Below are 121,896 nucleotides of genomic sequence, written 5' to 3'. Positions count from 1 at the left end.
TTTTACTTCCCAACATAATTTCCCTACAGTAAGAGTAGACAGAGGTACATTTGAACTATGTTCAGTATGATATGACTTTCACAAAGGGTACTTTAATTCAAAAAACCTAGAGCCTCCATATTTTCATTAAGTCTTCCAGCAAATTCTCTTTGGGCCACGGAGACTTTGAAAACAGAAAATAATCTGATCTAAACAAGTGTATGCAAAGAGGATAAGGGAGGCAAAGGCTCTCTGCCTTTCCTGGTCTTATTAGATTTATATTACTCACACACACACACACACACACACACACACACACACATACACACAATTTGCCCTTCTTTTGAGTTTGTGGCAAAGAAACTATCAAGTCTAAAGAAATAGCACCCAATCCTACTAAAAAACAATCAAACCACATTCTACTTTTTCAAAACAATTATAATTTTGGTCAGACAAAAAAAACCACAATCCAAACAAATAAATAAACAAATTTATTCTTTTTATCAGCGTATAAAGTTTATTAAACATCTGTATTTCTTGTTTTTCTTTATTTTATTTTATTATGAATATATTTATTTAAACACCTTGATTACAAATATGATTGTAGTTGGGTTTCAGACATGTAAAGAACACACCACATTACCAGTGCAACATTCCTATCTCCAGTGTCCCAAATCTCCCTCCTCCCCACCCCACCCCTGCCTGTACTCGAGACAGGCTTTCTACTTCCCTCATTCATTCACATTGTTATAATAGTTCTCAATGTAGTTATTTCTCTAACTGCACTCATCACTCTTTGTGGTGAGCTTCAACTCTGGACCTTCCAACCCTCCTACCCTTTGTCTCTGAGAATTATTGTAAAAATGTCTTCTATCTTTCTTAAAACCCATAGATGAGTGAGACTGTTCTGCATCTCTCTCTCTCTCTCTCTCTCTCTCTCTCTCTCTCTCTCTCTCTCTCTCTGACTCATCTCACTCAGCATAATAAATTCCATGTACATCCTGGATAGATTTCTACCACTTCTGCCTATAAACCAAGATGGCCTTTGATTAACATTTGAAAGGTTGATTGTCTCCTGACCTAGATAAATAAATCTTATTTATGTAGAGACCAGCTTGATCCTGGTCTCTAGAGTAGTGTAGGGCATGCCAGGAGGGAAACTGTCTGGGCTTGACAGGTTTATTCAATGCCTCTCTGATCAGGGACTAGTGCCCTTTGTGATTGGACAGGTTTATATCCTCCTCCATTCAGACAGAACAAAGACTGTATCACACTTTCTGAGGGAGAGTGATAAATAGAATGCAAATCACTTCTTTTTAATGCATGACCTTGGCCTAGCCAGGGGAAATAGGAGTGATGGTGTTTCTGAGCAGTAACTCCTATTTCAAGGTTGAGAATTAGGTCTAAGTACATCAGTTCACTCCAGCTCTGTTACTGGAAGGTGAGTAAATTTAATGACTTTCGGATTATTGGAGAGGGAGTAATTAGTGTCCATCTGAAACAATCATGTGATTTCACAAAGCCAAAAGGAGCATAGGTTTCTTTCTGTCTGTTTCTATTGCTCACCATAATTTCTTTTCATCATCTGAACCTCATATGGTTGAGGTAACAATCTTAGTAGAACTGGGAGATGAGTATATGTATGTTTTTTTCAGAAATAGCTCAAGTTCTAACAGTTTGGGGGAGGGAAAGCAAAGTGGGTTTTATTGTTGATGTTGTTGACAAGCTACCTTTTTGCTCAAATTCTTTGTATCACGGTTGGAAAATTATTTTAATGTTCAGGTTAATTGAAAAGTATACTCAAGTCCTTTAAATAAAAATACAGGTTCATGATTAGGAACTGTGAGGGTCATTTGCTATGAGACAAGCTCCAGAGGTTTTTGAGTATTTGATCCAACAACTGGCCACTTCAATGGAGAGAAATTTTATTTTATGTGTGTGTGTGTGTGTGTGTGTGTGTGTCCCCATTCACAGGAGAGACATTTTAATTGATCAAATGCTGTGATCTGTCTGGAGATTTAATTTCTCTTTTCTTTTCTAATAAGGACTACACTACTTCTTAATAGGTTCTGGGGAGAGGTCCTTCAATACTGGACATAAAACTCAGGGCCTCACAGATGTGTGTTATCACTTGAATTATCTCTTTGGCCTGGAGTTCAAACTTCAAGATTTTGTATTATGTTTAGTATAAGCATATATAGACTTAAAAGGAATAAGCATAGACTTAAAAGGAATAAGGAGGGGTCGAAGAGTTAGCATGGAGGTAAGGCATTTGCCTTTCAGGCAGATGGATGGTGGTTCGAATCCCGGCATCCCATATGGTCCCCTGTGCCTGCCAGGGGTGATTTCTGAGCATAGAGCCAAGAGTAACCCCTGAGCACTGCCAGGTGTGAACCCCCTCCCCCAAAAAGGAATAAGGAATATTTTGATAAGAGAGTACTATTAAGATGGTGAATTTATAATCCAGAATGGAAGATAATTGAGAAGCATAAATCAACATGTTTAAAGCTATAATAATTATAATCATAATTCAACATAAGCCAAGGCAGCAGAAAAAAAGTGGTGCAATGCGTGTAATTAAGAGCATGCTTAGTTATGTTTTCTTCCATAATCCTACATCTATGTCATTTTCTTAAATGTATGATTCATAATGTCCCCAAATGAGAAAGAGTTGACTCAAATTATGAATGCTTAAAAAGAATCTTATTAGATGTGACAAGCATGCATTTTAATGAATTGATTTTATTTAGGACGACAATATGAATACAAAATCCATTCTAGAAGAGCTTCTTCTCAAAAGGTCACAGCAAAAGAAGAAAATGTCTCCAAGTAATTACAAAGAGCGCCTTTTTGTTTTGACCAAGACAAACCTCTCCTATTATGAATATGACAAAATGGTGAGACTCCATTTTTCCATTGTATGATGCTATTTTACTTACGTCTTCGCACTGAATGATTATAATGATATGACATTAGATTTCTTTTTTTTAATATATTTTTATTTAAGTAACATGATCATAGTTGGGCTATAGTCATAACCAAAACACCCCCCTTCACCAGTGTAACATTACATTAGATTTCTTACAGAGTAAAGATCAAAATGTCTTCACTTATTGCATTGTCTCTTCTTTGTTAACATATAGTTAATTCCGCATAAAGGTGAAGAAACAAAGCAAGAAAACATACCCTAATGCCCAAATTCTTATATTTTGATAATAGCTTGTGGTTATGAGAAAAGGGAATAGAATAAAACAGGTAAAAAAGTTAACAGTATAGCATGGGATGGAAACTAAACTTTCAGTGATCACCGTGCAATATATACGGAGGAGGGAATATAAAGCTATATGATTGAAACTTATACATTGTTAGAAACCAATATAACTCTAACTAAAAAAACATCAAGCAGTTAAAAACATTTGATTAAGGAAAACTGTAAGTGTAGAATGGTGATTATCCATCGAGGGTGATTTTTCTTTCTGGGGAAATGTAGCCATGGCTAAGGATTTGTTTGGTGGGCATAATTTTGGTACAACTATGCAATTATCATTTTGTGGGAGACTAAGATGCAGCTAAGCACCCTAGAGATGCACAGTATAGGCCCCACTATAAGTCACTCCTTGGCTCCAGATAACGGTGAACTGCACATGGTATGCGCAATGTTGCAGCTAAAACATTGCTCTGTGCAGCTCAGAAATCTAGCACAGGAGAAATTTAAAATGCTGTCAGAAAATGGAAATAGCAAGAAGCTGTGTGAAAGAATTAACTCTTGGCCTGAAGTAATTGACTCTATAGCAGGTGATATAAAATGTTTCAAGACTATAAAACAAAATTATTAAGCTCTTCTAACATGCTTTGTCTGGCAAACAGGTTTCCAAAATTATTGAATTATATAATACTTTTATAAGCTATATCATCACTATCACTATATTTAAATGAATGTTTTCACCTTGAAAATTTTATCTTATGGATTTGGATTTGGACTGTTGTGAAATAATTGGAAATGATTCTTCCAGTTCCATCTCATTGCCCAATCTCCCTCTCAAGCATAATCTAAATGTGATGTGTTCCTTTTGTACCACCGTGTATCACTTTTCCCTTTTTTTTAATTCAGAAAAGAGGCAGTAGAAAAGGATTGATCGAGATCAAGAAAATAAGATGTGTGGAGAAAGTCAATCTTGAGGAGCAAACTCCTGTGGAGAGACAGTACCCATTTCAGGTAAGGGGAGGGCCATAGCCTCTGGATGGAGAACCCTTCTTTTTAACATGTTCTACAGTAAACACATTTAGTTTACAATATATTTAAATTGAAGTTTCTTCTACATTAAATCCAGAATTTGTAATAATTCCTAAGTAAAATGATACTTGTTTTTGTTGTTGTTTATGTCTGTTATTTTTTTGTTTTCTTTGTTTTATTTTGGTCATACCTAGTGGCACTCAGGGCTTTCTTGGCTCTGACAGTGCTTGGGAACCATATGTGGTGCTGGGGATCAAACAAGTAGGGAAGACAAACATATTAGCCTCTGTATTATCTCTCGAGCACCAGTAAAATGATTTTTAATGCAATAAAAAGTTTGGTTTGGGACATCTGCATTTGGGTGCTGGCAGTTTGGGAAAATTATATGCATCAGTTGGACTTAACTACAGAGAGAAAAAGAAAAAATGTGTAGGCCACCATGGCCTGACTTGCTTCAAGGTGTGACAATCTCTCCATCCAGCATTACGAAACATTTTAGATATGCTTCAAGTTCCTAGACACACTCTAAGAGATGACCAACTTTCCCCACTCCAAGATATTTAAAGATCATTATAACACAAGAGAATGAGAGTTGAAGGTGGTAATTGGCCAGGATGTGGGTCTATAGTAAGGCACTTTGCTTGCTTGCATGAATGAGACCTAGATTTGATCCCCAATATATTACTGCTGCTGCTACTACTACAATGACGACGACGATGACGACTATGATAATTACTACTACTACTACTACTTCTACTACTACTACTACTACTACTACCACACCACCACCACCACCACCAATGATGATGATGATGAAAATAATAGTATGTTATATTGACCCAGGAAGCAAAATCTTTACTCTTCATTCTAAGAGGTCAAGGAGATTTTCATTTGGGGGTGACACAAAAGAAGATAATTTAGCTCCGCCAATGCAGTGAGTAGTGAGACATGCATGTGTGGAGAGCTCCAAGTGTTCCTTATATATAAGGCAACACCATGAAGGAGTGAGAAACTGAAGCTGGAAGGACAGGTAGGCTGCACCGTGAGAGACTTTGCCCACCATACTAAGAAGGTTTCATTTGACCTGAATTATGTTCAACCTCGTCTGTTGTGAAGAGTTTGCCCTTCAGAATGGTTTGATGTCTCTCATGCCTAACTTTTATTTCATGAATATGAATCTTTGGAATCTAAAATAAGATCATCCTTCAGATGGTAAGACTATTCAGTTTTAGCATAATCAAACTAGAGCAAAATAAAAGAAGCTAGTTGATGAACTAGAAGATAAGAAAGAAGAATAGTATCCAGGAATAGAACCAGAGAAGCATGTGCTCATGAAAGATGCTTCAAATTCCTATCACAAAAGCATAAAGTACTCAAAAGAACACAGGCTTTGAAGGCTCCTGAGATCACAGCCCCTCTGCTTATATTTATGTCCCCACAAGAGACACTCAGGATCTCTCTGAGTTGGGGGATTTATTTGTGAAAGAGTTGAAATGGATTAAAACGTGAAGTCATTGAGGAAAGAGAAGTGGAACACTTCTATTTAAAGTAGAACACAGTAGAAGGTGCTTAATAAATAGCCTGTATTAGTTAACAAAAATAAGTGGGAGTATCTTCAAACACTTCGATGTCATATGGGATAGACAATTACATGCTGGGGGCCTGAAAGATAGCATGGAGGTAAGGCGTTTGCCTTTCATGCAGAAAGTCATCGGTTCGAATCCCGGCATCCCATATGGTCCCCTGAGCCTGCCAGGAGCTATTTCTGAGCGTGAATCCAGGAGTAACTCCTGAGCACTGCCAGATGTGACCCCCTCCCCCAAAAAAGAAAAAAAGAAAAGGACATGCTGGAGATTCCCAAGGAATAATATGGTGACCTAATTTTACTCATTATTTGCTTCAACTCTATACATAATGTTTGAAATCTGTACTGGCCGGTATCTAATGGACATTTTATCCCTTAATATATTTTAAGGATATGGTAGAAAATATTTTCTAGTGAGGTGTAAAGGGAGTCTGACCCTGGGTGGGCGAATGAACTAAACTAAGATACCAGGGACCAGAAAAAATCTTATCTTTGCATCCAGTATCTCATATGGTCCACCAAAACTGCCAGGAGTGAGTACGGAGCACACAGCAGGAATAAGTCTTGAGCACCACCAGTTATGGCCCTCAATTAAAAAAACTAAGATACTTGTAAAATTTAACATTTTATAATTATAATTCGTGATGACCCAGGATATTCCTGCTGAGACCTCTCTATTCATTGCTATCTGATGTATCATCATTAGTGTCATTTTTCCAATTGTAAAGATATATGAGATAAAACAAATTCAGGTATAGGGTATAAAAAATAACATCCTTTGGGGCTGGAGAGATGGCATAAAGGTAAGGCATTTGCCTTACATGCAGAAGGACAGTGGTTCGAATCCCGGCTTCCCATATGGTCCCCCAAGCCTGCCAGGAGCGATTTCTGAGTGTAGAGCCAGAAGTAACCCCTGAGCGCTGCTGGGTGTGACACAAAAAACCAAAAATAAATAAATAACATGCTTTCATTTGATCCCAGAGCTCATATGTGTTATAGAAATGAACTCATGTTTATTTTCTATAACAGAAAATTTAGTTGCAAAATTAACTATGATGCAGTGATTTTTTGAGGTGCCAAATATTTTTCTTTACAGATTGTCTATAAAGACGGTCTTCTTTACGTCTATGCATCAAATGAAGAGAGCCGAAGTCAGTGGCTGAAAGCATTACAGAAAGGTAATTAAAATATTTTTATTTAAATCATTATGATTTATAGAGTTATTCATAGTTGACATTTAATTACATGATTTTGAATTATTGTTCTACTACATTTTACTTTTTAAATAACATTCATTAATATAGTTTCTGACTAGATTAGACACATTTTGGGAAGCTATTAAGTTCATGATGGCTGATACAAGTGTTCCAAAGTTTAATATTCACCCAAAATTTTTTAAAACTTAATTTTTCTACATTTTTAAAAATTTAAACCATTGTGATTAAAAAAAGTTATTCATAGTTGGGTTTTAAACATACAATGTTTCAGCATCAATCCCACCATCAGTGTCAACCTCCTTCCACCACGTTCCTGGAGTTCAGCCCATGCCACCACCACCTGCCAGCATAACAGGCCTAATTTTTAGTTTGGTTGTTAAAGCTTGGGTCTCATGATTTCATTGTTGTTGACTCTGTGACTTGTATGTTTAGTTCTATCCTCAGAAAGGTAATTTTTAAAAGCATATAAGGTAGTCACTTGTTTTTGGAGGAAATACAGGACTGAAAAAGAACACAGTGCCAAGAGAAAATTTTCCTATCCACCCCAGAAAATATGTCATACTCATCCTCATTTTGCATCCTTATTGTTACATGGAGGAAGCCCAGGGATCACATTCCTTTCCCACTTGGCACACACCTGGCCATTGTGCTTTCTCTGGAGCTTGGAGGAAGTCAGGTCACCTGCTCTCCACCCATTGAGCTTACCTTTGGCAGGGCAAAGTCTAGGTCCTCTTAGAGTTGTGTTAGGTACATTAGTGACTGTACTTTGGATGTTTATGGAAAGTTATCTCTTCTAATACTGACTGAACACCCTCTGTCAGCTACTGCTTTAAGTGCTTATAAAAATCTATAGTACAGGGGCTGGAGCGGTGGCACAGCAGTAGGGCATTTTTCTTGCACGTGACTGACCTAGGACAGACCATGGTTCAATCCCCCAGAGTCTCATATGGTCCCCCAAGCCAGCAGCGATTTCTGAACACATAGTCAGGAGTAACCCCTGAGTGTCACTGGACCAAAAAACAAACAAACAAACAAACAAAAAATCTATAGTACAAACATTTTTTTTTCACTTCTCCAAACAGTTCTTTGGAAACAGTTTCTATTATTCTCCACTTTTCAGTCCTATAGAGTTAGAGACGCAGCCATTGTCACCTACTTATTAGTGGAGAGCAAGTAACTTAGTTACTCCCACCCAACTATTTATGCTGTGGTAGAAATACAAGGCAAAACTGGGATTTCATGAAGTTTCTATTTAATGTTTATTAGGCTGCCTTGCAATGAAATTGTGGTAGAAATCGAAAGCTATGATACTCCTTCATGTTCTATTTTTATTTTAAAGCTGGGTCATGACACAAACGCAATGTTTAGCTCAAATCAATGACTCTATTTGCTCGATGGCAGATATAAGAGGAAGATTTTACTTATTCCATTTAAGTTTTAGATTAGGGAACACTTTTGATTAGTGTGCAGTAGACTTCCAAATACTCTTTAGACAACCAGCTACTCCACTCCAGTGTAAAAACATCCCTTTATATATGTTCATCTGAATTTTCCCTTTCCGTGCAACTTATTCTGTAATGTCCAGTGCATGGACAGCAACAACCTTTCTCTCTGCCAGCTCAGTGAAGTGGGAAGGGCCAACCTCTCATTTCCGATAAGCCTGCAGTCAAATCCTATTTAGTGGTGTCAACGAGTGAAACCATTTAAGTTTGCCAGGCAGGTCTCCGTTTCCTAAGTTGGGAAATGGAATTTCACATTTCCTTTCTCCTAGAGCTGTCTTAAGCCACACACGACTGATTCCTAAGTATATTAAAGTATCATTCACAGATATATGAGTCACTGTGGATATAGTGGGGGCCCCGGGAGGAGCCCTACGATATGCTGCCTCTATTCTATATCCAGTGTGTATGTGTGTGAGGGGTGTGGAAGCAATGAAATGATGGGTTCCAGGAGGCAGGTTCTATGTAGATAACTCCTAAATACTGTTATTAGTCATGCCCTAGAGTCCTGTCTCCTTCTGGAACTGTGTCTGATAGATTTGAGTGAGCCCTGAGCAGCATCCGTGAAGACACATGAAATATAAGAGAGTGCAGTAGAACAAAAGGAAATCTTTGCACCCTCCGCAAAGCTACAGAGCTAACCTACTACTCTGGCTGCCATTGTACAAGAATTGACTTGTCAGTTGGGTTGCAGGAAAAGAGACAGTGGACAGTTCCTGCAACAAACATACAATTTGTTTCCCTCACATAACTTACAAGAGCTGTCTAGTGAGTCTAGAACTCAACAAGTCAGTTAGTTGGGATTCTAGACTCTCTTAGCCTGTTATGTCACCAGTTTATTGCAAAGGCTTCAAATTGTTTCAGAAGCCCCCACTTTAGGCATTTCCTTAGATCCCACTGGCTACAACTGTGTCCTATGCTATCTCTATGTTAAAGGAGGTTTCTCTATGTGAAAGGCTTTCCCAGCCTGTTTTGAAGAAAGTAGAAGAGAAGAAATGTAGAACCAGCTGGTAAATTGGCCTATTAACATTAACTTTTTTAATATGTCAATGTTTTCAGCTAAGCTGAGCTGAGTTAAAGTGAGTAAAGGAAATGTCATCAGTAAAACTCATGGTGCATTGAACACATATTTGGGGCCGAACATATAAGACACAGAAGAGTGGTTGTTATGAACTCCATATACTTCCTTGAGTCAGGCTTCTAAAGGACTGTAAAGTCCTGGAATCCAAAGTACTAGAATTCTCCTTGATAAAAATAAACCTCTAAGATAAACATAAAATCAAGGAGACCATTGAAGCCACACATGGACCACTCCCCCTTTTCCCACAATAAAACTCTTTTTTGAACCATTTTCTGAGACTTTGTAGATTTTTTTCTTCGGTTTTTAGAGGCTAGTTTTTTGGAGAAACAGTTTTCTATTTTACCATTATGATTTCATTTATTTGAAATAAATATTGCCCTATTCCCATGTTCTAACAAAATGTGCACAGATTCCCAGAGAATTAATTTCATATCCCATTCTTTTCTTAGTAAAAGCAGATCAAAGCCATAAAAGACTAGTAAATTGAGAAATTGTTATTGACTCTAGACTGGATTCTTAATTAGAAAATGCATATAATAGTATTATTGGAACAAGTGGGACACAATTAAATGTGAAGTACATGTTGAATAATGCTGTTGGATCAGTGTTATATGTCCTGAATTTGATCATTGTGTAATGGTTATTTATGGGTACGCCATTTTTAATAGAAGTTAAATGATGAAAGAGTGGTGTGTGATATTACTTAGGTCATCATTTTTGTTTCTTTGTTTGTTTTTGGGCCACACTTGGTGACACTCAGGGGTTACTTCTGGCTATGTGCTCAGAAATCGCTCCTGGCTTGGGGGGCCATATTGGACTCCAGGGGATGGAACCGAGGTCTGTTCTAGGCTGGTGTGCACAAGGCAGATGCCTTATTGCTTGCGCCACTGCTCCGGTCCCACTTAGATCATCATTTTATAACTCACTCTAATAGTTGAGTAAAGTATAAAAATAACAATAAATTAAATGCACAATAATAAATGTTTAGAGAAAGAGGAAAAGCAAATGAAGCAAGAAGTTAAAAATCGCTGACTCTGAGTAAAGGAGATATGGATATTCATTATACTATTCTTACAACTTTTTGTACACTTAAAATGCTTCAAAATCAAACATCAGAGGGAGTACAATGTTCTTATTAAAAGCATCATCTTTACTTATTTTTTTTGCCAAGATCTAGCCCTACCCCCTATCCCCCTGACCTCCTGACACTAAAAATATCAAGTGCTGGGCCCGGAGAGATAGCACAGCGGCGTTTGCCTTTTAAGCAGCCAGTCCAGGACCAAAGGTGGTTGGTTCGAATCCCGGTGTCCCATATGGTCCCCCCCACCCCTTGCATGCCAGGAGCTATTTCTGAACAGACAGCCAGGAGTAACCCCTGAGCAACGCCGGGTGTGGCCCAAAAACCAAAAAAAAAAAAAATATCGAGTGCTGTAAGCCGTTGACTTCCTTTACGTATTCAGGGATCTCAAACTCGCAGCCCGCGGGCCGCAAACAGCCCTCTGTACAACATTTTGTGGCCCTACCCTAGAGGAATCTTTTTTTGTTTTGTTTTTATTTAGTTGTTTGGGTCACACACCCCCAATGTTCAAGGCTTACTACTGACTTTGCATTCAAGGATCACCCCGACTTTGCCTCCTGCGGCCGCCAGGTAAATTGAGTTTGATATTGTTCTCAAATCCCAACACCTAGCTCATCTATCTCTGCTAATTTTTTTTTTTACTATTTTGTTGTTATTGTAACTGGTAGAAGTTCATTGCAGTGGTCTTACTCTATATTTGACTAGAGTTTGTCTTTGTGGTTTTTATACCTTCTGAGAACAAGATTTCTAGTCTTTGGGAAATATTTGCTCTGGCCCTGCTTGCTAGCAAAATGAACTTTTGATTGTTCTGGGATAGCAATGCTTACTGAATATGTTTCTTCTCTTGGGACAACATTTTCTCATGTTGCATTTTCTTCCTGTCCACTCCCAGAGATCAGGGGCAACCCCCAACTGCTGATCAAGTACCACAGTGGGTTCTTCGTGGACGGGAAGTTCCTGTGCTGTCAGCAGAGTTGCAAAGCAGCCCCAGGATGTACTCTCTGGGAAGCATGTAAGGTGACCCCTCTGTTGGGATGGACCTTGGGTGAACTGTGCTCCATTAGACAAAACTACCAGAGCCCAGAAAAGCTTGCCAATTCAAGCAGACAAGACATACCAGCTTGGTTGACATCGTGAAAAAAATCTAGACTTGAAAACGCTACCTGGCAAATAAAGCCTAATTCCTGGGCCAATTGAGTCATGTTCAGTAAAATAATAGCAATATTAACATCTGCCACTCTTTTACTTCATAAGAAATATATATGAAATTCTTATTAAATGTATATTTAAATTAGAATTAATTCAAACAGGGAATGGTTTATGCCCTGTCATTATTCTTCCTGGTTTAAGCAAATAGGGAGATTTGGTGAATATGTCTTCATAGTTCATAAATTAAAAATAAATTATTGAAAAAACTGTCCAGAGATAACTTAAATAACACATTTCATCACCATATATACCAAAATGACAGATGGCCAAGTTTAAAAAATTATATTGAAAATACTTGGCCATTTTGTACATGTGCATTGATTTCCTAATAACACCAGAGAAGGTAATTAAGGGTTTGATCTAAGCGCAATCAGAATCTATTCAGAATGGTATTTGCAGGGAAATCAGTTTAAACGTGCTCTGAGGGCTGAGAAGTGGTTTTTCAGCTCTAGTGGAGGGAACAAATTATGTTGTTGTCTGCTTGTGCCCAATGGCTTCCCCTTCCATCACCAACTTCACTCACCAAGATACTTACACAAAACAGTTAATGCTTTATAAGTTTATCACAGTTTAAGATCATGGATTTGGTTACAAATAAAAGGGATAATCTATTTGATAATATTTGATAATAATCAGATTGGACAAAATATGTTTTGATTACAATGAATTTAAAGCATTGAATGAGGATCAAAGGGGGGAGAGAGTATAGGAAGTACACATTATAGAAATGAAACCAACACCAGTTCTATTCCTGGCATTGTATATAGTCCCCTGAGTAAAGAGCCAGCAATAGTTCCTGAGCATACCTGGGTGTGATCCCATATACCCTCACCCCCCAAAGAATTGATTGAGCTCAAATACATGAAAATTCTCTGAACTTTAAAACAGCCACATGAAATATAATTCAAATTCACTCCTTCAAAGAATTGAACTAATACCACTATGCTAACTCTACAACAAAATTGCTGGATAAATATTAGTTGTAATTTCCATCTCAATTAACTGTGCAATGCATATTTATTCATCTAACGAGATCACATTGCCCTTCATACTCCTTAATTAGAGTGATTTAATCAATATGCAGACTCTGCGCTGTGGATTTTCACCCACCTCATGGACTGAACTATAAGAACTCCTTACAGAGTTACTCCAATTCTAACTGTTCTCAGATCTGGTGCTAAGAGCTTCTGAACCAAAAGGCCAGAGTCCAGCTCTGAGTTGACAAGATGGCTCTGGTAAGCACAAGGCAAAAGAGAGCATTGCCTTGTGAATACTGTGCTTGGCTCACTATAAATTTAACTTCCATTTGTCCTGGCATTTTGCCAGTCTGAGGAACACTATAGGATGTAGATATGTTAGAGCTCATGAGCATCTATGATATTATCTTCTATACAAATACAATTTACTCCTTTGGCTTCCTATGCTTAGCTACAGGGCAGCTTAATGACACACATTGAGTCTTCTATTTCTTCTGTCTCCAAAACGCCTTAAACCATTCTTTTTCTAGAGCATATGACCATAAGTGACCTATATATTCAGTGTGGTTAGATACTATTATATGGCTGGTGACCTGATAGAATTATTAACAAGCTAGTGATCATGGTAAAAAAAATGTTGCAGTTTAGTAATAAACCATAGCCAAGCCTTCAAACATATATGACACATCATGGGTAATTATGCATATTTTGGACATCCATTTACATGTGGAGTAATAAAGAGAAGTCAACAGTGGTAAGAATAGAAAAGAAAACATATGAGATTGTACAACTATCCTGTATGAAGCTGTAAAAGAGGAACTGGATGTAGTTTATGACTTCTAGTGTCATGATAATTAACCAACAAGATTAGGTACAGTTCTCAAACACAAGATGGAAATGAAGCCTGAATAGAATTTAGAGAGTGCCTAGAATTTAGGAAAACTTAAATGTTTTATCCAGATTGGGGGGGGAATATTAATAATCAATGGAAGAGAAGTGGAGGTTGAATTGAGTGTTACAAAGGAAAGAACAGAATTATTCCTGACATTGCATCTTAATTCATTTACTCACGCAAATCAATTTGTTCCTTTGATTCTCAGGGCAGTGGATGTTTGTTTTAAGTTCCTTCTGACATAGCTAGGTTTTGCTTTTTCAGATTCTGAGCTGCACGTCCCAACCAGTGAAGAGAAATGCAGAACTCCCACCTTGCCAGAGAGGGTGGTAAGTCAATATTAAAGTTTCCAGTTAGGTCATATTAAATAACGAAGGGTTTCCATATTTCAGATTAGAAGACAGGGCTGCAGCTAGTCTGTACAGCAAAGAGAAAATACATGGCTTAGCACCAGTAAATAGTTAGGGGCAGTATTGAATAATACTTTCAAATATAGAACATTTTTTGTTTGTTTTGTTTTTGTTTTTTGGGCCACACCTGGTGATGCTTAGGGATTATTCCTGGCTATGCACTCAGAAATTGCCCCTGCCTTGGGGGATCATATGGGATGCCAGGGGATATAACAGCGGTCCATCCTGGGTCAGCCACATGCAAGGCAAATGCCCTACTGCTGTATCATCACTACAGCCTCAGAATAATACATTCAAAGATAGAAATGTTTTCTGATTTTGCATTTGATGAACAATTTATTCAGTAAGCACATAACTAGTGACTAAAAAGACTGTGTGTGTGAGAAGCTCTTTTGATAACATCACACATACCTGGACACTGTTAGGACCACCTACCTAGGGAGTGGGCTGGGCCTCCATAGGGCTCAAATAAGAAACAACAAAATCCTGGGTCATAGAGATAGTACAATGGGTAGGGCTTTTGCCTTGCACATAACCAACATGGGTTGGATTCCTTACAACGCATTGGACCTTCACAGAATCCAAAAGTGATCCCTGAGCACAGTCAGGAGTAATCCCTGAGCACTGATAGGTAAGGCCCCATAAAGAAAAAAAGAAAACAACAGCCCCATCCCTCCACAGCCCTTTGAGCCACCTCATGGGCATTTCCTCTTTGTTATCAAAAGTGTTTACGTCATTCTCAGATGACAAAGCTGTCCCCCATCAACCCTGCAGTGTGACACACACAGCCCTTTCGTGTAGTCCAGGTCTATCTCACTGGGCAGCCTGCTCTGGGGTAGAGTTCGGATAAATGGAAGGTTTTTGGCCCAAGAAGAGCAGGCCAGCTGAAGGGAAAGTCCAGATGTGCCTGATTCCCCATTGGTTATGACTTCTTGATGACTCATTTTCCAATGTTGATCCTTTCTCTCTTATAGGTTTGCCTGGTTGTAACTCAATGTGTTGTTTTATGTCAGAGAATGACTCTTAGCTCTGGCTTTCTAGTCCTCAATATTTAGGCTGGGTCAATTCTCCCACGTTTGGCAGAATTTATTTTAGAATGGCTCCTGGTCAACCTGCTCTCCAGAGTGGAGCTGGCCTATTGATTACAACAGTCTTGATTTTGCTGGTCACTAAGACTATAGCTCTCTCTCACTGGACCTTGGGCTCTGCTTTCTTACAGGTATAGACGTAGGCTTTTGCCTTTGGGCTTCCCAGACAGGTGGGAATAAAACCAAAATGAACCCCAGCCCCCCAAACTTCGTTCATTGTATTTATTTCCTAGGGTTGCCATAATAAAAATACTAGATGCTGAGTAAATAAGAACAATGAAAATGTATTCTCTTACCGGATTGAAGGTCAACAAGCTTTTGGTATAGCTATGATCACTTTATAGGCTCTGTTCATTTTTTTGTGGACCACACCCAGCAATGCTTTAGGGTTATCCATTTAGAGTTATCCATAACTCTGTACTCAGGATTCACTTCTGTCAGTGCTCAGGAAACAGTATGGAGTGCTGAGGATTGCATCCAGGTTGACTACCTGTAAGGCAAGTGCCTTACTCTTGTACTATTACTCTGGCCCCAGGCTCTAAGAGATTATCTTTGCTTGCTCTTTCAACATCAGTGGTTTCAGATCTTCCTTGGCTATGACAGCATAATTCCAGTGTCCTAGATCCATGAGTCACCTAATCTGTGTATCGTTCTGTGTTTTCTCCTTTTCTCATAATGACATTGGTCATTGGGTTTATGGCCCATCCTGATTCAGTATGAATTCATCCCCACCTTTAGCTAATTACGGTCCTAAAACTCCCTTTTTCCAGATAACATTTTGCCTCACCTATGGCTTCCCAGACTCCAAAAGTGATTCTTGAGCACAGAATCAGGAGTTAGCCAGCTGGTCGAGGTAGACATAAAATTTGGAGAATACTGTTTAACTTACTCTAATCATGGATTTCCTTTGGACCATCATGTGGGATCACAAAAATGACATAAATGCTGACTTAGAGAGATGTGAATGTGTATAAATGTGTAGAGCTGAAAAGAGGCCCCAAGGCATGATAGAGTTGATGTATGAGTGTAAATATGCCCTTACTTTCAAGTGTGCTTCCAGAGAACCATATTTCCTTTTGATTTCTCCATCCCACCAGCAGTCATGTATAATTTGACTTATAGCCACAATAGGTTCTGATAGAATCACAGAGCATAATTATTCATTATGTCTTCATTTTTTAAGCAATTGATGAGATACCTCCCATTTCTTCTCTGGAATGGTTGTAGTTTATTATTGTTTTTGTAGCAAATCCCATCGAGAGAATATACCCACTATCTAATTAGTTCCTGTTTTGCAGTTACAAATCATAAAAAATTTTGGCTTCAAGTCAGACAAACATAGTCTCTTCGGTTCCTTAAAGTCAGAAATCTAAAATGGGTCTACAGAGCTGTGTTTTTTCCTGCTAGTTTAGAGTAAAAATGAATTCTCTTCACTGTTTCAATAGGGAACCTACACTAGTTGGTTACTGACCCCTTTAGGGAAAAATGTAGAAAAATAGCATCTCATTTCTTTTCTCTGGTACCTGACATTCTTACTTTCCTCCTTTATGTGACTATGTGAGTGGGTCTCGTCCACTTCAATAAACATATTCTATCCAACTTAAGTGCTTAAGTTAATCTTATCTGCAAAGTCCCTTTTACCAGATAAGTGCCATATTCACAGGTCTCAGAAATTTGGAAATGAATAGTTTTTTTGAGGGGGAGGGAGAGGAATATTTTTAGGTTACTACAACCACAATACACTTATTATTTTATTATTTTAAAGAGGATTTAGGTAATTTCTAGTTTTGATCTCATTGAAATAATTCTGTGATGAGCATTCTTTCATGTGTCATTTGGTTTTGATGGTTGGGTTTAAATATAGACATTTAAATCAATGAATTTTAGAGAATTCTGCAAACGGCTTTTCAATGCTGTGTACCACTTCATACTCCAATCAAAACATTTCTTCCTTCTCTCTTAATGATGGCATGAATTCTGGCTACTTGTCAATACTTGGATCTGTACCTCACTGTGATTTCAATGAAAACTTTTTGTCTTCCAAAGCTAAAGATTCCCCCAGTCACTCCGAATCTCAAAATGACCAGACCATCTTCAAGTACTGCTCTATGCCGGTATGACAGTGATCAGAAAACAGACTGTGGCTCCCAGCCAAATGTTAAGAGCATCCCCTATATTCCGAGGGAAGACTGCCCTGACTGGTGGCAAATAAAATTCAGAAGGTAAGAAAGAATCCAGTTCAGTCTGACTGCATAGACACTAGACATGACCCTCCTGTCTTGGCATTAAGCCTCAAAGTGGTTCACATAGGCCTTGGCTGAAATCAGTGTTCCTTTCTCCAGAGCATCTCATTCTTTCCTTTCTTTCTTACCCTCTCATACTTTTAGTTTTTCCATCCTCATCTTTTTGATGGAAAACAAATGCTTCATGGTACCGATGATACAAATCTGAGACTATACTTTATTGGGCAAACTATAATTTGCTTTCAGTAAAACAAGTCATGGGGGTGTTTCATTCCCAAGAAGAGCTAGAATGCAAGTGTGTTCATTTTCATCTGGTGCTTGACGAGTGGGTTCCATTGGCGTACCTGGCCTGCAATGTTCTTTCCTACAGAAGGAGACAACAGATAGCAAAGGTTCAAGGAGAGTGGCTGTCTTGTTAATTTCCTGCCCATTGCCACCAAACTGGATGATGGGTGGGGGTTTCATTGAGAGATGTGGCCAGTGTAATTGACCCCCCCCAAGTGATTTACATGAATTGCTGCCTAGCTACTAAGTCATGGATTGCTTTATTTAAAATACTTTCAAAAATTGGGGCTGGAGAGATAGCATGGAGGTAAGGCGTTTACCTTTCATGCAGAAGGTCATCGGTTGGAATCCCGGCATCCCATATGGTCCCCCGTGCCTGCCAGGAGCAATTTCTGAGCACAGAGCCAGGATAAACCACTGAGCACTGCCGGGTGTAACCCAAAAACCACACACACTCAAAAAAACAATACAAAAAATACTTACAAAAATTTAAAAAAATTCCTTCATGAATCTTTCTAATTGGATTTAATTTAAAAATTCATTTAAAAGCATTTCATCTTGGTTCCTGGTTGTTGCTTTTTTTTACTTTTGGATATCCCATTTGATGTTGCACCAAGGATTTAGTCCTGAGTGGAATATTTTCATAAATCTCTAGAAAATTATTTATTTGAACAAAGGAATAATGAATCTCTTAGCACGAACAGCATTGCATCCAGGAAGAAATGATGAAAATGATTCAAAGATCATCATAGGGTTAATATATTTTGGGTTTGGGAAACACACCCTGCAATGCTTACTCCTGGCTCTGCTTCAGGGATCATTCCTGGTGGGGCACAGGACTGCTGAAGATCAAACTAGAGTCAGTCACATGCAAAACAAGTATACTCACCATCTGCTGTATTATCGCATCAGACCTAGAGACTACAATTTTAAAATGCAATTATGAGACAGGAGAAACCCCCATACTATGAGAAGCTTTCCTGATCATCTTTATGTCTTTCACATACCTGTTTTATATATATATATATATATATATATATATATTACTCCTAGCAGGCTCGGGGGACTGTATGGGATGCCGGGATTGAACCCAGGTCAGCCATGTGCAAGGCAAACACCCTACCCACCATGCTATTGCTCATCTCTAAACCTGAGATGTTTTAAAACCTTTTATTGAGTAGTAAAATAAGCCATAATCTCATTAATGTAACCACATATTGCAGAATAAGCAGTGTATATATCACTAAAATGTTTTCAATACATATGCTAGTGTTTATACATAGATATACACACATGTCTGCACACACATGATTTCAAAAGCAGTTCCCACCACCCAGCCTTTGTTATTTTCTCAGTCTGATCCACATCTTGAAATTTCCCCCTTTGAATACATGAAGACATAGTTAAATTTTGAATGAAAAAATAATTATTGTAAAATAAATGAGCACAGCATAATCTTTACTATTTTCGTATTTTTTTTTTACTTTTTGCATTTTACGAGGATGGACACAGTGTCCCTCAACTTTACCACTGAGCCACCTTCCTCCATCTCCATCCTTTTAAGTGTCCAACTCAGGAGTGTCAAGCCAGGCATCCCTCTGTTGTACAACTTCCAGTGGCTTTGAGTCAAGATGCACAATTCCAGGCATTCTCCGTTAGTTCATAAAGATAAATGCTAAATAAATTTCTAATGCTAACTAAATTTATAAATGTTAAAGAAATTCGTTCACATTTTTAAGTAAATGCGTTCTTACAAAGTGCAGAAGTCACAGAAAGAGACACGAATGTGTTGAGGATTGTGGCCAGGATATTTAGCACTATGAGATTTCCCTTGCTAAAGAAACTGGTTACTATTAAGTGAGATTTGGGGGGAAGAACCTGGGGTGTGAAGGCCACTAGGAAATATGTGCAACCTTTCAAAACAAACAGTCTTTGGATTTGGAGCAGATGCTTCCTCACGCTTCACTTCCCACTGCAAATGACAGAGATGCAGAGATGAAAGGCAGAAAATCGCAATTCTGCAACTCTGTCTCTGTCCTCAAGCAGCTAAAAGTTCAGTATTGCCAACACTTAATGATAACCTCTTACTGAAGAGAAAAGTAATTTACTTAAAGTGGAAAATTAACAAAAGGCTTGAAGATCTACAAGAAATTCAGGGCAAAACTAGTTAAGATGATTATTAATCCAATTGTTTTATTGCTTGCTGGTATTGCATGCTATTATGAGTGGTTCTCATTTATTTGGGAATCCTGTCAACTGATGATTTTTTTTTATTTTGGGCCCATACCCAGCAGCTCTCAGGGGTTATTCCTGGCTCTGCACTCAGAAGTCACTCCTGGCAGTCTTGGGGAACCATATGGGATGCCAGAGATTGAACCTGGGTCACTTACGTGCAAGACAAATATACTATCGCTCTGGCCCTCAACTGCTAACTTTTATTGGCATCTCTGCAAAGACCAAAATGGGGAAAGTGCTTCATTAGCTAAAATTCCCAAATCAAGTAAAATGTGGGTTGAAATGTTACAGCTAAAATATATCTGAACAATATTAATTTTTCCATTGATAAAAAATCATGAATGTATTAAATTTATATTTTTTGTTATAGCAGTGAAGAGTTTGCATACAGTAAACAACAGGAAAGAAATGTTAATCACAGCACCTCAAAGATAGCATGGTAAATCAAATTCAAATATTCCTTTCTATGTAGGATTTGCTTTCATTTGCAGGCATCCGAATGGAATTTGCAATAATCTTAGGAACTAGGATTTATGCTTAAATTCAGTCTATATCAAAAAAAAAAAAGAAACACAAAAAGAAAACCCCATGGAAATTGCCTCTCTAAATCCTTTGGTTTGTCTGAATTAATGATGGATGGTTTTATAGTTTTTCTCTCATTGATATTTTTTTCTGTCAATCATGGTTTAGGCTGCTTTTACATGAACATATATTTGTTTTAGATATATTCATACATATGAATATAAATATTCACATATATGTATATACATACTTTTGTATAATAGGAATGATTGGAAATTTGGACTCATATCATGAAGGACACTTGATTTTTTGCCCCTTTCCCTGCTTCAATTTGGTGCATTCTCATTATTAACCCACTTCTTTTTTGACCTCCCCAGGACCCCACTTTTCTAAGTTGTACTTAACTGGATGGTCTGATTACTCAGTCAACCTCTTTTCAAATGCATACATGCATCTATTTACATATTTATGACTTTGATTATAGGAGGTAATTTTCCCACAAATTAAAAGCTTAGCTTTAGAGTGACTTTCTCTTCACTTGGCTGATACTTCTGTATCACTTCACTTCTGAACTTCCCAAGTACAGAACGGAAACCCTAATAGTCTAAATCTTTAAGTACTGATATTGACTGTTGGTTACTTGGATAATTAATGATTTTATTTTTCTAATATGCATGTTGTTTACTCTCTTCCCAAGGGGGTTCCCTGAATCAAATTCATCTGAAGATGAGGAAAACCTGGATGACTATGAGTGAGTTTTGGACATGTTCAGTATTTCTCTAAAGCTCGACATAGTTATTTCTATTCTCCTCATCTCCTCAGGCATTGAAACAGATGGCTCAGACTTCCTCAGGAGGCCATATTTCTATCAGTAAACTTTGTGATAATCTGGCCATTTAACTGGATGATGAATAACAGTGATCTGGGTTCTTGCCAATGATATTTTTACCCCAATCTGGAGGATCTAAATTGGCTGCACATGTTCATTGGATTTATCACGTGCCTTGTTGTCTTATAGCATTTCTAGTAGTTATTGCATTTATCTTGGTCTTCAAAGTGAAGTTTTGTCTTATGACATTTCTAAGAGTTATTTCTTCCTCAGAGATCTTTATCCAGGATACAATTAGAAGTGTCCAAATAACACTGAGTCCACATTTCTGATGTACTCATCATGCGGTAATTTTACAAAGTAACACAACTGAAACATTGTATATGAAAGCAGGTTGTCAGGCTCCTGTTCCCAGGTGACCCTATCATTTAATATGTAAATTAGGAGACTTTAGAGATAAAACAGTACAATATTAAGTGTTCCAGTGGACATGAGGCATATAATATACTCAAGACTCTTCTAGGCAAGCCCAACTCTACTGAGGCACAGTAGAGTTGTCAGTGAACATAAAGTTCTTACCAAAATCTAAGATTTTATTACTTTATAAACAGGCACAAACAATCATCTCTTGAGCTTAAATATTAGTTTAAGGTATGGTGGAGTTAATTATAAAGTGTTCTGTATGTATCAGGCATCTGAGATATACACCGGACATATATATATATGGTGTGTGTGTGTTTATGTAGGCATAGGAACCAGTGGAAACAGTACACTAGAGTTATGCTGCGTTCTAGTGCTGTCTTTGTATAACCACTTTGTCATTGATTTATTGGTTACCACTCAAGTAAGAGTTTATAAAATACATCCTACTGTATAGACTTTCCTGTTACCTCTAAGCAAGGCTGCCCCTCCAGTCACATTTGTCACAAGCATACTGTCACCTTCACCCCTTTTCAACGTTTCACTTTCTAGTTCTGACACTTTTCCCTCATCTACCATCAGGGAGCATCTGATAGAATAATTCAAACTGAGGCTAATAAAAAGTCTTAGAAATATAATCACAAACACAAAATTTAGCACAATATCTATTGCATTTTTATTGTATAATAATTATTACCCAAAGATTACTGTACTTTAAAAATAACAAAAACTTTAAAGCAGTTTGAACAAAGTTCTTAAGAATTTTAGACCAGAGCATTTATTGGCAAAGTTGGAATTTGACTTGGAAAACCCAGATAGTCTATAAACAGTCTATATCCCTTGTTTGGGATTCTAATGGTGTGTGACAGGAATGCATTGGAGACACCATCAGGAAAGCCCTCTCCAAAATCAAGGATGAGAAGGATGTATGATCTAGGGTTCAGCCTTCTCACACTGTGCTTGGTGTCCATAGTTAGATTCCTGTTCTATCAGAGATCATGAAGTAATTCAACTCTACTCGAATGAAGACAGAGGTATCAAGATTTAGATGGAAAAATTATGCATTAGCACTAGGTCTAAGCTCTGCCATTAGAATGCTGAATATTTTTTAAATGGAGAAAATTCTCAGAAAATTACAGTGCAATCAAGGTTTAAGTGTATGTGGAAGACAGACACTTCCATGAAATCTCATATTACCTTTATAGGGCTAAGGCTCTCTTATTTCTGATTATTTCTTCTACTTTACATAGGTAAATATCCTAGATAATACTTTAAAAATCATTTTGGAAGATTTATTACTAGAGTAAAATGTTACTAAGAAAACTCTCAATTCATGCCTCCTTTATAAATTATATTGTGAGTATGTATGTATGTATATATATATATACATATATATAGTTTAAAGAGCCTTTTAAGGGGACAAAGTGGTGGTGCAAGTGGTAGGGCGTTTGTCTTGCATGCTCTGACCTAGGACGGACAGTGCTTTGATCCCCCTGAGTCCCATATGGTCCCCCAAGCCAAGAGCTTTTTCTGAGTGCATAGCCAGGAGTGACCCCTGAGCATCACCAGGTGTGGCCCAAAAACATAAAAAAGAGCCTTGTAAACAAAGAATATCATGAGGCTAGAGAGACAGTACAGTAGGTAAGTTGCTTCTTTGCATGTGCCTGAATTGAGTTTGATCCCTGGCACCTTATATGGTCCCCTGAGCTCCACCAGGAATGCTCTCTGAGCAGAGGCAGGAGTAAGCCTTGAGCACAACCTGGCATGGCCAGAAAACAAACAAAAATGCTCATGTTTAACCTTCACCCTTATTTTAAAAATGAGAAAATCCAAGACAAAATGGCTTGTCTAGAATTATACCAAACTTGTTAGGAGGTTATGTCTAGGAAGGACCCATATCTCCAAACTGACTAGTGTAAGGCCTGTTTCATTTCAGTAAATTGATCATCAACTGATAACCCTTTCAACTGAAGCCCGGATTATACAGAGAAACACTTTCTGCCCAGTCCTTCCAGGCCCTCAGACATCTTTGGCCTGAGCTTTCCCTTCACCCCCTTTTACCCTCACTCTCATTGTAACCTTGTTTCCTCTTCAGTGTTATCTTCCAGCCTGAGAATCCCTCATGTCAAGTTTATGCTCCTTCCTACATCACATCCTGTTTAGTTCATTTCTTAGTACCATGTCTTGGTCAAAATCAAAACCTACAAACATGATCTCACATGAACAACAACTGCAGCCCACATAATTCATCAAAAATACTGTTATTTGGGGATAACAGTAAAAAAGGGAAATATTTAAAGATTACTCTGGATTCCCACATCATAATTTTCTTAGTTCAATACAATTACCTCTGTTTCATATACAATCTTAGACAAGTACTAGTCTCTGGCAAATAGAAAAAAAACCTCTTAGAAAAGAATGCTGGGGGCCGGAGAGATAGCATGGAGGTAAGGCGTTTGTCTTTCATGCAGGAGGTCATCGGTTCGAATCCCGGCGCCCCATATGGTCCCCTGTGCCTGCCAGGAGCAATTTCTGAGCCTGGAGCCAGAAATAACCCCTGAGCACTGCTGGGTGTGACCCAAAAAAACACACACACACACACACACAAAAAGAATTCTGACCTTAAAAATAGATACCTTGAGTAATACTCATATCAATTATTCAAAGAGTGCAATAGAGTTGAAAAACAGGAACAGTCATTCTTGGAGACTGGGGCATTCCCCTGGACCCTGGTTCTCATTCAAAATGGCAACATGTTAGACAAGAGGCACTTGCCTAGCAAAGTGGTTGTGTCTGTGACACTGATTTGAACCTATGTATTGAGATGGTCTCCTAGAACCACCAAGCGTGTTCCTTGAGCACGGAGCCAAGTATGGCTCTGGAGCAAAACTGAGTATGGTCCCTAAACACTACTGTGTAGGACAAAAAAAGGGGGACAAAATGATGGCCCATGAGAAAACTTAGAGCCCACATAGAAGGAAGCCAATAGTTCCAAAATGTGGAACTTATAAACATAGTTGTAAACTTCACATACTTGTAAACATAGATGTGCAGACATCACTCCAGAATCAGCAATGGAACTATTTTTTAAAGTTTCTTGGGTGATTCTCTTGAGAAACCAAGCTTGGAAAGCACTGATGTAGGTTAATGCCTCACCTCACAGACGTAAAGTAGAATGATGTGTGATTCAGTTCAAATAATTCATTCTCTCATATGATCCGGTAATTTCACTTGGTATTTTATCTCAAGGGCCCAAAAACTCTTAAATAAAGACATTTGTATTTGTACTCCTATGTTTATTGCAGCACTATTTGCAATAGCACAAATCTGGAAAAAGCCCAAGTATCTAAGTACAGATACTGGATAAAGAAACTAATGAAATACTATTCAGACATAAGAAAAGATGAAAATTATGCCATTTGTGGTTACGTGGACGAATCTGGAGACTATCGTGCTGAGTGAAGTTAATCAGAAGAGGGACAGACACAAAATGATCTCCCTTAGATGTGATATATAATAATAAAGAAATCAAATTGTCAAAGATTACTGAGAATTGGTCTTTCCAAGGAGGCATATCACTTTAGGGGAGGTTTGGGGGAGAGTATAGGGGACCACAGGGACATGGTTGAAAGAAGTTGACTCTAGTGAAGGGTATGTGTAGAAGTTATTTTTGTATGAAAACCTGCTATCATCAATATTGTAAATTGTGCTTCATAAAATAAAAAAATTTAAATCATTTATGCTCAAATATGTAATTCTTTCTATTGCAGATGGTTTGCAGGTAAACTGTCCAGGTCACAATCTGAGCAGTTACTGAGACAAAAGGTAAACATCTAAATTTTTAAGCAGCCTCTAAGAATCCCTATTGTTGGGCCATGAGGCTAACGAACTTCTTATTACTACTTACACAGTCAGTTTATCATAGTGTTGGTTGTCTAGACTATGGGTTACCAAGTTCTTCACCTTCCTCGCTGCAATATTTCTATCCAAAAGGAAGTGGTTTGAAACGACGAAAGCTAAGATTTCTAACCATATTCTGTGAGTCAATTAGGCCCACAGTGCTTCAGAATGTTGTGTGTTTGGGGCCACTCTGGTAGATGCAGTTAACTGGTGTATTTATGGGGGGAGAGTGGGAAAGCAACATTAGGTTTAACTGAGACAACCAACTGAAATGACAACCAGCTGGAATGCCCCACTGACTAATTTAAGCTTCCTCACATTGTGGTGATCTCAAGGAAGTGGTAGCAGAGGATAAGCCCCCACAATTCAATGCAGACACTGTATTTACACCATAATCCCAAGAAATACCAGCAAAATGAGAAAACTTCATATAACACTGTGCCTCGATATTTGCAAAAATTGGCATAAAGTTGCAATAATTATGTAGTGACTTGTAGTATGAAGTCTATGACTTTCTCACATTTTCTAGTGTCCTGTTAGCCAAAGCAAGTCACTTGACCTGGCTCAGCATCCAGGTGGGAGGAAACTACAAAGGGCAAGACTAGAGAGAGATAATTTATTAGGGACCATGTCTGCTTATTAACTGGAGAACAGCAGATGTTATGACAAAAAAAATACCTACCTAATTTGTTACTAATTGATTTGGAATTTACCAACAGCCGACCTTACAGTAATGACCTTCTAATAAAAGAGTCCAATTATTATTTTGAGGAATATTGACAAGAAAGTGATGACTTCACAACATAAATCAGTATTTTGACATTTACAGTTTATTATCTGCTCTTTCAGGATCTAGATAAATTTAAAATTAGCAGAAGACATTCAGAAAGACAAGCTGAGCACAGAATTTAAACAAACAATTTGATCTGGCTCTTTACTTTCCTAAAACCTTTCAAGGTTATTAAATAGTAACATGTGGTTTTCAATTGCATTGCTGAAATAATATGAGCATATCTTTGCTCAAATACAAAAGTCAGAATTGAAATAAAACAGCAGAGGAAGAATGGAAGCATTAGGGGTAGAGCTACAAGAAGACTGAGTGAGAAGAGGGGGAGATCTAAATGATTGGCCTCCCTCAGTGCCAACTGTTGGACAATCTGTCTCATCAGTGACATTTAACTAGATCTAAAAGCTCTGATTCTGCCACCTACCAGGGAAAATAGTTTTCAAGAATAATGAAGATGTTTCCTGTTCCCTTCATGTTTTTTTTTCCTTTTCAGGGAAAAGAGGGAGCATTCATGGTTAGAAATTCCAGCCAGGCTGGAATGTACACAGTGTCCTTGTTTAGTAAGGCTGTGAAGTAAGTATGGCATGAATTTATTTCTTTTATCTTTGGTGTATGTTTTTTGGCTATGTTGGCCACTTAGTCACATCTTGGTTAAGATATTAGCTGTAAACTCTGTAAGTTTGGCACAAAAAATTTGTTGAATGGGACCATTTTGAGTCATCTTTTAGTTCTACTTCCATGAGAATGTTCTGTGGGTCAATCTTTCCTTGCCTTCATAGAGAGTAGCCATGTACCTGGTGCACAGGATGACTCAGTGAACAAGTAAAAGAATCACTTCAGGTCTCTCTTTTGCCTCAAAAGAAAAAATTGGCAATGGACTTTAAATCCTTGATATCCATGTCCTGCTACTGAGCTCAGTGAGACCTTTCCCACCCCCACAAAGTCTTCCCATTTCGGACAGATTTGACTGAAGGTGGAAGTCATGTAGCTGTGTGCTCTTAATTGAATCTTTCTAGCAGACTCCTTCTTCTGGCTGTTTTTTTTCTTTTTCAAAGTTGTCTTTGTTAGGTAAAAAAAATCTATATGCTCAGTACATGACAAGGCAATCAAGGCTTAAAAATAAAGCACAGTCACTTTTATCTCTAAGAGTTGAACTTTCGATGGAATTTGTCATGAATATTGTATAGGTATAACTTTGAACTTATAGAACCTAACTATGAAGTTAATGAAACTTCATGTAAAATATGAAATCAGGAGTAGTCTTTTAAAAAGCTTGACCATGTAGTATTCAACTTCATTTTATTGTGGTTACGGAATAGTCAGGAAATGAATACTCATAGTTCAATATCTGTCTGTAATCCAACTATCCCCTCAAGAAAGTTTACCTTCACCTATGTCATCCTGCACAGTCCCTTCTCAATGAGCTACCATCCCCTTTGCTCTGGGTTAGAATCCTCTACAGACAAACCATCTTTTTCTACTTGTATCCATATTATTATTCTGAAAGAGAACACTTTGCAATAATGATCTACAAGGCCCAAATCACAGCATGTTCAAGCACCAAAATTAGAGCTCAGACTTATATACTTCCCTAGGGAGGAGTGGCCAGGAAGTGGGCAGTTCATTCTGCCTGAACTGTGATGTGCCCAAGGCTTCCTGGCATTTAGAAAGGTGCTGCAAAGCATCTTGAGCACTTCAGAAAATACCAGGTGTCAAAGCTCTCTCTGACTTCCCTTTCCACAGTTTACAAATGCACCTTCAATCACTATTCTGCATGGTTCCTTCAAGCTCAGGTCGCTGGGTCTAAGTACTTTAACCTCTTTACCTCCTTACCAGTGACAAATCAGGAGCGGTCAAACATTACCACGTGCACAGAAATGCTGAGAACAAATTGTACCTGGCAGAAAACTACTGCTTTGACTCCATTCCAAAACTTATTCACTATCATCAACACAACTCAGCAGGTAAATTATTTCAGTTTGTTCTGGCTTCTTGCAATAAATTATCCATTTTCCTGGTTGGTACTAAGTCTCCAATAGCCATTATTATATAGGTCACCATGAAAGTAAGAAAAAATAGTTTCAGTTTCTCCACCTGTCTAACCTACATTTTCTGCAATATATTATAAAATGTATAATTCCAGGCAAAAAGTTGGCCACATTAGAATCCAACAGTCTGGGGGCATGGATTGGAAAGTTCAAAGGGATGAGCATGTGCTTTGCTTACAGGAGACTCAGGTTTGAACCCCAGCATCACATGGTCTCCCAGAACCTCAGGGAGCAACCCCCAAGTCAGAGCCAGAAGTAACCACTGAGCACTGATAAGTGTGGCCCAAAGACAAGAACAAAGGCCTTCAAGCCCGTGTTCCCTCTTAAACATGCATGTATTCCTTTTCTTCTCCCCAAACTCATATATCTCTAAGTTTCATTTAGTAAGAACTATTTTTACTTTGCTGAAAAAAATAAATTATTTGTAAGCATTTTTTTGTTTTGTTGACATAAGGAGATTGCAAAATTCAAATTCTAGAAACATGTATATTGAAGGAATAAGCTCCTTGGTCATTTTGTTATCTGCTCTGACAATATTTTCATGCTGAATACTCACACTTATCATTCATTATATAGGAACACAAATGATGGATTTATATGCATGTTTGCATTTTATTTTTACAAGGGCCTTTTCTACATGTTCTGTTTTTCAGCTTATTTTATTTAATTATATTTAAAGTCTTCCATACATATACATGTGACTAGCTTTAGTTTTTCTAATACCTATACTAGTAAACTTCTATTTTTTTTTCAAATTAAAGGGATTGAATTTAAAAATTTGAAATCTACTAATAAAAAGACATATGTAGTAATTCTCAGGACTTGGAAACCATTGCATGTTTAAATCAAACACTAATATTTTATGGGTTGGCTGGAGTGGAGTGGGGTGCTTGGAACCACACCCTGCAGAATTTAGGGTTTACTCCTGGCACTTTGCTCAAGAGACATTCTTGGTAGTGCTCAGGAGACCCTGTGTAGTGTTAAGGATTTGATTTGAACTGGGGTTAGCTATATGCAAGAAAGAGTCCTATCCACTTCACGCTCTCTCAGACCCTTAAAACTCAAAAAATTTTAGTACGTTTTATTGTCACTATAAATACTGTAATTATTTTTATCCAGGTTAACCATTACTCAATGTAAACAAAATGAATTGACCATTTAATGCAGTTTAGTAAGAGGCTCCAGATTTAAAATTAAAGTGGCTTACCTTTTATTTGTTAACCTTATATGACCTGACAAATGTGTGTGCTTTGTATATACATATTTAAATAAAATATTATAAAGATCAAATAAAAACAAGTAAAGTATTTTAACTGAAACATTCCATCTAGTCCCGTTGTTGAGAATGTTGAAATCGCAACAAGAGTGATCACTCTTTCGTTTGGGTTTGGTTTTACTCTTTTAATTTTGGGTTTTGCTTTGAAGACTTTAATTAGAATCAGCATTGACTAGGGGCTGGGAAGATAGCATGGAGGTAAGGCATTTGCCTTGCATGCAGAAGGTCAGTGGTTCAAGTCCCGGCATCCCATATGGTCCCCTGAGCCTGCGAGGAGCGATTTTTGAGCAGAGAGCCAGAAGTAACTCCTGAATGCTGCTGGGTGTGACCCAACTCCCCAACAAAAAGATTATAGAATTGGCATTGACTCTTAAAAATTAGCATTGAGCTCATTAGTCATAGAAAGAACTCCCTCTAGAGGAGGAGAAACAGGTTCCAAATGGATTCTCAGTGTTGCCACAGCCTTAGCTCTGCTGTCAAGCTCCTCTGGAAAGAGTCGAGGCAGGAAGTTGGGATGCAAAGAGATTGCATGACAACATGCTATGATGTGTGTTCATGTGGTGCTGATTCCATTGCAGGAATGATCACACGACTCCGACACCCTGTGTCAACCAAGATCAACAAGGTTCCCACCTCTGTGTCCTTGGGAAGCGGTATGGACTCATCTATGGGCTTCTTTTCCCTCTGTTTTGGTTCAAAAGACATATGAGTCATTGTTGAAAAACTTAGGAAAACAGGAAGGCAGTTTCTGCTGAATATATTTGTTCATTTTCTTAAAAAGCAAACCCTTCCTGTCCTCCTAAGTGAAATCTGAAGCCACCCTGGCAATTCCAAAAGTATTGTCTGTTTCTATGCTTAGACCCCAATGATCAGCCTCTAGAACCCCATTATCAGTCCTTTCCTCTTGTGTGATTCTGGGTCTGTTTGGGGGAACTGTATGTTCAACATTATGTAGCTAGGAATAATGCCATCCACCCAGATGACAATTTACTTAGTCTTATAAGTAAATGTAATGATGTTTTAACCAGGTTAGGACACAGAGTGCATTTTGTTACCAATGCCCAGATGCCTCTCATTAAGCAAGACTTTGAGGTTTGTAGTTAATAACTAGCTGCTTCAAGAACAATCCTGTGGAACTGGAAAGATATTACAGTGGGTAGGGCACTTGCCTTGCATGTGGCCGATCTAGATTTAATCCCCAGCATCCTGTATGGTCCCCTGAGCCTGTAAGGAGTGATTCCTGAGTGCAAAGCCAGAAGTAACTCCAGATAAGGCCCCCAAACAAAAACAAAGCAAACCCTTTAGGTGGCATTATCATGTGATCTAAATAGGTCGAAACTAGCACTCAGGAATTTTTTTTGAGAGATAAACTTAAAAGTAAGAATCATTTGGCAAACTGTTAGACCCATAGCCTTCTATTCTCAACCTAATGTGTCTCTGCCTTGCCTTGTTAGGGATCTGGGAACTGAAAAGAGAAGAGATTGCAGTGATGAAGGAACTGGGCAGTGGCCAGTTTGGAGTGGTTCACCTGGGCAAGTGGAAGGGGCAGTACGATGTTGCTGTGAAGATGATCAAGGAGGGCTCCATGTCAGAAGATGAATTCTTCCAGGAGGCCCAGACCATGATGTAAGTGTGTCTGAGCAATGTCAGTTTAGTCCTCGCTCTGGGAAGACAATTGTGCTGTCTTGTCTGTAGCATTTGCAAGGTCTGGATCAAAAGTTTACACATCAGAAAAGCATTTAGAAATTCCAAATCAAGTGAATATGCAATCTATTCCTTGTAACTGAAGAGATAATGGGTTGGGCTTGTTTTTTTTCCCCCTGGCACCACAAAGGTCTCCTGAAAACTGCTAGAAGTCACTCCTGAGCACAAAGACAGGAATATCTCTGAAGTACAGCTACGTATGGCCCAAAAATATGGGGAAATTTTTTCTGAGTCCAGAGAGACTGAACAGTGGGTAAGCTGTTTGACTTGCAAGCAGTTGAATTCAATCTCCAGTACTTCATATGTTCCCCCAATCCCTATCAAGAGTTATCTTTGAGCACAGAGCTAGAAGTAAGTCCTGAGCACCATTGGATGTGGCCCAAAAATGAACAAAAAGGTTCTGTGTTCCTCTTTTGACAAGTATACTTTCACAATAGCCACAAAGGCCATATTTGAATTAGAATCCTCAAGACTAGAAAAACATGGCACTCACCCAGGGAATCTCCAAATGTCCCCCTTTCTCCTTCCATTTGCTGTCTCTAATCTTCACTGTATTCAGTACATGTATCCAGACACCTCATTTAGTATATCCATGTTCCCTTCAACTATATGTAAACCCACAGTTTTTGGTAGAGGTGGATACACAGCAATGTGCTTCACTTTGGGGGAAAATAAGCAAGGGAGCTCATGCTTTCTGCCAGGAGGTCTCCACTATCTGTATAGGACATTCCAGAGTATTAATTCCACCAGAATTATCAAGAAATAGTAAAGGACTGGGTGAGGATGTCTTCTTGACCCTGTGGCTTCCTTGTCCTGTGAGGTTTTGCACAGTAGAATGAAGAACAGAATGCTGCTCTACAAAACAAGACAGGAACTGCTTCAGGTCAGAACTGAAGTACACTGAAGACAATGGTCACTTCTCTCCTCTACCTTCAATACCATCTGCTAAAACTCCCTTTGCTACCCTGCTTCTTTCCTCACCTCGTAGGTGAAAATACCTTTCCTACTAGATCTCAGCTCCAGGAACTTAATCTTGGCAATATATAGTCTCCTCCACCCATCCCCTCTTCTCTCTAAGTTCAAAGAACAATTTTAATCATTCTACCACTTTTCATTAGCACAATGAATCAGACTTTGAAGGCTGACTAACCATCCAACTAGGCTAGAAACATTCCCAGTTTTCATACTAAAAGTACTGTAACCAGGAAACCCTATAGTCAGAAGCAGATTTAAAAAGCTCTTCACCTTTTTAAAGAACACTCACCGGAGTATAAAAATAATGCTACATTTGTACTTGAGTCAAAGGTCAGTGAAATCACAAATCACAGACTGCTGTAAAGAAGCAGCACTCTCTAAGTGTTGACTGAAATGTCATTATAGAGTTGGCAGACTTTTTCTCTACACCAAATACTCCGTCCTCATAAAATGTCTCAGAAGATGCACCATTGCTATTTTGTTTTATAGGAAACTGAAGCCCAGAAATGTTAAATAATTTGTCAAATGCAGAGATGTAAACACATCAGAAAGTCCAGTGTCAATGTGCTTAGTCACTCCTTTATCAGGAAAATCAGAATAACCATTTTACCAGACATTTTATTTATTTATTTATTTATTTATTTATTTAACATTTTAGAAGCAGAGGTACCATGTGGCTATAAAATTTGTGAGCAATATATACTGTACTCTCACCAGACCCTGAATTCATAGTCAAAGCTCTACTGTCAACCTCTTGAAATTCTTAATTCTTTAAACAAGGATCTCTGCCCTGTCCAGTTGGACTAGTCTTTGCAAGTGGTGTAGCTTGTTATGTCTTTGGCATTTGGATAACCATAAAACTTGGGGGTCTTTACTGTTTTTCTTTGTAGAAAAATATTCTGCCAGAAATTTCCTTAGACTCACAGTGTAATTCCAGTGTCCTGCTGTAACTTAATTGTTTTATTGGTAATCGAAGTCATCAGAAGTCATTAACAAACTACCTGGTCATAAAGAAATTTGTCAGGACCAGAGGGGGAAAAGTCCTTCCATGGGAGAGGTATCAGTTCACATGCTGTTCCTACCATGAGCTCCCTAGCAAGGGATTGAATACGTTCAAGGAATAGAGCTTATTAGACAGTGGACTTTTGTTCAGCCACAGACATTTCCTTTGAAGGGAGCAACTGAGTGCCATGCAGGTCTTTGTTTAATTTACTTTGGTTTGGGGGCCATACCCTGCAGTAACCAGGAAGACCATGTGGTGCTAAAGAACAAATCCGGTCCTCTCACATGAAAACATGCATTCAAACCTTGTTTGTTTGTTTGTTTGTTTTTGGTTTTTGGGCCACACCCGGTGACGCTCAGGGGTTACTCCTGGCTATGCGCACAGAAGTCGCTCCTGGCCGGGGGGGGGGGGGACCATATGGGAAACCGGGGGATCGAACCGCTGTCCATCCAAGGCTAGCGCAGGCAAGGCAGGCAGCTTACCTCTAGCGCCACCGCCCGGCCCATGTCTCTTGTTTTGAGTAAGATGATAAGATATCTTCCTATAGTTACACTGAGAAGAAAAGGACTTATTTCATAAATCCTTATTTGTTACAAATTTCTTATTACTTGACATGTTAAGCTTATGTCTATTTCTCACATTTGGGCATTGAAGAATCATGTTATAAATTAATAGGAACATTCATAATGGCAAGTTGATGAGCATTGTGACGGCTGCATCATAACCTAACAGAAATGCTATGCATGTTTATTATTAAAAAAAGTAACAGAACAATATAAAATTAGTTTTTAAGCAGGAATAAAACTGCCTAATCTCATGTCACTAACATGATGCATGTTTTCATTTGATGTTTGACCCTCACATTATGATATTAAGTGAGTATTTCTAGAATAAAATATCAAGTCATGGAAGATGACTGCTCTTAGGGCATATAAAGCTTCCTTCAAATAAGCCGTGGGAGTTCTCGATGCCACATAAACTTTATGGAATTTTCAAGGCAACGTATCACTACTTCCTGATTTTCTGTTGGAAAACTGAAGAAACACAAACAAATGGTAAATTGTTGCTGGAGTTGTCATTGTCTAAAATTAAACACTATTATAAATGTATTCTTGCATGTTAACATAATGTTCCCAAAAGGATCTCTTAAAATTGCTCCTTCTCTTTCTCTTTCTTAGTACAAGGCAGGTATGTAAATGAACATAAATCTAAGATGGATATCTGTTTTGGGGCCACACCCAGCTACTCTTAGGGCTTAATCCTAGTTCTACCCTCAGGGGTAACTCACAGGCTCAGGGTACCACATGGGGTGCTAGGAATCTAATCCTGGTCAATGGTGTGCAAGGAAGTGCCTTCCCTCAAGTACTATCTCTTTGGCCCCAAGGGATTCCTTATTAAAGATGTGGAAAATGGTATGTTTCGGGAACTCAGTACTAAACTTTGAAAATTCTGTTGTTTCCAGGAAACTCAGCCATCCCAAGCTGGTAAAATTCTATGGAGTGTGTTCAAAGAAATACCCGATATATATAGTCACCGAATACATAACAAATGGCTGCTTGCTTGATTACTTGAAGAGTAATGGGAAAGGACTTGAACCCTGCCAGCTCTTAGAAATGTGCTATGATGTCTGTGAAGGCATGGCTTTCCTGGAAAGTCACCAGTTCATACACCGGGACTTGGTAAGAAAAGCCACTGGAAGCTCCAAGAAAAGAAGGAAGGGATGAACAGCTCCTCTCCAACCCCCAGTTCAGGGCTGACAAGAGAGTAGCTTGGCTTTTTCTGTGCTCCCTATTGACTGGTTTAGGTACATAACTCTTGTGCTTAAAAATCCCAGTTTCCAAAGAAATCCTTTAAAAATTAGAAAGAGTACAAGGAACCACCAAGGCCTATGTCTGGTGTGGTAGGAAGGAAAACAGATGGAAAAGAAAGACTTTTGGTGAATTAGTGTTTCTCTGAACTCAGTGCTTCTCAATTATTTTCTGCAATGCCCCCTTAGGAAGAAGAAAGCGTTTTTCGGCCCCCTCCCCCCAGGCGCAACTGTAAATAGTATCTTTATTTAAAAAATTTTTAACCTGCAAAACAAAATATATCCAATAATTTGAGCTGATTTTTTTTAAATCAGAGGTGATGTCTGGATTAATGGCTACAATGAGCACATTTTGCAATGCATAGCTTTTCCAAGCGGGGTTTGAAGCAGGACACAGCAACTCTCAGCTCCAGAGACATACAGAGACATAAACAAGGGCTTAGCTTGTTATGACAGTGTTTGCTGAGGTCAAACGCGCCCCCCTTACGGAGCCCAGGGGGGGGGCGCGCCTCACTATTTGAGAAGCACTGCTCTGAACTCCAGTTGACCTTTACTCCAGGAAGGCGGAGTGTTAAAGCTGTCAGTCCTGACTGTAATTGCAGAGACTAAAGCCAACCAACCCAAACCACAGAAACCCCACCCCAGAAGGAAATGAAATGTGTGTATATGTTCTGGGTGTGGGGGTAGGAGTGGGAATGTTTTGCTTTCTGGTCACTCGAATTTATCTTGTGAGATCATATGTGTCAAAGGGGTAATGTGCCATGTAGGCTAGGCCAATGCCTTCTCAAAGTCTCTCAGGTAGTATGCATGCTTTCAAAGCATCCAGTACTGCACAATCTTCTAGGGGTGAAGGGGAACTCTTAAAAATGATTTTTCCATCTTGTTAATGAACTCAGGTTCATTAACATATTTTTTAATTTTGTTAAGGAACTCCATGTGCAACACCATTCGTGTTGTTGACAAGGATGAGTGATTGGGTGTCAATGTGGGAGCACATTTTCACTTTGAGGTCAAAAATGCAAATGAGAAAGGACAACTTCTATACTTCAGATTAGTCCATGCATTGCCACGTTGGAAATGCAACTAGCCATCAGAGACTGTGCTGAGAATTCTGCTGAAGAAAAAGGATTTAGATGGCAGGAGTTTGTGGGTCATTTTTTTTCCCCTCCTTGGTAATTTTTTTTTTAATTTTTCTTCCAAAGGCTGCTCGGAACTGCTTGGTAGACAGTGATCTCTCTGTGAAAGTATCTGACTTTGGAATGACCAGGTAAACCAGTTCCAAAGGTGCGACTAGTGCCCAAAGAATTTGCTTCACGGATATACAGAACTGTGAATTGGGGTTTTAGCAAACTGGATCCCTCCCCATCCTACCTCTTATCATTTCCTGTCTTCACGCAGATGGAATTCTTCAGAAATGAGCCAAGGTTCCTATTAATTCTTTCAACAACCTGGTATTTTCTAAACTTAAGAATAAATTTAGGGGCCTGAGAGATAGCATGGAGGTAGAATGTTTGCCTTGCATGCAGAAGGAGGTTGGTTCAAATCCCATCACTCTATCAGTGGTCCTCAAACTATGGCCCACGGGCTATATATTGTATTTGTATCTGTTTTGTTTCTTCGTTGCAAAATAAGATAAATGCAGTGTGCATAAGAATTCGTTCATAAGTTTTGTTTTTACTATAGTCAGACCCTCCAATGGTCTGAGGGACAGTGAACTGGCCCCATGTTAAAAAGTTTGAGGATCCCTGCATGGTCCCCCAAGCTTGCCAGGAGAGATTTCTTTTTCTTTTTATATTTTATTTAAACACCAATTACATACATGATTGTGTTTGGGTTTCAGTCATGTGAAGAACACCTCTCTTCACCACTGCAACACGCCCATCACCAATGTCCCAAATCTCTGTCCTCCCCACCCGACCCCCGCCTGTACTCTAGACAGGCTTTCTATTTCCCTCATAGATTCTCATTATTAGGATAGTTCAAAATGCAGTTATTTATCTAACTAAACTCATCACTCTTTGTGGTGAGCTTCATGAGGTGAGCTGGAACTTCCAGCTCTTTTCTCTTTTGTGTCTGAAAATTATTATTGCAAGAATGTCTTTCATTTTTCTTAAAACCCATAGATGAGTGAGACCATTCTGCGTTTTTCTCTCTGTCTTATTTCACTCAGCACAATAGATTCCATGTACATCCATGTATAGGAAAATTTCATGACTTCATCTCTCCTGACAGCTGTGTAATATTCCATTGTGTATATGTACCACAGTTTCTTTAGCCATTTGTCTGTTGAAGGGTATCTTGGTTGTTTCCAGAGTCTTGCTATGGTAAATAGTGCTGCAATGAATATAGGTGTAAGGAAGGGATTTTTGTATTTTATTTTTGTGTTCCTCGGGTATATTCCCCGCCAACACTGTTTATTCTCATTCTTTGTGATGTGTGCCATTCTCTGTGGTGTGAGGTGGTATCTCATCATTGTTCTGATTTGCATCTCCCTGATGATTAGTGATGTGGAGCATTTTTTCATGTGTCTTTTGGCCATTTGTATTTCTTCTTTGTCAAAGTGTCTGTTCATTTCTTCTCCCCATTTTTTGATGGGATTAGATGTTTTTTTCTTGTAAAGTTCTGTCAGTGCCTTATATATTTTAGAGATTAGCCCCTTATCTGATGGGTATTGGGTGAATAGATTCTCCCACTCAGTGGATGGCTCTTGTATCCTGGGTGCTATTTTCTTTGAGGTGCAGAAGCTTCTCAGCTTAATATATTCCCATCTGTTAATCTCTGCTTTCACTTGCTTGGAGAGTGCAGTTTCCCAGGAGCGATTTCTTAAACGTAGAGCCAGGAGTAACCCATGAGCACTGCCGGGTGTGAACAAAAACAAACAAAAAAAGAATAAATTCAATAAAATCCTAAACATTTATTTTATCAAGATCCAGTATATTCCATTTAAAATTTTGTATTAGTCCTATAAATATATTTCATATTAGTTTTATTGGAGGAGGTGGTCTCCCAAGTAGAGCTCAGTGACCTGGGAGCCACTCCTAACAATAATCAGCCAGTCAGACTAAGGCCAACTTAATGGAAGGGCCTGAGGATGTGGTGCTATTTGGGTCCTATGATGGTAGGGAATAGTAGGGTGACCCTGGAAATGCTTGGGGGGATCTCCAGGGCCATAACTCTGGGGTCTCAGAACCACACCCAGTGATGTTCAGGGACCATAGAAATTTCCAGTGATCAAACCAGGTGTATACAGAGCATGTCCCCTAACCCTTATGCTATTCCCCTGGCTCTTTATAAAACAAATGTTATTGTTTTATAACACTTAATAATTTAGGGGGCACAGAATTATACCTCAGTATTTGAGTAAACCAAATCACACTGACCACCAGCACACCACCCCGTTATTACAATAACCTCTCCGCCATCTTTCTAACCTTAACCCATCCCTGTAATAAGGTTACTTATGTTTTGTTTAATTTGGCTATTTATATTTTATATATGAATGGAACCACGTGGTTCCACTATCACTTTTTGACTTACTTCACTCTGTGTAATCACCTCAAGTTCAATTCATGTTGTCAAACAGGTACAATTTTATCTTTTTAATAACTGAGTACTATTCCATCAGATGAATATACCAAAGAGCCTACATTTGGGCAACTGTGACTAATGATGCGGTAAACATAGGAGTACAAGTGTCCTCTCAAATTAGTGATTTAAGAATAAATGCCCAAAGGCTTTTACCTCTTAGTCCTTTCTCCTTTCTGTTTTTTTAAATATCTGTTCAACTAGGCAAAGTATTAAACTTGGATTAATTTGGATGGCCTTAATATTAAATTCTCTGTACCACTAAGTAAACATGAGCATAGATTCTGAGATCCTCTTGGTGGAAATTCTATAACTACCTCATGATTTAGTGAATTTTTTTCATTGATAACAATATTCAGGATCTTTTTGACTTCCTGATCCCAAGTTATCCAACTGCTTAAATTCGAGTCCATTTTCAGTTTTTCAGAGGAAATAAAGACATTCATGTTGGCTTTTCAGTCAACAAACATTTATCAAGATGTTGCTAAATGTGTCAGCATTGTGTCAAATATTGATAAAAAATGGCAGGATTCCTGCTTTCAATGCAGACACAGTTTAGATTATTGGTCAAGTATATGTTCCTAACTTTGAGACAAAATATAGGTGTAACATTGTGACTCATCATAAGCTCACTTAATTTCAGGGAGGAATTAAGTCAAGAGTTAATTAAGTCAAGGAATTAAGGTCAAGAGTTGACCAAGTCTAATTAAGTATTTGGCAAATATGGTTTTGAAATGTCATATATTCTGTTTTTTTTAACTTTCCAAACTTCAAGACCAGGAAGTACTTCTCTCGGACCCTTCCATATTGGCATGACTGTGACCTACCTGCCAGCAGACCAATATACACTGCCTCCTATACTAACACTTCAAATTATAACTATTAAGGACACAGGAAAAAGCTACTCACAGCTATTTAGGGAACAAAGAAGTATCCAGGATTAGGGGTTAGAAACCCCACCCTATTCTCAAAGAAGAAATATTAACTGTAATGTCAACACCTGGGGACCACACACTCAAGTTCTTTATAGCTTAGGAAAGGCAAGACACAGGCCTTTATCTGGGTAAGGAATCCTGGAGGTCACACACCAGACCTTGTTGGTCATGCATATTTGTAGCTATATCATTCAGATGCTTGTGATATCTTGGTCCTAATATTAGATTGGAAGGAAGGTTTCAGTAATGAACAGATCCAGGCAGGGGTGCCAGAGTAGGTTCTGAATATCTGAATAAATAAGAGGACCTGAGAAGGGATGGGTGGGCGTTATCTTAAGTAGTTCTATGAAAGAGTTATTTAGCTCTGAAGAGTTAGTCAAACCAAATTATCATAAATATCTATAACACAATTGTGACTGAAATTTTCTGAGAAATTGTTTCTAGAAGTTAATTTTCCATCGGTTTTATTATCCAATTTTGCCACGTCATTACTTTTGTAGCTTGTTTTAGGGAAAATATATGTGATTGCCTGTATTAAATATATAAATAATATAAGGTTTCTATAAGAAATATAATAATAGGGGCCGGCGTGGTGGCACTAGAGGTAAGGTGCCTGGCTTGCCTGCAGTAGCCTAGGACGAACCTAGGTTCGATCCCCAGCGTCCCATATGGTCCCCCAAGCCAGGCATGATTTCTGGGCTCATAGCCAGGAGTAACCCCTGAGCATCACTGCGTGTGGCCCAAAAACCAATATATATATATAATAGTGTATAAAGTTAAAAATAGAATTGACTTTCTACCCCTTTACCTTGTTTTCAGTCGAGAAATAACTACTAGTAATGCATTGGATGATTGTCCTTCCCTGTCTTATACCCATTCAAATACACAAAAACATACAGTAACTGTTCCCACAAAAAATTAAATCACTGCATATATTTAAATATATATACACACACTACATTTGTATATAACTATGTGTATCTTTATTTGGGTAAATACCTCATTTTGATGTCTGATATAATTCTATTGTATTTATAAAAACCTTTATGTTTCATAACTTCTCACCATGTGGACAGTGAGCTTCTTTCTATCTTTGTCATTATTATAAACAAGAATTTAGTGAATATCATCAAACAAATATTTTTGTCTTCTTGATATGACCATAGGATGTTGTTCATAATAACAGAGATTAAAAACAACATAGGCATTAAGCAAATCATGTTAATCCATAACGGGAAATACTATTCATCAATTAAACAATATGTTGAAAAATATGTAATAAAGGGGGAATTGACACAAGCTATTTAGTTGGGGTGGTGAGAGGAAGGGAAGGGAGACAGGTAATCGGGTGATGGTTGTGGTGTCAGAACAATGAACATGAGAAATCATTATTTATAGTATTGTAAGCCAACGATTTTTTTAAATCATGTAACCACATGGGAGAGATGTTCTTGATGTATGGTTAAAGGAAAAATACAAGCAATTTCAAATGCAGTATGGATTATAAATTATATAATATAATATAATATATAAATTATATATGGATTAAAAACATTAGAACATGAAAATCAAAATGTATTTTTAGTCACAAAATTTGAGTTATCTTTGGGGTGGTGCTCTGATTTTATTTTGACATTTGTTTTTACATTTTTTGTGTGTTTTCTATATTGACCCACCTTTTTGCACTTAGACTTTGTATTTTCTTTTTTTTTATTTAAACAACTTTATTACATACATGATTGTGCTTGGGTTTCAGTCATTTAAAGAACACCACCCATCACCAGTGCAACATTCCCATCACCAATGTCCCAAATATCCCTCCTTCACACCCAACCCCCGCCTGTACTCTAGACAGGCTTTCTATTTCCCTCGTACATTCTCATTATTAGGATAGTTCAAAAGGTAGTTATTTATCTAACTAAACTCATCACTCTTTGTGGTGAGCTTCCTGAGGTGAGCTGGAACTTCCAGCTCTTTTCTCTTTTGTCTGAAAGTTATTATTGCAAGAATGTCTTTTATTTTTCTTAAAACCCATAGATGAGTGAGATCATTCTGCGTCTTTCTCTCTCTGACTTATTTCACTCAGCATAATAGATTCTGTGTACATCCATGTATAGGAAAATGTCATGACTTCATCTCTCCTGACAGCTGCATAATATTCCATTGTGTATATGTACCACAGTTTCTTTAGCCATTCATCTGTTGAAAGGTATCTTGGCTGTTTCCAGAGTCTTGCTATGGTAAATAGTGCTGCAATGAATACAGGTGTAAGGAAGGGAATTTTGTATTGTATTTTTGTGTTCCTAGGGTATATTCCTAGGAGTGGTATAGCTGGATCGTATGGGAGCTCGATTTCCAGTTTTTGGAGGAATCTCCATATCGCTTTCCTTAAAGGTTTAACTAGCTGTCATTCCCACCAGCAGTGGATAAGAGTTCCTTTCTCTCCACATCCCCGCCAACACTGCTTGTTCTCATTCTTTGTGATGTGTGCCCATCTCTGGGGTGTGAGGTGGTACCTCATAGTTGTTTTGATTTGCATCTCCCTGATGATTAGTGATGTGGAACATTTTTTTCATGTGTCTTTTGGCCATTTGTATTTCTTCTTTGTCAAAGTGTCTGTTCATTTCTTCTCCCCATTTTTTTTATGGGATTAGATGTTTTTTCCTTGTAAAATTCTGTCAGTGCCTTGTATATTTTAGAGATTAGCCCTTTATCTGATGGGTATTGGGTGAATAGTTTCTCCCACTCAGTGGGTGGCTTTTGTATCTGGGGCAATATTTCCTTTGAGGTGCAGAAGCTTCTCAGTTTAATATATTCCCATCTGTTAATCTCTGCTTTCACTTGCTTGGAGAGTGCAGTTTTCTCTTTGAAGATGCCTTTAGTCTCAATGTCCTGGAGTGTTTTACTTATGTGTTGTTCTATATATCTTATGGTTTTGGGTCTGATATTGAGGTCTTTAATCCATTTGTATTTTACCTTCGTACTTGATGTTAGCTGGGGTCTAAGTTCAATTTTTTGCAAGTGGCTAGCCAGTTGTGCCAACACCACTTGTTGAAGAGGATTTCTTTGCTCCATTTAGGATTTCTTGCTCCTTTATCAAAAATTAGGTGATTGTATGTCTGGGGAACATTCTCTGAGTATTCAAGCCAACTTCACTGATCTGAGGGCCTGTATTTATTCTAATACCATGCTGTTTTGATAACTATTGCTTTGTAGTACAGTTTAAAGTTGGGGAAAGTAGTTCCTCACATATTCTTTTTTCCAATGATTGCTTTAGCTATTCTAGGGTGTTTATTGTTCCAAATTAATTTAAAAAGTGCCTGATCCACTTCTTTGAAGAATATCTTGGGTATCTTTAGAGGGATCGCATTAAATCTGTACAATGCTTTGAGAAGTATTGCCATTTTAATTATGTTAATCCTGTCAATCCATGAACAGAGTATGTGCTTCCATTTCCATGTGTCCTCTCTTATTTCTTGGAGCAGAGTTTTGTAGTTTTCTTTGTACAGGTCCTTCACATTTTTAGTCAAGTTGATTCCAAGATATTTGAATTTGTGTAGCACTATTGTGAACGGGGTTGTTTTCTTAATGTTCATTTCTTCCTTATTACTATTGGAGTATAGAAAGGACATTGATTTTTGTGTGTTAATTTTGTAGCCTGCCACCCTGCTATATGAGTCTATTGTTTCTAGAAGCTTTTTCGTAGAGACTTTAGGGTTTTCTAGGTAGAGTATCATGTCATCTGCAAACAGAGAGAGCTTGACTTCTTCCTTTCCTATCTGGATTCCCTTGATATCTTTTTCTTGCCTAATTGCTATAGCGAGTATCTCCAGTGCTATGTTGAATAGGAGTGGTGAGAGAGGACAGCCTTGTCTTGTGCCAAAATTTAGAGGAAAGGCTTTCAGTTTTTCTCCATTGAGGACAATATTTGCCTCTGGTTTGTGGAAGATGGCCTTAACTATATTGAGAAAGGTTACTTCCATTCCCATCTTGCTGAGAGTTTTGATCAAGAATGGATGTTGGACCTTATCAAATGCTTTCTCTGTGTCTAGTGATTTGATCATGTGATTTCTATTTTTCTTGTTGTTGATGTTGTGTATTATGTTGATAGATTTACAGATGTTAAACAAGCCTTGCATTCTTGGGATGAAACCTACTTGATCGTAGTGCATGATCTTTTTAATGAGGCATTGAATCCTATTTGCCATGATTTTGTTGAGGATCTTTGCATCTGTATTCATCAGCGATGTTGGTCTGTAATTTTCATTTTTCGTAGCATCTCTGTCTGGTTTAGGTATCAAGGTGATGTTGGCTTCATTAAAGCTATTTGGAAGTGTTCCTGTTTTTTCAATTTCATGAAAGAGTCTTGCCAGGATTGGTAGAAGTTCCTGGTGAAAGGTTTGAAAGAATTCATTAGTAAATCCATCTGGGCCTGGACTTTTGTTTTTAGGCAGACATTTGATTACCGTTTTAATTTCATCAATAGTGATGGGGGTGTTTAGATAAGCTACATCCTCTTCATTCAACTGTGGAAGATTATAAGAGTCCAAGAATTTATCTATTTCTTCCAGGTTCTCATTTTTAGTGGCATAGAGTTTCTCAAAGTAGTTTCTGATTACCCTTTGGATCTCTACCATATCAGTAGTGATCTCTCCTTTTACATTCCTAATACGAGTTATCAAGTTTCTCTCTCTTTGTTAGTTTTGCCAGTGGTCTATCAATCTTGCTTATTTTTTCAAAGAACCAACTTCTGTTTTTGTTGATCTTTTGGATTGTTTTTCGAGTTTCCACTTCATTGATTTCTGCTCTCAGCTTTGTTATTTCCTTCTGTCTCCCTATTTTTGGGTCCTTTTGTTGAGTACTTTCTAATTCTATGAGCTGTGTCATTAAGCTATTCAGGTATGCCTCTTCTTCTTTCCTGATGTGTACTTGCAAAGCTATAAATTTTCCTCTCAGTACCACTTTTACTGTGTCCCATAGGTTCTGATAGTTTTTGTCTCCATTGTCATTTGTTTCTAGGAAGGTTTTGATTTCCTCTTTGATTTTATCTCGGATCCACTGGTTATTCAGTATTAGGCTGTTTAACTTCCAGGTATTAAAGTTTTTCTTCTGTATCCCTTTGTAGTTCACATATAATTTCAGGGCCTTGTGGTCAGCGAAGGTAGCCTGCAAAATTTCTATTCTCTTGATATTATGGAGGTATATTTTATGTGCTAGCATGTAGTCTATCCTGGAGAATGAGTGTCTTGTATATATCTACTAGGCCTCTTTCTTCCATTTCTCTTTTCAGGTCTAGTATATTCTTGTTGGGTTTCAGTCTGGTTGACCTGTCAAGTGTTGACAATGCCTTGTTGAGGTCTCCCACATTTATTGTGTTGTTATTGATATTACTTTTCAGATTTGTCAACAATTTTATTAAATATTTTGCTGGCCCCTCATTTGGTGCATATATGTTTAGGAGAGTGATTTCTTCCTGCTGTACATATACCTTGATTAATACAAAATGTCCATCTTTGTCCCTTACAACTTTCTTGAGTATAAAGTTTGCATCATCTGATATTAGTATGGCCATTCCAGCTTTTTTATGGGTGTTGTTTGCTTGGATGATTTTCCTCCAGCCTTTTATTTTGAGTCTATGTTTGTTCTGACTATTCAGGTGCATTTCTTTAGGCAGCAGAAGGTTGGATTCAGTTTTTTTTTTATCCATTTAACCACTCTGTGTCTCTTAACTGGTGCATTTAGTCCATTGACATTGAGAGAAAGAATTGCCCTAGGAGTTAGTGCCATTTTTATATCAAAGTTTGGTCTGTCTGTTGGTCAGTCTTGTCTTAAAGTAGGCTGTTCAGTTTTTCTTTTAAGAATGGTTTTGAGGGGCCGGGCGGTGGCGCTAGAGGTAAGGTGCCTGCCTTGCCTGCGCTAGCCTAGGATGGACCACAGTTCGATCCCCCCGCGTCCCATATGGTCCCCCAAGCCAGGAGCGACTTCTGAGCGCATAGCCAGGAGTAACCCCTGAGCGTCAAATGGGTGTGGCCCAAAAACCAAAAAAAAAAAAAAAAAGAATGGTTTTGAGTCTGTAAAGTTTCTAAGCTGTTGTTTGTCTGTGAAACCATGTATTGTTCCTTCAAACCTGAAAGTGAGTTTTGCTGAGTGCAGTATTCTAGGTGAAGCATTTATTTCATTGAGTTTTGTCACTATGTCCCACCACTGCCTTCTGGCCTTGAGTGTTTCTGGTGACAGGTCTGCAGTAAATCTCAAGGATGTTTCCTTGAATGTAATTTCTCTTTTCGATTTTGCTGCTTTCAGAATTCTGTCTCTATCTGTGGGATTCGTCATTTTGACTAGGATGTGTCTTGGGGTGTTTTTTTCTGGGGTCTCTTTTAGTTGGTACTCTTCGGGCATGCAGGATTTGATCACATGTATTCATTAGCTCTGGTAGTTTCTCTTTAATGATGTTCTTGACCGTTGATTCTTCCTGGAGATTTTCTTCCTGGGTCTCTGTGACTCCAATGATTCTTAAGTTGTTTCTGTTGAGCTTATCATAGACTTCTATTTTCATCTGTTCCCATTCTTTGAGTAATTTTTCCATTGTTTGATCATTTGCTTTAAGGTTTTTTTTTCCAATTTCTTCTGCTGTATGGAATTGTTATTCATCTCATCTTCCAGTGTACTAATTCTATCTTCAGCTGCTGTTAGCCATTGGGAAAGCTCAACCATGTTTTTCTTCAATTCATCTACTGAGTTTTTCAGACCTGTTATTTGACCTGAAATTTCAGTTTGGAGTTTTCTGATTTCTATCTTCATATTGTCTTGATTCTTATTAGTGTTCTCTTCTATACTTTCTTTGAGTTCTTTGAACATCTTCCATATTGTGACTCTAAACTCCTTATCTGAGAGACTGACTAGTTGGTTGGTCATGTTCAAATCATCAGAGTTGCCATCGTCATTCTCTATGTCTGGTGCTGGCCTGTGTTGTTTCTCCATTGTCACACTTGTATTGTGGGTTTTTCTACGTGTTGTGGTTGTATTCATTGGCTAAATGATGTGCACGGCCAGGAAGCGAAGCAGAGCGGACACGCTCCTCTGGCTCCACCCTTTCTGGGCTTGTAAACTCACCTCCAGGGAAGGCTCCAGGGAAGGCAAGCCATCCGCAGATGAGCCACACACAGGATGAAATCAGGCCAAAAATGGAGCACAGCACAGAAGACAGGCAGATAGGGGTGCTGGCATCTGACTTCCAGCAGAGTTCAGCAGCTTCCCCTTTCTCAAAACACTTGGTCAATGCCAGTTCCCAGACCAAACACTTTGCCTTTCATCAAACTTTCCATGTTATAGACTGTTCCCGTTCACTCCTATTAGCCAGCCAACACTACAAGCTTCTTTCTGGAACTCTGGGAAAACGAAAGGGAAAGACCTAGACTTTGTATTTTCAAAGTTAAATCTTATTTTTGGCACCAGAGGCCTCTAAAGACATGTTTTAGGGGTCCTGGAGGCACTTTCAGAAATAATTGTCCAATCAGGCCAGCAGGTTTTTATATTTTTTGAGTTATATATATTCTGATTTTTTCAGTAGAAGGTTTTATTTATTTTTTACTTGTTAAAAATAATTTCTTTATTTAAGCATGATTTTTTTTTGTTGTTTTTTTTTTGTTTTTGGACCACACCCAGTGATGCTCGGGGGTTACTCCTGGCTATGCACTCAGAATTCGCTCCTAGCTTGGAAGACCATATGGGATTCCGGGAGATCAAAGCTCAGTCCATCCTAGGTCAGCCGTGTGCAAGGCAAGCACTCTGGCCCTTATTTAAGCATGATTATTATAGAAATGTTAATAGTTGGGTTTCAGTCATAGACTGTATACCATCCTTCACCACTACAATTTTCCTGCCACCAATTTGCCCCATTTCCCACCCCCCTACTTCCTGCCTATTTCTGGGACAGGCATTTGCTTTTCTCTCTCTCTTTCTCCCCCCATTGTCATGATAGTTGGCAGTGCAGTTAGCACTCACCACTCTTTGTGGCAAGCTTCATTTCTTGGCCTGGACCTCCCCTACCTCATCCGTATTGTCTCTGGATATTATTACCATATTGTCTTTTATTTTTCTTATATCCCGCAGATGAGTGAGACTATTCCACATCTATCTACATCTATCTCCCTCCTTCTGACTCATTTCACTCAGCATAAATAATACTCTCCATGTCTATCAATGTATAAGCAGATTTCATGACTTCATTTTTCTGATGGCTGCGTAGTATTCCATTGTGTAGATGTACTACAGTTTTAGCCACTCATTTGTTGTCAGGCACCTGGGTTGTTTCCATATTCTGGCTATTGTGGGGCCAGATCAATAGCACAGTGGTAGGGCATTTGCTTTGCACAGGGTCGACTGGCACCCCATGTGGTTCCCCCAAGCCTGCCAGAAAAGATTTCTGAGTGCAGAGCCAGGAGTAACCCCTGAGTACTGTCAAGTGTGGCCCTAAAACCAAAAAAAAAGAAGAAGAAGAAGAATCATATTCTGGCTGTAAATAGCACTGTAAATAGTGCTGCGATGAACATGGGAGTGCAGTGTGAGTTTTTATATTGTGATTTTGTATCCTGGGGTATATCCTAAGCAATGTCATTGCTGGATCATAGGGGGGCTCAATCTCCAGTTTTTTTGAGGAATATCCATACTGTTTTCCAGAAAGGCTAGACTAAATGGCATTCCCACCAGCAGTGCATGAAAGTTTTTTCTCCCCACATCCACACCAACACTTGTTCTTTGTGATGTGTGCCAGTCTCTGTGGTGTGAGATCATACCACATTTGTTGTTTTGATTTGCATTTCCTTGATTATTAGTGATGGGGAACATTTTTCATGTAGCTTTTTGCCATCTGTATTTCTTCTTTGAGGAAATGTCTGTTCATTTCTTCTCCCCATTTTTGGATGGGGTTAGATATTTTTTTCTTGTCAGATCAGCAGTTAAATGCTTAGATCCTTTGGTTCTAGGAACCCTTAAGGCCACTCAGAGATGCACAGGGAACCTCAAGAAACCCAGGCACTTGGCTGAGACTGATGGTTCAATGGTTTTCCAAAGGTGGAACTCTGCAGAGGCAATGGGGGTTTCAGAGATCCCCCCATTTTGTGCAGTCAGGTGGCTCACATTTGTTTGATTTCTCCCCTCAGGTATGTTCTTGATGATCAGTATGTCAGCTCAGTGGGAACGAAATTTCCTGTCAAGTGGTCAGCGCCAGAAGTGTTCCACTACTTCAAATACAGCAGCAAGTCTGATGTGTGGGCATTCGGTAAGAAAATGGCCTCACAGGACCAGGCCATTTTGTAAGCTGGTTTCCACAACAGGAAACCACAGTGCAGCAATATCCGTTTGTAGCAAAAGCTCCGCATGCTTACAACATGACTTGGACTACCTGAGACAAGCAAGGGACCCCAGATGTTGGAGACCATTTCCGGGTTGCTCTATTGATGTCTACCACCTGTTGTGTAATTCTCATCTTGATCTCATAAAAATCAAAGGGGCTAAAAACATTTCCTTAGGAGAGTTTAAAGAGTTGCTCATTTGTTATTATAGGATCATTGAAAGAGAAAATCAAGTTTTTCATGAAGTCCAAAATGTCCAAAGTTTGAATAAGTCCAGCTCTCTTTGAACACAGTAGTGAAACAGCATTTTCAGCATCAATCAATTATTTGGCCCTTATCAACTTCAACTATTATTCTCATTAAGACCCGAATTTAGATGAGGGCGCCCATGAATCATAGCCCAGGACAAATCTGGGGACCTGCTACTATAATAGGATTTGATTGATTTTTATATAGGGTGTTCTTTGCTCTTTAAGCCACACCCAGTATTACTTAGGGATTACTACTGACTCTTCACTCAGGAATTACTCCTGACAGTGCTTGAGGGACATTATAGGATGCTGTGCATGTGGCTAGTCACCTGCAAGAAAAGCATCCCAGCCACAGCAGTACTATATTCATGACCCCCAATTTTCTTCTTTCTTATATTCTACTGGTTTTTCAGGTTTTGGAGCCCACTTTTGAAATCCTAGGATTTGTCCAAAGGCTATCTTGTAGGGTGATTTACATAATATGATGCTCTTTGGGTTTTATCCTATTTAATTCTAAAGATAAATCATAATATTCTACACTGGGAATCTGAGTGGAGAGCAGCTGTCCAAATATATTTTCTGGAGAGTTCTGCGAAGGCTGACACTCTGTGGAGGGTGGTGAGTTGGATTGATTTCTGCATGAAACCATGAAACCATGATTGTAAATCATGGTGTCAAAATAAAATTAAAAACAGAGTTGCTCAGCTTATGCATGGAAGAATGGGACCTCAAAGCCCAGATTTGATGGACCCTAGCTGTCCTCCTCTTGACTGGCATGAGCATAAGCACTTTTTCTCTTTATCTTGAGTCCAATAGGCCCTGGAAGCAAACACCAAAACACCATTCATTCATATCCACAAGGGAGATTCAGTGTTTTTTGTTTGTTGTTTATTTTGTTTTGTTTTGTTTTTGTTTTTTTTAGGCTGCACCTGGTGATGCTCAGGGATTACTCCTGGCTCTGTGCTCAGAAATCACTCCTGGCTTGGGGAATCATATGGGATGCTGGGGGATTGAACCACAGTCTGCCTTAGGCTAGTGCATGCAAGACAGATGCCTTACTGTCTGTGCCACCGCTTTGGCCAAGTCAGTGATTTTTATGCAATTCTCAAAAGGACATCTGAGCCATAAAATATGAGTGTGTGGGCCCGGAGAGATAGCACAGAGGTGTTTGCCTTGCAAGCAGCTGATCCAGGACCTAAGGTGGTTGGTTCGAATCCCGGTGTCCCATATGGTCCCCCATGCCTGCCAGGAACTATTTTTGAGCAGACAGCCAGGAGTAACGCCTGAGCACCGCCGGGTGTGACCTCAAAACCAAAAAAGTAAATAAATAAAAAATAAAATATGAGTGTGTGATTAAAGTAGAATGTTGGCAATGTTTTTCCCTTGAAATTTCCATGGGAAGGTAATATTACTGTATGATCAACTTGTTGTACAACACTGAGCAACAAGAGCCCAAGAGACTGGGCAAAGACTTCTACTTATCCAAAGAATTAGGGAATGAGGTTACCACCCAATGGAATGAGGTCTGAATCAACTCGGAAATTTTGACCCCACACAGTAGGTCCCTCTGTAGCTGCCCTACCTAGCCATCCCTTAACCAGCAAGAATTACCATTCAGATCTCAAGGAACACAGGAGAAGACCCTGGCACCGGAAATGAGTGCAGGCCCACTGTCCTTTGGGCGAGGATCATTTCCTTTCTTGGCCCCATACTGCTCCTGAAACTCATCATAAACTCTGCCTTCTGACTCAGCTCTCTCTCTCCTTTGTGTCTGTGATTTGCCCTCTTTGTGGTGCAGGAATCCTGATGTGGGAAGTGTACACCCTTGGAAAGCAGCCCTATGACTTGTATGACAATTCCCAGGTGGTGGTGAAGGTCTCCCAGGGCCACAGACTTTACCGACCCCAACTGGCCTCGGACACCATCTACCAGATCATGTACAGCTGCTGGCATGAGGCAAGTACAGGGCCTGGCTGAGCTGAAGGAATGCCAGGTGCCTGGGGAAGGGGTGCTAAGAAGGACATTTTTGATGGAAGGTAACAGGTACAGAGTGTGTAGAAGTGATCCTTGGACCCAGCCCTCAAGTGGTTTGTCATTGTCAACACTTTAACAACTTATGTCCAACACTGTTCTAAAAATTATATGATTATGTTTCACTTTTGGCATCAGGAAATACACTCTAATATAGATACTATGGTCATGGCTAAAATGAACATAAGAGAAACTTAAAGACATTTAGTGACTGTCTCAGTCAAGAATAAGGAGGAGGCAGGGCTGGCTAGAGTACAACTCCCCATTCTTAACAACAGGACTAATGGGATCTCTCCTCAAGTAGAAAAGGTGCAACCAAGAATACTGAAACAGGTGTGATCATATGGAATGAATGTCATTCTGTCTCTTCTTCCTTTTCCCCTCAGCTACTGAGTGGAATAATTGCATGTAGATAGATAATAAGAGTGTCTTATGGGGTAGACAGGGGTTTGAATCACTGAGGATTAAGACCAGAGATATAGCTAACGTAGCCAAACCATGCTTTGACAGGTGCTAGGACTTGGTTTGATTAGAAAGAATAAAATGAAAGAAAAAGAAAGGAAAGAAGGAAGAAAGAAAGAGAAAAAGAGAGAAAGAAGAGGGAAAGAAGGAGGGAGAAAAGGAAGAAAAAGTAGTTGTGGACTACTTTGCAAAGCATCTACTTAGTTTATAGAACTAAGGGGATAACTGCCCATGACAAAGTCAGTCTTCTCTCCCTCTCCTTCCCTCTAATCTCCCCCTCCACAAACAAACACGGACAAGCAACAGGGCTGACTGTAAGTATGCTTCCCTCTGAGAAGCACAGGAGGAGCTCAGAGGAGAGGAAGACCATCTTTCTGAGTGCATTGTTGACTGGGTGAGGTCAGGAAACTGGGGCTGAAGAGCCCTGAGCTCAGACATTGGCTAAGGATGTCCCTAGAGAGCAGTGGCATGAGGATGGACTGACGGGTGTGGAGCCAAAACTGAACTTGGCAAGCTTGGCTCTAGCTACTTCTGGGAAAGCTGGAAGTTGGTTGGAAAGTCATTCCCAATCTGCAGGCTGTTAGAAGAGAAAAAAGTGCTCACATCTTTGCTGAGAGAAACAGTTAGCCATGAAGAGCTTTGGACAGAGACATGAGAATAGTGAGGGCAACAGACAGACGGTGCTCAGGGTGCCCGTAGGCTATTCCTTAGCAATGTTCAACACTACTACGTGGGCCTGATGATTCAGTGCTCTGCGCCTGTGGTGCTGGGGCCACCCAGTTCTATAAGCCAGAATACTTTTGGGGCTATGAGGTGTGAGAGATCAAACACAGAGCCACCAGCCTTTTAGTTCTTGGCCCAGGTAAGATCCTTCATTTAACAGCCCCATTCCTCGTAGCTTTTCTATGGCTCTGCCTCATTGACAAAAATGGCTGCTGCATTCATCCTGTCATGCATTCAGGTATGTATTCATTCACCAGTGAGAGGCACAGTGTTGTCACTGAGCAGTGGGTACTGGATCCAGAATGTCTGCATTGAATACTGGCTGTGTGACCAGTGTCCAAGCTTCCTAAAATGTCTGAGCATCACTGTAACATAGGACTTAGCTCATGTAGTTCCTCTGGCTGTTGTCTGCATTGAAAGAGTTCACACTCTCAAGTTCTTAGAGCACTGCTTGGTAAAAAGTCAGTGCTCTAAGTGTTGGTTATTGTTGTCGATGATGTTACGTGTATATTTATAGCTACTCTGCTTGGAAGTAGGAACAAAGTGTTGCCCATGATGTACAGACTTCTGAATTTCTTCCATTGTTTCCTAGAGACACACCTTAGTAGACTAACTGACTGCATCACTTACAACCACTTTCTCCTCTAGCCTCAAAGTAGCTGCTAGTAATAAGAGCACTTTGTGGTTTCTCACCCAAGAGCACTTGAAATCCTATTGAAGGCGACCCTATCATTTTTTCTTCTTTTATCTTCAGGGCTCACTGCTGGATCTGTGCTTAGGGGTAGGCTGGAAGACCATATGGGATGATGAGGATCCAACCAGTGTTGCCTGCATGGAAGGCAAATGCCCTACCCATTATGCTATCCTCCTGTCCTTTGAGTTATAACTGTGCCTTCTCCTGCCTCTAATGTAGTGTCTCAAATGCTGCTAGAGGATAGAACTGGGTCAGAGCGGGATACAGACCTGCTCTGCCCACAGTATGGGGGACTTGAGTGGCACCAACAGACACAGGGAGATATTCAGGTTTATTTAGGAAGTGATATTCTCTCCTGCACCCCGATCTCTCTGTTTATGTGCTACCTCAGTCCTGATGTCAAGAGAGTACCAGAAAAGCTAACAGTCTCATTTTTTTATTCCTTTTTAGTTTTCCCACCTTTTAATTATATTTAAAAAATCTGTGAGATAGATAATCAAGCTTTTCTGTATTTTATTTTATTTTTTTATTTTAGTTTTTTTGGGGGGCACACCTGGTGATGCTCAGGGGTTACTCCTGGCTATGTGTTCAGAAATGGCTCCTGGCTTGGGGGACCATATGGGACACCGGGGGATCGAACTGTGGTCTGTCCTAGGCTAGCGCCGGCAAGGCAGACGCCTTACCCCTTTCACCACAGCACCAGCCCCTGTCTGTATTTTAGAGATTTTATTTAGTTTCTCTTCAAGATAAGGAAATGTTTCTTTTAGAACATTAATTTTTCTAGTTCAAGAACAAACATGAATGTCTCTGAGTTCAAGCTTACAATTTGCATTTTCAGCTGTGTTTTAAGCTTATTTCATCTGGAGGCTCTATTCTGGTGGGGGACAGCAGCAGTTAGGCCATACCAAACCATATTCAAGAGGTTCTGGGGATCAAACCAGGGTCAGCAAAACAAGTGTCCTAATCCCTGTGCTATCTCTCTGACACACTGAGGTAATTTTTGCTAAGTATTTCATTTTGCTGTTGTTATAATTATATTTCTAGTGCCAGGGCTCAAACCCAGGGCATCACAAATTGCAAGATCTGGACACAATTGCTAAGTCACACCCCCTGTTTTGTTCCAATTGGAAATGTTTTGTTTCTCCCATTATCCCTGCTAATTGGATAATACATGGTGCTAATACATGGTGAAGGGCTACTGATTTTGTATGTTACTTTTATATATTTTCCTCTTGGTGAATTCCTTGGATTTGATTCTAACATCATTCTTTTGATAGCTAATCAGACATGGATATAGATACTTTCATTTTTAAAATTTAAATTTTTAGGGCTCTAATTGTTTTCTCTTCAGTCTAAAATGTCCATTTTATAAAATGTTTTTCTACATTAAAAAAAGTTGCTAGCTTTAGGACTGTTATCTATCATTACTTATAAATGTTATTTTAAATTATAACGGTCATAAATTAAACCATTGACTTTTTTTAAATTTAGCATCCCGAAAAGCGGCCGACATTTCAGCAACTCTTATCTTCCATTGAACCACTTCGGGAAAAAGATAAGCCTTGAAGAAGAAATTAGGAGAGCTGATGAGAATGGATATAAATGTTGGCAACACTTTCATCCTTTTTAAGGAAGTGACAAAGCCTAGATGAGGCAATTGTGTTTGTTCATCTTAATTGTATTCTGTATTTTTATTATAGTATCTAGAAATGACAAGGAAGGAAACTAGAGATTTCCTTGAATAGAGGTCACAGTTGCAATTTTGTTTATGCTGCTCTGAATATTACCCTTTCCAGCCTTATGCAAAAGCACATATATGATAGAAATATATATATAGGGTGTGCACCATGTGTAAAATTGAACGAAGCAGAAATAGTCATGGGATATTTGTTCATTTGCTTGAGTTTTCACCGTCATAAAAATTAAACATCTATCAACAGGTACAGAAAATGTGGACTTTGACTTTTGTGCTTTGGTGTCAGACTTTAGCATGTATTAAAATTAAAGGAAGCATTTAATAAAATACAGTCTTAGGAAATCCTTCAAGGATTCTAGAAAATTGATCTGAGTGTACCATGAGAGTTTGTGTTTTTAGCAAGTTCCCAGATGTTGCTCAGGTGACCGGTCTAAATCAGCCTGGGGAGGGAGGCTCAATATGTGGTGGGTATCAGTCAGTGGCCTACAACTCAATCCAAGTGACACAATGCTCAGTGATACTCAGATGAGAACATTGACTCTATATCCTCCTGTGTGTCCACAGATATCAAACTAGAATTAAATGATATTCAGTAAGGAGTTGGAACGATAGTACAGTAGGTAAGCACTTGCCTTTAGGCAAACCAAGGTTCAATTTTTGATACCACATACCACCCCATTAGGAATGATTTCACTCAGGGAGTACTCCCAGTTCTGTCAGAGAGAAAAATTTAAAAGATGTTAAAGGGGGGCCAGAGAGATAGCACAGTGGTAAGGCGTTTGCCTTAGGCATAAAAGGACGGTGGTTCAAATCCAGGCATCTCATATGGTCTCCTGAGCCTGCCAGGAGCTATTTCTGAGCGTAGAGCCAGGAATAACTCCTGAGCACTGCCGGGTATGACCCAAAAACCAAATAAATAAATAAATAAATAAATAAATAAATAAATAAATAAATAAATAAATAAAAGATGTAAAATAAAGGGCCAGAGATATAGTTCAATGAGTTTTGCATGGAGGAGGACTGGGTTTAATTCTCAGCTTGGTCTCCCAAGTATTTCAGAAGTGACCCCCCCCAAGCACTGAAGCAGGAGTAACACCTGAGCAACAAGGAAAATGTGGTTCATAAGCCAGAATATTAATCAATTAATTAAGGAGGCTAAGATATAATTAGATATATTTCCCTTAATGGTAATGGTTATTGATCTCAATTTAGTGTAATCATGGTCTTCTATCCAAAAATGATAAGGACATTACTTTCTAATCATTTAGAGTGTTTGATTTGGGGGCACTGGGACTTCAGGTTAGTTTGATAACTGGTTTCTATTTAAGTCTTCTATCTTTACACAAAGGAGTATAATTTTAGCTTCCTGTAGGTTCTAGTATGAGGTACTTTAGTTTTGAAACTGTTCCAGGAGGGGCTGGAGCGAAAGCACAGTGATAGGGCATTGCCTTACAAGCCTGACCCAGGATGGACTCGGGTTCAATTCCTGACATCCCATATGGTCCTCTGAGCCTGCCAGGGGCGGTTTCTGATTGCAGAGCCAGGTGTAACCTCTGAGCTCTGCCGGGTGCGGCTCAAACACCCAAGGGGAAAAAAAAATTAAAACAACAACAACAACAACAACTAAAAAACTGTTTTCAGGAATGCCTTCCTTCATGGCCAGCTTCTAGATCTATAGGTTTGAATCTTCTTTGGAATACTTCCATATCATATCCATGCTATCCAGAAGGACAGAGAAAGGCTAATTGACAGACACTCTAATGAAGCCCTGCTACAGTTTCCGGAATCAAAGTGAATAATCCCTCTCTGGAGACATGCACAACATTCACCCCTAAAGAGAAAAGTGCATCCCTTCTTATCTGCTCATTTCTCACCACCCCCACCTGCTATTGCAAAGATCCTTTGTTCTTTGACACTGAAATAATGATTCCTTTCTTGTCAGCAAAACCATCTTACAAAAGTTTTCTTTTAATAAAGGTACATAAACCTCAATTTCCAGTGAAAATGAAATTTTAAAAATAACCACAATAGCATTTATACATTCAGTAATCATTTATTTAATATATAGCAGGAATATCCTCAGGTCTGGAAGTCCCAAGATATGAAAAAGCAGGAGGGGGCTTGGCTCCAACCTGATGGTTTCTTCAAGCCCGTTGAAACATTTACAACTGCATTTACTGTTGTTTTGTACATTAGAAAAAACAATTGAAGGAACTAAAATACATGTCAAGGCACTTGGGGATATCTTTGAAACAAAGTTGTCTGCAAGCGTTGAGCAGTCCAATCTGCAGAATCACCAGCATGGACACTGGCTAGACTGGGCCAGGTGTGTGTTCACAAGTGTCTGCGTTGTGCTCAGCTCTACTGACAGTAAAGATCCAGGAGAGATGACTGTTAGTCAAGATGTCCTTAACTCTACACTCCGAGAACAATGGATACCCCGAGTATCTGGCAGGAGAGCTCAAGTGGGCTCATGGAGGCTTTAGGGCTAGTCTAGCAAGTAGTATGGGGAAAGAAGAGAGAGAAGAAACTGCCAGCCTTTACAATTCAAGAGATTCATGTGAACAGAATGTGCCTTTCTCATCCCTGTGTCTCTACCAGCTCCCACACACCTTTCTTAAACACTTTCTTAAACATCCAGATTTCACATAAGACCGTAACCTTAGATTCCATATTATATCCCCACCACCACCACCTTCCAGTCATGCAACATATATTTCCATTCCTCTACCTCCTGAACAACCTGTGAAGTCAAAGACACACTTCTTTAGGGCCACAAGCCAACTATGCTCAGGGAATACTCCTAGCTTTGCACTCAGGGTTCACTCCTGTGGGCTCAGAGAACCTTATGAGGTGTGGGCGATCAAACATTGGTCAGTGCCCTGCCCACTGTAATTTTGCTCTGGCCCTGCCAAAGACACTTATGAATATAAATAGATTGGAAGTCAAATCATGAGGCAGAAATGCTGTCAGCATTGCAAGTGATGCTCTCTTTTTGGACCTGTCTTCTCTCAATAGCTTGCCCTGAGCAGAGTAGATATTGAATCCACTTTCATATCATTTAATATCATTTGTATATTTAATAACATCTTTATACTATCATATTTTGGTACCACAGATTAAATGTATGTACAATAAAACCACCCCAAGATAGAAACTAAAATAGATTTTCTAAAATGAAGTCTGAGGCGTTTCACTGCTTTGAATATCTGAGTTAGTGTCTCCTCTACTACAGTCCATGTTGCAATAAGGATTTTCTTCCAATTCTGCTCGACTTTTCCTGTGAAAAGAAGTGAAATCATCTTAGTATGGTGATATTAGACTATCACTTGCCTGCCTTGAGGCCCAGAATCTCTTATATCTAATCACAATTGTTGGTCCCACCCTAGTTACCATGTTAATAATCCATCGGCACCTGGAGGGCATTAGTCATGATTTGTGGGCACATAATTAATTAACACTTTGGCTGGCAGAGCATAGGAGACTGGTTAGTGAATAGATATGGTCTCTAGGGTCAGATAAAAGGGACTACTGTGTCTTAGTTTGCCTGTGGAAAATGATGGCAATTAAATGCTGACAGAGTTTCCAAGTAACTGGAAGATGAATCTCAATATTTATCAATTTATTAACCATTATTATTACTTGAATAATGATTCCCTACTAAGTTATCATCTTCCAAAATGACAAGACCACGATAGGTCAATTTTATGTTACAACAACTAGCTTTGAAGTTTGGGTATATAGATAGGTAGGTAAGTAGATAGATGGATAGATAGATAGATGGTAGAAAGATAGATAGATAGATAGATAGATAGATAGATAGATAGATAGATAGACAGATAGATAGATAGATAGATAAATCCCATTCTAAAATTGACAATCTATAAACTTGAGGAAGATACTTAGTCTGTCTGAATCTGTTACACACAATGAAGATAACATATCATGCATGTGCTGAAAGAACTAATGTCTTAAAGCACTAAGCCAGGATTTTTAAATAGATTTTTCTATTAACATAGTATATAGGAGAAAGGAGGTGGCCCTAAATAATTTGTTTAATAAATTCACTTTGGAATAGTATCTCCTGTGTTACATTTTTATCACGCAGAATACTTCTCAAAAGTATTTTGTTTTGCAAATCACCCAGGAGGTCTTACTAAAATACAGCTTCTGATTAATTGGGATCCACTAACTTCATCTTTGGCTCTGAGTATCCTTTTATTTATTTTTTAATGTTAATCATATCAGTCACATGAATGTATTCTAGTCAGCTCTTTTTGTTTTTTTTTTATGAAACACACCCACAAGTGCTCCATAATTACTCCTGGCTTTGTGCTCAGGGATTACTTCTCAGTAATGTGATGATGGGGATCAAATTGGAACCTGCCACAAGCAGTTCAAGTGTTTTACCCCCATTCTGTCTCTCCAAGCCTCTTATTTTTTAAAATGATGCTATATAGAGGAACTGAAAATCTCTATAATAAAGAAAATTGAGCAAAATAGTCCAGTGCATATGAGACTTGAGAAAGAATATGTAGGGTCTGGAGCTACAGTATAGTAGGCAAGTCACTCGCTTTGCATGCAGTCAACCCAGGTTCAACCCTCAGCATCCAATATAGTGCCCCAAATAATTCCTGAGTGTAGAGTCAGGAATAAACCCTAAACATTGCCAAATGTGGCCACCCACCAATAAATAATATGTATGGGCAACCTGAAGTGTTGATTAGGTACTATAAAATATTATATATAATATAAATGTTATATAATATAAAATATTATATATAAGCTCAATGAAAGTTTTTTATCAAGGTTAAAAAAAACTAGTGTCAGGCCCAGAGAGATAGCATAGCGGCGTTTGCCTTGCAAGCAGCCGATCCAGGACCAAAGGTGTTTGGTTCGAATCCCGGTGTCCCATATGATCCCCTGTGCCTGCCAGGAGCTATTTCTGAGCAGACAGCCAGGATTAACTCCTGAGCATCGGCCTGGTGTGACCCAAAAACCAAAAAAAAAAACAAAAACAACAACAACAAAAAAAACTAGTGTCAGCGCAAAACTATAAATCAAATCTCTGGTGACTTAAACCCTCAATGAACTCAGATTTTCAACTCAAGAAAATTAGGAAGTTGGGGCCGGCGAGATGCAAGCGCTAGCCAAGGAAGGACCATGGTTCGATCCCCCAGGGTCCCATATGGTTCCCCCAAGCCAGGGGCGATTTCTGAGCACTTAGCCAGGAGTAACCCCTGAGCATCAAACGGGTATGGCCCGAAAAACCAGAAAAAAGTGCTTGGCCCATGAAATAAAGGAAGGAATCATAAGGATTTGGGGATACCTAAGAAGAAATAATGAGAATTTAAGAATAGTATTTTGGGGGTCGAAGCAGTGGTGCTAGAGGTAAGGCCTTGCAAACTCTAGCCTAGGATGGACATTGGTTCGATCACAGGGCATCCCATATGGTCCCCCCAAGCCAGGAGAATTTCTGAGGGCATATCCAGGAGTAAGCCCTGAGCGTCAATGGGTGTAGCCCAAAAACAAACAAAAGAACCCAAAACAAATAAATAGTACTTTGAAGTCAATGTCAGCTCATTATTGAATAATTTCAGAGTTCAGTAATCCAGTCTCAAAGTCCCTTATAAATCAAAGACTCATCTCAGTAAGGCAGTAGAACAGTGATGCTGTGAGGAAGGTGGAGTTGACCAGAGCATCCTAGGGGGAACATCTCTGTACATCTCTGTGCATCTCTGAACATCAGCCCTGGGGGAACATCTCTGTGCAGAGCTTGCTAGAAAGATAAAGTACTCGCAAAATCTGGTCAGTGTGTGGTGGTATTAGTAAGAAATACTTTTTGGTGCAAAGTTATTTTCAGAAGTGATTGCCTTCTACAATTTTGTTGAAATATTTTGGTTTTTAACTTTTCCATTTTAGGACAGATATGTTTAGGAAAGGCCACTTACTTTCTTCGTTCTTTGATTCCGGTGATGATGAGCACGAGAATCCCAACTACTACCACTGCCATCACAACCCCAAACATAATTAGCCAGATGAGGACAGGTGGCTCGTAAGGGGGTGCCAGTGTGGGCTCAATACCCACAAAATCCAGGGTGCTGTCATCCAGGCCGAAAGCACGATTGATACGTCCCCGGGACATCCTATTTTCCAAAGCAGAACATTTAGACAAAAAGAGCATAAGCAAAATAAAATAAGATCTAATTTTTACTCATTATATTTGTCCTGAAAGGATTAGGTAAGGCTTATCCTAAGAAAATGCACCTAAAATAGCAATTAAATCTAAGTAGATAACCAGGTACAATGAAAGATAGTTTTTAAAATAAACTCTTTTTATCCATAGGGATTGAACCAGGCAGCATTCGTACCAATAGTGAATGTTCCTTTTTCACCACATCCTACCAAGAGATTATTCCTAGCCTTTTTGATATGTGCCATCCTCACACTGGAGCTTTTTCAGAATAGTAAGAATAGAGTTGCCATGGAACCCAGCAATTCCACATTTTGGTATCTACCCTCAAGACACAAAAACATTGACTCCAAAGGACATAGTACATTGCTGCACTTTGAATTATAGCTAGGATAAGGAATCAACTATGTGTCCACGAACTGATGAGTGAACAATTAAGGGTAGGGTGTGTTTGTATATATATATATGTCTATATACATACATACACAATGGAATCTTATTCATCTGCAAGGAAGAATAAAGCATGTGATTTTCATCAACTTGGATGGAACATGGGGATATCGTGTTAAGTGAAGCAAATCAGAAGTTATTTGTAGTATAAAGAATAATAGATGAGGAAAAGTGAAAATGGGGGATATATCTAGAGAACCCTGACTCTAGATTATAGAAAGGAGCATAATATGGAAAAATCAATTGAAGGTAAGAAAAAGAATTGGGGGAAAATGGTCAGAGACCTCAGGCACATCTGTAATGGAGAGGTGTGATATTTGTATATAACCATATTTTTGTACCATAAGATACACTTTTTCCCCCCAAAAAAGATGGGGGAAAATGTCTGTGTGTCTTATGGAGTGAATGCTGCCTGGAGCTGAAGCCTGTGTGCAGGAGAGGAGAGCATATACCACTTAACATCTGCATATTATGCACCCTTTATTATGCAGATATACCACATAGTATGAGCAATCAGGTTAATGCATTTTCACTTTCACATAGAGAACTTTTGTTTAAGACGATTGGATTGCTGCTGCAACTTTTATTTTTTATATTAACGAAAAAGTACTTTAAAATGTTTTTTGGGGAGGGGAGCGGAGTGGTGGAGCTAGAGGTAAGGCGTCTGCCTTGCAAGTGCTAGCCTAGGACAGACCGAAGTTGGATCGCCCGGCGTCCCATATCCGTCCAAGCTAGGAGAGATTTCTGAGCCCATAGGCAGGTTACTCCTGAGCCCTGAGCATCAACGGGTGTGGCCCCCTCCAAAAAATTTTTTTTTAATTTTCTGACATAAAAACGAAAGAGTTAGGTAAATGTGTTTAACCAGCTGTGGAGTTTTAGCAGTCAAGCTCTTTTTATAATCTTGTAGGATTGGGTTTAGTAATAATATTTTGGAGAATTGGGTCCTAAGTGCATAAATATGCAATTGGTTAATGTTTTTTTTCCATTATGCCTATAGTATTCTAAAGGCAAAGTATGCATGTTGAGCGAGCAATTTCCTCTTGTCCGAGCATGTCTCAATGACTTTATAATGAATAATGGACAATGTTATACACCTCTTCTACAAGTGAGACAGATCCCATACCCAAGTCTCAACAGACACATTTTCTAAATTAAAGGTATTGACATTTTGTGGCAGCTTTGGGGGAACACAGGAAAAGGATCTTTGCTGAATTTTCCAACACTGGGATGTGATGTGGTCAACTTTTATAGAAAAAAATGGAAGATTACTTCAAAAAATAAAACAAAATATAGTAAAATGTTGACTATTGTGGATTGAAAGCCAAAATACCTGGCATTTACATCCTCCTCTCCTTTAGGAGAACAGGAGAGTCAAAGGGTCAGAGTCTTCCAAGGAAGGGGATCTTTAGCCTCAAAGTGTCTTAAGTCATTTAGAAAGCAGCAAATTCAAGCTCTGCTACAGCTTACAGCGAGCTGAGATCTCTCATAATGATCTCAACTAGCACTTTCCTGCAAAACAGAGACAGCCATTTGGAAGCAGAGACTCTCTGGGCTGAGTTGCACACCCCCAACTAAGCCAGATTTTCTAGGAACACCCTGCTCAGTAGGTCTTCAGCTTCCAGGATGAAGAGCGGCACAAGAGAGCCATCTAGTGAGCTTCCCCCTCTTGATAGTCATTTTTTTTAATATGGTGGTGATCTTTAAATGACAAGCAAAACTACTAACATTCATTCATTCTTCACTCTTCTTGTTTAGGAAACACTTGAGGCCATACAGTGTCTAAGGAATCCTATTCTGACCTATCTTGCTTCACACTTGGGTTGGTAAAATGAATCCTACATCTAAGTTCATATAACAAGTGATGGTAATACATTCTATACATTCCTTCTGCCTTGATCCTTTTCCATATGTGCTGACCAGACTTTCTTTTGTTTAATAATAGCTGCCTTTGCCTGGGAGTATTTCAGGTCACAAAGACCACCCAATCTGCCTGACAGAACACTAAGAATTAATGTTACCTGCAAGCTACTTTCAGCCAATGGCTACTGGGAGGTGGTGAATAAATTAATGCCCTAGTTTTAATGAGTATATGCTCTACATAGTCTCCCATAATTCTCCAGTCAAATGGAACTCTAATTGGTCATGATGGGAACTTGATAGCACATAACAAGTTATTTTCTTCCCTTCTATTCCCTGTACCTTCTACCCATCCTTCTGTTAGATCATCTCTCAAGAAATTACTTATACTCAAATCCTTTTCTAAGGGTCTTCATCTAGAACAACGCAAACCCAGAAATTTTCCTTGCTATATGGCCCTTCTGGAATTAAACTCAAGGTGTAAACATGAGCTAACAGCTGCTTGTGACTCAGAACAATAACTGACATATAGCAGTTATTGTTTTAGTTGTGAAATTAGCGCCCTTGCCATTATATAGCTTGATTTAAAGGAAATTTCACCTGATGGCCTCTTCAACTTCAAATTTCGGAATGATTTCTGATACATTTTCAGGCGATGTGACAAAGAAAGTGAAAGAGACTCTTGGAGTTAAATTACTTTCCATAATGTTGCTGTCCCTGTAAAGAAAAGAAGTGCGAATGATATCTAGAGACAATAAAATGAGGATTTTACTACCATGGTAGTAAGTTTGCCACAAAAAAAGCAGAGAGTGCATTTAGATACAGAAGGGTCTACTATGAAAGGAACATACATGGCACCCCTTCATTATTAGCAGTGCAAACCACAATGTCAATAAAGAAAAAGAGAGTGAAGTAAAACATCTCCCCCAGAAGCAGGCTGGGGAGGGTTGGTGGGAGGGAAGAGAGCATCTGGAAAGTGAGAGAGAAACTGGAGATATTGGTGGCAGGAAATGAGCACTGGTGAAAGTTGTTGTACAATGTATGGCTGTAATTCAATCATGAACAACTATCTGAAAACTAAACTGTAGTATAAACAACCTTGTACCCATGGTGTTTAAATTAAAAAAATCAACAGTGATATTAAATGAATCTCAAAAAAAAAGAAAGAAAAGAAATGACTTTGGGGCTGAAGTGATAGCACAGCAGGTAGGGCATTTGCCTTGCGAGTGGTTGACCTGGGTTCAATTCCCAACATCCCATATGGTCCCTGTTAGGGAGCCTGTTAGGAGTAATTTCTGAGCACAGAGCCAGGAGAACCCCCTGAGTGCTGCCAAGTATGATCCAGAAATAAAAATAGTTTTTCTTCTAGGAAAAAGAGCACAGTAAAAAGAATGAAGATTGATGATTTTTTATTGTAACTAGGGGGAGAATCATTGGGGTCAGATAGGGACATTTGAGGCAAGGTAAACAACTGAAGAATGGCATTGTCCACGAAACCCCCAAATTTCCCAATGCTCATGAACCCATACGTGTGGTAGCAAGTCTTGACATTACTTGTTCTGGCAGCACATAAGAATCATATTTTTTCAATGATAGAATATTTTCAAAGTGAAAGTACCAGAAGAAAACAAACAACAACCACCAAAATAAATCTTGCCAAGTCAGACACCTCTTTTTTCTTTCTTTTTCTTCTTTTTTTATATTTATAGCTTCGAGATAGAGGCTCTAGCCCACTTTCTTTTGTTTTTATTTGTTTTTTTTTTACCAGAACCAAAGAACATGAATCATCTTGTTCTACCTCATATTTCTATGTCTTCCTATAAACTGAGAAAAAAAGGTGGATGGCACCAAAGGCAAAGCAGTCTCATGAGCATTGGGTGGAAACAAAAATGATCAGACCTAAATACCCAATCCAAAATCAATGTCAATAGAATTAAGAGACCCAAACTACAACAAGCTATACACAAAAGGGACCTGTTACATTAGCAGTCCAGGGGGCTAAGGGTGGAGGTAAGGGAGGCATACTGGGAACAGGGGTGGAGGGAGGTCAACACTGGTGGTGGCAATTGCCCTAATTCACTGTCACTATGTACCTTAAATATAACTGTGAAAGACTTGTAATTTAAGAAAGACAAATTTTAAAAATTAAAAGAAGAAAGTACCAGAAGAACCTGCAAGGAATCACTGTTGATTCATAACTGTATGTGATAAAAACTCAGTTGTTTTCCGCCAGTTCTAAATTGATAACCTGACAATGAGAAAATGGGAACAACTTGATCTAAGAGCAAGTTGTCCTTCCTCATCAGCTATCGATAACACAAAATCAGAAGACATGTCACCCTTTGGTCTGTGCAAAAGCCAAGATCGCTATATACAGACGACTGGTTGTTGCAACTAAGACTGGACAGTAAGCATCCAGGGACCAACAACAACAACAACAGCAACAAAAAGCTCTAACCTAGCTTTTGGTCTAAGATCTGTTCAACAAGCAAGAGCTCCAATTCCAGAAGTCTGACTGAGATAACTGCAACTGAACGGGTCTTCCAGAAACATAACGAAAGACTTTATCCCAGGCTCCATTCTAGGAGCAACATAATGACCAAGAACACCAACTACAGAAGATGGATTAAAACGACACTGAAGAAGCATAACTGCTAGAACAACAAAGAAAGACTTCATAAGCTCCATTCCCTGAGCTGCACAGCCACCAAGATCTCTAGATACAGAGGTCTGATTTTACCATCCAAGACAAAGCAGTCTTCCACACACCATGAAAGCAACAAGGGGAGAGCAAATGGTCATGCAAGGAGTCTAGAGTTAATCCCATGACAGTATACTTCAGGGGTGGAGAAACCCTGTATTTCCTAGGTCAAGAAAATTCCCTCTACAATATCCCCAATAGTTACTGTGCCTATGCAGGGGGGGAAAGAAAAGGAAAAAAAAAGCACAAAACAATCATTTTTCCACGTTTATTGATTGATCGATTATTTTGACATCTTTATTTTGGTGTGGAGATTAAGGTTGATGTCTCCAATATTATTTTTTTTTATTTTGCCTTGTCTTTCTTTTTCTTTTTGCACTCGAGTATGATTTGATTTCAGAACCGAGACTATTGTGTGGTGCCTGACTTTATTGCTATAATGCTCACTGGTTATTTAATTCGATATTTCTTTCTATATTGTTGTGGTGTTTCAATTACCTTTTTCACATTCTCTCTCAAACTGAAGTTGGAAGCCTCTAGAGGGACTCTGCCCATTTTCAGCATATTTGACTTTTGACTTCTTTTTTATTTTTTTCCTCTTATTCTGTACCCCAATCTATTGCTTTTCTTTCCTTCAAACAAAACCACATACCTCAATTTATCTAGCTCTGCCTCTTAAATAGAGGGGGAAACAAGGGAGGGTTCCAGGACCAAACAGATATGTGATCACTAATAGTAAGCCAGACAAAGAGGGGTCCACCTACTCTAGCAGCCCGGGGGGTGATGGTGAGGTATATGGGTTGTAGAAAGGGAACTGGAATGGGGGGGAAGACATATTTGGTGATGGGTATTCCCCTGATTCAATGTTAATATGTACCTAAAATACTACTGTGAAAGATATGTAAGCCATTATGGAAAAAAATTTGTGTTTTTAATCAGAAACTTCCTTTGACTTACATGTATATTATTATATCAATCATATTATATGTTATGTTATTATATTATGTCATATTAGTTAACCTCATTATGTTAATCAATTTTGTCTCTTGAATAAATTCTTACAATAAAAAATCTCGGCTGTTTGATGAAGACTCAGAACTACAGAGAAATACGATACATTCACACTCTCTGATCCTGTCCTTGCCAGCAAAAATTGTCATAATGCATCCTGGCTGGGAGTGACCACGGGATGCAGTATCATGTGATAAGACCAGCTGTTGTGGCTGTCATGGTGATCCTAATTAAAACCTAAGGCAGATCACGTGGCTCAGAGCCCTCAGAACAAAAGCCAAAGCCCTTTACTGACTCAGGAGCCCCAAGAACTTTCTATTTCCCTTCCTGCCCCTCCCTCAGTGTTGCTCTGACCACATCTCCTGTTTTCTTCTATTTTCCCCCCTCTGTTCACACCACACTGGTCGGATATTTCTGCCTTGGGATCTTTCCTGCTATCCTCACACCACTAAAAGATTCTTCCGACATTGCTGGCTCTTGGCCCTTTTTCAGATATTTGCTTAAATATCAGATATTAATATATCAGATATTGCTTAAATATGAGACCTTTTCTGACCATTTCACTGAAAACTGAACTTACACACATATATGAATCTTAGCAGCACCCTATAACCTCTCTCCTGTAGGATTATTTTCCTCCCTAGCACTTGTCATCATCTCATTTGACTATATTTCACTCCTATATTTGGTTGATAGTATGTCCTACACAATATATACATGTATACATATATATGCAATGAAATCAGGGGTTACTCCCTTTTTATATCAGTGTTGAGAGTTGGTAAGAGCATTTAGAGAGAAAGGTGAGAAGGACAGAGATGAGAGTAGGAGAGCTCTTTAATAAGAACAGTACATTTGCAATATGTAAATGATAACAATCACAGTTCTCCCTAAATGGAGTGCCCCAAATTCCAGATTATAAGAAAATTTAAAAGGTATCAGAAGATTTGCCTCAACTTCACTTAATTCAAAGTTTAAGCAGCATATTTTCTCAGATTCAAGGTAAGCAAGCACTGGGGGGAAAATAACTGGAAAGCATATGAACTCACCCAAAAAGGAGGGTCTTATTTTTCTCTTTTAAAAAATATTCTCTCATGGCATATGCAATAGATGACTTGAACAAATACATTTCATTGACATTCCACTCATACTGCAAAATTAGGAGGAAAACATTACGCAGTGAGGACCAGTGAGCATTCAAAACTCTCATCTTCCAACAAGCATTATTTTTTTTGTTTTGTTTTGTTTTTTTGGTTTTTGGGCCACACCCGTTTGACGCTCAGGGGTTACTCCTGGCTAAGCGCTCAGAAATTGCCCCTGGCTTGGGGGGACCATATGGGACGCCGGGGGATCGAACCGCGGTCCTTCCTTGGCTAGCACTTGCAAGGCAGACACCTTACCTCCAGCGCCACCTACCCGGCCCCATATTTTTTAATATTCTGATATTTCAAAGATCCCTGTAATTCATGAAGTCAGTGACCTCAGAGAATATGAGCATCACGTGGTGGGTTTATTAAGTCACTAAGTTCTAAACCCCACCCTCAGAGTTTCCATCTAGAATTCTGGGACGAGACTCAAGATATCACATCTCTGATAAAATCCAACATATTGCTAGGGCTGCATGTCAGAACACCAAAACTTAAAGGACTACAGGAGTCACTGATCCTTTTTCATGTTTTAGAAAATTTTGTTACACACATACACACACATTAAGGACAATATATTCATAGACCTTCCGCCTAAATAACTTGTCTACTTTTGCCAAATGGGAACATTGTATTTTCAGGTAGCTAGGGAAATCTATACTCTCTAGCTTACTGTAAGCTGAAATAAATACACTGAAAGCAAGCATATTAGATGGGAGCCACGGGGGCTGTGTATTTCAGTTCAAATGTCCATATATTTTAGACAAATAGCCTGAGTGTTCAATATCTTAATAGTCCTCAGATGCATAAAGTGCAAAAGAAGAAAGAAACTTGAAGTTCAAAGGACAAAGTAATTCTTTGTAATTCACAAGGTAATTTCATTTTTCAGTGCTTAACAAATAACTTATAGTCTTTGCATAGTCAATGAAAATCTTGTTGAAAGCAGAGATGCAGTCATTTTTTCCTCCACTTGCTGGCAGTAGAGATCAGTGAATAATGCATATTTTTCATCTCTCCTTTTCCTTTTAGAAAAAAAAAACCCAAGATTTCACTAAGGAATTGTTAGTATTAACTTTAGCCTGGTCTCCTTCACACTTTGGGAAAGTAGTTTTTATAGGATTATTATTATTATTATTATTATTATTATTATTATTATTATTATATTGCTAAGTAACAATATTTCTGCCATTCATTATTTCTTTATTTTGGAAAAGTAAAGCCTGAGGTTCTCAATCTAATGCCAAGGTTGAGTTGGACTTTGCCATGCAGTAGCCTGATCTGGGAAAATAGTCTGGTTCTGATCTGTGACTGCTGTCACTGGGTTTGTCTCGTGGGAACAGGCCTTGGGCCAGGGAGTGGGCCTCAGGATGTTACAACAGCATCTCTTCTATGACTGCCTGCCAATCCCACACAGTTTAGAATGGCATTTACGAACAAGTGCCAAGAGAAAATAATTGAAAAATATCCTGATACACCAAATCCTTTAAATGACAGTAATTAAAATGTATTAGGCCAAGGGAGGACTATGACAGAAAGAAATTCACAGATGCTCAGTGTTTAAGAAGAAGAAATTTGAAGGCCAGGGGGACAGTTCAAAGGGCTAGCTGCATGCATTACAATGGAATTCAACCACTAGCACTTTGAGGAAAGGACCCTTAGTTCACCACCAGAGCAGCTCCCAGGCACTTCTCGGTGTGCCCTCAAAGACAAACAAAAAAAAATTAGGAATTTCACTTTTATAGTTTGGGTAAGGAAACACCTTCATTTCTTATTATTTCTTTCATATATTTTCTTTTCTTTTTCTACTCTACCATGATTTTTTTTAATTGGGGGGCCATATCCAGTGGTGCTCACAGGTTACTCCTGGTTCTGTGCTGCTCAGAAATCACTCCTGGCATACTCAGGTGATCATATGGGATGCCAGGGATCAAACCCGGGTCGGTCAGCCATGTACAAGGCAAAAGTCCTACTCACTGTGCTATCTCTAGCCCATTTATTGAAATTTCTTATCTATGAAAATGGCACTACGACTACTGTTGAGCCTTAGATAATATTTAACTTCACATGAAAATAAGGGGGTTAAATGCGATCTTTGGTTCTATCCAATGCAAATAATTTTCTGTATCACCTGCACTGCCTTATCTAACAGTCCCAAGCTGTCCTCTAATTCTGCAAAGCTTTCAGGGTGCCACACCTATACCCAGACTTTTGAACTCCTATCTGGAACTACTCTCTCATTTTTCCTATTAAAACACCACTTTGTGATACAGGCTAGCCTCACATGTGTGTTTAGTGGAAACTAACTGCAGCCTAAAATAATGCAGATGAATGTGTAAGTCACAAGATTTTCTGTAAAACATGGTTATATCCAAAACACTTCTCAACATCGGTGCTTCTCAAACTTTAGTGCTTCCGCTTTTAAACTCTTGATGCCATGGCCCTGAGCAGGTAAATCAAACTCTCTGGAAGGAGGAGCAGATATTGAAGTCTTTAAACAGCCTATATTGCTCTAATGTGCAGCCGAAGTTGAGAAGCAGTGTCCTAAATCATAGTTCTCAGTCTTTACTTTCTATGCCACTCACCTAGAGCATGTTCAAATGCAAATTCTGACCAAGTAGGTCCTTTAGGGAATGGGCAGTGGAAAAGAAGAAATACAAATATGAAAGGATTGGGCCGAGGGGCCAAGCAGTCTCAGGGGCATTGGTAGCATTAAAAAAAGGACAGGACTAAATAGCTAAGCCAAAGGCAACAACAATGAAATCAAGAGACTCCAACTAATGATCTAAACTTAAAATGGGCCTGTTATACTGGCAGGCTAGAGGCAAGGGATTGTCATTAGGTGAACTCTCGGAACATTGGTAGAGGGAGATTGATCGAGATTGGTGGTGGGATTGGCCCTGATATACTGTATGTTTGAAACCCAACTATAAGGAATTTTGTAAATCACAATGGTTTCAATATAATGAAAATTTTAAAAAATTAAAAAAGAATCTGCATTTTAAAAAAGCTTCAAGCATATAGCTAATTTGATGAAAACCAAATAAAAATCATCTACAGTATGAGCTTCACTGCAACAAGGAAAAAGTAAACACAGTAAATCCAATTAGGAGGATATTAGTAGAAGTTGCCAAAATTTGGTGCTTATAGTTCTTACAAAGGAACCATATGGCCTGTTACAAAGAGAACCATTTAAACCCACTGAAACGGATTTGTGCATGCTGTGAAAGGCAAGGCCTGGGGAAGTAATGGACACAGACACACTGGTCAGAATACTCACTTGAGTCTGAGCTGATTTTAGGCTTATCCTCACTTTGATACTCTGGCCATCATCACCTGATTAAAAGGAAATCCAAGACTAGATTTACAAATGGCAAACTCACACCTTTGACCTTTTTCCTTTCTTACCCCCCACAACATCATTTAAATGGGAGTAATAGAAATTTTAAAGTGTGGCCACTCTTTGGGCAAAGAAGGAGTAATTGAGGAGTAAGTAAGTGTTTTCCTATGAAGAGTAGGAACACTGTTACACCACGCATGACTAAAGAGTACACAGAGGTAACAGAGGCCCAATGGTGCCAGAGAACCCAGGGTGGCTTGAAAGTCAGGTAAGCAGGTATGGAGAACACTGTATTGAAAACAAGAGGGGGTCAAATAAAGGTTTAATGTGAATAGTTACTTAAAGCCCCTCTGGGCAAGAGTTGATTCTCCCACTCCAAAAACTCTTTGCTTAGGCAATTTGGAGATTTTGCTGCAGGAAGACAAGAGGTAATCCAAGAAAGAAGACCTGAACTTCAGAAAGCAGTGAATCCAATTCAGGAAGGTAGTAAAGTAATGAAACCTGTTGTCCAGGTTAAACCAAGAGAAAGTCAGAGCCTGTGATAGAGACCTTTGGGGGAAAAAGAATGATTGTTAGGTTGGGAGTGTGGCTCAGTGGTAAAGTCCATACCTTGTGTGCCTGATACCCTGGGTTCCATCCCTGGTTCTGCAAAACAAAACAGCTAAGTTGGAATGAAGAATACGTAAAATTATGCATATCCTCCCAAAGGGAGAAGACAGTAGAAACTCCAGGGTGAATGAAAGCTATCTAAGCATAAGTTTTAAATAGTATAAACTCAGTTCTGCAGGCATAACAACTGAAAGACAAATTACGTTATTTTTTTAAAAAATATAGAAAGTTTTTTTTGGAAATTATAGGAAGTTTTATTGGGAGGCTGAGAAAGGGAAGTAAAAGACCAGGCGGAAGGAAAAATCTAGAACTGACCTATAAAAAAAGAATATAAATGAATTGTCAGAGAAATATGAAAACAATTGCCAGGAGAGGTCACAATACTAGAACAGTTTCAAATAATAGTTTTCAAAGCACAGGATTGGGGTAAAGTTGGAGACTATGTCATTTTAATTTTCAATATAGGACTAACTAAACAGATTTGAAAGAATGTGAAGTCGTTGTTACTATGTCTGGTGTAGATTCGATGATCAACACATGTCTTTGCCCTGATAACATAGCAGCTGGCACAACATTACGGTCAGAAGTTGGATCTGTGTAGAGGATGAACACACTGCATTGTAATGTCCTGAGACTGGGCAGGGTTGCTGTGGGGAAAAAGAGTGGCTTGAAACTTGTCACCTCCAGTACTCACCTGGAGTCCAGCCCACAAAAGAATTCTTGTTTTCTTCTTTGAGCCAATTGAATAAAGGTTCAAAGTATTTGAGCAATGGTTTTACATCCATTGTCGTGGTCCCTACCACATTTTTCAGTGCTAAAGTCCAGGGCTCTGATTTTCCCAGCTGCAGCATTTTACTGTGTGAGCAAAAAGAGAAGGTGTGCTTAGAGCTAAGTATGCTCAAGGCAGATACTATAATGAGGCACATTAATTCTCTCACAGAAGTTTATAAAAACTAATTAAATCTGACTCCTATCTATCTCACATTTCATAATTTGTTTCACCCTTCATTACGTCAACTACTCTGGACTGAATTTTATGTCAAAAATTATGTCTCTGTATTTCAGGTAAGAAACACAATAAAAAATAAAATGCATCTATAAAATGAAGCATTTTAACTGATGCATTCATTCAATCCCTCCTCCCTCAGGTCTCTACAAAGGGGAGTTTTATAGTTTTGATATGGAGAGAGGAGATGGCCAGTTTATTCAGCACATGGTCTCTAGGTGATTGTGTGATCACAAAACAAGCCTTTAAATTGTGGGTGAAAACATTTTGAGGCTTTTTTACGTTTTAGAACAAAGAAATCAAATCAAACCTAAGCACAAGAAAAAGGAATATTGGCTGACATGGGAGGGCGAGCACTTTGAAGCATTTCTTACAGCAGCTTTGAGCCAGCTTCAGAAGAATTTGAGATATCGCATCTGTGCAGTGGACCTGTATGATTAGCTATATTACAAAGGGCTTCTTGAAACTGGAATTGATAAATGGTCCTTGTGTAATATCTGTAAAAGAGACAAAACATAATTGTAGTTGATGTTCAGACCTTAATGATAGAGTCTTATATTGGGGAAAATTTATAAATTCTAATACCTAAGTAACTGAACCGATACTAGTCAAGTTTATTTCTTTAAAAAGACTTAAACATAAACCCCATAGAAGCATCATAACCTATTGCATATATGCAAATATATGTAACTGACTAAAAGGAAGTACTAATTTATTAGTTAGCTCACATACCATATTCTTCATACCATAAGATACACACACACACACACACACACACAAATGTGCTTCGTATGGAGCGAATGCCACCTGGAGTGTGGGGTAGGAGAGCATCTAAGAACTCTGTGTGTCTTATGGTCTGGAGTTCTCAGATAAAAGGATGAGGCTGTGAGACTTCAGGCTTACCACTCTCTCTTCAGATCACTGAGTCTTGCAGTTAAGTAGACAAAGTGTTTTTATTTCATCGAAGATTACTCTCAGTTTTTGGTAGGTGAATGAAAAGATCTCACAAAAGAGTGAACCTAAAACTGTGTTGAGCTCAACTGAACTGAAATCAGTAATCTATTTTGAGGTGGAGGAGGGAGTGCAGATGGAGCTAGAAGAATGTAGTCATTTTTTCATACATCTCTATTTATTGCCATTTGTACAACTGAAATTGTCCAATTGAACAGTGAAAAAAATTGTCATTTACCGGATGAATGAATAATCATTAGCAACATGAAACAGAGATGCAGGATCACAGTATGTTTCATCATGGGGAAGAGGTTCCATCACCCCAACTATCTCCCGCCTTTGAGGAAAAAAGAAGATACGTTAGTCATGAGTCACCTATTTCAAGAAAGAGGATTGGGTCAGCTTAGTGCTTAATGTAGTTTATCATTGGCCAATGATATTTATACTGAAATTGACCATCAGGTGGAACAATAACAATTACAGAATAAAGCCATATGTGGTCATCTCTTACTATTTAAATCCAGTCAGAATATACTATCGGAAAAAAGCCAGGTCTTCAAAATACTCATCTAATAAAGAGCATTGCATGGCCAAAAGGATACAGTGAAAGTCCTTATCATTCCTCTGGGGCACCACATTTATTTGATCTTGACAAACCGAATTTTTAAAAGGAAACTCTTACATGATCAAGTCAAAGTCAGACATCCCATCATATTTCTATCTGTATGTACATGTCCACATGTCTACAAAGTTTATCCATAAGTTATTTGATAAACATCCAATCCAAAAGAAAACACTTTACCGGTTGCAAATTCATGGACTTACTTCATCTCCCACCACTTTTTAATCCACTGATCCTTGGGAATTTCACCTGCAAAGACCATCCACCTCCACTTTTCTAGCATGTAAGTAAATGGTAGAGTTCCAACGATTGTAAGTGCTTGTTTGAGTAGGAAGTTTATTTCCGTTTCTGAAAGGAAAAAGAAAGAGAGAGCAAGAGAGAGAATGACAGTGAATGTTCAGTCTTATTCTCAGGATAATAATCTTCAAGGTATACTTACTAGGGACCAGAGAGATTGTACAGGGGTTAAGGCATATGCTTGGCATGTAACTAATCCCTAATCAATTTCTGGCTGGCACCACATAGTTCCCCTTAGCATCAAGCTCCATGGGGATGGTCAGGTAATAGTTGGCACTGCGGAGTGGGGGCAGCACTGCCTGGCCTTTGCTTTCAAACACTGGTTGATTGAGAATTACCAAGAAGTCTCCTCGATCCCCACTAAAACAAATACATATAAGAGTGATTATATGCAAAATATTGGTGGTGGACAAAATTAAAAGTATATGTACGTTGTCTCAGTTGAAGGAAAAGGGGCAAGCAAGCACTGGACTGAATAGGTAAAATACATCTACAAGTAACCCCACCTTCACTTTTTCCCATTAGTTTCAATTGCCTTCTTTAAACTTCTCTTATTAGAGCTAATTAGGGTTTCTTCTTTCCTATTCATACTGTTTATTCTTGTAAGTTCCGTGAAGGTAGCACTTGTTAATGTGTCATTCATGACTGTGTCTAATCCAACATCTGCTTTGAGTGAGTCCTTTTTGTTAAATGAACAAATTTCAAACAGATGTAGCCTAATGCCAGTAAACTAGAGGGGGTAAAACCAAGGAAAGAGCAACCTTGGAGGAAATCACTCACTAGATAATCAGAAGTCCAATGTACTTTAAATGCAGGGATATCTTTCGTCAGGACAATGAAATGTAAAATACTCAATCGGGCTATTCCATTTTCCTTTATTGGGTGTAAAAGACAGTAGCGCCCATCCCTAGGGTGCAAATGAAGCACTCTCAGATGTAACCAGGAGGATAGCTACTAGGCACATCACTCTCTTTTAAGAACTCTGGTATCTTTTTTAGAAAAGATTATCCTGCACATAATATGTGCTAAATAAATATTTTCGGAAGAAAATTCAATGAGAGAGCAGGGGGAATGGGCAAAAAGTAATTCACAGAGCAGGGGCAAAACTAAGGGAACACTTAGTTTTTCAAACTAGTTATTTAGTCATTTTTAGTACATCCATAGTGACTCAACAGTATATTTTTAGATTACATTCCAAATGATAAAACAAATCATGTCAATGAACTTATGAATGATAGTTGAAAATGAGGAAACTAGTATGTGGTTACATGTTTCATCAGGTATAAGCCCTCCAAATAGAAACAATTATCGCTCAGTAGATGTTGAAAGACAGTGTAGCTCTGAGGGTGATGTTAGAAGTACTTATCCATGCTTCAGATGAATGTACAAAATGTTTTAGTCCTTCAGATTTTGATATCTCACTGCCTATTCTCTAAGATTTCCAAAGTTTAAGTTACACTTATACTTGTCTATTATGGAAAACAATTTGGTTTAAAGATCAAGTTCTGATTCTGCCACCTTGCTTTGTTGATCTTGAACTAAACATTTTTCTCTTTCTGGTCTTCAGTTTACCTGCATAGTATGTTCTTAAAATCTTTCCCAGCTCTATCATTTTGGGAAGATTTTATTACAACCCAAGGAATCTACTCATAACCCTGCCATGCATCAACTGGGAGTTCTTCAACAATTCTTTTCAGTTCTATGGGCCTGTTTAAGCATTTAAAAATCTTCTGTTAGATGTTTCTGAGATTCCTGAAACCAACCATTTGGATATCCTTCTTATGCACTATTCAAAGGCACAAAATCACTAATTGGCATATAGTGATATGTACAGTTTTTTCATCAGTTGTGATCACCAGTTACCCAGATAGTAACACCTCCTGTACCTAATAATAGACATTGGTTACCCATATCAGACTAAAAAGAACCCCCAAAACAAACCATGAATAAATGTACATACCATTATCTTCAACAAAGTCCGGTGGCAGAAGACCAAGAGATTTCAAGTGCTTAGGTGTTGCTGCTGAAAGTGACATGATTTCCCCCACAGCCTCATGGAATCCTTCATTAGCTCCATTTCTTAGCAGGTAGGGTTGTATGGCATATGCCATGTCATACTGAATGTGTCCCATCTCATGATGGGCTGTCAGGAAGTCATCCATTGTCACCTTTGTGCACATCTTGATCCTGCAAAAGAATAAACAACATTGAAATCAGTCTCATTATATTTTATTTAACACAGTATAATTTATATATAAGTTTGATAATGTGCATCATCTTTCCAGTATTTATTCATCAATGAATCTTGAGTACTACCTTTTATGTACTAAGCACCATATAAGATGTTCAATAGCAAATGATGGGCATGGCTGTCTCCTACTCATAGACTAACAGAAAGGTGATAGAGCCTTCTACAAAAGCTCTGAGATGAGTAGCTCTATCAGTAGGCATGACTGGGCATAACAATGACTGAATGCAGGCACACTCTCTTAGAAGTACCAAGAAGGGCTAAGTGAAGATTCAATAAGCAATCTGGATCTTAGTTAACTTACAGGAATTTACCAGATAGCTGGCAGTAAAATATAATTCCAAGAGGTATTCCATGAGAAACATGTGAAGATTTGTGACAATCTAGATACCGAAAGCAGTTGTCATACTCCAGATTGAGAAATAGTAGAAGTATCTGAAGATTGCTGACTTGGGAATTATTTTCATAGAATTTATAGAATGGATATAATGGTTCATAAATCTGGGGTGAAATAATAAGAAAAGAGGTTTTGTTTTAAGATGTCCCAGTACCTCAGTAGTGGGACAATTCAGAAGGGATGAGGAGAGAAGTCAAAAAATTTCCAAAGAGGTTGAAAATGAAAAAGGTAATGAAAAATAGACAAAGACAACTTTTAAACCTATACTAACACTACTAACTACAACCCAATTAAATAAGACAATATCTGTTGTTTCAGAAACTTGTCTAAAAAGTTTCATTTCATAAAATTTAGATATAATATGGGAGGAATTACTTTCCCCAACTCTAAACGGTACTACAAAGCAATAGTTATCAAAACAGCATGGTATTGGAATAAGGACAGGACCTCAGATCAGTGGAATAGGCTTGAATACTCAGAGAATGTTCCCCAGACATACAATCACCTAATTTTTGATAAAGGAGCAAGAAATCATAAATGGAGCAAAGAAAGCCTCTTCAACAAGTGGTGTTGGCATAACTGGCTAGCCACTTGCAAAAAATTGAACTTAGACCACCAGCTCACATCATGTATGAAGGTAAAATCCAAATGGATTAAAGACCTCGATATCAGACCCAAAACCATAAGATATATAGAACAACACATAGGCAAAACACTCCAGGACATTGAGACTACAGGCATATTCTAAAAGGAAACTGCACTCTCCAAGCAAGTGAAAACAGAGATTAACAGGTGGGAATATATTAAGCTGAGAAGCTTCTGCTCCTCAAAGGAAATAGTGCCCAGGATACAAGAGCCACCCACTGAGTGGGAGAAACTATTCACCCAATACCCATCAGATAAGGGGCTAATCTCCAAAATATACAAGGCACTGACAGAAATTTACAAGGAAAAAATCATCTAATCCCATCAAAAAATGGGGAGAAGAAATGGACAGACACTTTGACAAAGAAGAAATACAAATGGCCAAAAGACACATGAAAAAATGCTCCACATCACTAATCATCAGGGAGATGCAAATCAAAACAACGATGAGGTACCACCTCACACCACAGAGAATGGCACACATACAAAGAATGAGAATAAACAGTGTTGGCGGGGATGTGGAGAGAAAGGAACTCTTATCCACTGCTGGAGAATGCCGTCTAGTTCAACCTTTATGGAAAGCAATATGGAGATTCCTCCAAAAACTGGAAATCGAGCTCCCATACGATCCAGCTATACCACTCCTAGGAATATACCCTAGGAACACAAAAAATACAATTCAAAACCCCCTTCCTTACACTTATATTCATTGCAGCACTATTTACCATAGCAAGACTCTGGAAACAACCAAGATGCCCTTCAACAGATGAATGGCTAAAGAAACTGTGGTACATATACACAATGGAAATATTATGCAGCTGTCAGGAGAGATGAAGTCATGAAATTTTCCTATATATGGATGTACACGGAATCTATTATGCTGAGTGAAATAAGTCAGAGAGAGAGAAAAAATGCAGAATGATCTCACTTATCTATGGGTTTTAAGAAAAATGAAAGACATTCTTGAAATTATAATTTTCAGATACAAAAGAGAAAAGAGCTGGAAGTTACAGCTCACCTCAGGAAGCTCACCACAAAGAGTGATGAGTTTAGTTAGAGAAATAACTACATTTTGAACTGTCCTAATAATGAGAATGTATGAGGGAAATGGAAAGCCTGTCTAGAGTACAGGCGGGGGTCGGGTGGGGAGGAGGGAGATTTGGGACGTTGGTGATGGGAACGTTGCACTGGTGATGGGTGGTGTTCTTTACATGACTGAAACCCAAACACAATCACGTATGTAATCAAGGTGTTTAAATAAAAAATATATAAAAAATTTAGATATAATATTTTAGTAGGCTCCTAAATTAATTTCCATATCATTTTAATCATGTGACCCAAATCAAAGCTCTTTGAACTTTGTTCTTTTCTATTCTCTTCTGAAATAATAAGAATAGTTACTAATTATGTCAACTATGTATGAAGATCCTATGTTAGGACACTTACATATACTTACTCACTTTTTTGGTTTTTGAGTCATACCCGGCAGTGCTCAGGGGTTACTCCTGGCTCTATGCTCAGAAATCGCCCCTGGCAGGCACAGGGGACCATATGGAATGCCAGGATTCGAACCACTGTCCTTCTGCATGAAAGGCAAACGCCTTACCTCCATGCTATATCTCCAACCCCCAATATACTTACTCACTTTTAAGCCTCAATATAGCACTTTAAGAGTCAGTAAACTGGGGGGCCGGTGAGGTGGCGCTAGAGGTAAAGTGTCTGTCTTGCAAGCTCTAGCCAAGGAAGGACGGCGGTTCGATCCCCCAGCATCCCATATGGTCCCCCCCAAGCCAGGGGCGATTTCTGAGCGCTTAGCCAGGAGTAACCCCTGAGCATCAAATGGGTGTGGCCCATAAAAACCCAAAAAAATTAAAAAAAAGAAGAATCAGTAAATTGGTCTATAATTGACTATATATTTTTATTTTAAATTAACTCTGACTGAAATACAGCCACAATTATTTCTTTATATTTTCCATGACTTTTTTATCCCACAAGGAAGATCAAAGTAGCTGCAATGGAGACCTGCAAACTCTCCACTATTGTCTGTGTGGCCCTTGGCATAAAATCCTTGCCAATTCTTGCTCTATAGAGAACGCACATGGGGTCTGCTCAAACAGACTCACCAATCTCCAGGTTTCTTGATTTATTGCTGTTAAAGACCAATAGCTGCTGTCTTCTTCATGGACTTTGCCCATGTGGATCTCTCTACATTCTGGGGCACTTCACAACCTATAGGTGCAGGTACAAAAGGCTACTTTCCTTTGTGTGTGAGTAGTTCCCAACGTTTGACTATCTCTGCAGCAATAAAAACCATGCTACAGAAAGCTGCACAGCGAATATGGTGCTTGTCTTGCACACTGCCAACCCAGGCTCAATCCTCAGGACCACGTCTGGTCCCCAGCCCCAGGAATGATCTCTGAGTGCAGAACTAGGAGTAAGCCTTTAGCACCACTAAATGTGGCCTCCCCCCAAACAAAAAACAAAAAACATGCTACCAAGCCCCAGGAAATTAGTCCGAGATGACATTTAACTCTTTTCCCTGATCCATCTTCCTTCCTTCATGCTTCTTTACATGAAAAGTATCTGAAGCTATAGGTCCCAACCTAAGACAATCACAAGGATACAAACAACCTAGCTGTGACCACTGCACTTTAGAGATAAGGAAACTGAAACTCAAGCGAGTTAAATACCTTTCCCAGGGTTGCCTGATCCTTAGGTAGCATACCTGAATTTTGAAATCACATGTATTTTCTGCCATCTCACACATGCCTTTCGCACATGCCTCTTTCTTCAAGTCTAACTTGCTGATTTTGATACACAAAATCAGGACCTGCCTCTCTGTGGTAGGTCTTGCTCTTTTCACAGCCTGCAGTCCTCTCAGATCTGGACTCTTCTGGCCTTTCAAACCCAATTGAAACATCACCCTAAAATTCCCATCAGATTCCACCTTCAAGTCTAGCCCTGGCCATGTCCAATTGTCTTCTGATTCCCTGTGAAATATTCTTTGTGTTCCTCATTATGTACTTTGTTCCTTTTATCTATCTCCCATTCACCTGTTCTGTTTTAGTCAGAGGAAGAAAATACAACATGGAGGAACAATGCCCAATTCACACATATATGTTCCATCAATTTTAACACTAGCCCTTTCTTAGTGTGGGCCCCATCATACTCTTGTAGCTTGAATGACTATATTTCAAATTAGCTTAACTGTCTAAAAGTTCAAGTCAGAATCTGCTGGGAAAGCACAGATATGCTCTCATGCTTATTCTTCACTTACAGAAATATATATGTTTATATATTTATTTATTATGTTCTTAGTGAAGCAGAGAAGCTCAAAGTCATCCTCAACCCTGCCTCTATTGTCTCCCATTTTAGTAGCATCTGGATGTCACTTTTACTACCTGAAGTCACCCTTTCCCAGATCCCAAGCTGTGGGGTGGCACACCACTTTCCGGCCATCTTCGGGCTCAGTTAGCATCGAGTTATTCCAGAATCCTTCAGTCATCTTGGGAAGACCAACAGATACAAAGAATTTCTCAGCCTCTTTGAATAGCCTATCTGCACTCCAGTTCTGAAATAAAAAGAACGATATTTAGTTCTAGCATTAAAATCATAACAGCAGTCTTTCCACTGGCTATATCCAGAGGCCTCATCTTTCAAAAAGGAAATTCAGTGGCATGTATAAACAGCTTTCAAGTGTTTATATTCTTGGTCTCAGTAATCATGTCTCCAGGGAATTAGCTTTAGGAACTTTTCAGAAAATCAGTTAAAGAATTCCATTTTCATCTAAAAAGATTTTAAATTAGAGTGGAAAAGTGGAACAACCAGTAGAATGATAAAATAATGATATTTGTACACGGACAATCCAAATAAATCATATACGTTAGGGCCCAGAGCAGTCGGAGAGACAGCAAAAGACCGAAAGAGCTGGGAGTTTGGCAAACAGTTTCACTAGCAGTTCAGCAAGGACCACCCAAAAGGAGCAATCCAGCAGGGGGGACTGTGGTAGAGTCTCCTAGTCCCCCACCCAGCATTTCAGCGCAGGGTTTTATATATCTCCCAGGACCAACTGCCATCCTGCAGCAGTTACAAGGGTGGGCTTCTGGTACCTGACATCTTCATCCTTAAAGAGACAGTAGCTTTCTTATGCCTGACCAGGGGCCAAAAGAGTCTCTGTTTCCTTATAATATATATATATATATATATATATATATATATATATATATATATATATATATATATATATATATATATATATATATATATAATTTTTTTTTGGTTTTGGGGTCACACCTGATGGTGCACAGCAATTACTCTTGGCTCTTCACTCAGAAATCACTCTGGTAGTGCTCAGAGAACCTTATGTGTTCTCTGATACAGGAGATAGAACCCAGGTCAGCCATATGGAAAGCAAGTGGCTTAACGACTGTACTATCATTCCAACCCCTAATCAATTATATTTTTAAAATATTAACTGATGTTTTCTAAATAGAAATGTAATGTAGAATACATAAAGCATGTACATAGTATAAATTTAATGAGGAGATACACCAAAACATTGAAAATAGACTAAAATTATATGACACACTTTATCTTTAGTTTTTTTTTTCATTCAGGGAGAGAACCCAGTACTTCATATATTCAAAGCATGAATTCTATCACTGAGTTACAGATATTAACAGTTTTTCTTTATTCTAACATTCCAAATATATAGATAACAGCATATTTCTCTTGGTTCAAATGTATTAACTCAAGCCAAAAATCATTTTTAGAGCTCCTTAATAAAGAGGTAAGATTCTGGTGCGAGGTAGACCAAAAATTGTGATCTTTGGGAGCCAAAAAAAAAAAAGACTGGGCATATTTTTCTCAGCCATAAAGCAGTTGAGACTTGGCTTCATAGATTTGGGAATCTAAGCTTCAGAATGTTCTAGAACTTGAGAGGAATAGCAGTAGACGCCTACCATATCTAGCTTAATTTTCTAGAAGCTAGCTAAGACTCCTTTGAAGATTGAAATCAGGAAAATTATATATGAGATTGTAAAATTAAACACTTTCCAAAAACCCCTTTTATTGATACAGAAAACTTCCATTCATCTCAAAGACCAGTTTAGTCTAGTTTTCTACTCTGTGAGACTTGGGAACATGAAACAGGAAACTCCATTTTTACAAAGTTATTGATGTTTGATTTCATGTTTTGAGTGCTGCAACCACTGAACTTTATAATATGCATGTCAAGGTGGCAAGCAAAGGGTTGGGGGAGTGGGGGATGACAGACTTTGGGAACACTGGTGATGGAAATTGACAATGGTAGTGGGATAGGAATAGAAATATGATATGCCTAAAACTCAACTTTGTAAATCACAGTTCTCTAATAAAATAAAATTATTGAACTTTAATGGCTTACAGTTGGGCAATATTGGTATAAAAGAGTGTATTGTTGTTGCTGGGTTTTTTTGTTTGGGGGCCACACATGCTTAGGGCTCATTCCTGGCTCTTCACTCAGGAATCATTCCTGGCAAACTTGAGGGATCATGTAGGGTTTAGGAGATCAAACCCAGATAGGCCAAATGCCCTACCCTCTCTACTATCACTCCAGTCCAAGTATGGTATTCTATTTTTTTTTTTTGGTTTTGGGGTCACACCCGGCAGCGCTCAGGAGTTACTCCTGGCTCTACACTCAGAAATCGCTCCTGGCAGGCTCGGGGGACCATATGGGATGCCGGGATTCGAACCATAGTCCTTCTGAAAGCAAGGCAAATGCCCTACCTCCATGCTATCTCTCTGACCCCTCTTTTTTTTGGGGGGGGGGCACACCCGGTGATGCTCAGCAGTTACTCCTGGCTATGAGCTCAGAAATCGCTCCGGCTTGGGAGACCATATGGAATGCTGGGGGATCGAACCGCAGTCCACTTTAGGTTAGTACCTGCAAGTCAGGCGCCCTACTGTTAGGACCACCGCTCTAGCCTCTAAGTATGGTATTCTTAAATTAATTAATCATATACTCAAACAATGTAGGAAGAACTATGAAGCAAAGTTAACATCTGTTGAATGAAGAACGAATGGATAAAAACCAGATAAATTAGTGTTCTGAGTTCAAACCTTACTTGTCAGTAACTGTCTATGACTTTGAGCAAGTCATTCTCTGTTTTCTCACCTACAACACAAAACTATCACAATGCCCGGCCTGTTAATCTTACAGATTAGTTATAAAGATAAGTTTAGGAGAGGCAGTGGGTGTGAAAATACTATGAATAGCCTTTGCTACTGGTCAACTGTCATGTGGGACTGGGTTAGCTGTAAGAGTTTGGAGAGAGGGGTCTTTGAAAAATTAACAGGTTTATTTCGCAATATTAAGCATTTCCCAGGAATGTTCTATGTATGTGCAGATAAACATTGCACCACCACATCATGTTAAAACCGGTTAATTGGGCTAGAGAGCTCAAAAAGCTGGGAAGATATTTTACATGGTAAAAGCAGTTCAAATAACTTAGTGGATTCTTAGCATATATTCTACCACCGAGAAAGCAAACAAGATAAGTAAGCACAAGTCCAGCACCAAGAAATAGCAAATTATTGCACAACCATGTAAATACATTTTATTCAGCAGAAGTGAGGTTCTGAATTCTATCTAGAATATAAGTATATAATGATTTCATCAATGAAAGGTAGTACAGATAAGAACTGCAATCAGAAGGTGATTCAAAAATATTTTTTGTGAAGATATCTGCTTTATTCGGAGGACCAGACTGAAGCCAAAAACCTCAGCATCCGTTCCAGCCAAATAACCTCAAAATTTATTTTAAAGACTCTTGTGGATTGGAGAGATAGCTCAGTAATATGGAATATATCTTATAGACAGGAGGCCCAGGTTCAATCCTCTGGTATTACATAGCCCCCTAGCACTGACAGGAGCCACTCCCAAGCTCAGAGCTTGTTAGCCTCATAGCACTGCTGGCTGTAACACAAAAAATAAAAACTAAACTAAAATTAAATTAAAATAAAGACCTGTGATTTTTTAACAATAATGTTTTATTATATAAAATATTCTAATGATATCCTTCTTTGGTTACTCACTGAGAGTTTTTTACTACATGTTACACCATTTACTATGCTATTTAGAGATCGCTAACTGCTTTGTAGTGAATCAACTTTGAAAATATAATGCCGGGGCCCAGAGAGATAGCATGGAGGTAAGGCGGTTGCCTTTCATGCAGGAGGTCATCGGTTCAAATCCCGGGTCCCATATGGTCCCCCGTGCCTGCTAGGAGCAACTTCTGAGCCTGGAGCCAGGAATAACCCCTGAGCACACCCGGGTGTGACCCAAAATAGCCACAAAAAAAGAAGATATAATGCCAATCAGCTGAAATGTAACTTTTCACTGTGCAATAGAAAACTCCAATTATCACAATTTAAAATAATTTATAGCCATATTTTTACCAAAATTGTTAATCAAGGTACTTGATGTCACTTACTAAGCTATTTTGCTATGAAGAGCTACATAGAAATACATTGAGGTACATTGAATGTTTTTATTTACATGGTTTCATATGCAAAATATAAGAAGTAAGGAAATCACAAAAAGAAAGCAAATTTATGGTTTAAACTTGGTTTTAAGGACTATTCGTCCCTACCTGTTTCACCATCTCCTCTGTAACATCAATGTTTGGTTTCTGTCCAAAGGGAACTGTCCAGCGGTACATATTGGTCCAAAATCTACCCCACATATCACCTATTAAAAATTTTAATTAATACATGACAAAGAGCAGAAACACAGATCTGATTTTACATAGTTAGAATTACTAGAGGTCACATAATATAGTTTAACCTACTTTCTGTCTTATTTTCCCCAACTTCTTTTTCTCCTCTGTGTATGCGTGCGTGCATGCGTGCGTGCGTGAGTGCGTGCGTGCGTGAGTGCGTGCGTGCGTGCGTGCGTGCGTGCGTGCGTGTGTGTGTGTGTGTGTGTGTGTGTGTGTGAAGAATCTGCTTAAGTGGTTAGGGAACCTGGAGGTCATTCCTGATAATATTTCGACAACTGGGCCCATATTTCAGTTTCAGGCCAGAATATATATTTCTGTTGGGGCCCTAAGGTGCTAGCTATTACCAAGACTACCCAAGTAGACTTCTGGGACCTCTCTGGGGTATATCCAGTAATGTCAAGCAGACCATGTAGTGCTGGAGATTATACCCAGGTCAAGCACAAGCAAGACGTGCAACCTAACCTTGTACTATCTCACTGGTTCTTTTTCTCTCCTTATTTTAAAACCTTTGCTCTTATTTTAAACACCTTTCTTTTTCCCAGTTATTCTAGTTCAAATGTAGATTGTGTGGTTAGGCAAAACTTGTTAATCAAATATCCCAGTTTCTTTCATTTCAAATTATAATTCAAATATATAGCTATTAGGTACACAGAATATCATAGCTACTGTAGAGTCAAAACATATTTATAAAATCCACCCATCAGGGGACTAAATAATACAACTTAAGCTATTAGTAATTCCTAGTAGTGAGTAATTACTACTAGATGCTAGAGATATCTACTTTTACTACAAAACAACTAACTGAATGATTTTTTCAAACATGTCAAAGAAATATTAAATTGGATTTTAGGGCCAGAGACAACAAAAGAAAATGTCTATATTTCCACTAATCCTTTGTCCATATTCTCTCCTGCTGAGAGGTTTGGCTGTGTCAATTAGCTACTAGCAACTTAGTTTGACTTTGGTAGGAATGTTGTGTATACATGACATGAACTTTCTGAGCATGTATATTTTATTTGGCCTCAGATTCTGGGGGAGGGAAGAGGGAAAGATTTCTGGAGGGGTATTAGGAGGTTCAATGAAAGGTCCCGGGTCTTGTGTGGTCTATAAAGACTCTGTGACAGGCAGTTTTTAAAAGATTGAGTATCTTCCTACACTAAGCATCTTCTTTGATGGCAAAGACAGCATTTATCACTCATGACTCCAAACAAAGCACTTGACTGCAAAAAATATTCTGTGCCATATATAATGCAATCATGAATTTTTAATTTAAGCTATACCCTAGTTCTAGAATATCTTTACCTTATCCACAGTCAACAAAGCCTCTATTCTCTGATACAAAAATCCTAAATTCCACTTTAAGAGATTAGTCTATTAATTTGAATAGCAAACATTTTCTCATTGCCATATATATTTAAACTTGAAATGATATTTTAGTTATCTTAAATAAGCCCTCTTTCCTTTATATCGTGACCATCTATCTCTATGTATCAAATAAAAAAAATAAAGAATGATTTAGAATGACTTTTGTATTAAAAACAATATCAAAATATGATTTCTATAATGCTACTAGCTTTATTCACAGAATATTTCAGAGGTTTGTGTTAGGTTGCCTTCCACAAAACCATTTCATTGATATAAGTAACCAAGACTGAAGTACACAAAAAATAACTAAAGCTTCTCACCAAGCATATGGGCAGGCAGGCATCCAGTCGGACTGATATGAGAAGGATAGAGCTTTATTAGTTTTGTCCTCACATAGGCATGAAGATGTTCATATAATGGTTTAATCTGAAAAGTACAAGATAAAGTTCAAGACCAATTACAATTTCTTTCTTTCTTTCTTTCTTTCTTTCTTTCTTTCTTTCTTTCTTTCTTTCTTTCTTTCTTTCTTTCTTTCTCTTTCTTTCTTCTTTCTTTCTTTCTTTCTTTTCTTTCTTTCTTCTTTCTTTCTTTCTTTCTTTCTTTCTTCTCTTTCTTCTTTCTTTCTTTCTTTCTTTCTTTCTTTCTTTCTTTCTTTCTTTCTTTCCTTCTTTCTCTTTCTTTCTTTCTTTCTTTCTTTCTTTCTTTCTTTCTTTCTTTCTTTCTTTCTTTCTTTCTTTCTTTCTTTCTTTCTTTCTTTCTTTCTTTCTTTCTTTCTTTCTTTCTTTCTCTCTCTCTCCTTCCTTCCTTCCTTCCTTTCTTCCTTCCTTCCTTCCTTTCTTTTTTTTGGGGGGGGGGTTGAATCATACCAGGCAGTGCTCAGCGGTTATTCCTGGCTCTATGCTCAGAAATCGCTCCTGGCAGGCTCAGGGGACCATATGGGATGCCAGGGCAAATGCCTTACCTCCATGCTATCTCTCTGGCCCCCACCGATTACAATTTCTAATGCACAACACCATAAATGGGGGCTTCTGTAGAAGACTCAAATATCCCTAAATTGTAATTTATTTTATCAAACATTCTGGAGAATTTTAAAACATTCCTGCTTTCTAGATACTGATGATTACTAGTTCCACTGCATAAAGTAATCAAAGTACCTGGAGAAATTCAGGTCACAAGATTTTACCTAGCCCCTCTTGTTAAAGTGAATATTGCTATTATAAAATATGCCCTTTTCTTTTGGGGCCACAATCAGTGGTGCTCAGGGGTTACTTCTGGCTCTGTGCTCAGAAATCATTCCTGGCAGGCTTGTGGGACCATATGGGAGCCAGGGATCCAACCCAGGTCAGTCATATGCAAGGGAAAAATCCTACCCACTGTGTTATTACTCTGGACCCAAAATATACCCATTAAAGTATAGTGTTTATAAGTTTTAGTACATTTATATTGCTTGGCAACTACTATCATCACCATGCAGTTTTAGAACATATCCACCACAACCTCAAAGTTTCCATGTATCTACTTTGTTGGCAATTCCATCTCCAGCTCCAGGTAATTAAACATCAAAATGAAGGAAGAGGGAGAGTCTGAGTCAATGGGACACATCTCTCCCTATCCTATAGACTAGAGGCTTCATTAAGTCAAAGGCTATAGAAATAATAGAATCAATGGACCTGAGGAAAGAAGCAAAATTACAGTACTGCTAATAAAGATAACCAGTTCCAGCCCTGGTTAGCTCACTAAAAGCTTTTTATAATCTAAAATCCCTTCTTGTAATCTAAAAGATCATTTTTTTTTGCAATCTTTGCATGTAATTTATCTTGCTATTGATAATGGTTGGGCAGATGCTGGAAAGGAAATAGAGCAGTTCTGGTCAGTATTGGTTGTCTTTTTATTCTATAAGTTCTTTCAAACTCTAATATTTCATAAGTATGAAGGCAATGGAATGTCTGGTCAGTGTGTGAAGAATAAACCAACGTTCATTTAAATACTATCTCTATTTTCTGTCCACAGTTTACCATTCTGTGCCGACAGTTTCCTAGTTACCTCTGCAAAGGTACGTTCCACATCCTTAACCAACTGGTCACGACTGTACTCCAAGCCAGATGTTCCCTCTGTTTCATAATCTCCTCTCCAATAATCCCCATAGTCTGTGTAATCTGTTTTTGAAAAGGAGAAAGAGAACATAAGAGAAAGATTAGAGAAAATCTACTTAGATTAGACTTGGTGGGGAGCAGGAATCCAAATATTCATCTTACTTGTCCCCTGTAACCCTTCCCCCAACTTCCTGTTTACCTAACCTCTTCTTTTGGTATGTAAAAAGCCACCTGGATTACAAGGACCTTCCCCCACCCTGGTGGATGGGGTTCTGAATTATAAAAAAAGGAGTATGTCTGGGGGCTAGAGACAGAGTCAAGAGAAGAGAAAGACACCGCTTAGGCAGCACAGGGGAGGGAGAGCTCTGCAAAGAAAGACGTGGCAAAGAGACTCATGGTAGAGAACAGTCCTGAGGAATAAACCGAGCTGACTCCAATGAATATCTTTTCTGACAGCTGTGTATTATTTCTCAGCTGCTACTACCCTGCTTCATCAGATCCATCCTTCTGAGGAGTTGGAAACACGGTGTCTGGGGCAGCCTCACCCAACTTTATTATTTATATTTTTATTTTACAGTCCCCCCAAAGCAATTTAAAGGATGTAGTTAACGTCTGTTAACCACTCGGCCTGTATTAGGAATTTAAATGCATTGTCTCATCTAATAAGCACAAAAATTCTACAGTGTTACCATTATTATAATCTTCACTGTCCACAATAATTATTCTTAGGTGGCTAAGTAACTTGACCAAATTCACACTCCTACAGTCCTAACCCTGGGTCTTTACTATCTTCATAGGTCAGTTCACATCTTAGCCTTTCAAATGTACAGTTGAATTTCTTTTTTTCTTCATCATAGTTATATTTTTGTTCAGTGCCTTATATTTCAAATATAGCCCAGTTTATCTAAACATTCCATGATGTGTACCCAACACATCCCTGTGTGTTTCATTTAGTATCTTATAAGTAAATGTGAGCTCATGTTAGGGTATTAACTAATAAAGTTTGTCAATGTATTTTTTTTGCAAAATTACAATTTTTATTTTAGGCTAATTAGCAATGGATAATAACAATAATAGGAAATAGATATTTGTTAAAAAATATCAGTGAGTTGTCTCCAGCTTCTATAGAGCTTGAGAATATAAACTAAAGTGATGTTGAAATACAATTTTTAAACAACAGATAAAAAAGGACTTCCTTACTCTGCCCAGGAGGTAAATAATGAGCAAAACAAAGTTATTCTTCAGGCCATAAATTTGCCACATTAAGGCTGAAGAATAAGTCAAAAGATATGAAAATTTTGCCTGCTGCTAAGATGTCTATAACCCAATATTCTACGCTATAATAATAGCTGCAGAAAATAATGTATTTCTGAACGAAATTAACCATTTTTTCTATTCATTCTTTCTTTACCTCAACTCCCAGAGGTAAATACACAAAGGATCTTTGAGAATAAACTGTGACCTATTGAAAGTTTATAAAGAGACAGTGTCTGTGTCTCCCATTGTGTCTGAAAACTAGAATGCCTCCTTGATCCCGAGGCAAGTCAAGATCCTAAGATCTTTCCAGACAATGTTTGAAATAATTGAGCCTAAACTCATCCCTAAGTTCTTTAAATTGTAGAGTATAAATGCACCTTTATTTCTAGAAGCTTCATCTTGAAGACAGATAACCTGAATAGTTCTTCAAACAACCAATAATTCATTCAACTTTATATCAAAGGGTAGACTTGGCAATTGACAAGAAATAGGAACATCTACGGATCAGAAAACTTACTGTTGGCTCTTGCCATCTCATTTTTCAAGTCCACATACTCTTCATATAATGGCCTCAGCTTCTTGCCGACCTCAGACCTCCAGCCTTCCCAGGCCCAGAGCCTTTCATCATAGTCATTGCTAGTTGCCATTATGTTATCCAATCCTGTTATTACCCCCAAGGAATATAAAATATATTAGTAATGTCTTTATCTGTAATTTATTATATGAATGTTAAAGAACTAAAATACTGGCAGACATCAAATTCATGATTTAGTAATGGATTTATCACACTTAATACAGTTCCATAATATTGCTTCAAAGAAAAGAAGCCATTGATGTAATTATTTAAAAACAAATTTAAATTATTTGAATGGCACAGAATCTATAAAACATTGAAGTTAAAATAGCATTACATAAATAAAACACATGTTTGGGAGAGTCTCATATTTGGATTATACATCTGAAAGGCACCATGTCATCATACAATGTCACTTTCAATTTATATAACTTGGGAGATGAGACTGAATTTCATAATCATTGCTCAAAATTTGCTGCCTACCTGGTTCAAGTAATAAACATTCTTCAGTATTATTTGACCTGCAAACTACTCCAGTGCTGTAGATGTTGCTCATGTTGCTTAGAATTGTGTTCAGCTGTAGATAAATGATAATACATTCTTAAAATGAAAAATAACCACAAGATAATGCTAATATAAATATGACCTTTGGGACAGATGATTTTTAATGCATTAAAATTCAGAATTTCACATAGGAATCTCTTAGTTGTTTCCCCACTATCAACTGGCACAGAGACTTGATAGTACATAATAAAATTGCATGCACTTGTTGAAAGAACTCAGTCTATCCAAATCCTAAGAACATTTCTCATCTGCACATGAGCAGATAAGTAACATCAATTGTTTCCTTCAATATTCATTCAGAGCTCATTTATTTAACATCAACTAGATTCACACTGACAATTGAAATAAGAACAAGTAACTTAGTCTTCAAGAACCCCACAGTCAGTGGGGCATCCATGAAATTAAATAATTACTGTGACATTAAATAAATGCTGTGACAATCATCAAGAAGTGATGTGAGAGGCCAATGGATAAATTAATAAGTTGAAGATTCTGGAGTGATTTCAATGAGAAGGAATGTACATAGAAGCCTTAAAAGTAAGAATTGGCCAAGTAGAGAAGAGGCAGAAATCTGAGGAGGTTGGGGAAAGAAAGTGATTTTTAGAGATTTTTAGAGAGTAACTTTTAGATAGTGATAACATGTTTAAATAAATTGGAGTAGTGGTGTTAATTGAGGGAAATGGAGAAGATGATAATGGTGATGTAAGCAGAAGTATGATTCTAAGGGACCATCTGTTGTCATAGTAAAGAGTTTAAACTTCATCCCATTGGTAAAGGAGCATAAAGGTAGCAGAACAAATCAATACTATGGTTTATAGACCAGAGAAAGTCAGCAAATGGTTTCTTTCAGGTTCTGTGATAAGTATAGGACTTGAATTAATGGATATTTATTGTCAATCCCTGTGAGATATTGGCAAAAAGAAAGAAGGAAGAAAAGAAGGAATCAAGGAAGCACAGAAGCAAAGAAGTACTCATTCTCTCCTAATAGATAATTAAAGATCCTATTTTTGCTTCTATTTCTCTATTCATTTTTTCACCCTGCCATAAGAGTCATTATCTTCAAACTTGAAATATGTCTCACAAAGTCATGCGAATTTCTGGAATCTGGTTGAAATGGAAAGGTATGTTGAGTGAAGTAAGCCAGTAGAAGAAAGACAAACACAGGATGATCTCACTTATTTATGGTATACAGAATAACTGGATATGGAAATGTAATGTAGTAATGTAGTAATGTAGGGGGGAGCCTAAAGCTTAGACTCCAGAGCTTAAAGAGGACAGAAGCAAAGAAATCAAGGCAGGATGGAGAAACAGGACTCTGGGCTTCACTTATACTGGTGATGTGGGAAAGTGCTAAAACTATATATATATAAAGCACAGAATCAAAGACACTGCAATCATGAAATTTAAACTGCAACTACAGAATTCTGTAATGTGCTTGTCAAGGTGGCAGGCAGAGGGTAAGTGGTGGGAATGGTGTGGGGGGGATGATGCACTCTGCGAACACTGATGGAGGGAGTTGACACTGGTGGTGGGATTAGTGTTAAAATACTATATGCCTAAAACTAAACATAGTTCTTTAATTAAATTTAAAAAACTTCTGTAAGATCCCATAGTCCAAAAGAAACTCAAATTCTATTTTTATTTAATAATAATTTCTTTATTTAAGCAGCATGGTTATTGTAACACAAAATTGTCTTGTGGTCTCTTTCTTTTTTCAGCTTTTGTATCTCCCTTACTTCCTTGCCATCAAATTCAAGCATTCTATACTTTTAATTCTTCCACTTAAGGCTCTTACTTGTATTTTAGTAGTTTTTAATCCTGGCTTCACATTGGAATGCTCTGAATATCTTTTTTAAAATGTAATGTTATAATACACGAGTTTAAGTGCTTGCTTGCATGCAGCCCACTCAAATTTAATCCCCAGCTCTATATATGGTTCCCCAAAATGCCAGGAGTGATCCCTAAGCAAATATCCAGAAGTTAGCTCTGAGGATTGCTAGGTACTGCCAGGCACCCAAAGCACAAAACAGTCTTAAATCACTTTCAAAAATGCAATACCCCTTCCACTTAGGCAAGACTAGGATGTCTAGATTTTAACAGGGCAATGGATAATGATTCACAGGGTCCTTGTGAAAAAAGACAAGGAAGCATAAAATTACTAAGATGAAGGAAATGAATAACTACTTGAATAATTGGGCCTAAAGAATGCAGAATAATAAATATGAACTTGTATGAAGATGTGCACCATATGGCTTGGTCTTTCTTCTTATCATGTAGTTTTCTTTTTATAGATGCATGTTAGAACACCAAGTTCCAGAGAGCAAACAACTCTGAAAGACTTTGATGTTAAATAGGCAAATACTTGATATTCAGTAGGTTACAGCAAAGGCCTGTAAACTATGATCTGCAGATCTAATTCTATTGCTGATTTTGTTAAGTTTATTGGCACAGTGCCACATCCATTCATTTATGTGTTAGTTATGGCTGATTTCCTACTGCAACAGCAGACCTAACTCATTGTGACAGGGACAGTAGGGCCCACACAACCTAAATACTGATTATTTTTCCTTGGACAGAAAAAATGGCTAGATCCTGGGCTAGAGATATGGGATAAGAAATGTTATTCTGTTTTTATTTTGATTGTTAGGCCATTCCCAGTGGTGTACAGAGGCTATTACCAGCTTAGTGCTCAGGTGTTACTGTCAGTGGAGCTTCCAGGGCCATAAAATGCATGGGATCAAATCCATGCCACCCACATACAAAGCATCCTTTGTGTGCACTAAGACCACTGAACTATCACTCCACACCAGTGAAATTTTACTTTAATAGCAGTGAAGTTAGGCATATGCACACAACTATCCATCTAAGAAAGTGTCATTTTAGAGTAAGTTAGGTGAAAGAGACTTGTAAACTTCACTGAAACGATATTGAGATGAGCCAAAAATGAATCAAAAACCTCAGACCCAACAGAAAAATGTGATCCTAGTCCTAGAGGACTTTAATAGATGTGGAACATGATGTACAAATTTCTTATCTCCATTCACTTTCATGTGGACCAGAACCCACTCAGAATGCTGTATTCTACTCCAAAAATGACAATAAGAGATCAGCAACTATAACTTGGTAGAAAACTCAAAACCAGAATAGATTAGGAAGTTGACAAAGAGAAAAATGTTTAGTCTATAAAATATCCAGGTAAGCTTCAGGAATAGCCATCTTTATTTATTCAGTGACATATATAAGTGTTTTGATACCACAGGTAGAACAAAAGTGGAGGTAAAATTTATGCTTAGGCCAGAATAATAGTACAGTGGGTAGGGCACTTGTCTTGCATGTGGCTGACCCAGGTTCAATCCCTGGCATACATATGGTCCCCTGAGCTCCACCAGGAATGATCTTTGATCACAGCCAGATGTGGACCCAAAACCAAAGCAAACAACCAACCAAACAAACAAAAAATTTCTTTATGCTTAATAAAGGAAGTGTCTTTACATCAGAAGGACCTATAGAAAATTTATGTCTTGGGAAGAGTAAATCACCTATCTGAACTAAGGTTGTTGGCCTCTTCGTTAAGAAAGTTGCAGTGGAGAGTTCATAATACAAGGGAGACGGATTCTATTGTATCCAGGACTTCTCAAGCTTGGAATTTCTTATATTTTGGGCCACATAATTCCTTAGTATTGGAGACTGTTGGTACATTTTAGAATTCTTAGCAGCATCCTTATGAATTAGATGCCAACAAAACACATACACATTTGTGGCTATCAAAAGTCTCTAAACACTGCAAACTGTTCTTGGGAGACAAAATTTTCCCCTGTTGAGAACTACTGACATAAACTAAGTATATCCTTCAAACTGCTGGTCTTTAGGAAGGTGACTTTATATGGAAATATACAGTGTCTAATCCTAGTTTTGTTCTACGTCCTAACATAATTATTATCTGTGTCTTCTTTAGGGAACAGAACTCTTTCCTAATATCTATGTTACAGTCTTGACAGATAAAGAAATTAGTCATTGGAGATGAAGATATTTAATATTCACACACACACACATAAAACCCTATGATCAGCACTAAATTAGTTACATACTCTGTTGATTTTGTCTTCTGTGAGTGCTGATGACCCTCTCTGTTGAAGGGCTTGCAACTGAAGTTTGATTTTGGGATCCTGAATATTTTGTAGTTGAAAATTTTGGGCAATCTTGGATTGTTCTTCATAAAAGGCTGACCATTTGCTCGCAGCTTCATTCTGAAATGACATAAACAAAAGCAGAATTGAAGTTTGAATGGTACTCCTTGAACAAACAGAACACAAGATATAGTCCAAAGAACATCGGGTGGGACAACTAACATTTTCTGAGTACGTTAGTTCTCTACTTCACTGAAGGTCAATTCTTGGGTTAAGAGTCACTCTTGGTCACTCTCTTTTTGGCCCTATGTTTAGTTTTCCCATGGGTCTTGTCCCCATAGCTAGAAGTTAATTCTCACAGATGATTCACATAGTGGGGTCCTGGAATTTATAGCTTGTGCTCTCCTTTTAAGAGCCTTAATCTTTGAATCCTTGATCAAATGACTCATATATCAACAATATGAAATGCATTAGTAATGTTTCATTAAAAAATGTTACCTTTGGGTGGACCAAACATTTTTTTCTTTTAGGGAGAGAGATTCACATAAAGTATCAGATTTGACCAAGACATTAGGGAGGAGATGGGATTTAACATATATGTAAACATAGATAGGAGTTGGGTGCAGATGGAGTACAAGCATTTACTTCATGTGATCTTAACAACTCCATGACATAGAAAAATAGTTTCACACATGCAAGGCATGTGCTCTACTGCTGAGTCACATTTCCAGACCACTTTATTTCCATTTTTAAGTAACCTAGTTTTATTTTAAAAAATTTGCATATTGAAATATGAGAAATAGATGTGTTCAAGAGAGAATATAGACTTTTCCAGAGGAATAAAAAATTCTGAGACTCCATATCTCAAGTTGAGAAGGGGCCAATCTTCAACATGGAAAATTTTTTAGAAAGTAACAGAAATAAATTATACATCTCAGATTGAGACACAGGTAAAACTCCAAGGTGGAGTAGGCACACATCTCTCCATTTTCAATATGTGCAGAGCTGATAGATAAATAAATACAGGCACATTTTGTTTTTTTATGCCTCACTTTATGAACTTTGTAGATGTTAAGGTTTTTTATGTGACCTTCTACTGACAGAGTATGACTTTCTCAGGGCTCAGATGAAGGTGAAATTTTTAGCAAGAAAGTATTATTTAAATAAGGCATATACATTTTACTGGGGCTGGAGCGGTGATGCTAGCAGTAAAGTGCCTGCCTTGCAAGAGCTAACCTAGAATGGACAGTGGTTCAATCCCCCGGCGTCCCACATGGTCCTCAAAGCCAGGAGCGATTTCTGAGGGTATAGCCAGAAACCCCTGAGCGTCACTGGGTGTGGCCCAAAAACCAAAATAAATAAATACATACATAAATAAATAAGGAATATACATTTTACATAAAATTTATTATATACTTAATATACTACAGTATAGCATAAAAACAAGTTTGCAATGTACTGGAAGATTAAATAGTTCAGATGACATGCTTTGTTGCAGTTTTTCTTTTATTATGATGAAATGAAACCTGCAAGAATTTTGAGGTGTGATCATTCAACTATAAGTTTCTAATTTCTGGATATTGTGATGAATAGATGCTGACATGAGTCCTGTGATCGTTACTTCCTAGAGGTACATTCTTGTGTGATCCCAGATCCTTAAATAGGACCCACTTATAATCAGTAAAATAGAGCAAAATTGAATAAATACATTTTGATATTAGTCAAGATTGCAATTTAATCTTGCTGAACGACTAGGCCTGCCTTGCCTACTTTGATGCCACTTATGGGCTTCATAAGAAATCATATGGTGAGCAATTTAGATGGCCACGGACTGACAACTGTAAGAAACATGAGACCTTTGGGCTGAAAGCACATAAGAATCTGACTGTTATGACCAAATGCATTAGTATTAGGGGATTCATCTCCAGTCAAACTTGCATGAGACAAACACTTTCATTGCATCATTATGAGATTCTGAAGTAGAAAAATCCAGCTTGGACTTCTGACCCACAGGAACAGATAATACATGTGTGTTGTCCTAAGCTGCTGCATTTGTGATAAATTTTACATAATGCATAACTACACAAAGTAGAGATGCCAAAGGCAGAACTCCAGGTATAACTGTACTTCCCATGCAGGGGAATCTCATTACTGCTCTTTGAATATTCTCAGGCTTTCCAAGGAGGAATTCTAGAAATGATAACGACATTGAATTAGCCAAATAATGAAGTGAAAAGTAGCTGTGAAAAGGTGAATGATTTTTCTCTCCAGTGAGCACACACAACTCCTCAGGAGCTACTTCTCAGTAATGTTCACAAAGAAACTTTTTTTTTAATTTAATTTTATTTATTTATTTATTTGGTTTTTGGGCCACACCCGGCAGTGCTCAGGGGTTACTCCTGGCTGTCTGCTCAGAAATAGCTCCTGGCAGGCACGGGGGACCATATGGGACACCGGGATTCGAACCAACCACCTTTGGTCCTGGATCGGCTGCTTGCAAGGCAAAGGCTGCTGTGCTATCTCTCCGGGCCCCACAAAGAAACTTTTAAGGTAGTTTTGATTGTTTCCACTTCCCAATTCAGCACAGAATGGTAAGTAACTTTCCATAGGTGACCCCGAAAGCTAATGCTTTTCATCACTGGCCATGAATTCAATTCAAGATATTCTTCTCTAATAACATTTCTACTCTCTAATATGTATGTCTAATATTCTCTACTAATGTGCCTTCTCTCTAATATGTATGAGTGGGAAGGAGTGAGCTATGGGGAGTTCTTTTTACTGCACAGACTCCTCTGAACAACCTACCACTCACATCTCAACCCCCATCCTTCTTCACCTAATCAAATGTAGTTTACTTTCAATAAAACTATCAGTGAAACTCGGATACTAAATTATAAGAATAATTTCTCAAACTACTTTGGAAACAATTCACAATATCCCTAAGTTCTCAGTAGTAGAACATTTATATTTTCATTCTGCATATGGAAACAATATGTATTGTATTACTACTATAGTCTAAGCTACACATTATATCTAAAAATATTTTATAGTGCCTTGAATTTTGACCTCTGAGCATATTTTGTTCCATTCCAAGCTACTCTTTTCAATGTTGTTTATATTTTTCTCATATCCTCACTCTAAGGCTCTCAGACAAAATAAACAGTTCAGAAGTTACATCCTTATATTAGGCTTAGCATATGAAGTTGCTGACATTCCAAGTTTTGGGTTTTAATTGCTTATGTTTCCGTTTTTGAACCATACGTGATGCTAGAGATTAAATTGGGGTCAGCCACATGCTACCTGTACTATTTCTACAGATTTTATATTCTGTTTTAACTTTCAAATCAAAAAATTTCATGGGAATCAAGCCACACCAAAGTTTCTTGAGTTCAAGTAAAGTTCTTCAGTTAAAATTCTCAGAAGCATAACTGATGGCTTAAAGAAATTTTCTTTTATTTTTTCTTCTTTTCTTTTTAAGTTTATTTTAGGCATTGTGATTTACAATATTAATAATGGTAAGGTTTCATGCATAAAACATTTCAAGAAGTTTTCAACTTCAATAGTACTTTCAGATATTAGTAATCTGATTTTATGTCATTTGAGTATTTCATAACAACTATAATTTGGTTTATCTGATTATTAGTGAGATTAAACATGTAATGAGGTTAGTAAATATATATGAATATATTAAGGTTATTTAATAATTTTTCTATTTTTGTCTTTTACTCATTTTTTCTGGTGGAGTTTTGTCCTTTTTATCATTAAGTGCAATTTCTTAATCCATTTTAGCAGATGATCTTTTTAAAATGTTCCACAAATGTTTTTTGAGACTGCTTCTTTGTAAGATATGATTGATGCATGGAAGTTTTTGTTTATTTTTAATCCTACCTTAATTAGTTTGAGAAAATTTTCCTTATATGTTTATTCTTTTATCTCTTATTTAACCATTTCCAAGCAAGGTCATTAAATAAATCATTACTAATCAAAATTCAACTATATTTCCCTATCAATTTTCAGGTCTTGATTTTCTTATCTAACCTTTAATCTAAAAATTTGCTTATCTTGCATAAAGTAGGAATACATTGACATTTGGATTCTAGAAGGATCTCTACAGGATACTTTAAAATGTTCATTTATTTTTTTTTACTTTTAGGTACCATGATTTGTAATACTGTCAATGATAGAGATTTGTGCATACAATGTTCTAATACCACACACTATATCAGTGACCCCCCTCCTCAATATCCAATATCCTCCTCATCCTCCTCTATGGTAAAGTCTATAGTACAGTTTTCAGGTTCTGTTGCCCTCAGCTATATGTTATTCCCTCCCTCTCACCCTCCCTACCTTCCTTTTTCTTCTTCTCTTCCTCCCTCCCTCCTAGCTCCCTCTCTATTTCCCTCCCTCCCATTCTTCCTTCCTTCCTTCCTTACATTTTTCCTTACTTCATTCCTCATTTTAACTTGAAATTATTTATTTATTTTAATTACAGTAGCAACATTATTATTTTATACTTGTAGTATTGCTATACCATACCAACCACCAGAGTTCTATCAGCTTTAAATTTTTTCCTTCATTTTTCCAGAGCCCTGGTGATCTGAAATAGCCTTTGTTAATTTGGCTCAATATTCCCTTGCAATGAGACATTCTTTGGGAGTTGGGTTGAGGTTTGGTTATCCCACAGTTCCTAAAAGGGAAAGAGATATCCCATACCCTCTATCCAGGAAGAACAGGAGGAGCTGGTTCGGTAACAATTCTCTGCAATAAGTAATCCATACAGATATGGAAGATATAGCAGGCAAGAAAACTCACACTGCAAGCTGTTCACCCACAAGCCAATTGCTCCAACATTCCCTTACTATGCTAGTAGTGTATGTTCAATTTCCACATCTATTAAAGTAGCTCACATGTGAACGCTGAGTCTGATCAGTCTTTGTATTAGGACTTTATCATAATTTTTTGTCAATAAAGCTGTACTGAGACATAGCCACATACATGCACATATGCATTGTTCATCACAGCTTTCAATGGCAGAATTGAGCTGAAGTCATAGGGACCTGAAAATGCTGAAATATTTACTACCTGAGCTATAGGGAAAAATGTGTTGATCTCTGCCCCTTGCTTACAAGAAGTACAGAGAATAAAAAAAAACATGTTAAACAGCATCAGGGGGGTACAACAAGAAAATCCAGAGAGAAGAAGTTTCTATACAACTCAAAATTAAATTCATCCACTAATAAACTGCAGGGAGGGGACAGAGTGGTAGCACAATAGGTTGTTTGCCTTGTATGCGCCTGAACTAGGACAGACACGGGTTCGATCTTCTAGCACCCCATTTGGTTCCCTGAGCCAAGAGCAATTTTTGAGCCTAGAGCCAGGAGTAACCCCTGAGCGCCGCTGCCGGGTGTGCCCCCAAAAAGCCCCCAAAATTGCAGGGAAATGAGTGAGGAACTCTATAACTTCAAAAAGACTTAACGAATATCACATCCATGAAGAAAAATGGAAGGGGTCCTAACTCATGATTAGGGAAATGTAATTCAAATCAATAATGAGATATCATCTAACACCTTTGAGAAGAGCACATATCAAAAAAGTCTGGAAACATTCAATTTGAGTTGTAGTGAGAAAGGAATACTCACCCACTCCTTGTGGGATTATCATCTTGTTTAGCTTCTATAGAAAACAATATGGAGCTCTATCCAAAAAATAGAGATAGAACACCCATATGACCCAGCAATACCACTTTTTTTTTTTTGGTTTTTGGGCCACACCCGGCGATGCTCAGGGGTTACTCCTGGCTGTCTGCTCAAAAATAGCTCCTGGCAGGCACGGAGGATCATATGGGACACCGGGATTTGAACCAACCACCTTAGGTTCTGGATCGGCTGCTTGCAAGGCAAACACCACAATACCACTTCTTGGCATCTATCCCAAAATTGTAAAACATTCATTTGAAAAGATGTGTTCATTGCTGTATCTATTAAAAAATAACCCAAGATATGGAAACAAGTCAAGTGCCCAATTACAAGATGAATGGGTAAAGAAGTTGTGGAATCTATGCACAAAAGAATACTACGCAGCTCTTAGAAAGAAAATCATGGAAAGAAAGGCAGGACAAATGGTTCAATGTTCTACAAGACTGTTTTGTGTGAAAGAGGCATAGGTACAATTCCTGGCACTGCATAGTCCTCTAAGTATAATTAAGAGTAAAGGCCAAGCACTTAGCAGCTAGAGAAGGAAAGAAAAGAGAAAGAGAGAAAGAAGAAAGAAAGAAAGAAAGAAAGAAAGACAGAAAGAAAGAAAGAAAGAAAGAAAGAAAGAAAGAAAGAAAGAAAGAAAGAAAGAAAGAAAGAAAGAAAGAAAGAAGAAAGAAAGAAAGAAAAGAAAGAAAGAAAGAAAGAAGAAAGAAAGAAAGAAAGAAAGAAAGAAAGAAAGAAAGAAGAAGAAAGAAAGAAAGAAAAAAGAAAGAAGAAAGAAAAGATAAAGAAAAAGAAAGAAAGGAAAGAAGGAAGGAAGAAAGGAGAGAGGGAAGGAAGGAGGGAGGGAGGGAAGGAAGGAGGGAAGTAAAACAAAGGAAGAAATAAAGGAAGGAGGGAAGGAAGGAAGAAAAAGAAAGGAAGGAAGAAAGGACTGAAGTAAAAAAGGAAGGAAGAAAGGAAGGAAGGAAAAAAGGAAGGAAGGATAGAAGGAGGAAAGAAAGGAAGGAAGGAAGAAAAAGAAAGGAAGGACGAAAGTAAAAAGGAAGAAAGAAAACAAAGAAAAAGGAAAGAAGGATGGATAGAAAGAAGGAAGGAAATAAGGAAGGAAAGAAGGAAGAAAGGAATCACTTCCCAACTTTAAACTTTACTATAAAGCAGTAGTCATTAAAACAGCACAAAATTGAAATAAAGACAGACCTTCAGATCAATGGAATAGGCTTGAATATCTAGAGATGGACCCACAGATTTATGACAATTAATTTTGTTATTTTGGGTCACACCTGGAAGCGCTCAGGGGTTACTCCTGGCTCTACATTCAGAAATCGTTCCTGGCAGGCTCAATGGGACCATATGGGATGCCGAGATTCGAACCACTATCCTTCTGCATGCAAGGCAAACACCCTACCTCCAGACTATCTCTACGGCCCTGAACAATTAATTTTTGATTAAAAAAACCAATAAATATAAATTGGAACAAGGAAATATTTTTCAACAAAGGATGCTGGGAAAACTGTCCAACTACATGTAAAACATATTGAACACAGACCTCTCCTTAACACCATGCACAATATTTAATCCCATTACTTTGATGTCATCTATTTGGAACTAATACAACTACCATTAATGCTATGTGATTCTGAGATCTAATCTGAGATATATCATTAATATAAATCAATATAATTAATATAATATAATTATATATAAATATATATAATTATATAATATATATAAATATATATATAATTATATAAATATATAAATATAAATAAATAAATATATAATTAATATAAATCAACACTTAAGTTATACAATATTAAGTTATCATTAATATAAATCAACACTTAAGTTATACAATATATATATGTATATATATACAATGTATATATATACAATAATATATACAAATATATATAATTATATAATATATATAAATATATATAATTATATAAATATATATAAATATAAATAAATAAATATATAATTAATATAAATCAACACTTAAGTTATACAATATTAAGTTATCATTAATATAAATCAACACTTAAGTTATACAATATTAAGTTATCATTAATATAAATCAACACTTAAGTTATACAAGCAAAAAGTTAAAATAGCTCATACATAAAATAGCTTTTACATTTATTATGGCTACTTTACATAAATTATTTACTATATATTGAGTGATATATATTATTAAACAATAATGCCTACTTATTTCCACTTTTAAAATATACTGGACATGGAGCCAGTGAGGTGGCGCTGGAGGTAGGGTGTCTGCCTTGCAAGCACTAGCCAAGGAAGGACCATGGTTCAATCCCCCGGAAATATGGTCCCCCCAAGCCAGGGGCAATTTCTGAGCGCTTAACCAGGAGTAACCCCTGAGCATCAAACAGGTGTGGCCTCACTGCAACACTAAAAAACCACCACAATGCAAGAGTCACAATGGAAAAGCAATGCAGAATTCTACTACACTGAACGTATAAAAATGGTAGTTCTAAAGACCCAACTCGCATCCTCACCTGCATAGCCTTTCTGATCAGACATTAGAGAGGAAATGTTAAGGATCTACAAAGAAACCATGGAATGAACAGTGAGCAAAATGTAAGAGGATATGAGAGTAAAAATGAGAAAATGTCAAACAGAAATAGTAGGACTGAAAAACTTCTCAGGCAAAAAGAAAAACTCACTGGAAGGCCTTATCTTCCAGCAGAAGACAGAATCAGTGAGCCGAGGACCGATCAGTGAGCTCAAAGATGAGTTTTGTATGACACCTCCAGAAAACAGCAAAAGATGGAAGAGTCTTAAAATGAATGAATAAAAATGAAAAGAAGTCCTCAAAATAAAAATGACCGCACAAAATTGAACTTTTAGTGGTGAATTTAATGTAGATAATAAACATGTTGATTTTTGATGATGCACTCTTGAAATTTATAAACTACTTAAATTAAAAAAGCAGAAGAAAAATATATAAGGTAATTATTATAAAACATATATGTATTTATTTATTGTATTTATACCAGAAAAAGGACTGATCTAGGCCGTGATAATTAATGTTATTAATTATTATTGTTAATAAATTGTTAATTATGTTAATAGATAAAAAAAGAAAGAAAATCATGCAACTTGAAGCAATATGGATGAAAGTAAAGGACATTATCCTTAATGAAGTCAGTCAGAAAGAAAGAAATATGTACAGAATGAGGTCTCTCATGTTTGGGACTTCAAGATGCAAAGCAAGGTAGCTACAGAGGCCAAAAGGCAATATGGGAAAACTGATTCACAAGCGACTTGGTGGGGAGATATTGAAAGGGAGGGGTGCTATAGTCCTTGGGTGAGGAAGATGAGTATTTTGGTGATTGGTGAGGTGTTGGAATTTATATATTAAAATTAATTATTAGTAGTATTATAAACCATAGGATCTCAATCAATTTTTTCAGGGGGCCACACCCGGTGACACTCGGGGATTACTCTGGTTATGCTCTCAGAAATAGCTGCTAGCTTGGGGGACCATATGGGATGCGGGGGATAGAACTCAGCTTCGTCCTGGGCAGCCTCATGCAAGTCAAGTGCCCTACCACTGTGCAATATCTCAATCAATAATATTTAAATAAAAATTAATTTAAAAAGACAATTGGATTTCTTCATAGCTGATGGTTTTGGGTTTTGGTTTTTTTTTTAATTATATTTGTACTTTTGTTGTTATTCCCTTATTGTGTTTTTGGTTTTGGTGGTTTGTTTTGTCTTGTCTTGTTTTGTTTTGTTACCTTTTTCTTCTTTTTTTCCCTTTCTTCTTCTAAATGGATATTTATAACACCTAGATGGACTCCTCCTAGTCTTTTTCTTTTTTGTTTGCCCTTTTTTTTCTTCTGCCATATCTTTTCCTATATCTCCAATAGAGCCACATTATTGGAATCACCTTGTTCAGCCTCATAATTGGAGGGGGAAAAAATGGATGGTACAAAAACCAGTTAGTCCTATGTTCATTTGGTGGAAATAAAACATGATCATACCAAATCCAAAGTCAATGACAACAGAATTGATACCCAATCTACAACAAGCTGTACAAGGGGGGAACAGTTGCACTAGTATCACGGGTGTAAAGGGGGGAGATGTGGGACACATGCTGGGAACAGGGGTGGAGGGAGGACAACACTAGTTGTGTGGGAATGCCCCTCATTCATTGTCACTATTGCCTTAAATATTACTGTGAAAGATTTGTAATTCACTTTGACCACAATAAAAATTAAAAAAGAAAGACAACTGGAAAGGGATCTTGTTAATGATGATTCAAATAAACTGAAATAAGACAGTAGTTGATGAATATTGGCTAGATATCTGATGACACTGAGGAATTCTTAAGAAATTCTTAAGTTTTGGGCATGGTACTACTATTAAGGATTCTTTCAAAATTCATACTAAGAGGACCAGAAAGAGAGTACAGTAGATCAGGCACTTGCTTTGCAAACAGCTGATCTAGGGTTCTATCCTTGCCATCCCATGTGTTACCCTGAGCATCTCAAGGTATAATTCTTGAATGCAAATCCAGGGGTAAACCCTGAGTAGTACAACATATGACCCCCAAACAAACAAATTATACTAAGAGAATTATAAGGTAAAAATTTACATATAAAACTACATAATGCTTGAACTTTCATTTCTAAAATATCTTTATATATGTGAAGTTTGGTAAAAAAATAAATCAATATTGATCAAAGTACTGATAACTGGTGAAGTTGGGTGATGGCATAAGAAAATCTAATAAACAGAAACAAATAAGTCATTCAAGTCTCTTTTATATATGTTTGAAAATTTATAATACAAAGAAAAGCCATAGAAATTAAATACTATTGGGTAATAAAAAGAAAAGAAGTCATGTTACACGCTACAAGCTACAAAAACACAAAAAGTTCACTTATTGTATAATTCCATTTGTATGCATGTAATGGTAAGAACAGACATAGAGAGAGAGAGGCAAAAAGCAGATTAGTGGTTGCTTAGAGCTGGGGGCAGGGGAAGGAAGAGAGATTGCTAATGGGCATGTGGTTTCTTTTTGGAGTGATGAAAATGTTATAAAATTAAATGAAGGTGATGATTGTACAAATCTGTAAATATACTAAAAAGCATTGAATTGTGTACTTTAAATTGTTGAATTTTATGGTGCGTAAATTATATCTCAATAAAGCTGTTGTTAAAAGCCCTTAATAGTAAAAGAAAAAAAAATCACCTTCTTCCCTAGGTTCTATTACAAGGTCTGAACAGCCTCACTGCAGCCCTCACAGGCAACTGCAAGTCAAAGGATTTAAGCAAAACTAGATAAATCCACACTCTTTTATCCAGTTATCAAGAAAGGATTGCTGTTGCAGGCCCCTGACAGCCTACCCAGCATTATTTGAAATAGTTCAAGTTTAATTCCATGAAAATTATACTACTAAACTGGACATAATGAAGTTTTCTTGATAAAACCAAGAAGGGACAAAGACTCCAGCACTTTTTACCATATTAAATCTGCCCATGACGATGGGCTTTCTTCATTCACAATGGCCACTTTCTGAAAACTCTTGATTGTGCCCACTTATATGTTGAGAGGCAAAGGAATAAGGGATTTGCCCAAGTCATGTAAGGCAGCTGAAGGGAATCAAGATAACATTGAATTTTCTGAGTTCCAATATTACGACAGGACAGGCAACTTTTCTTTACCTGGGTTTACCTAGACTCATGGGAGACTAGCATGAAGGTGACATTCTTCTCTTGGGCACTGAATAACAACTTAAATTCACCCCGCTTATGGAGGGTCAGAACAATAGTACAGCAGGTAGGATGTTTGCCTCCGGGAGGCCAACCTGGCTTCAATCCTGAGCACTACATATGGTCCCCCAAACATTTTCAGGAGTGCAAAGCCAGTAGTAAGCCAGGTTACTTCTGGGTGTGTCCCCAAAACAAAATGAAATAAAACAAAAATTGATCCTGCTCAGAGTTCACAGAGAAGCTGGCCCTAGTGACAGAGAAACAGCTTCAGGAATGAGACATGCTCAAGGACTCTAAGGGTCCAGCAGTAGGAAATTGAAGAAACCCTCAAGACTATCCGAATGGTAGTTCTGAAACAGAACTTGGGTGTCCTTGGCAGCAGTGTTCTCCAAAGATAAAATTATTCAGGGACTTCCTATTTTGTTGGAAAGCTTTAGATTATCCCTTCCCAATTTTAGCTTTGATTCCCAATGGATGCTATTTTTCTTCTGGATGAAGTTATTCATGCTTTTTATCTTTCTTTTTACATTAATATTTTAAAAATGGAATCAACATGAGTTACAGTTACAAAGTTATTAGTGGTTGAATTTCAATCATCAGTGTTCTCTTCACCAGTTTCCTTCACCCATCCCTTCACCAGTGTACATTTCCCACCATCAATGTCCTCAGTTTCCCTCTTTTCCCCCAGCCTGTCCCTCTGACATACATTATACCCCCCTCTTCCTTTTTGCTCTTTTTTATGCTATATTTTTAAATCACACCAATAGTTCTTCAAAGAAAGAGAGATGCTAAAAAATATGTTGAAATGTTGCTGCAGAAATAATTGAAAAGGTGAATATTTTACATCTAACATGACAATTGTGTTCGTTGTAAAGCAAAAAAGCGGTTTATTCTGTCACACATGACAAGTGTTTTGTTTTGGTTTGTTTTTTGGGCCACACCCAGTGATGCTCAGGGGTTACTCCTGGCTCTGTGCTCAGAAATTGCCCCTGGCTAGGGTCCATGTGGGACGCTGGGAGATCGAACAGATCCAAGTTCGTCCTGGGTCAGCTGCATGCAAGGCAAATGCCCTACCGCTGCGCCACCGCTCCAGCCCTAAGTGTTTAATCATGGCTTGTAGCCTGACCTGGTTCAATCTCCAGCATCATCAAGAGTGACCCTTGAGCAGAGAGGGCAGCTAGGTGTGGTAAAAAAAAAAGGAAAATATTTGCATGTTACTTAGATCCATAAGCTGATTTTAAAATTTATATCAAGGAACAACAAAGAGGAAATCTCAAATTATCCTAAATAGTATCACTCTCGTAGGATATGAATATCCCCTAACATTTCCCCTAGCCCAAATTTCCCCTAGTTTATCAGTTATCTATTATCCAACAATGTTATACCACCCAAAACCAAATGCCTATTAGACAGATCTTCTGATCTTGATTGAATTTGCTTACAATGCTGTGACTGTTTTCTGCCAGACTTCATGTGGCTGGCATTCTTTAGCTTGGCTAGTTCAGGCATGTTCAGGGTGAAGGCAAAAGAGCAAAGGACAAGGCCATAGTTCAAGCCCATCTTAAGCCTATGCATGTGCAATATCAGCCAACAACCTATTAAAGGAGTGACATGGCAAATGACACACTCACATGAATTTCACAGGGATAGCACTATAAAGAAATATAATTTTAGATATGATATGGGGAAATGTGATCAATTGCCATTGACTATATTTTCTTATACATTCCGTATGCTTACCTAAATATTTCAATTTTTTTTTGTTTTTAATGCCCCCTTCTGTATGTGGGGGTAAGGGTGGAGGGTGTTCCAAGCAATGCTCAGGAGAGCCAAAGCCCATTTCTGGGAACATTTAGCCAATCATGCCAGATGATTCCGTTCTCAATCTCAGTGATTTTGATGCTACTGAAGTCAAGCCAAGCTGAGGGCCACATTACTCAGAAAGGATGCAGTACAAGGGATCAAATTCAGGGCCTCACATGTGTAAGGCAGCCCTTTGAGCTATCACCCTGACCCATCAGTGCCTCCCTATCTTTAGGCTACAGTATGGCCTAGTTTTGCAAGTCTTAAGAATTTAACCAAATGTAATAGAGAAAGGATTTCCTTTTTTATGGCAGATTTATCTCTATTAAACTTTCAAAGGCAGCACTGTTTTTGTATAAAGAGATTTGATGACCATTAATCACAAATACTCCACCCTTTTTTCGTTCCTTCTCAAAATAAACATTTTTCTTTATACTGCAAATTGATTTCCCTTACAATTCCCTCTGAATTTCTTTAAATTACTCTCATTTCTCTTTCTTCCTTGAACTATGACTATCACCAGAAGATCATATTTCAGCAGCCTGCTCATTTTGGTGCCCCCTATAACAACTGTCCTTTCCCTATAGCATTTGGAGGGTAGTTGGGGTGGGTGTTAACATATATGATCAGAGAATAGAACAGAGTAAGTTCCCTCCCTGATTTTTCTTCCCTCCCCAAGGAAAATTTGCAGGCAAACAAAATGATTTCTCATTCCACACCACTTGACAGAAGAGATTTGAGCCTTCTGCCTGCTTCTTGGATGCAAATACTTTGTTTTTCTTTACAGGTCTCCAAACTTTCCTGTGTTCTGGCTACATTTTGTAATGCATGCTCTTACATTGTTGGTCTTTTCCCAACCCAACCAGTGCCATTCAAAAGGGAGATCACTAAATAATCTATAGGTAATTTCAACAATTATTACACCATTTCTTTCTGTCACATACCTTCTTGGCACTCAGCAGAACTATTGCATGCCCCTTCAGCAATCACAATCCCTCTCAGCCTAATAACAATCTTGTCTCCTATGCTCAATAGCATTGAATACTATTCTGTTGGTTTTATATATTGATTCATCCTTCAGAGTAAACCTAAGAAGTAGTTCATTTCCACAGATTTAAAAATATAACTAGGGTGCAGAGAGGAAAATTAGCCAGCTCAGGTTTACCTAACTAGAAGGTGATAGAGACAGGATTTAGACCCAAGCAGTTTGGCTCTAGGAGGTAAGGTGAGAAGCTGGTATGTTCCATTACTAGCAAAACTTTTTTGTTGAGAATAAAAATAAAGCACAGAACACACCATAGAACCCTCCAATAAAATTTAAATAAATTTGAAATTAGGTCCCCTCTCACAGTGGGGGACCCAATAATGCAGAGATAAAGAGAGGTAAGACCAAAATGAGACAAGGAAGAATATCTCTGACAACACTGGGCTATCAAAATCTCTTAAATTTCTTTGAACTTTAGAAAAATAGAAAAACATTCTCTAGGTCTTTGGCTTAATCTGTCCAGTGAATAGCAGAAATGTGATTTAAACATGTGATCCACTAATCATTTGAAATGACCAGTTTCTGAACTACTTTTTTTAAGAGAGCTACATTTTCTTCGATAGGGCTGCCAAATTTTCTAGCACCAAACATGTAAGAATATTGCTTTGGTATCTGTAAAAAAAGAAATTCCTAAATACTTGTACTTGTCAAACCATGTATCTTGCTCTCTCAGAGCATTCAGGAATTTCTGAGTGGGTTTAATATGGTTTTCTTGGAAGGCTCTGAATGAATTCAGTGACCTATGGAAGTCCCTCAGAGTTCCATATAAGAAATAATTTCCAAGTCAGATTTTCCCATCCATAGTTAATACAATCACAAACTAACTCTTTACTAAGCATACAACTGCATTTTTTTCAGTTAATATATTATTGTAGAGATTTTTTAGATATTCCTGCTGAAATCCCAGGCATTGAGAAACTATTAGCTCAGTAGGATGCGATTTCTGTGAAATGCTTTGAAATATGGCCATGATGAAAAGTATGGTGGCAACTTTATAAAACAATTCCATTGATTTTCAAAAATCAGGAATAAGACAAGTGAATTATTTTGTAACAAGCTTCTAAATGAACCCAAAAGTCAATTAAATGATATCATCTGGGACTCCAGAATCAGAATATATATACAAACATCTAAATTCACAACTCAAAGCATTTCTTTGATTTCTCTTTCCAGATTAAAAAGCAATAATCTTGGGGCCGGAGAGATAGCATGAAGGTAAGGCGTTTGCTTTTCATGCAGGAGGTCATTGGTTCGAATCCCGGCGTCCCATATGGTCCCCTGTGCCTGCCAGGAGAGATTTCTGAGCCTGGAGCCAGAAATAACCCCTGAGCACTGCCGGGTGTGACCCAAAGCGCACACACACACACACACACACACACACACACACACACACACACACACACAAAGAATCTTTAAAAAAAAAAAAAGCAATAATCTTATCTCTACAAAGCCAAAACCCCCTAACCCTGCCACTTTACCAAAAGCACTTACCATCTTTTGGACATTCTCATCTGTAATATTGGTGTTATAATCCCAGGAAGCAAGTGAACTTTCATAAGACAGATTTTCGGCTTCTTTGTTAAAATTCTCCAAAAATATTGTGGCATTTTCCTCAGCAGCGATTACAGCAGCAAGGCTGAGGAGCAGACAGGAATAGACTAACATCTTTCCCTGTGTTCCAAGCTCCCATCCACTGAACAACTTTCCCTAGAGTCAAACCTCTTCATGAGTTGTACTCTGTCATTAGCCTTTGAACTTGGGTTGGGCACTGAGCAGGGAAGACAGGGAGGAAGGGGGAGAAAGAAGAAAAAGAAGAAACAGTAAACAATCTGCTGAATCAACATTAAGTTCATAGTGGAAAGACTAGATATGCAAACTGATTTTAAGGTAAATGAAACAAATGTTATTCATTAATGCTAGAGAATCATAACTCCCCTAACAGTTTATATCCAAGTGAAAGCTTCTACATTTGTTTAATGAGCCTTTAAAATGGTTAAAAATATAAAATGGTTAAAAAGTGTAATTTTCATGACCAAAGAAGCCTAAAATTAGGAGACATAAGGGTAATATTAGCACTTATATATGTTCACAATTTGTTTTTTATTTTTCAAACTCATTTTCGTAAATTTCTCGACTTGGTAAATTTCCCCTTTCTAAGGAAATTATTTTCCCTTACCTTTATGGAATTCATTGTTCTTCTGATAGATTTTCATTTCCATGACATTTTTTTATGATTTTGTAATTTGGTAGAATTTAGAGGCTACTTACTCCCTGCTTCATGCAAAATATGCACTCTAGCCTTTGAGCTCTCTCCCTGGTCCTTCCATGGTTATTTCTAAAAACTATAAGATCGCAGTCATATAAGATCTATACTATAAGATCACTGCCTCACAGTCTCACTTCCCTACTATGACTTGGAAAGAACTTTAAATTTCCTTTTCTATTCTTCAGCTATCTGTGTTAAACACTGGCTCCAGGGGCTAGAGATAGCACAGCAGTAGGGCGTTTGCCTTGCACGCAGCTGACCCAGGATGGACCCCGGTTTGATTCCTGGCATCCCATATGGTCCCCGGAGCCTGCCAGAAGCCATTTCTGAGTGCAGAGCCAGGAGTAAACCCTGAACGCCACTGAGTGTGACCCAAAAACAAACAAACAAAAAAATCCAAAAACATAAAACAGCCACAGGCTCCATGGTTGACTTCATTGTTTGTTTCTTTCCTGCATTCTAGAAGGAGAAAAGCATTCTTACCTGTTAAAATGCAGCCAAGGTCACAGGGAAATGCCTCTGTACGATATGAACTTTCAAGTGTCCAGTTGGGCTTTGATCATCCGTAACTTTGGGATCATGGTAACACAGAAGTCAGAGTCTTCATAAGCTATCCTGTCAAATCTCAAGTCTTTCTTCAGTGTTCTCATTCCCAGCATGTAAATTCAAGTGTCAGAGATCGAAACAAGAGACACTCTAAAATGCAAGGCTCACAGGTCTGCTAGTGATTGTGAAACCTTCACACGGAGAATAAATTTTCTTTATCCAGAAAAACAAGTCTTCCAGGTCCAGGTGAAATGGCAGTCATAAAGGCCTTAAAAAAGTTTCCACTACTTACCCTTAATTTGATGTGATCCATATTACTGTAGGTTAAAAAAAATCATTACCAGTAATATTGAAAGTGTTTTTGTATGACAAGAGCTCATTTAAATAATCAGACAAACCAATTTTAGTGTCATCAGACAGAGTATGAAACTGAAGTTCAGAGAACTTAAACAAATTGGGAAATCTCATTGAATTAGTCAGTAACTGGAAATCATGCAGAGTGGCGATGTCTGTATGGGGTGAATAGTCACAGAGTGATATTGGAGAATAGCAGAGGGAAATCTACTTTGTGTGAAGAGGGTGGACTTCCCTGTGCTATTTCAAAATAGGTGAGTTCACATTACCTTCAAAGTGAATCAAAACACACTTTTTTTTTTGGTTTTTGGTTTTTGGAACACACCCGACAGTGCTCAGGGGTTACTCCTGGCTCTAAGCTCAGAAATCGTTCCTGGCAGGCTAGAGGGAATTCCGGGATTCGAACCACCGTCCTTCTGCATGCAAAGCAAGCACCCTACCTCCATGCTATCTCTCAGGCCCCAAACACACTATCTTTCTAAAAAATAAAGTTCTTGACAAGTTTAGCTTGTTATTGAAAGAATATCAGTAAAATGCAGCAAAATTTCAATAGATTCTTCCCACATTCCAGAAACTTGAGCTCCACTGGCTTCTTATAGACATTATCAGAGAAGCCAAACCAGGGAAGGGCTAATAGCAGGGTAAACTGAACAAAGAGTTGGAATGTTACTTTAATAACAGCTGAAACAAAACTCTACTCAATTAGCTTCCTGAATGAAGCTCTTCAGCTTTCTTTTTTAAATAGGGAGTGGTCAACTTCAATTCACTGAAGCAGAAAATAAGATTAACATAATCTAATTGAAATGAGCAAAGTAGGTATATGAAATCTGAAAACTAAACATAGATGGACAAGGTGGGGGGAGCGCATCAGTAGTGTGTTTGGCTTGCACTCAGCTGATCTGGGTTTGATCTCTGGCATCCCATATGGTCTCCTGAACCTGACAGGAGTAATTTTTGAAGACAGAGCCAAAAGTAACCCCTGAGCTCCATACAAACCAAACTGGAAAAAAACCCTAACAAATAAACATAAGAAATGGACAAGGAGCCTGAGGAGCAAGAGTCAGGAAAATCTGTAACCCAAAAAGACAGAAAAACAAGTGAAATAAGAAAGTTATTCACAGACATAAAACTGGAAAGAAATCAAGCTCATGATGGCCAACTATAGCAAGGACTGGATTGTTGGAATTTTTGTTCTCTATATACTGGGAAGTTGCCAATATTCTGATACTCAGAAGTGTTCTCTCCAATCCATTCTGAAATGAACAGAATCCACTAAAGAAAGATTCAGAAAGAAGATGGCACCAAGAAAACCAATTCATATAAAGAAAGGGATTATCTTTGATCCAGGGATATAACTGATGAAGAGCACTTGTTTTACATGTGTGTGGCAGTGAAGTGAGAGAGAGAAAATCAAAGAGAGAAAAAGGAGAGAGAAAGAAACCAGAAATATTGCATCTGAAACGAGGAAATCTGAGATCAAAAAAACTTCTTTACAAAGGGTTGGAGGGTAAACGCTATAAGTGGGAGAGGGAAGACTTGGATCTCAATGCAAGGATTTAATAAAATCAGTTCAATGACCAAATCTAAATTTCCTAAAATAGTCACACAATATAGTACTAAGCAGTCTTCTGATCAGTGAAGACAGTAATCAGTAATTTTTGGGGGGGCCACACTTGGCAGTACTCAGGGCTCTATGTTCAAGAGTGACTTGTGGCAGGCTCAGGAACCATATAAGGTAGATGGTCAAACCTAGCTCAGCCATGTGCAGGACTAGTAGAGTGCATCATTTGGAATGCAAGAGCACGAGGCTCTGTCTCAGGGTCTCCCAAGCATCACCCCAATCACCATGCTAGAGTTATCCCGCAAGTACTGCAAAGAGTGACCTCAAAATCAAAACCAAAACCAACTCAAACTAACCAAACAACCACAAAGTCTTCATTTGACAATTACTTTCTACTATATGCTTGCCACTCGTCTGGATAACTGAATGTACTTTAAGGAGTAAAATAGGAAAAGTTCCTGTGGTTCTCATTTTACAAGAGGTGGGATAAAGGGAAGAAACAAGTAACTGATGATAAATACTATGACTACAATAGTCAGGAAAAGAAGATGGAGAATGACACAGTAAAGATGACAGGTAAGGAGCCAGAGAGATAGCATGGAGGTAAAGTGTTTGCCTTGCATCCAGAAGGTCGGTGGTTCGAATCCCGGCATCCCATATGGTCCCCTGAGCCTGTCAGGAGAGATTTCTGAGCGGAGAGCCAGGAGTAACCCCTGAGCGCTGCCAGGTGTGACCCAAAAACCAAAAAAGAAAGGTGACAGGTAAGAGGGTGATGACTTGAAGAGAGTCATGACCTAAAGAAAGAGGCAGATGCAATCTAGATAACTAGAGAAAGAGCTCTAGGTAGAGGGAACTGCCAGTGCACGGGGTATATATAGATAGTTCTCAAGAACATCAGATGAGTAAGGAGAAGTGGTGGAAGGTAAAAATTGATTAAAGTGAGGACCACACTCAGAGGTCCTATAGGAAATTGTAGGACTTTTACTTTGAGAAATGTGGAAATATTGGAGGCTTCAAGCAAAGAAGTGGTCTGTAAACAGTTTTAACAGGATCGGTCTCACTGCTTCTGAGAAACTAGACACTTAGCAGCTAAGGGGAGAAGCCAAAAGACCAGTTTGAGAACAGTTGCAATTGCTCAGTCAGGTGAGGGAGAATACAAGTTCAATATTATTAGCAGATTTCGCCTTCTTTTTTTTATATATAGGTCTATATTTATGATGAAAATACAGGCTCCCCCATTGTCTTTTGAGATTTCCTTGTGAAGTGTGGGGTCCAGGCAGGGAGGTCTTGGGTAAAGTTCTTGCAGTGGGGGTCCTTTGGGGTTAGTTCCGGTATCAAGCTACAGTCCACATTCGGGAGAGGTGATTAGGAGGGCCACACTGCATGGGTCAGTCAGGGTGTTGGTGAGAGTTTGGATGAGTGTCTCTTCACTTGTGTAGTGGGTACTGGCTCATTGGGGTAGGAGGTCGGTCTTGATGCCTAATGGATTAAGAACTGAGGGTGGAGAATTATGTGGTAGACTCCACCTTCTTTTTCACATATAGACTTAGTATTTTTCCATCCCCTTCGCCTTGTCCATTTCTTTTTTTTTCCCCCTCCCTTCCTCATCCTTGTCCATTTCTTAATGCCAAGGAGTGGTTTCATGTTTAACATTTAATATTAAACACAGAAATCAGTCATGGACAAATTGCCACATTTTCTGGAAAGGTATCTTTGTCACACAGGCTACCAGAAGCAGATTAATTCCAGGATTTTACCAGAAGTGAACAAATAGCATCAAAACACTGACTTCAGCCAGCCAGCCAAATGACTAAATTCCTCCCCATTATACACTGTCCTACCCCCCCCCCCCCATTTTTTGCTAAGTCTTAATCCTTCAATTGAGTAAGATGGCTTGGGGAGGGAGAACAAGTCCAAGTTGCTCGAACCTGGTTAAACCTGCTTTTCTTGCACTAACTCCTGTCTCTCAAGTACTGGCTTTTGAGCAGTGAGTGAGCGCAACTCAGAATCAGGAACAGATTTTGAGAGAGAGAGAATTGGGAGATAAAACAGTTGTCTGGCATGACTGTGTGTGTGTGTGTGTGTGTGTGTGTGTGTGTGTGTGTGTGTGTGTGTGTGTGTGTGTGTGTGTGTGAACTAGTTGCCATTAATGACTACACGGGTGAAATCTGGAGAACCCCCAGCAGCTGCTTATTTGTCTTGGTGTTTCTCACTTTCCTTTTATTCACCCATCGAAACAATATGTTTCTGGAGAAATACGAGTTCACTTTGGAAAGAGTCTAAAGAAATCCAAGACCCCAAGTAAGTACTTGCGGTTGTTGTTTTTGTTTTGTTGTTTTGTTTCGTTTGGGGGTTATACCTGGCAGTGTGCTGGGCTTACTCTTGGCTCAATGCTCAGGGATCACTTCTAGCAGGATTTGGGGTCAAATGGGGTGCCAGGGTTTGAACCTGGGTTGGGCATGTGCTATCTCTCTGGCTTCAGAAATCTTGTTTTTCATCATTTGCTAAGCCTTTTGAGATTTTCTGGTTATGTTGTCTTTAAGTGGTAGGTGTGTGACAAGATTTTGGACTTTTACCTTGCTCCTCTGCAAGAGACTTAACATTTGGAAGATCTGTTTTGTTTTCTTATTTGTTTTCTTTTGTTACAGTTATGGGGAATTCAGTAACAATACTGATTGGATCACATACAGTTAAAAACCTATTGGAAATTATATAAATATATAAAATAAATATAGAACGGGGTGCTGAAAAGAGTTAAAGTGATATGCATGATACTCCTTTAGTAGCAATATTGCAAATCACAGTGTCTGAAAGGGGAGAGGAGGAATGGGGGAGGGAAACTGGGGCTATTGAGGGGAGGAAATGTGTGCCGGTGAAGAGTTTTGTATGTTGTATGACTGAAACTCAGCCGCAAACATCTTTGTTACTGTGTATCTCATGCTGATTCAATTAAAGAATTTATAAAAAATTAAAAATTAAAATCTATTAAAAATTCTAAAAAAAAGAAAAAAAGAAAGAAAATTATTTTCTACTGCCATGGGGAATTAAACATAAACTAGTTTTATGTTTATTTATTTAGTTAGTTTATTTAAGGAGCCTAGGAGGACCTCACCTGGGAAACTATTTTTTATTCATTTGAACAGGCAGAACCTGGGAAGACTACCACTTCAGTGAGTGAACAAGGGAGGAAATTAATATAGCTAATTATTTTTTACTTTTTTGGGGGGCCACACTCAGTGACACTCAGGGGTTATTCCTGGCTCTGCTCAGAAATTGCTCCTGGCTGGGGGGACCATATGGGACACCGGGGATCTAACCAAAGTCCATCCTAGGTCAGCCGCTTGCAAGGCAAACCCCCTATTGTTACGCTACCGTTCAGGCCCCAGCTAAAATATTTTTTTATTCATTCACTATGAGTTTCAAATTTACAAAGTTTTTCACTTTCCCTCACTCCCCCCAGCTTACCACTTTATAACTACCTTTAGTTTTCTATCTCCTGTAGTGACTACTTTAATAGGATTAAAATTTTAACAAGAAAACTAAAAGACTTCTGTATCTATATGTTTTTGTATCTCCTCATGCACTTATGTTTTCTTTCAGTTAGAATTGTTATAAAATATTTGGTTTAAAAGGGTTTCATTTAAAACATACATGACTTTCAAGTTATAATATTGGGTATGTTATATATTGTGTTGTTCTACCTGTGCTTGTTTAACTAGGAATTAACTCATATTGTCTGACAGAAGCAACTAACTTTGTTTTGATTAAATTTAATAATGAAGTCACTAACTGTCTGGATTAAACAATTTTAATTACGATGTTTGGTTTATTTTTGAAAGTGGGAATTAAATTATACCTATAGGTAAAATGTGCTTTTGTCATCTAGAAAATTATATTTTAAGAAAACACAAGTCGAGGCTGGAGAGATACATGGAGGGAAGGCGTTTGCCTTGCGTCCAGAAGGACGGTGGTTTGAATCCTAGCATCCCATACGGTCCCCCATGCCTGCCAGGGGCGATTTCTGAGTGTAGAGCCAGGAGTGACTCCTGAGTGCTGCCGGGTCCGACCCAAAAATAAAAAATAAAAAATAAAAAATAAATAAATAAAATAAAAAAGAAAGAAAGAAAGAAAGGAAAGAAAGAAAAGAAAAGAAAAGAAAAGAAAAGAAAAGAAAAGAAAAGAAAAGAAAAGAAAAGAAAAGAAAAGAAAGGAAAAGAAGAAAAGGAAAGGAAAGGAAAGGAAGGGAAAGGAAAGGAAAGGAAAGGAAAGGAAAGGAAAGGAAAGGAAAGGAAAGGAAAGGAAAGGAAAGGAAAGGAAAGGAAAGGAAGGAAAGGAAAGGAAAGGAAAGGAAAGGAAAGGAAGGAAGGAAAGGAAAGGAAAGGAAAGGAAAGGAAAGGAAAGGAAAGGAAAGGAAAGGAAAGGAAAGGAAAGGAAAGGAAAGGAAAGGAAAGGAAAGGAAAGGAAAGGAAAGGAAAGGAAAGGAAAGGAAAGGAAAGGAAAGGAAAGGAAAGGAAAGGAAAGGAAAGGAAAGGAAAGGAAAGGAAAGGAAAGGAAAGGAAAGGAAAGGAAAGGAAAGGAAAGGAAAGGAAAGGAAAGGAAAGGAAAGGAAAGGAAAGGAAAGGAAAGGAAAGAAGGAAAGGAAAGGAAAGGAAAGGAAAAAATGAAAACACAAGTCCAGAAAAACAAAAAAATTCATTTGAAAGACAGGGGGAACAGTTCCAGTTGTAAAGATCCACAGGAAATAATTCACACAGTGAATAGGTACAAGAATGGGTTCAGGAAATTCAATGCTCAAGCAAGGAATTCAAACCACCCAAGCTTTCTGCTCCTAAGAAGAAGCACAACTCAATAGAAGAAGACCAAAAAATGAGCCCCAGCCTTCCTCAGACCCCTGTTTTTATAGACAAGAATCAGGTCCCACCTTAGGGTGGAGTACAATTATTGATTAGGGTAGGATCAGTAACCCGACACTATGTACTATCTCCTAGGTCTCTGCAATAAAGTCTTTTTTTTTCTTTTATTGATCTTTACCACTCGATAAAGCTTTCTTTCTTTATCGAGTGATAAAGCGCTTCAAAAATTAGGTGTGCGCTAAAGCATGGAGCTTCTGAAGGTCCTTAATTATGATAATTTTAAAGTGATATTTTTTGTGTACAGAAAATATTTATTCTAATAGTCATAGGAATTCATCAGCAATAACTCTTGACAAAATCTTTTCTAAAAGCAATGTTTTGCTTTTTCTAGATTTCAGAGCTTTTTTAAAGCTGATTGTAAATTGCAGCAATCTGATAGATTGCATCTTTTTATGAGAACTGACTCTGCTTTTCTTTCTCATGCCATCAAGATGTAAAAATTTTAGTATTTCTATTTTTATGGCAATGTGTTAGCATAAAACCTAAATAAACATGTAAAATAATTCTTATTTAAAATGATTAAAATAAACAAATAAAATATTGTTTTGTTTCATAATAAATGATTTAGAAACAGGTTGTTTTTATCAAGACTGTGTGTGGAATGTCACCGACCAAATGGCTTTGGGGACAGAGACAAAGAAAACAAGCTGATATCTTACAGATAGCATCCCAAGCTCTCTCTGATGGGTGGGGTGGGCAGAGAAGGTAACAGGTTCAGAAGCACCAGGACATTTTGAAGATCTTGAGAAGAAGGACCCAGACAAAACATGTCACAGCAAAGTCTGATGGTGGCTCCTGGGAAACAAGTAGTGATATGGCTTCTGAGCCCTGAGAAGCTATTAGTAGCTCAATCTGAGATTTAGCATAAAATTTCCAGCAAAGGAAATTAAAAGAATCATTCTGGTTATTTGTGGTCTTGCTGTAAGTATCGTAGACCTATACTTAATTTTCCAAATAAATTAATTTTACTTTAACTCTTTTCAGGATGTGCGTGCCTGAATATTTTTTGATGTGTGTGTATGCATATACACAAACATGTAAGACAGGGACCAAACCCAGGACCTCAAATATGCCAGGGAAGTACTACTCTACATCCTGGATATTGGGGGGGGGGGTATGGGGGTGTGTGCAACTATTTGGCAGCATTGGAGTGAAGGTAGAAAAAAAATGTTTCAGTCACATTCCTTTACTCTGAAATAAAAAATAAACAGTCCCTTTAATCGATTTTTACATTTTTGCTTTTTACCTGTGAAATAGAATTGGATACTAAATTTGACTGATATTTGTCTATGACTTTCCAAATTAAACATTCCAGTTTTTTTTCACTGATTTACACTGACTAAAAATGGAGACAATCGTTTCTTAACAACATGAAATTTGGGTAAGGGAGAACTTGAGATAAACTTTGAAAAGATCAAGTTCTACAGAACTGTGAGAATGAAGTGCCACTGGGGTTGAAAACAAGCAAAACAGGAATTAAGAAATGGACCACCAATCCCCGTGGGCAAGTCTGTTGAATAAGCACAGGCTGCCTGCCTGATCCTCCTACATTGTATGCAGGTGGGTGGAACTGGTTTACAGATACATTTTCTTTAAGTGCAACTGGAACCCAGTCCATATGGGACCATTCAAGTTGGATATGACTATACTATTAGGAGTCCTCCGAATTTACCTAGAAATTCTTTTTTAAAAAAAATAATTTCTATTTATAAACCGTGATTACAAACATAATTGAAGTTGGG

The 121,896-nt window shown here is 38.2% G+C and overlaps 2 protein-coding genes across 3 annotated transcripts; one reads left to right on the top strand and one right to left on the bottom strand.

Annotated features, from left to right (window-relative positions):
* Window positions 1–2,735: 2,735 nt before the first annotated feature.
* Window positions 2,736–54,883, top strand: BMX (BMX non-receptor tyrosine kinase). Its single transcript, XM_049766803.1, has 18 exons — window positions 2,736–2,876; window positions 4,091–4,195; window positions 6,895–6,976; window positions 11,566–11,685; window positions 14,016–14,080; window positions 17,296–17,471; window positions 20,383–20,451; window positions 21,232–21,285; window positions 25,554–25,608; window positions 26,964–27,043; window positions 28,307–28,434; window positions 30,373–30,447; window positions 31,249–31,420; window positions 34,939–35,155; window positions 36,486–36,550; window positions 48,965–49,083; window positions 51,206–51,363; window positions 54,809–54,883. Exons 1-18 carry the CDS (start codon window positions 2,739–2,741, stop codon window positions 54,881–54,883), a joined length of 1,953 nt encoding a protein of 650 aa, XP_049622760.1. The 5' UTR covers window positions 2,736–2,738.
* A 3,301-nt stretch (window positions 54,884–58,184) lies between these two features.
* On the bottom strand, window positions 58,185–112,179 carry ACE2 (angiotensin converting enzyme 2). Of its 2 annotated transcripts, XM_049766787.1 has the most exons (19): window positions 112,006–112,179; window positions 96,184–96,342; window positions 92,015–92,108; window positions 91,475–91,618; window positions 89,651–89,763; window positions 87,928–88,033; window positions 86,114–86,211; window positions 81,884–82,053; window positions 77,153–77,379; window positions 75,099–75,243; window positions 74,512–74,610; window positions 73,697–73,819; window positions 73,011–73,171; window positions 72,434–72,454; window positions 71,648–71,703; window positions 68,275–68,375; window positions 64,114–64,230; window positions 60,965–61,159; window positions 58,185–58,293 (listed from the first exon to the last, which is right to left on the bottom strand). In XM_049766787.1, exons 1-19 carry the CDS (start codon window positions 112,177–112,179, stop codon window positions 58,185–58,187), a joined length of 2,412 nt encoding a protein of 803 aa, XP_049622744.1. The 2 variants fall into 2 exon arrangements, with proteins under 2 accessions (XP_049622744.1, XP_049622745.1); XM_049766788.1 differs by lacking the exon at window positions 72,434–72,454.
* Between the last annotated feature and the right edge of the window lie 9,717 nt (window positions 112,180–121,896).

The sequence above is a fragment of the Suncus etruscus genome, chromosome X, assembly GCF_024139225.1.
Source record: "Suncus etruscus isolate mSunEtr1 chromosome X, mSunEtr1.pri.cur, whole genome shotgun sequence".
Lineage (NCBI taxonomy): Eukaryota > Metazoa > Chordata > Mammalia > Eulipotyphla > Soricidae > Suncus > Suncus etruscus.
This window is presented reverse-complemented; position numbering and strand designations above follow the sequence as displayed.

Bases quoted from the DNA above. Each gene is read 5' to 3' on its own strand.
- BMX (XM_049766803.1), top strand. From the start codon at position 2,739: ATGAATACAAAATCCATTCTAGAAGAGCTTCTTCTCAAAAGGTCACAG. The intron at 6,977-11,565 runs GTAATTAAAATA...GTCCACTCCCAG, and splicing joins GCTGAAAGCATTACAGAAAG to AGATCAGGGGCAACCCCCAA. The intron at 20,452-21,231 runs GTAAATCAAATT...TCTCTTCCCAAG, and splicing joins AGCACCTCAAAGATAGCATG to GGGGTTCCCTGAATCAAATT.
- ACE2 (XM_049766787.1), bottom strand. From the start codon at position 112,179: ATGTTAGTCTATTCCTGTCTGCTCCTCAGCCTTGCTGCTGTAATCGCT. The intron at 88,034-89,650 runs GTAACTAGGAAA...TGTACTTTTCAG, and splicing joins TGGAACGTACCTTTGCAGAG to ATTAAACCATTATATGAACA. The intron at 82,054-86,113 runs GTAGGGACGAAT...TTTTTATTTCAG, and splicing joins CAGAGGAGATGGTGAAACAG to AACTGGAGTGCAGATAGGCT.